Raw genomic sequence first — 144,179 nt, 5'->3', positions numbered from 1 at the left:
TTACCACATTGTATGAACAACTGTCTGGTGTTGTGTGCTTGATCTATCGTACGATAAAGAAATCTTACCTTTAACCTTTTCTGTCATTCTTTGGAATGGCTGTATCGTACACTCTTGGTTGAGATCATAGATTTGTGTTGTTTAACCAGCCTTGCTCCTGTGTCACCAACACCAAACGCTATTTGTGGTATTGATATAAAGGGCGCAGTTAAACTATCTAGAAGGAAACAAGTGTTAAATCCGCGACACCGAAATGACCCAGTTTCACAGTAGGTCGTATAACAAATGAATCATCCATGACCCGGATTTAGTAGGTACGAGAGGTGACCTTTTCCCCGGGCCATTTGCATTCAGGAATGGAATCTTAGCTGAACGTAGAAACTATGAAAGAGTAGCAAATACCACTGATCATAAATATACTCATGATGAGCTTGTGAACCTTGTCGCTTAACTTCAAAATATGTCTCTCTGACTAAGCTCCAGAGGGTGGAGCATTGAGGCAATACGTTGCTGCCGTACACCCCCTAAGTCAGTTGCCTGCGGTCACTTACGTGAAAAACGCCTGTCACGGTTTAACGGGAATCGACACAAATGAAAGAAGCCATGTTGTTTTTGCACTGGAGGGTGGGCAACACCACCAATCATAACCGTTGGTCAAGCAAACGAAAGTAAAGGTGAAAAACACTTGCAAACTATTGGTGGCGCTGTGTCATTCTGCGGTCGCCGGGTTCAATCGCCGGTCTCAGAGTTTGACAGGGTAGATCAATTTTGGAAACGGATTTTTCTCATTCTAATTAAACAGATTTAACTGGAGATGCTGTCCATATATATTTTTGATCAAGTAAAAACATTTATACAAGGTAATTAGAAAATAAACAGCTTTGAGATGGCTAAAAAGGAATGCTTGAATAATGGCAGCAAAGTTGATCATTTCTCCACAGGTGTTGTATTTGCTTGAAATCAAGTTTATGATGGATCCATTCTGAAATCATACATTTCTTGATTAGAGGGAGCAGATACGAAGGTAGCAACGCTATTCCAACAAAATTTAATGACACTTTTCAAACCTTATTTAATCAAACAAGCAAAATATTTGAAATTTTAAGAGTGACACGAATTATTCTATTACACGCACACACATAAAAAAGGCTGAAGGAAAAAATTTATTATTTAAAAGTTTAATATAAAATCATAGCAAATATATGGAATACATACTTTATAAATCAAGCCTAAAGTGGCAAGTACCTTGGATATGCTTTTGCCCTCCATACCGCATAACAAACTGCTGTAAGGATATTACCTGAGAAACTCCACTTTACATAATAATTATATTGCTCCATCAATGTGAAGGAAAGAGTAAATGTCTGCGTCGTTGAACTCCACATGTATGGGAGGTCTATCAGAGTACGTTTAACTGTGAAAGTGAATATTGCTATGTACGCTGTATTGCACATAAAAAACTGTCTAGGTACTGAGCAATGGAGGATATATATATATATATATATATATATATATATATATATATATATATATATATATATATATATCACTTTTACTAAAAAAATACTAGACTAGGATTCACAACCTGTTGACTGATTGTTTCTACTCAGATTCATTTGCCCTAGATTATAAACTCTACTTCTTCTAAGAAACTCTTTTTAGCCATTTCTGTATGTATAATGACTTCTAAACTACTACTACTTCTAAGACACTCTTTTCAGCCATTTTTGAATGGCATCGTTGACGAGCTTCACAGCTGTACTGAGATGTTCATCACTGACTGTAATGAAATAATCTGCGGGTATTAAAGCACCGCCTCCCTTCTCTTCCACAGCAGGCCAGGGAGGGAAGCTCTGTCTTGGTCCACCAGTTACACAACTACAAAATAAACTTGATGGACATTGAAGCAAACACAACATCTTTTAAATAGCTAAAATCTTGGATATTTTCATTGTGAAATGTTTTACTAACGGGGAGTAATTTTATCATGTAACACAATAACATATGAATACATGCATTGAATACACTGACATTTCAAATTGCAGATTTTTGCACTGCTTATCAAACCAATAAAGTTATCAAGATATTTACCATGTCACTTTAGATGCTAGCTTCATGTCTATACATTTATAAATTCCCTCACCAGGAATGTATGGGACATGGCCCATGGGTAGTCCAGCAACCTGTTGAAGAACCAGGTCCCGTTTATCATCGATGACAATGTTGTGCATGCTCGCTTCAATGTCTACCAATTCTGGCATGTAAATCATCAGAGCATATTGATCGTGAGGATTCCCATACTCCTTTTTAACAACGAGATGCAAGCCTTCGGGTGCTCTCACTTGATATACGTTATATTTGCATGAATAAACATTTATATAGATCAATACATGAATCAAAGGCATTTCAATGTGTTATCAAAGAAATTCCATTAAAAATAAACACGAAATCCCATGGCTGTACACGTACTTTGTAATGTTACAATGCTGTTATAAGATTACAGGAAAATATTATTTCAGTTACAATGAGATTTTGGCAAGTTCCTGAAATATGTCTAAAACGAAGGTGGTGAAGACAATGTTCATGTCTTACCCTTTCGCAGCGTTCTTAAAGATATCACAGGCATTGAATATCTGGTAAAAAAAAAACATAAAGCAAGTGAGATATAAATCACTATCTACTTCTTTCATGCTTACTTTGGCACGCTTCAAATCAAGCTTTCTTGTACTGACAAGTTTCACAGATGGGTTTCTTTTCAGGAATAATTTGTACCATTGATTACCGGGTAGGTTTGGTGGATCTTTATTTTTCAGAATGGTGTCTCTATTGTCCTTGTCAAGAATGGCTTTCACTGTATGTAATAGTCTACTTTTACTGACGCCGAACCCTCTCTGAACCATACCTATGATCCATTCTGCTAGCTTCTTTTCCTCAGCAGTGGTAGAATTGGTGGTAGTCCATTACGCCTATCAATGCCAACTTTACCAGTGACTCTGTCACTCAGTGTTGATCTTTTCACACCCCATTTTGCAGCTGCTTTACGGAGGGACATTTTGTTTTCCACAATATCCTTCACCGCTCCGGCAAATAGCTCCCCTTTCCATGACTAATATAGAAAAATAAATGAAAAATTTTTCTGCAAATTAATTTGTGTACTTACTTTAAGAATAGCTTCTTCTGGTATACTTGAGTTATGCTATAAGTAACCTGTTACCCATGAATATGAAATAATTAGAGTTACTTTGTCAGTGGCTTTATCATGCATTGTTTGGAGCAACTTAGATTTTTAATCATGGCAAAAAAAAGAACACATAAGATATTTTATATAAAATTTAAAATTCCTAATACAATCGTAAATGTTAATTCTTCAGCATATTCAAGTTTAAATTCAATTTTGTTTCTATTATTAAGAGTATGTATGTATGCATTTGTGTATGTATGTATGTATTTGTGTATGTATGTCTATATGTATGTGTCTGTATGAGTGTATGTATTTGTTTGTATGACATTTTATGATTGAAAGTATTCATTTAAAAAAAATATGCACTTTCTCATATAGTAATGCAAATAAACAAATGACACAAATGTATATTTAAATTGTCAATTAAAATTATTAATTTAATTATTAATTAATATTAATAATTGATAATTACTTGTCTCAAACCCAATTAAAATGTTTCAATTGTATGCTCGTAGCTATGTATGTTTTATTTGTTTTGTTAAATTTTGGTCAAAATTATGAAAAAATATCATTTATACATTTCAAAAACACACTACTTATGGAAGTTTTTGAAAGTTACTCAAGCGATCAAAGGATTAACATGATCACAATTTAGAATCATTTTAAAAAGCTTTTAACAGAAAAAAAACAACTCTTGGACTCTTCGACGAGCCCAGCCTTGCATTGTGTGTCATTGCCTGACAGTGACCGGCAAATGACTTACTATATTATTCATCTAAAACGTGAATGGGGCGCAAAAAATTGCGCCAGATTGGAAATCTGATACGTCTCCCTGTGTACGATAGACCAATGTGAAGTATCAAAGTGATTTTCAAAGAATATATCGAACAAAGATTCGACAACGCGATTCTAAATTTGCACCTTTTTTCTAGCTACCTTAAAACTGCACTGTACGATGACACAACGATTATACGTACCTCAAAAAATCGATCGCTTCGGCACCTGATCGAGCGCGCACGTCACGTCTCTGGAACTTCAGCTGATTGTCGATGAGTATACCATGAAACATTGCGAGTTCCAAGTATCGTGTCAGTATCGCGAGAAACAAATGAGGACGCTCTTTCCGCGAATTGACCGGCAAATGATACCGACCGGCAACTGACTCAGGGGGTGTATAAAGTACAAAAAATTGTTCATGAAGTGTTATGTACTGAGAGTAAAGAGACTTATCAACATGGACGTTAACTATTTACGATATTACTTAGTAAGGTATTGAAATTTTCTCGCCATGGCCTGAACGACCGATGGTTGCATCCGTCGAAGCTGTCAGTGTGTGTTCTTTGTATCATAGGGTAGAGTCACAGGAGTCAGTTCTGTCCGTAAATTCCACAGACCGCCCTCTCTCCCTCGTACGATGTGTAAATACCGGCTACCGATAAACCGTGTCCTCACCGTGACGAACTATGTCTCTGTTTTAATCATTTGCCAATGCATTAAAAGGTCGAGTGTTAGGAACTGATCTTTGTTCAGTAACGTGATGGCCGCAGTAAATCCATCGATGAAGTTTAAAAAGAAATCACATCTTTCATACATGTATTATTGTAGTTGCTACGTGCATGCAGAAACAGCCAATTTGCTGTCCCTGAGTTCTCAAAACTGTTTAACCTTTGCAGATATTGACCAAAACGGTTTGGATCGCCATGTTTTGTTATTCATGTTCCTGACTTAAAATGATTTTTCGCTCAGCGTTGAAATTGAGCAAAACGCAGCTGCAGGCGGTTTTAAATGTGAACGGCAGCCCGATCGGAGCACGCCACCAATGTTTTGGAAAGTAGAACATTTCGGTTGTGAAAAAAACGCTAGACGATTTAGATACGTGATGTTTGTACTCATTGGTACGTTTGGTTAATATGCACTCAAAAGGGTTATAAAACGGACTCGCCTATATATTTGAATATCAATTTGATTTCCTGGCCGCTCGTTGTAGCTGCCACAGTCAATAAAAAGTCACATCTTGCCTGTGGCACAAACGGTGACCTTGGTCAGTAGACCTATCGTAATGACTGACAGATGTATAGGCTGTTAGTTTCTAAAAATAATTACATTAAAAGGTATCGCTGTATGATCAGAAACTATGGTCAAACATTTCATTTAACTGTCAGCAGACATAATTAATTAAGATCACCACAATCACGATCATCATTACCATCATCACCGTCGTCGTCGTCGTTATCATCATCATCATCATCATCATCATCATCATCATCTCATTATTATCTTTTTACGATAAAACTTCAAACTCCAAGTGTTTCTTCAATTGAAACCTTAGTAATGTGTTAAGTATAGTCATCTGCGGCTTGTTGGTCTCTCTGCCTGTCTCTGTAGCACACTCTCATATATTTTTATTTTCTCTTATGTGGTTTTTGCTGAGTCATAACGTTCGAAATACTTCTGTTAGGGTACACCAACCGTGTATTAATCTAAACGTACGTTTAAAACCTTATTTTACATCAACGTTTTGTTTGAGTCGAACTTCAACGATAAGTGAATCAGCGAAAAGTAAAATGAGCAAAACCCCTTTTAGATTAGCGACGGGTCTGCTTATGAGTGATTTCGGGGTCTGTCCTCTCTTACCTGTAACAATCAATCTGAGTAAATAAAGATATACATCGTTAATAATGTTACAATTCAGACTGATGGCAAGAATTACTTCTCATTTGTCCTGAAGGTTTATCATTCTCCTTGCGGATTACTCGTCTGACTCGCTGAGAGGTACCCCGGATCTTCATTATCCAAAGTGTAAACGCCATTAAGCTCGTTTGAAATACATAGCGTACATTTCTGGTTAGACAAGCTTATCGATGCCAAGAAACAGCTTCTCCCATGTCGAGGTGTGTCTCGGTGTCGAGCGAAGAGAGAGAGAGGGGGGGAGAGATTGTAGAAGTAAGGGGTTTTGGAACGATACTTTAAAAGCGTGACCCGACAATTACAATAGATATATGAATTAAAGATAGATGAATTCATCAAATCCTGAATATCAGAAAGCTCTTCAAGTGATCATACACACTGACATTTACATATCACATCTAAGGTACATAATGATAAAGGTACAGATCAAACAAGCATGTAGAACGTTGCAATTAAGTGACATTTGAAAAGCAAGCTGAGTCTAGTAAAACACATTTACTTAATTTTGACCGAGGTTTGCAATTCCGATGATACCTTTTTCTTATTAATGACAAGAACACCAATTTGGGTCACAAAGCCATCGATCGGAGACAGGAATTACCAGTCCATCATTATTGAATTACCAGGCTATCATTATTTTTCTCTCCGTTCTCAATGACACTTTCAAATTTCTGACCTTCAGGATGAAAATAACAAGTATGATAGAAAGTATATGACACTTTATACGCAGATTGCGCATTCATAGTCTCAAAATTACTCTGAACTATTGTCCATTGATTACAATTCCGGTTCGTCATGATAGGAAAAATGATACTGGTATCCCGCTGGTTCTGACTCAATCGTCATTTACAGCCTTCGTTGAGCACGCAGACAACTTTAATGGCAGCGATTGATGTTACGCCGCAAATAGCGAAATAACGAAGTGATGAAACATACATTTGACGTCACGTTTCACCCTGGGGACAACATTCTTTCCTCAAATGTATCTTTCAGGCGTGGCCCATGTGTCTGCGGGTAAGAGAGAGAGAGAGAGAGAGAGAGAGAGAGAGAGAGAGAGAGAGAGAGAGAGAGAGAGAGAGAGAGAGAGGGGGTAGGAAGAAAGTGGTGCATCAATACTTCACCAGATATGAACTGTAAATGCTCACGTGTTTCATTATATATTGAAGTTATGTGTAAATTTGAACCTTTGCCACATGTTTGCAACTTCATTGAAATTATTATGATCAACATAATGAACAATAATCACCGCCGATTAATTCTAAAAGGTCATGAAGTATACAAATATATAATTAGCTGAAATAAAAATATTGAAGTAATTTTACTGCTCTTATTGTATCACCACTTTATCTAGCAAGTGTAATTACCGTTGGCCAAGTCCTTCAAGCCATATATGCCGAGCTGTGAAAGCTCATTAGATATGCAAATAAATAAGCTGACATGAAAATGTGAAATGACTTTCGATATTGTTTTGATCTAGTACCTGGTATGATCATCAATGTACATAGCATGTTTTGCCAACTTTGATCAAGTAAATCCCGGTATATATCCCTAATAAGCAAAGTTAATTAAATATGTAAATTAGGAAGTGGCTTTAGTAAAAATGCTTAGTGAGTGTCAGTAATGTTGTATCATGGAATCTGCAATATGTGTAGCAACTTTTGTCAACTTTGGTCAAGTCATTCAGACATATATCTGTAATTAGGAAAGTTAATTAAATATGCAAATTAGGAATTGGCTGAAGAGAAAATGCTTGATGACTTTCAATAATATTGAATTATAGAGTCTTTAATATACATAGTAAGTTTCATCAATTTTGATCAGGTCCATTAAGATAAATATACCTAATTATGAAAATTCATTTAATATTAAAATTATGTTTTGGCTGAAGTAAAAATGCCTTTTGACCTTCAGTAATGTTATATCACAGTATCTTTAATGTATTTAGCACGTTTCAACAACTACAATCAAGTTAATTCAGATATATATCCCTAATTGGGAAAGTTCATTAAATATGCAAATTCGGAATTGGCTGAAGTAAAAATGCTTAATGACTTTCAAAAATGTTGTATCATAGTGGCTTCAATACATGTAGCAAGTTTCATCAACTTTGGTCCAGTCATTTCAATATATATTCCTAATTAACAAAGTTCATGAAATATGCAAATTAGGAATTGGCTGAAATTAAACGCTTAATGACTTTCAATAATGTTAAATCATAGTATCTTTAATATACATACCAAGTTTGGTTAATTTTGATCAAGTCAAATCATTATCCCTAATTAGGAAAGTTCATTAAATATGCAAATTAGCATTTATCTTTCATGTCACCCTTAATGGTTCCCACTGCTGATATATCTTGGTGTGATCAACATTTGTAGCAAATCTCATCAAATTTTGTGTAGTCGTTTTTAATATATATCCATTTTTTCTAAAATCATTAATTATGCAAATAAGCAAAAAGTATGCAAGCCACATCCACCAAAAACTAATCAGTTCTTGCCATTTGCTCACTGAATACATGTACCAGATTTGATTCTGATCTGATAAGCCGTTTTTGAGATAATGGACCAAAAGACAGACAGACAGACAGACAGACAGACACACAGACACACAGACACACAGACACACAGACAGACAGACATCGCTGCGACATATGCCAACGTGTGTAAACACGTGAGCAAAAAATGAACGCGTGGGGTCGTACTCTGTATTGGGAGTAACATTCACTCATGGAATTATCTTAGTTCATTTCGTAATACTTGTTAACTCGTGAAAAATTCTCAGATTTAATAAGACATGTACCAAAATAGTTTTGATAATTCCAATAAAATATTGTGAACTCTCTCTCTCTCTCTCTCTCTCTCTCTCTCTCTCTCTCTCTCTCTCTCTCTCTCTCTCTCCGAATTCTTGTTGGTATGATTATGAGAAGTTAATGTATTTGCTTTAGTTATGTTATCATGTTCTCTCGAGTTATACATTTTGTCTGTCTAATAATGTTATAGTCTGACATTTAGGTTGAGTGTTCTTACTACAGTAGCGATATAAAGCATACACGCTAATTGTAACATGTAAATTGAAATGACAAATAGCTGTTTCTTCTGATAAAGCTGCGAACACCGTTCTAATTTGTTCAGTTTAAAGGTAGAATGCGCCACGAGGACAAATCTTCGGACCCTCAATTCTTTTACAATTCTTATCTGCTCTACCACTTGTGGGAGCTCATTTGCAAATTCTTGGAGTGAGAAGAAATTCTACCATCTTTTCCGAAAATCAAAATATTTGTTTTCCAGATAGGGCTAACACAGGGAACGGCGGCCATTTTGAATTTCAAGTATCGGTATAAGTGTAAGGTAATTTGTTTCTCTAGTATCAAAATTTGCAGGCTGACCCCTGATTTTTATCTTTGATTTCGTAAGAGCACGGTTGAATATTTCATTGAGGAAAGTCGAAAGTTTCATCGCGGAAAGTTTGAGGAAAAGTTTAGGCTCTTTCACTTTCGTACTACCTTAAATAGGAGATAGGCTGCGTCCTGATAAATCCATTAATTAGTTCTCTAAATTATAGTATGACATTTTTGCGGAACGGAAATGTTAATCAGCTGTGAAATTACCAATTTGGACTATATCATCAATTAGCGAGCGAAAGAGTCATGTAAAATATGGTGATAGTTAATGTTACTTTTATTTATACCATTTTCATTGTTCTTATCACTAATTACATTTTCTTCTTATCGCATGGTAATCCGATGATGGTGCTGTCCTTGCCAACACAAAACCAATGTTTACGTGATACAATAGTATCGTTAATAGTCGCGCCAGCGGCTTACTGACTACGCATGCGCTTATTCATAATATACTATGCGAGTAACCGGAAGTGTACCCTTCTTTCATGGGCGCCGCCATGTTTGTTTTTTTTTTTTTGAGTACTCGTAAATAAACAAATACGAAACAAATTACTATGATATAACATGCCTTTTATAAAATATACCTCTTTTATTAGCCAGTAAATGTTATTATACACCTTGTCGCTGATACAAGTATTGTTGATATAGATAAACGGAGAAAACTGTCGTGCATATGAACGGGGCCATACGCAAAGAATGCTGGGATTGAATTATAGAAGAGCGCCCCCTGTGTCAATAATTAGATTCAAAAATTGCAAGTTTTTAGACGGAACGCTTCAGCTTGCAAGTGGAAGGTGGGCAGTGCGGTTACCATTGCAATGATAATTATTGCATAATACGTCCCTTGTTGAACGCAATAGGCTGTTATCATTGTAAAAATTGCCAATTTTTGTCCAAATTTTTACACGCTACAGAAAATCTATACCTGCCCTGCTGCTGCAGGGTTTGACGTCGTGTAAGTACGTAAACTGCTTTCATAAGAGGGAAACTGGGCATAGTTGTCATATAAACGTTTATGAAGTAACAATTACAGTTTATCATGAATCAATAACACTGCCAATCTTAACCCCTGGCACGACACCAAGGGCTGAGCCCTATATAATATTAATTGAATTGGAGACTTGAATGATTGTTTGCGTCAATAAAAATAAATCGGCCAATACTTACGTATTGGCAAGGTGAATACAAGAAATTTCGACGTGAATTGGGCAGAAGAACAGGCAACTGTAATTTACAGACAGAACAGAATACTATAGGTAGTGCTTCAAAGGTTCCAGCTAATGGAGGTTTAATGTCAATATGACAGCTGAGGTACTTGAACTTTTATCATCCTAAAGCACTTAAACGTATTGCTTCGATTTCACTGCAAGGGCGATAGCCCAGAACAATTACTGACGTAGGACAACTGGTGCGTTGTCTGTCCATTTGCTCAAAACGAGCAGTGTTGCATGTCGTTGCTTTGTTAGGTGATTTTGTAAGGTCAGTTGTCAGGATCTAATTTCACTAAGTGGAAACCGTACAAAAGATATATCATGTCGTACAGGGAATTATATTTAGGAAAGATGAAGATAAACATACCCTGCCAATGTGTAAAATGTTATACCTGAAGCGTATGCCTCCGTCTTTACATGGCTTTGCAGTCGTCTCTCCGGAAAACGGTCAATTGAGATGCTACTTTACCATTGACCCCTGATACGGTGCCGTATTGCCCTGAAAATTGTCAATGTACCACAGTATTCTTCATCAAACAGAACACCACTATAACGTCACCGTGGTCCCAAAAGACCCACAGGTTTTACTTATTATGACGGAAGAAAGATATGAAGAATAATTTGAAAGATAAAATATCTATGTACCAAGGCAATATGATCATTTATGTCCGACTGTGCAGGATTACAAAAACTATATGTCGCATTTGTTTTCGAATTTCGTAACATGTGCTAAATGGCGTTAAACATTTGACCACCAACAAATTATTAGAAGTGAAAGTAGCACACTACTCTAGTCGATTAAGGTAGTATTCGCTCCAAAAGTAAAAAGTTGACTTAAACTTTTCCTCAAACCCTCCTCAATGAATCTCTCAACCGTTCTCTTACCCACTCGAGAATAAAATCAGAGGTCACCGTGAAAGGTTTGGAACTAAAGGAACTAACAGTATATTACTATTCGTTATTATTTTACGTGGATTGTTTGGTGAATTTTACTCGAGAACTCGTCTTCGCTTGTAGAGAGGTACTAGGAATATTCAAATTATTGTCTACACTGTGACACGTTGCAAACCCATCAAGTGAATTAACATGTTCCCTCAATAAGTATTAAATACCTTCATCATCCTTAATATAATTCAAATACATTCTTGTTTTCGTCCAGACTTCGTAGATCGATATCCTCGTAAAACGAAATTAGCGTCCTTGTTCATTTGCCGCCAACATGGTTTGTATCTATATCGACTTAAAATTGAGGTGTGGTTGTTTGAATTTATAATTTTGCTGGTGCCTAAGTGGTACATTAAACTTTGCATGCGATAACTACCTTCGTAACAAGTTAGCTATTATAACATTTACAGATATCTGAATTTCAAAATGGCCGTTTTCCCTGTGTTTAGTCTTTGGAAGAAAATAAAACTTTCAATTTTCAAAAAGCTAAGATTGTGAATATTTCTCATACTTCAAGATCTCTAAAACTAACCCCACTAGTGGCAGACCAAACACGTATTTGGAAAATTTGAGAGTCCGAATATATATCCCCGAGGAGCATTCTACCTTAACCACAATTATTAAATCTTTTTAATAACAAAAGCGATTAGCGTTTAAATGTTAACGGCTCGTTCGATTTCCAATTTACAGTGGATTTCAACTAGGCACCGCAACTCAGCATATGAGACGGATGCATTTCACGTACAAAACAAACGGTAAACTTGGGTATCACGACACATTTCAAAGCCACCGACACCTTGATTAATTACACTAAACCAGCATGGGACAGCCGCTCTGTCTAGACTGAGAGATACATCGGACCTACAATGTAACTGTTTTTACGGTTTCGGTTTCAAGCTAAAATGAATTGAAATATCGCATATGTCACTGCTGGGACAAGTCGAAATACCAGATATTTTGCTGCACAAACACCTCACATTGCAAAACGAATAAACAAAATATATACCTCTTATCATACTTTTTTAATATTTATTTTATGAACACGAATAAAGTGAATATAGTAGTGACTATGAGTAAATGGAGTAACACGTGCTTCGACTTCCGCTTTGGAATCGGTGAAATAAAGTCAACAGATATCTTTAGTCGACGAAAAAACCAAAGCCGCTTACAGATGACGACTTTGTCTGTATTTCGCACGAGAAAATCTTCTGTGCACTACTTCACGGAAAGAAATTTAGAATACGAAATCAACGGATAATTGAACAAGGTAACTCTGATGTAAGGTCGCAAAACGAGAAAGCAGTTGAAATATATTTCGAAGCTAAGTTTTCTTTCTCAACTTTCTGATATGTTGTTGTCTACTCAAAAGTTAAAAGAAAAACAAGAACAGCAAAATATTGCATTGCCTAACGGAATGAACATTTGGGACAATTACTCGCCATTACTATTGAAATGGAGGAGGTACTAGGTGGAGATGGCGGGCGCGATGGTTGTTCAGTAGGCAAAGGAGGCTGAGTGTTAATGTCATTACATGCCGGATGAGAAAAGGGATACGAGTGTAAAGGTTGATTCAGAGCCATACTATAGTATCGCCCATAATTCGCCATGTACACATAGGGATGCATTTGCGCGAACATACATGTAGACTGGTGGTAAGGCAATACATTCTGTTCATAGTACATACTAGGTTGATAGTACGGCCGGGTCTGTTGTGAAACATTGCTAAGTTCAGAGTACCGTTCACCACGCTCTCTACTAAATGGAGTTGCGTCGTTCTGTACCAACCCTTGTTTACATTCGCTGCGGTAATGACATCTGTGCCAGCGCATGTTGAAGGTGTACCGGGTGATTTTGAAGTCTGCTTGCTTGGAAAAGTAATTCCTTGCGACTCAAGTAATTTCTGTACACTGTTAGTGTGCTTGGGTCATTTTTTCTCCTGTCTGCTTGCGGCTGCCTGGATTATCTCTGGCCAAACTTCGCGTATAGTCTCGATATTTTCTGGAATTTTACCATTGTAATACGCTCGAAGAATGTATTTACAATCACTTGTCCATATTGTCTGACACGACCATTGAGGAGATATTTATCTGGATTGTTGTTGATAAGAAATTGCTGAACTTTACTTTCGAACAAGTTACATATGCAGGAGTTAGCTGTGGGTCCATAGCTGTGGTGTTTTCAGACGGGATTCCTACCTCTTACGGGCTGGTTATGACTTTTACGATTTTAACCCCGCCACCACAGCTATGGGAAACTGCATAGAATAGCGTCCACGTTACGCCCGACAGCACCCTTGTCGCAACTTTGGCGATATTTCGAAAAGTTTCCATCCAAATTACAAATTGTCAACACTCATGACAACTTGGTTATTAGGGACTCACCACGACCAGAAATCCGTTTAAAATTCACTGAAATATCTTCTTTTTCCTAGCTTTAACCGACATGACTATCCGGAGACCGCCATTTCGCTAGCGTAAAACTGTTGACCAACAGTTCGAAGTAGACGTATTCGGGCTGGGCCCAGTGTGTTTCATTCCTTTCAAGGTTAAAGTTGCGTATTAACGTTTCATTCCACAGAGTTGAGAGCAGAATCAAACGTAGCCCGTTGAATTATGGTCACTTTAATCATGTTCAAAAAATAAACGTTTTGAAGTATGTTACGGTGTGTGTGTGTGTTCTGTGCAATTTCAGTAATTTTGAGGTGCATTGCAGCAAAATGTGAGGCCTTATGTTTTTACAGTTTCAGCTAAGAGTTTTCTCAATAGAAACTAATAGTTTCTATTGAGACAATTCTTTGCTGAAACTGAAAAAAGTTACATTGTAGGTCAGATGTATCTCTCAGTCTAGAGCGGCTGTCCCATGCTGGTTTACTGTAATTAATCAAGGTGTCGGTAGCTTTGAAATCTGTCTTGATACCCAAGCTTTACCGTTTGTTTTGTACGTGAAATGCGTCCGTCTCATACGCTGAGTTGCGGTGCCTAGTTGAAATCCACTGTATTGTGCTCAGAATTAGCTTTCTATAATGCTTTTCCATATTAATTGGCAGTACTCCCCCATATTTTGACCCGATAGAGGTGCTTGGCAGAATTTTTGAACAAATTTAATACTAAACCAACCTCTCACTGTTGATATAAGCTTCCATCGTTTTCTACCAACCAGTGGTACCGCATTAACCCTTTGAGTGTTGTAAAATCAAAGTGGTTCAGCTGACCACCTACTTGAATGGGGTAAATGTAATGACCGGCCCAAGCAGACTGGACAGAGAGACCCCCGCCAAAATTTTATTGCAATCTGTTTTGCCAATGTTATGACTTTTCTGTTATTTTTTGATAATATTTAACCAAATGCGCATCAGATTTCATTGGCTACACGTTTTTATCAAAATTTTGACAAAAATCTGAAAAAAAATACTGGGGCATATTTTATAAAGGCGACAGAAATTGACTTTGGCTCTCAAAAGGTTAAGTTTAATGTTCGATGTGTCATCTTATGAACTCTGATATAACTAATGTACGCATTGAATATTCCTATGTTACTGTGTGTAATGAACCATCATATGCACCATCTGTCGCAAAGTTGATGTAATTATGTGATGAAAACTCCTGCTTGCGAAAACAATTTGACCTAAAAATGTTAATGGCCACATGTACGACTGTACACAAAGGGAGTCAATTAACATGCCAATGACGAAGTTCGGTTTTACGGAGTAATCAGTCACCTCGATTGAGACTTTCGACTTTAAGTATCTTGAGACTTTCATGCTTTGCGATTTTGATTAAGACGACACATAAACACGTGACGGCAAATATTGCAATGCATTCATTTTGTTTGTTGTGTTTAGTTTATTTTCCGCGTTTATATGGTCATTCTGTAAGCCTCTATGCGTGGAGTAGTTCAAAGATCATGGATTCGGCTAATTTGAATCGCACACTACGTTTTCACATCCTTCGGGCCGGTGCTGTGTGTTACGTTTCCACACCCGTGTTGCGCAAGGTACGACGAGCATGCTGCTTTCGCGTAGTTCTCACGTATGTCGAATTTGCTCTCCATTGCAACTTACGTGTAATTTTGTAAAAATGTATTAAGGAAATGCGTTGACTTACCCGCCTTTATATCATTGTCATGGTTCATTTATTAGTTGCCTAGCAATAACGACTGCGACAATTACAGCGTCTGCGGTCAATTCAATAATATTTGATCACGGCGTGAATAGTTATCTTATCTATTGCTCGGCAAAGTGACGTCTCCTCCTTGCTCGCGCCATGGCTGATACTGCAAGAAACATTCTCGTTTTCATTGCTGTTTGTGTCATTCTGGTCGGCTATGCTGGTAACTTACTGATGATAACATCCATCCTGGCCTTCAATCATTTACGGACTCGTGCGAATGCTCTGCTAGTGAGCCTGGCCGTTTCCGACCTCCTGTTTCTCGTTACTGTTGCTCCGTTCTTCCTCGTCTCGTACATCACTGACAGCTGGCCCTACCATCACGGCTACTGTGTCATCACAGCAAACCTGTCGTTTATCCTCACCGGTGTCTCGCTGTGTCATTTGACCGCCATCTCCATGTTTCGTTTCTTTGCCGTCGTCTACCCGACGAAGGAGCTCTTGCGAAACCGATCAAGCGTCTTTTTCATGATCGTAATTTCATGGTTACTACCTGTTGTGATGCCTCTCGTCACGATGGTCGGTCGTTTGGCGTCTGCCGGTTACTCCTCGTTATACTCGCGCTGTGTTCTGACGAAAACTGACAACCCAACAGTTTTTAACTTCATGGTTATGTCTGGCTCCGGGATTCCCTTCATTTGCACAATTTTTGCATACTTAGGGATTTATGTTGTCGTTAAGAAGTCAAGACAACGGATTCAGAGACACTCAGGCCCATCTGTGCCAGCTCGTCACCCTGCCAACAGCAATAGTGACCGTTATGTAGAAATTCGATTGGCAAAGCAGTCCGCTGTGATTTTCATATCTTTCCTGGTTTGCTTTGGACCTTATGTGCTTCTGAACTTTATCGACTCTGACGGTTCTTGTCCGAAAGAAGCGTACATGATTTGCTCGACGCTGTTCTGGCTCTCAAGTTCCATAAACCCGGTATTGTATGGACTGATGAGCCGCTCCATTCGACAGGCGTATCGCCGGATTGCAACGCCTTGTCAAACGTCCACTGTGGAAACAACGGAAAGCGTACGGCTACCAACCTACGCAACCCCAATTTAGGTGTCATTTCAAAATATTTGCCAAATTTGTGGTTTCAGTCGAAGTACTGTTGAAGAATGGAGACAATTCTGCCGATGAGAACCTCCCATCAGTGACATCAAAACTGACTTAATCAACTGAGTATATGAGGTGAAGAGTTCGTTGAGTCGTCGGTCCCATTCAATCGAGAAAGAAAATCTGCACCGGAGAATTAACAGTACACAAGCGGGCAAGAGAGAAATTTTAAGGTTTACCATCTACATAGTGCACCGGCAATTTTCATTTTTTTATTTTGCGGAGTCAGCCGACCAAATGACTTAAGTGTAAACATACAAAAGACATGCCGCAATTCTATCATTACTAACTTGAAAGTTTTATAAGCTCGTAGGAACGTATGGAGTTTTAGTAAAAGTATGGGGATTTCGTACTAGACGTAAAGATGAAATGCTTTCAATAATTATTGTTTCTTGAAAACTTGAAAGCACCAGTGATAATGCCATGAAATGACAGTTTTCCCGCCGTTTTTTGAACAAGAATAATTTTATACCTTTATTACATTGTTAGCAATGAACCTGCACATCTTCATACATTTGAAAAGTAACTTTTTGAGGAATGCATATGAATGATCCTAACAATCGTATCATCCCTCTCTCTTTCATTAAGAACAGCACTACACAAATTCCAGGAAAATCAAGGGATAAGGTGTCTTTCCCTACTTAGTATCTCAAATTAATACTTAACAGGGAAACAAATTGCAGTCCTCATATTTCTTGTCAGTTGATTTCGCTGCTATCCACAGCATATGAAAATAATAATACAATAAAAAAACGAGAAGAATTTTAGTATTCGATTGACAGCTACAGGAACAGATACTTTGGTGTTATACGATGCAACCCTTCAGAGACCAAAACATATTTCAAAGCCGATGTATCCTCCTTACTGTGTATATGTACGGCGCGCCAAATGTTTCAAAAATATTTATCGATTCAGTGCAAAAATAAACTGTCTATCTCAATTGAAATAAAAATTCGGTCTCATTAGGAAGAAAATAAGTAAGAAAAGTATAATTAAAAACAAAAGACAGAAATGTCATTTAATACTTCATTTTAACTTGAGAAAAATCTTTAAAGCGTAATTAGGAAATAAACAATTTTCAACGATTTGAAAAAGTCATACATCCATACTTATCGACATATATACACGTATAATAGTTCGCGTAAAAGTTGCAATGAGTGCTGATTTTACAAAAAAAGAAAGAAAAATATGTTATACAGTGGTACGTCCACAAATTCACAAGAAAATCACTAAAAATCACTCCTACCACTCGGAAAAAATAGTACAAAAAATAAAATGTGAACCACATAGAGAAAATCATTATAAAAAATCAGACAAAAAAGTCATGCATACATAAAATTATTTATGTACTTAAGAAAATAAAAAGCACTACGTCTCATAATAAACGTATTATAGATAATCAAAATATAATATGAATCACCAGCCGCTTTGACAGTAAGAGAGAAAATCGGAGAAAAAATTCGGCAGTTATGGCTCTAGACAAAAGTGGATCTCATCTACAAAAAAATAAAATAAAATAAAATAAAACGAAAAAATTAAAAATCGCCATGAACAGAGATACAAAAAAAAAACTCGTGGGCCTGTGGAAAGAAAAAAACAAATGAGGACTCGCCACAGCAAAAAAAAAAAAGAAAAAAAGAAAAAAAAAAAAGAAAATAACGAGCACTCGCCACAGAAAAAAAAAACAACAAGCCCGAATTACAATTATTTTATTCAAAAAACTCATGGTTCACGTTTCCTTCGATCGATGAATCCCCAACAGCGGGGAATCCGATCACCACATACTCCAATGTTTGACGAAATATTAATTCAGCATTTCAGTGATAACGTTACATCTTGAAACCTAGCTCTGTTTGGCTGGGCCCTGCTCTACTTGAAACATACTTGATGAAATGAAGTGGGCAATATCACCTAAGAACGTCCAAGTTAACAGTGAATAGTTCCAGAGAGTCAAGTTAACTGAGCCAATTTCAAGCAGTCCACAGGTCAGATCACGAGCGAGACGTACAACCCATGACCCTTCATAGCAACACTGCGAACATATCGATGCCTTAGGCGCGGTATGGCAGGGAGCCCACTGCAGGCCTTCCACCGAGCCGCACTGTCATCGCCGTTTGGCCCACATGATTCTACACAGTATTATACGTGTGGTTCGATACATCGGGTTCAAATACCATGATAATAAACCACCTCGTTGTTTGGTAATTCCTCGTCTATCCTCAAAGATCACCCAAATCATTAAAAATGAATAGTTTTGAAGAAATCTGCCGCTTGCTGAGAGAACGTCCATCGTTTTCCGTGTTCGACAAGACGAGCAACGCAACTGTACAAGCCTTACGACTACGAGTATGGCGCGAGTGTCCGGCCTTCGCAACTCCGGACACTCACACTATGGCGCGTAATGCATGCCAAAATTAACATCCGTTTTCTTACACCACTGACCGAATTTTTCCACTAGTCATCCACATTCGGCTTGCCGATTTCTGAACCCACTCACTGAATTATTCAAGTGGTTAGCGATTTCTGAACCCACTCACTGAATTCTTCATGTGGTCAGCGTTTTCTGAACCCACTCACTTACATTCAAGTGGTTAGCGATTTCTGAACCCACTCGCTGAATTCTTCATGTGGTCAGCGTTTTCTGAACCCACTCACTGAATTCTTCATGTGGTCAGCGTTTTCTGAACCCACTCACTGAATTCTTCATGTGGTCAGCGTTTTCTGAACCCACTCACTGAATTCTTCATGTGGTCAGCGTTTTCTGAACCCACTCACTGAATTCTTCATGTGGTCAGCGTTTTCTGAACCCACTCACTGAATCCTTCAACTGGTTAGCGATTTCTGAACCCACTCACTGACATTCAAGTGGTTAGCGATTTCTGAACCCACTCGCTGAATTCTTCATGTGGTCAGCGATTTCTGAACCCACTCACTGAATCCTTCAAGTTGTTAGCGATTTCTGAACCAAGTCACTGAATTCTTCAAGTACTGAACTCCCTAAGCTCAACTTCATTAGTTTCTACTTATGACACGAAACAAGACCCCTACGTCACACAGCGTCATGCCTACGTCAAATGTCGTCACAAAAATTGTGGTGTCAATTTTTATTAGAATGCTAAGGGGTCGAAATTTACTTTGACCTCTGAGTTTTACGTCGACAACAAGTGCGTTTACGTCAACTAACACACTCTGTCAGTGGATTATTTTATTTTATTTTTTCTTCCAGGCCTTAAAGCCCCATTATTTTTTAACTTTTAACCTTTTTTGTTCGAAATTACATGTTATTCCCTTTCATCCATCTTGAAATGTTGTTCAGTGAAGAAATAAGCCAAATTTGTGCTTCTGTATATAGTGACATACAAACGCTAAATACTGCCCGATCGAGTTAGATTGCCGCGCGGGTTTGTTGACAACGCACATGTATACGTCTTGCAGCATGCCTTGCACGAGTGATCGCTCGCATGGAAGTACAGCTCTCGTCATCGTACGGTTTCAGAAAAACGACAATATGGTAATTGAATATCGTAATTTAACTGCCTGTAGCTAGATTTAACTTTACCAAAGGCGATTGAAACCTCTACATTCAGTGTTGATAACTGACTTTGAAATCTTAAATTTCAGCTTCGAATGATCGTGATGACAATAACCTTAACACAGAAGTGATATTTGCAATCAATACCGTTATTTCACGGTGACCTGTAATTGATTATTGAGACGTACAGTCGTGCAAAATTAATTCAGTCCGGTGATTCTTTTAAAGTGTTTTTACTCTGTACTTGATGGTGAAATAAATTTCTTCTGGTATAATGTCTCGCATTTGTTTTTTTTAACTCGTCGCCACGTGACTTTCTTTTGTTGAAAAAGTGTCCATTTCACAAGCTCTTTTGTTTAAAAGTGTCCGATTTACTAGTAAACCGGACAGTTTTTAACAAAAGAACTGTCCGATTTACTAGTAAATCGGACACTTTTAAACAAAAGAACTTGTAAATCGGACACTTTTTAAACAAAAGAAAGCCAGGTGGTATACAGTAAAATATTCGGTTATGGAAATAAGAGAGCATGGTTAGAACAATGGGCACGAGGCGGAGAGTGGTATAACTAAGTTAAAACAAGGAACATTCCTAGGAAACGATAAAAGGAAATGTTCTTAACGTATTTTAAGACCTTAGAATAGTTAAGTGTCGTATAATAAGAGGCTCTCATCAGCCAACAGTCCCAAAAATTCCTGGGGCCATGCCGCGCCCTGCCTGGGCAAATGTCCACGGTCGCTGGCTGAATGACCTGCGAATGATTTTATTTTGTTCTCCTCTGTTTAAAAACGTACTGTTACTGTGTTTCAGAGGATACAGAACTTTGGGCAAGTAAATTTACTTTAATGTGTATCCGCGCACTTGTCTTCCTTATAGCTAAAGGCATGATACTTTGTAAATTTAAAGTTCTGAATCTCCATCAAAGATCAGCGGACATTGTCAATATGCAATGATTGTAACGAGAAAAGAGAACAAATCGAAAAAAGAGGGTGAGAGAAGAGAAAAATTACAAATAACGGAAAGAATGAAAGAGAAAAAAGAAAAAAATTGTTCATCCTGAGTGGGATTCGAACACACTTGCTGGGGGGGGGGGGAAGCATTAATCCACACACCTCATGTTGTTGTATGTTTGAAGCTGCAATTTTGTTTGTATATGTTCTCGAATTCATTTTAGGGGGGCAGTTTGAGTCTCGAAAACGTGAAAATTGAGATCGCGAACACGATTTCATTGGTTGTTTATTATGAAACAGCGATAGGATTTTAGCAAGCGATGTCAGCAATTCAATTGTCAATTGAACACGTGGGTCTAAGGCTAATTATTGAGAACACACTTTTTGTCACACGAGGAAACTCTTTCAACACGAAAGCCATACATTTGAGACCATCTGATACAGCAAAATGGTGACATAAGTGTACAATTTGCATTTAATGGCAAGTTATCATGATTGTGTCGATAAGGTGCTTTTTCTTGCTTACCAACACGATCATCGTGTCGATAGCCAGAACGTTATTTGGGGCCTGCCTTACGCATGGACCGAATATTAGGCTACGTCCATGCTTAGCGGTACGCCATAGCTCACTCCGAACGTCTCTAGACTACAGCCTAAGCAAATTGTGCAGATATATGTGTCATGATTCTTTAAAAATAAGTAAACAACAGAATCAAACCAAGAGGTTAGTTTTCTGTTGGGCCGGGTGTGCACGGGGACGACTTTGCAGTGAGGCCGCCGGGATCTCTCTTGTGTTCGAACTTCTAACATGCCTGGGCGCCATTAATGTTGTGCTCGCATCTAGCCGGTTATTGTACTACGGTAGTCCTTATGAGGATTAGATACCCGTTACGTTTGATATTATTTGGAAATACTTTTAAATTTACTAAGTAAGACTTTTATACTGTATTCAAGATATAATTTGTTCCTTTCTATGCATTTTCAATTACGGCAACGATATGCGAAGTTGATGGGCTGTACATGTATTGCCTATCCTGTACATACAGCGTAGCCCGCCGGCCGTACACCAAACTTCGTTTGAGTAGACAGAGCAGAAGCAGTCCCGTCATTTATTTTCAACGACATTTTCATAATACTGCATAATGGAAGAAACGACTAGTTCAATGATTACGATGGTGAAATATTGAATTTTTATTTATATATGTTTTTTCTCTCTCAATTCATTCAGCAAACTTGATCTCCGTACCGTCGGTCACAACGTGCAATGCCTTGCATGAAGCTTACAATCGACTGCCTCCATCCATCGTTACTTTAGCTGTTCAAGACGTTTGTTTGCACGGCTCATTATAGTCGGAAAATCTGTAAACACCTACATATTTATATCTTTCCAGTATTTCGCCGAACTTTTGCGCGTCTTTGGCTGAGTCTCCAGTTTCGATTGACCAGACCTTTTCGAAGAGCATAGGTTTCTATGGACGCCACAGTAAAACAAAACTTGCGTCACAGTCCCTCTATCTATAGAGGGACTGTGCTTGGGTAGATTGACGGTGGTGTCATTACGTTTCGTCTTGTGTGTCAAGAAAGCCTGACTTCTGGTCCGGACAAGAAGTCATTTTTCACTCCTTTTACTGTTCATTGTACACGTTTTGTGAGGCGGGCTGGGCATGCGAACCATGCGATTCAGTATCTATTAGATTCATTTCCGGGTCACATCTTACAAGCTTTGATAAAGACCCCCTAGCGTAATGGTCAGCCACCTTAAGAATCCGTGAGTGAATTTGACGGGTCTCTTTTGAGTGACCGGATTATGATAGAAAAAAATATCAAGTCTGCTGAGGTGCCTAGCGGAATGTAGGCAAGTAGTCAAAGGATTCGGTGAGTTGGTTCAGCAATCGCTGACCACTTGAAGGATTCGGTCAGTGGGTTCAGAAATCGCCAACTAGTTAAAGGATTCAGCGAGTGGGTTCAGAAATCGCTAACCACTTGAATGTCAGTGAGTGGGTTCAGAAATCGCTAACCAGTTGAAGAATTCAGTGAGTGGGTTCAGAAAACGCTGACCACATGAAGAATTCAGTGAGTGGGTTCAGAAAACGCTGACCACATGAAGAATTCAGTGAGTGGGTTCAGAAATCGCTGACCACATGAAGAATTCAGCGAGTGGGTTCAGAAATCGCTAACCACTTGAATGTAAGTGAGTGGGTTCAGAAACGCTGACCACGTGAAGGATGCAGTAAGTGGGTTCAGAAATCGCTAACCACTTGAATAATTCAGTGAGTGGGTTCAGAAATCGGCAAGCCGAATGTGGATGACTAGTGGAAAAATTCGGTCAGTGGTGTAAGAAAACGGATGTTAATTTTGGCATGCATTACGCGCCATACTATCACTATACTCGCAGGGCTAGACCGGCACATACACGACATGTCGATCCCCATTGCAGAAATCTTTATATCCACACAGTCCAATATATGGAGCTACAATATTTGTGCAGTAGCCTATACATAGCTCTGGGTGGCAGGGCTGTGTGTTACCGGCGTTATACGGGAGGTCGTGTCACACCGGTAACATACAGCCCTGCCATGCAGAACGAGGCCGCTGCGCGCTGGCGTGGTATGCAATTTTACTATGCATACCCACACGGCGGCCGCTGTGTATCGAACGACACGTAACCGTGGGCTAGCGGCTAGCCATCGTTTTGTTGGGGTTTGGGCACAGACTGTCTATGGTTTGGGAGAGGCGGCCCTACACTTTACAGCGAGGGGATCGCTGGTTGCCGGCGTGTAGGCCTACTGTACTAGTGACGGGACCGCCGGCCGCTGGCTTACCATCTCGAGTGTACATTGAAGCGAGGGGACCGCTGGCAGCCGACGAACCACCACGAGTGTTTTGTCCACTTTTAACCAAAACTGGTAACTGTTTAATATAGAATTGGACGTGTCGGTAACTTGGACGTCCATTAGATGATATTGAAGACTAGAAGATGAGAGTTATCGCTGAAATACCCCAAATATCTTGTCCAACATCCGAGTGTGATAATCCAAAACCCTCTGGCATTTAACTGTAACAATCATGACGTTGACAATTATTCAATTTTCATGTTGGGCTTTTTCTGCGGGGTGTCCCACTCTGTTTTCTTTTCTCGAACGGGCCTCTTTTTTTTCTACTGAGTTTTTTTTTGGTAACCTCTTTTTTTTTTTTTTTTTTTTTTTTTTTTTTTTTTTGTAACCTCGCTTTGGTTTTTTTCCAAGCTGACCTCGTTTTGGTTTCTTTACAGCCTCAACGCCGGCGCGATCTCGGTCGACTTTTCAATTGTGATTCTCATTCTTTTTTTTGGGTGAGACCTGATGGTGATTCATTTTGTGTTTTGGTAGTAGTGCAAGTACTATTTGTGGTTTTGTTTTTAATCATTTCAATATTTTGTGTGTGTGTGCTTAATTTTTTTTTCGTTTTTCCCTTATAATCAGCATTCATTGCACCTTTATTTCAAATACACGTGTATGTGTACGTCAATAAGTATGGGAGTGTGGTATTTCCAAATTTTTGAAAAGTTTATCTTCTCATTACGGTATCTTCTCATTACGGTTTAAAGAATATTTTACAATTAAGCATTACATAATATTCTGCCCTTTTTTGCAATAATACTTTTCTCGTTTATTTTCTTCCGTAATTCCATCGAATTTTTATTTCAATCAAGAAAGGCGGTTGCACGTCATCTTTATCTGTACAGACACATTCAAATATTTAATGACACGTATTTTCAAATGAATGCTATTTTTCTGAAAAGGTACATTAATAAAATGCAATGATATGGACGAAAGAACTTTTTTCTTTATTATTCATACACGTTTAAGAATTTTTTTTAGAAAGAAAATTTGACAGTTTATTTTTACTCAATGACGATAAATATTTTTGAAACATTTGGCGCGCCGTAGTATATGGCAAGATTTGCGAAACAGTTTTAGTATTTGCAAGAGGGATGTTGAAAATTAAAGAGTGATTTTTTTTAGGAAAATGTCGGAGACTGGAGAAACATCACTCTGACCAGGAAAAGAAATCGTGATGAATAAATGATCAAATTATGAATATGTCATGATGTACATATACATCTCAAAAGTTAATGCCTATGTCTTGTTCAAAAAAGCATCAATCCTGTTCCAGATGTCTCATAACATGTCTGTCTTGAATACAGATATGCAAATCGTTCTGTCTGAGTACTTTGCGCGTAAGCTATTCGCCGTGGTGCAGGTGATCTGTCATCAAGTAAGCGAGAATAACTTTCCTTAAAATTAAAAACGTTTTGGGCATGCCAACTTAGATAGTTCGCGCCTAGAAATTGAAAGACTTGAAAGACTTTTGCTCATTCGTTAAGGAGCTTAGACCATTCCCTTTCCAAACCAACAATAAAAATCAGAGGACACTGTGCAAATTTGGCACTACAAAAACAAATTACCCAATATTTACTGACACGTGAAAAGTCAAAATGGCCTCCATCTACGAGGTCAAATCAAATTTCCATTTTCATTAAAAGAAGCCGCGGAAGACTACTTACTCCATGAGCTTCAAAATGAACCCCTACAAGTGGTCGACCAGAAATGTATTGTAAGAGTTTGAGATTCCAAATGTTTGTCTACTTTAATATGAAAAACTCATTTAGATTAATAAACCACTGTTTTCTCACATATGAAAGACATTTATTTTCAACGATTTTGACACATGTTCTGCTTTTATTCGTTGTAAACAAAATGCTAGAGACGGAAAACATAAGATTAGTTCTTCTGTACGTTTTCAAAGTAGGCACGTTTCTGTTACTGCGATGTCATTGTTCAGTGAATGCTTATTTGTTTTAGTGGAACCCAACATTTCATTTAATGTATTTAGATAAAGTTATTGAGACTGCATGAATTTACATTACGATTGAAAACGATGTTACCAGGTGGCAATATGAATTGATAATATGCTTTCCTCGTGAGAATATCAATAAATCAATATAACCGATGATCTGGAGTCATCATTAAGTTTTACCGTTTCTCAGTCTGTTTTCAATCTTTTAAAAGAATTCGATGAAGACTGTGTGACGTTTGTAATTATGTAGTCTGAGTGAACGGAGAGGGTCTCTCTCTCTCTCTCTCTCTCTCTCTCTCTCTCTCTCTCTCTCTCTCTCTCTCTCTCTCTCTCTCTCTCTCTCTCTCTCTCTCTCTCGTTATAGTTGACAGCAATTAAATCGTAGCAAATATGACATATGTCAACCAACCGTTTTGTAAGTATTCAACAGCAAATGTGCTGGTACTTTTGATCGAGTTGCGCTAGCCAAAACTGGTGGCCAGCATAACAATGAATTGGGAAGGGCAACCATGGACATCAAACACGATCAACAAAAAGCAAAACTTTTAAGATTTAATCAACCATGGTTCAATATCCAACTTTAGATAGTTCATCCTGTTAACACGCTCTGTAGAGATCACGTCGGTCTACTTTGTGACTACTTTCTATAATTAGTGTAGAATGCAATTAAACAGGGAATCTTATCGATAGCTCACTTTTGAAAGCTAACATGCCCTTCATCCAAGAGATTAATTATACTAAGTCTTGTGTACTCATGTTTAGATGCCCCCTCTGTATGGTTCACTGATATTTGGTATTCATGAGATTTCATACATACGATATTTGTCACGTTTGGTGCACCTTTATTGAATCATTTGTTTTCAAGTTAATACTTATGGATTTCGGAGTATGAAGCTTCGTTTTGCCATTAATAACATCAGCAATTTTCATTTCAGATTGAAAGCAATAATGAGGGAAATGCTTTAAATTTATTTCTTGTTTGATCAAAACAGAACAAAGCCTGACGAGACAAAGAAAATAGTCATCCCTCATCAGATCGAAGCAGGCTGCTCAATGAGATGTAGAATTTTAAGATGAAGTTGAACTATTTGATGAAGTTGGATAACAAGGGTTTCGTAATTGAAAATTTTAAAACGTTCCTTGCCAAAAATTTCTGACGAAAAGTTATTGCAGTGATAAAACCTTGGAATTATGAAAAACAAAGCAGGCAACCTCGAGCGTTCCACATTCAAAAGTTTCGAGGCAAGCAGGATGGGCTTTCCAAAGAAGCTTATCGCAACATTTTTATCATCAGTGTTACAGTGAATGTCATTATGTTCATTTCATGTGCATTGTCTGAGAACATTTTCGGAAAAATTATTATGTAATGATCTGCGTTAATTACTGAATTACACTATTTACTGAACAATAGCTCATTTTTACAACTATCCAGACTCATCTGCGCAGATATACTATATTCTTGTTGCTAGATTCTTGGTACTGCACTAGCAGTCAAACTTTGTGCTGCACTGTGCTGTGATTTCACATCCGATGTCATTTACAGGCGCCAACGACCCAAGGAATAGTCAAATGATTGCCAGATCATCGTTATTATATAACCTGTTATGCGCATAATGGGCCGTACAGATTTAATCACATTAACATCACGTTGTTCATGGCACAATTATGTATACTTACGTTATCCATCGTGCACTAACATGGCTTCCTGCGCTAACATGGCTCAGCCGGAAAGAATCTGAAAAAAAGCGTATATGATTTGTACGATGCCATATTTTGGGTCTTAAGTTCCACCAACCATGTATTGTATGGACGAGCGTCCAATTCGTCAAAGTTGCATTGTTACACACTTGCAAAACGCCTACCATTGAAATATTTGGAAGCCACATGGCCATCGACCAAGGATGCTCTACTTTGCGCCAACTAACCAAAAAGACAAATGATCTTATCCTAGTCAAACATTTGACCTAAAGTGGTTCTCTTTTTTCACTGATACGCTTCGTTGAGATACAAACTTAATTAAATCATTGAGCTAACTCGTCACTACACGCCGTATAGTCCACAGTACTAGAAATTTCCCATAATGCACCATGATTTGTACCAACGTAGATTCCCCTGTGAAATCTACCATGTCTCCCATGTATAGACAAATTCCTGGCCTAGTTGTAAAAATTCTGAAAACGCACTTTTAAGGACACCTTTTTTCTCAATTCCCATTTTAAAGGATTAAGAAAATTGTGCTTGATTGAGAGAGGAGATAGCATTTTTGTAAAATTTTCCGCTGATTGTGTCCTCAGCCATACAGAATAAAGTGATGGAAAGTAGGGAGACTAGTTGCACCTGTTTTATGAAACAAAAGGATATTGATTTTTTGCAAATAGAAAAGACAAAAGAAATTTACATGCTAACTTTTTTCAGAGAATGACCCCTTCAGTTGGTCATAACTTGCTTCCCAAAACTGTGACATTTGTAGTACCTGCAGAATGTGACTTTTATGATTAATTGACGGTTTCTTTGAAATTTATACTACAATATTTTAACGTACTTTTAATAAATATAATTAATCAATTATCATGAGACTTCACATTATTGCTTTTATACAGAACTGAAAATTATAAGAAAACTAATGTCGTTGGTACAAATCAAACAGCATTGTGGGTAATTTATTGTACTGTGTAGTCTGTATTAGACTCACTCACGCACAGTAAGTGAGGCTTCCGACAATTCTCCATAATCTGTACACACGGAGATCACTCACTGAACTGAAGCAAATTTCTTCTGTACACAGAACAGCTCGGTCCATATTTCAAAATTCTGGGACCATAGTTTTGATAATCATAATTCTCTAATTTCTCACTGTGAATATGAGTAGATCAACCCCTTTTCCAAGAGGAGATAGCAATTTTGTGATTTTGTCAACATAGATTTTTGACAGCATATGCAATATTTTCAAGGAACTAAGGGAATAAGTTGCACTGTGTTGGCAAAAGAAAGGGTATTGATTTTTTTTGTATGTTTGTAACAAAGGAAATTAACATGTCTGACAGGTGGTATGATGAGACCATCTTAGCTGCTGAAAATTTTACTTTGACAAGTGTACAATTTTTAGCACCTACAAACATCGAATTCTTATTCAATTTACTCCTGAATTTTAAACCTGATCAATACTTTTGGAACATAGTTTTAATTAATAATCCTTTAATTAAATTCTAAGTTTCAAATTATTCAGAAACTGATAAATTAAAGAAGCCTTTAGCAATAATCTCTGAGCACACAAATCAAGGGGAATTGTGGGTAGTTTTCACTTACTGTGTCACGCCCCCTTCGTTCGCTACGTAGTTATACGCCCTCAACGGTCTTTCTAACAAGCGACGCTCACCGGGCCAGCCGTGCTATGGCGTATCGGGGCCGGCTTAGTCGGCTCGCTTAGCCGAGCTTCGCTCGGCTTAACTGCTGAGGGCGCTAGTATGGACTAAGGCGAAGCCGGCGACGGGCTGTGATAGAGTCTAAGTCAGTACCTAAGAACTAGTTGAAAGGCGCCATGTCTTTGATCACAGACATTAAATAGTCTTAGTCATTCATTGTGAAAATATCATCTCGTCAATGACAAGGACAAAAAATTTATTAGTTGCGATTGCGCTCAGATTATCCACGTTTGTTTTGTTGGATTTAATGCTAACAAACAATGCGGGATAATAAACAATCCGTGACAAAGTGCGTCCACCCCTTCTGATGTCGTGATTCTTGATATATCATATTCTAAAACACTTGTTTTGACATTTTCGATTTGAAATTTCGATGATCTAAGTCGTGACAATGCCCCAGTCCTCAAACGTTCACAGTGAATAAAACAGAAGGCAGATGCAAGACATCCTTCTTTTTATATATATCAATACAACGGCACCAGACTTTAAATCAAATAAGTCAAAACGTCGTTTTAGCGTGACCAATCACGTCCAGGTGATGTGTTATCTTTCAGCTTTTCTGGGCTATCATCGGGGTAACTATATCAGTGGGCACATTGCTTTTATTTATTCTGGCCTATACAATTTAATATTCAATAAGGTCAAGTCTTAACGATGCGACTCAGGTTCAAAGGTCAATTTTAGCAATTTTTTTTTTATTTCAAATTTCGAACCACTGACACATGGTCTTTCTTTTGGGAAAGGTGTTGGGTCACATCGTACCGGGAAATTCCTGAAATATTACTAAAATGGAAAACTATCAGCTACACAGCCGTGCCATTATTCCCTTTTGTCTTAACGGTCACGGATTACCGACCACGATATCTTTGATAAACACGCAGAGATTATGTATAGCTTTGCGGTATAGTGCGCATGCGCTAGCTTCAACGTTATGCTCAGCGTTTTGAACTCCGCATGTATCGGTACGGCAAACACGTCGAGCAGACCAAAGCCGGCGCTCGCGCTCCGTACCGTCGAAAAAGCAAGCGAGGTCCACAAAAGCGGACCTGAAAAAGACGGCAACGTGCGCAAAGGTCGATTTAAATGTAAAACAGTCCGACTTTGACTCATACTCCCTGCAATAACGATCAAGAATGCAGTGAAGAGTCAGATTTGGCCGAGGACGCAGACGATAAAGGAGTTCTATGAAAGTATTTGACACGCTGCTTTTCGAACATATCCTAGGCTATGCTGATTGCATACCCGAGTCCAAAAATTAGCCTGAGCGAGATGAAACTTCTGTTAGTTGCGATAATTTTATCACTCTTGCTGTACATGCTTGGTGTTAGTATCGTGTTCTTTTATATTTTTAAACTCGAGTTTTCTATCGTGCAGTCTTTTCGTGTCTGCTGAGAAACCTTGAACAACACCGTACCCGACAACAAGTGACATTTATGTCAAGGAGTTTCCCAAGCCAGTGCAGGAGTTCATACACACATAATGTAGATTCACAAGAGCAAGTTCACCGATCTGCTAATTTTTCGAAACGAAATGGAAATATTTTTTTTATTTCATGCCTTTTCTTTCTTTAAATATAACCCAAAAATTAAATTACGTCAAACGTGAATTGCGAGGGTTCACAAATGATTATTGTGTGCGTGTTGTCTAAACTTATCAATTACCCGCAGACTCCACAGCTGCTAGCTGGACCTCAACACTGAACGTAAAACAAACCCGGCTCAACTTCTAGAAGTGCTGAAACTAGCAATTTTTGCTATATGAGGTCAGTCATCAAAAGTTTGACTAAAAGTAAAAATCTCCGAAATAATAATGTGTGCGCTGGTATTGCGCAAGTCGAGTGACTCCACTACACACGCGATTGTGCACCACCTTTGTTGAAGGTCGATTCCCTCCAAGGTTGTGCTGGCGTTCATGCTGAAGCTTAGACAAAGCTTTGATTCAAAAAAATCCAAGTCAAAGGTTGTATTGCAATCTTGTACAAAGGTTAATGCCCAAAGTTTGAATGAGCTTATTTTCGAAGGTTAAATACAACTTCAGCCTTAGAACCTTCGTCAAATGTTCACAATGAACCTTTCGACAACCTTAGTTTTCCGAAAGGTTAGACGAAGGTTACTTTCACAAGGTTAAATAGAGCTTCAGCCTTAGAACCTTAGTCAAATGTTTACACTGAACCTTTCGACAACCATAGTTTTCTGAAAGGTTGGACAAAGGTTACCTTCAGAAGGTTAAATAAAGCTTCGCACCGGGAACATTTGTTGAAGATTTGATTTGAACCTTCAGATAGTTGTTTCTAATAGGTATGTCGCGTGAAGGTGTGTGTGTCGTCAGCGCTGGTCATATACCATGTGAAAAGAGGGGTGTCCGTATTACACCTTGAGGGATAAGCAAAAAAGAAGCGACCGAGAAATGCGGAAACTACACTGAAAAGCGTGTTTTACAGGCGATTTCGCTTTTTGAGTGGAAAAATTGCTTCATCATAAAGTTCAATATCATATCAAACATTATAATTCTAACGTTATTTTCACTTGCACTTGACCGAGAATCTTTCTCAAAAGTGGTTTCGGCAACATAACATCGTCCATCTTGAAATGAAAACGAGGTTATATACAAGAATTTGAATGTTGTTTTTCGTGCTCGTCCTGGTAATCTGGCTTTGACAAACGATCTGGCAAACATAGTGGACTTCACTATAAGCATGGAGGTAGGAAGAGACGGAGATCTGACTGCTGAACATTTTGCGAGGGCTCCGAAGAGGATTTATCAAAAGACCAGAATGTTTTCCCGGATCTTACACGATCTTCAAGTTCAAGGTAAGTTGCCACGCGCCGCGTAACGTATGCAGACGACAAAATGTTTCAAAATTACCTTCTGTGAATACTTTACATCGAAAAATGAAAATGAACGTTGTACCTGGCTAATCTTTAAACAAATGGAGTAATTTCGTGAAAAATATATGGAAAATATCATGACCAACAAAACTAAAGTATCAGCAGTGGGCTTATCGATGATTGTTTGACAAAATCGCACCACGACGCGATGTATGGTCACCAGATCTGCAGAAGGACGCCTTTATCAATTCAAAGTGGTTTTGTCTCCCTGAATGTTCTGACACGATCGATATACAGTCCCAGATTTTTCACGGTCACTCCTGACCGCTGACTTAGCTGCAGTATAGTAGTGGCTCGAGGTTTGTAGCTTGGATCGGATGGCAAAATTTGGTTTTACCGTCCGGCCCAAATACCCAGGCAAAACCAGCAGCTGCTCCTGACCGTGATTTTGTGTAATACGTGTTGTCTTCATCAGGTTGTAGCATCTCAATCTGACAGATGTTCCTATTTGCCAACATTGCATTTGAAGTGTCCCTAAGTGCTAATGTCTCAGTTTAAGTTTGCAACCCATGGGTGCGAAAGAGTAATTGACAGATTTTCTTTTTTTCAAATTTTTTCAGTGAAAGTTCTTGAGGGAGGCTGTTATGCCAAATGTTTTGTTATTGGTCAATGGAAAAGAATGACTCTCCTAATAAACTGTCTGTAAGTATTGAATCCTCTCAGTATCTTATTTGTATTCACAGTAATATTTTTTTGTATTTAATACACTTTATTAGGTTTTCTCAAAAGTGTACAAGGTAATATTAATATACCAAGGTGTACTTATAAATATGTTTTTTTATCAAATTCTCAACTTGATCAAAGTATGCATTGATTTTCCACTTATGACCAGTGATCTAGTAAATATATAAATTTCCACTCATGAATCAGAAAGGTCTGCCTTCCATAAACATTAAAAGAAAAAAAAACAAGAACCAGTCAATTTATCTTGAACAGATCTTGAGAAATGTATGGCTAGAGGGTGAAGTTAACATTTTGAAAAGTTTTGTTATTTTTTTTGCTCTCCTCATCAATGCAGTCAATATGTCAGGATTCCAAATCACGTTGTTCACATAGTGTGTGGCATGTCAGTAAATGAATTCATGTTCAGGTGTAAATTCAATTGTCAAACAATAACAATCACTGAAACACAAACTCCAAAATCTGTATTGACAAAGTGCAGACAGAATTTTAAATTTGGTTTTCCATGACAATGTATGTGATGCAATGTAAAAATACTGGCAAATTGTCATCAATAGAATTACTTTGCTTGTCTTTTGTAGATCACTTATCTGAATAACAAGCCAGTGAAGGAAAATCACTGCCATGTACAGCCTGGAAAGGGTTTTGCAACCACATGTCTGCCATGCTGTATCAAATTACACACTACAAAACCATTGGGATCAGAACTGTTCCAGAGATTTAGAGCAACACATCTGTACCACAGTGATGGCATATACCACCCCGGATCCACAGCTTTAAAGCCTGAGACGACTCCTGCAAAAAGTTTGTGAAACCAAAGTGTAGCTGTCGTGAAGCATGCGTGAAAAGTACACTTTTAACAATCCCATGAACACTGAATTTCCTGATTTTCACTTTATGACACATTTGCAGGAGAGTTTATTGCAACATCACAAGTTTGTACAATTACTCCTAGTGCTTCCAGACAACCTTGAGAACCTAGCTGCCTCTCATTGAAACAGCTCTTGGTAATTTTGTAGTTGGTAGTTGTCTCTAACCCTAGAAATTAAATGTGCCCAAAACAGAAAATGCTCCTATCTTAAATTTGAGTGGGGAATATACAGACTGAGAAAATCTCATTCTCAGGAAAATTTAGTGATTTCAGCTAAACAGTAGACTTGCTGACACCTATTGCCAATAGTTATCAAATGACATGTAATTCTGTACCTATACTACAGACAATGAAAGTATTATTAACATTGCATTGTAATTAGAGATGTAGGTAATTAATTAACAAAATAGTGTAGTATGTTGTGTCATTTAATATGCTGCCTTTTGTTGTTCAAGTTGATTTAAAGGAATTTATTAAAATATGTTTTCACTAAAAATATGTTGTGTACATGATGATATACAAGGGCTTACAATCACTTGAAAAGACAACGATTAATTGGTGTGACAAAAAGGCAATTTGATGTAACGGGCTGGTATGGCTCTGTAACTTTCAATGATTTTTCACTATTTTTGTCCTTAATGTCAACTGCAGTTTCTTTTTCTACTCCCTAAGCCATGCTGAGTTACACAGTGTCAAATTTGTAAATTCAACCTGTACATTGACAGACTGCGATATTAGTGTTGACAAATTAAGTGAACACTGGTCTAGATAAGGGTTAAAATGCAAACAATAACTGTAGTTTACAAATTCATGTATTGACCCTGTGTTGATGAGCTAAGTAATTGTTTCAATATGCTTCCAGGAGTTACACAAGAACTTATAACTGACATTCAAAAAAAAAAAAATGAAAATGTCATCAAACTGGTCCTTGTGATTCTTGAACAAAGCAAAATGTAAAACACACATTGGCAAACACAGTTAACAGAAGACCAGTGTGAAGAAGACTTATTGAGTATTTCAGAAGGAAAGAAAAGAGAAATAAAAATAAAACTTTAGGAAAATAAACTTAAAAGCAATAAGTCACATTTCATAATACTTACCTGAGATAAATTACAGCAGATGTAACCTTAAATTTTGATGATTTTTACAGTAATTTTGTTCTGCCTTACAATTAGATTTTCTAGTTCTACCACATACAGCATGAATTGCCAAAATGAAGGACTGATATTAAATTTCTGAACAGAACTTGTATAAATGTATTGTGCTTTGCTATTGTTGAGGATTGAATTTCACTCTATTGTCAACGATATTGTAAGCTATATACACTGCACCTGTAGGTTAGGCCAAAGTAATTAAATTCTTTGTTTTGCGTCCATTCAAAATGGGAAAAGGTACACGTCTAAGCGGCTGAAAAACACACACAAGAAAATTAACACAATGTAATTTTATTGCAGCAAATAAAAAATTGTAACAGAATTTTTAGTTCAGAAAAGTTAAGCGATTATGTCATAAAATTTCCTATTCAAATATACTGTGTGTGTTTTTCATGAAAACCTTAAAAAATCTAAGCGGATGGGGACGCAAAACAAAGAATTTAATTACTTTGGCCTTATGTTGAAAAGCCAAACACTGGGCATTTCATCATGATGTATCATCTACAGAACAAGAAAGTGCAACTGTAACAAGTTAGTACAAAATTACTTTAAAAATCATCAAAAGTTACCACTACTGTACCTCAAAAGGAATAAACCTTCAGATAATATTGGCAGCACAAAGCTTTGAGAAGGGTTGCATATGACAACATTGGTCAAAGGTCAGAAGGTCAATGATTCATTGAAGGTTGGAAGGTCGAAGCTTCAACAATGGTTGATACGCTGAAGCTTCAGGAAATCAAAGCTGCAGAAAAGGTAGGTAGTTTGAAGATTTAACAAAGGTCAGAAAGAGGAAGCTTCGAAAGAGGTTGGAATGTTGAAGCTTCGACAAAGGTCAGAAAGAGGAAGCTTCGAAAGAGGTTTGTATGTTGAAGCTTCGACAAAGGTCAGGAGGTCAAAGATTCAACAAAGCTCGGCAGTAAAGCTTTCCCGAAGGTTGGTTCATCAAAGCTTCAACAAATAGGCAAACCTTGGCTGAAGGTTAAAATCACGAATCTTCAAATAATCTTGGTACGCAAATTGGTATTCAAAGCTTGGGCATGAAGCTTCGTCTGAGCTTTGAACAAGCTTTGCCAAAGGTGTTGCACAATCGCGTGTGTAGCTGTGTAGACCAGTCGATACTCTGTCTCTCGGAACACGCTGTCGATGACAGCCTGCACTGTTCTACGCTACGGCGTGATTATTATTAGTTTGATAAAATCGGTACAAGAACACATATAAATAAAGTTTGAAAAAATAACACGAGTCAATCTCTCCCGTCGTAACGAAGGGCGACAAGTTTGCAGTGCGGTGCAAAAGCTAAGAAAATACGACAGACATTTTATGTTGTCAAGAGTTACATGTGTTCGTCTCATCTTGAGGTAGGAAAACTAGCAAGTGACGTCCCGTTCGCACAGTGTCGGCGCTAAACATGAACTTGGCAATCATTTTTCACAAAGAACATGCATAAATTGCCGATCGCGAGACAACTTGAGTCAAGAACAAGTGAATGCCCGACGCGATCGCGCGACGACAGCACACAGGTCTCGATCTGATAGACTTTTTTTACACAAGTTTCGACGTCTTCGTCCTGACTGTGAACACTGGTAACCAGATTGTAACCTAGTACGTTCAGACTGACGACTTTGCGTCGGCCCAGGTCCCGACCAGGGCCGGGGCCGACGTAAAAAACCAATGTGGACACGCTGAGTCGGCCCTGGGCCGACTTAGTTTGGTCCCGGTTAGAAGGGGGGGTTCAGGGCCGACTCAGGGCCGACGCAAAATTTGGTCCGACGCAAATCGCCAGTGTGTACACGTTACGTCGGCCCTGGTCCCAGTTGACCAGTCCTCCGCTATGGATCGAAGTTGAACTAGTCACACTATTCGCACAAAACAAACGACGTTTGAAACTAAAGTTTACACCTATCGAAAGTTTTCAATCCAGTCTTTACATTTTAATATCATCCCATGTACGCTGAACTTCCCACCAACCTTTGTTCCGCAAACGAGACCATGTCATTCGATTCCACAATGCACGAATAGACTAGAGAGGCATGTCAAAATGCCGCGCACTGGTTATTTCTCCAACCGCGGTCTTATATATACCACATGCTCATCCAATAAATGGTGAAGATCTCTCCGATGATTAAAAGGGTGAGTGGTAGTCATATTTGCCCTTCTTGTGCGTAAAAACACAGGAAAATCATGAACAGTAGAAACAGCGTGCCATTGTCAAATGCGCCATTTTGAACTTTGACAGGTCAGAGGTCACAAAGGAAGGTAAAGTTACGTCGGCCCTAATTCTGGTACCGGTAAGTGTGGACACGGACCAAATTTAATCCCAAAGCACAATTATTTTGCGTCGGCCCAAATTTCAGTTGGGTTGCCAATGTGAACAAGATAAACTGTTGAGTTAACAGTATACAGTTAATATGCTAGTTAAACGTTCCAAAATGGATTAAATCGCTAAGTACCCCTCTGTGTTTGTTGTGTAAATACCACCCACTGCTGGCACTAAGCATTTGCCAGTTTAGTGTATAATTTCTTTCTATTTTCACACGATCTGCAATCCTAAACATATTCAAAATTCCCAAAACTGACTCTAAATATTTCAACTTATTCCTGGTATAAGAAAATTCGCAGAAAATAGTGCGCGAGTCGGACTTCTTGGTCACAATGTGTGACGCATAGGTCGTTTACACTAATCGTCGATTTTCTCAGTTCCGTTTTTGGCAGTGCGTACATTATTCAAATAAGTATAAGTCGGCGGCGCCTGGACAGACTAGCCTGATTTTTCACCTGTGGACAGTGAATGAATATATCTGAAAGAACGTGTCTCAGATTTCCGATAAAGGGCCTGGAAGTGAAGATATCCTGACAAACGTGAACAAAGGCCGATAATTTATGCAAAAAACGTCAAGTTGACACTTTGAAGGTGCATTGTGCGAAAACAAAAGCGAATTTCAAAAATCCGGGACACGGTTTTTTGTCCAGTATACCCAGCCGTCGATTGCCGTAAACAGATCACCAAGGCCGATTGGAGATTTGTACTTACACTTTTTTGAGTAAAAAAACTAAAAAAACACGTGTTTTTGAGTAAAACAGCCGTATGCGCACTGTTTTTGAAAAACTAACAAATTTTCTGAACTCTTCGGTGACCGAGCAGATAAAAAAGTACCACATGTCGGGTGTGTGACCACGTCTTCTCTGTGAAAATGAGGATTGAAAATAAGTGACAATGAACCTGAGTCGCTACCATAATCGGTTTTTGCATATGAGTTTGACCCAAAGCGCCCTCTACCGTTAGGTTGATGGAATTCCTGTTTTCGTCCAGACTTCGTAAATATCTTCATAATATGTCATTAGCGTCCTTGTGCATTTGCCTCTAATGTGGTTTTATGTATATCGAAGTATGATTAAGATTTGTTGTTTTTAATGATAATTTTGCTGGTGCCTCATTAGTGAATTAACTTTTGTGTTAGATAAAAATCCGTGGCACAATTCGGCCAACATATAAACCAATTTGCATTTTCAAAAAAGAAAATCGAAATGGAGCTAATTTTCAATTTTCAAATGGTTTTATCATCTTGATTATTAACTTTGAGGCCTATTTCTAAATTTAAAATCTTTGGGCTGAGATTGAAATATAGGAAACAGGTGTATACTGCTGTGAGGATGGCACTTTACGGCCATTCAAATTTCCCTCTGACAAACTCTATTTCCCACAATTCGTATTTCCGTTTTTTCAATTTCCAATATACCAAATGTCCGATTTTCCCATTTCATTTGGGGCGTGGCCCAGTATCTTTTCATTCCTATGGCGGAAATAACTGTATCGAATTGGAATTAAGGTGTAACATTTATCTCAGTGTGACCAAATGTACATGGGCGGGGCTTGGTTACGATGATTGGCACAAGATACTTTTAAAAATTAGCGGGAATGAGGGACTGGTCAGTTTCTTCGGCCTTGGAGGCCGGTGGATTCATGGGGTCACCCTGTTTTTCACTTTGGTGATGGGGTCACCTATTTTGAAATGCCCAATTAGGGGGGGGGGGGCAGTGTGTTTTTAAATTTCGACACGGGCTCATACTTGCCTAGTATGCATCGTGCTAGCCATGAATTTCATCATTCAGTTTCATTTTCGGCGCGCCTTTCGGGCGCGTAACTTTACTAATATGAGGTTATTACGAAAATACCGCAAAGGATTCACAAGGACATTGGCGCGCGCAGCGTATCGCTCCACGCGAAGTGGAGGGTGATGCACGGCGCCGATGTCATAGTGCATCCTTTGCGGTATTTTCGTGATAATCTTATTATTATACATCTTACATTCTTCACTGGGACATCAAATTGTCTAGCTGTGCAGCTATATCTGTTGGCGGGGGTAGGGTGCGTGGCTATGCAGGTCATCAAAAGGTCATCAAAGGTCAACCCCGCCTTTTGATGACCAACATAGCGGCGCACGCTATACCCGCCAACAATAGCGTTTCCACAGCTACAAATTGTCAGAGTAGTGACCGCTTTAGTCCAACGTCAACATTTTTTCTTCCGATTTATAGTGCAAATGTAGAACGCTATCTCAGACGGCTTCTGCAAACTCTGGAGTGTGTGTACTAGTATTACACACGTACATACAGAGCGCGCGAGGCTGAACAAACTGGCCAATCCCTAACATCGTCTCACATACTGGAAGACATGAAAAAAATCTGTTCTTTGGTTGGTAGAGTGCGGGTGCGAGTTCAGCCGCAGGAAATTCAAGAAATGGGTGATAAAGGAAGAAGTCACCGCGAAATAGGTGTTCATCTCCAAAATGTTTTGCCCAGGGCAAGTGGTATCTCTGAACGAACTGCCATGATGTCTCAAACATGATATCAAACGCCTTTAAGGTCAAGATTTGGATCAGGGTGGAACGGGTGCAATTTATACAGTGAGCCTGCATACGGATTAAAACTATGATATGAGGAGAACATCATTGCGTACAAAGATTGACAGCTGAATAAATTGATCAGATAAAATTAAATGTGGATGCCGCGCTCTGATTGGGCTGATGACTGTCACAATTTTACACAATGTTCCAGTTTGCGACGTTGACGGGAAGCGCGCAAAACTTCAGCAGTCAAACTGATTATATCGGACTTTCCTTTCCGGCGGCCGCAACACTATTCCTTGTATGTTCGTTACTCGATCCATTGAACGAGTTACCCGCGCAAATAACTGTCACAATTTGATGCATTCCTAGGCCAAAGATAGATACTATCAGCTGCCACGCCCCAAATGAAATGGGAAAATCGGACATTTGGTATATTGAAATTGAAAAAACGGAAATACGAATTGTGGGAAATAGAGTTTGTCAGAGGGAAATTTGAATGGCCGTAAAGTGCCATCCTCACAGCAGTATACACCTGTTTCCTATATTTCAATCTCAGCCCAAAGATTTTAAATTTAGAAATAGGCCTAAAAGTTAATAATCAAGATGGGAAAACCATTTGAAAATTGAAAATTAGCTCCATTTCGATTTTCTTTTTTGAAAATGCAAATTGGTTTATTGGTTGGCCGAATTGTGCCACGGATTGATAAACTACCTTTATAACAAGTTCCCTATTATAACATTTACAGATATTTGAAATAAATTCAAAATGGCCGTTATCCCCTGTTTATAATTTGGGAAAAATAAAATTTTCGATTTCAAAAAACGATTGAATATATCTCATACTTCAAAATCTCTAAAATGAGCCCAACGAGTGGCAGATCAGAAACGTATTGGGAAAATGTGAAAGTCCGAATATCTGTTCCCGATGCGCATTCTATACGCATGATCATTAAGTCTATTATGTAGTTTTTAAAAAACAAAAGCGAAGTGCGCGTAAATGCTAACTGCTTGTTCTATATCTATGCTCAGAAATAGCCTTCTACATCTCCTTTCCGATGTTGATTGGCAGTCCTCCCCCCCCCCCCCCCTCTTTCCGGGTCATTTTGATCCAGTTGCATTCTTGAACATATTTAGAACTAAACCAACCTCTCATTGTTGATAGTAGTTTTCAGCGTTTCTGACAATTAAATACACGGCTTGATATGTCACCTTATGGTTTATCAAGTCTGATATTATGAATGTAGGCAATGTTGGAGTCCTCGTGCATTCAATATTCCTATGGTATTGTGTTTAATGCATCATCATATGCACCACCTGTAGCAAAGTTGATGTCGTTATGTAATGAAAAGTCCTGCTTGTGAAAACGCTTTGACTGCAAAATGTTAATGGCGAGATGTTTGTTGGGCTTAGTTTATTTTCCACACTTCTATCGTCACTATGTAATCTTCTACACGTGGACTGACTCGACGATTTGGCTTATGTCAATTAGATTGCGCACTACGTTTTCAATTTACCTTCTGCCCGGAGCCGTGCATTGCGTTTTCAGCACCCGTGCATGTTGCGCGAGATACGACCAGCATGCTGGTTTCGCTGAAGTTCTCACATATGGCGAATTCGCTCACCTTAAATTTGCAGCTTACGTGCAATTTTGTAAAACGTATTAAGGAATGCGTGGACTTACCCGCCTGTATGTCAACGTCATGGTTCATTGATTAGTTGCCTAGCAATATCGACAACGGCAATGACGGCGTCTATATGGTCACTTCAATGATATTTATGGAAAGCCGTTCGGGACCCCCCGGCGACAACGGTCAAACCAATGCAAAATTACATAGGAATGCAGCGGCGACAACTGTTACACAAATCTGGCAGTACAATGGCGACAACAACAAAATTTGACCGGCACCGACAACTCCAGAGCCGACAACTGTAGAATATCACCCGACACCTACAACTTATCACCCGACACCTACATCTTAAAAGCCGACACCTACAACTACAGCTGGCTCACTGGCCCGGCAGCGGCAGCGCTGTTCATTTGGAAGCGCACTTTGATTGTACTGGATGCCGCTGGCGACAACTCTGGTCAATTCAAGCGGCGCCTACAACAGTGGTTTGTTCATTAGTAAACGCATGCGCACTACAGTGCGTTTCACCTAGGTACCGCAACTCAGCGTATGAGACGGACACAATCCACGTACGAAACACACAATTAGCTTGGTTATCACGGACACATTTCAAAGCCACCGACTCGTCGATTTATTACAGTAAACCAGCATGGGGCAGCCGCTGTCTAGACTGAGAGATAAACAGTTGACCAGACTTGATCTACAATGTAACTTTTTCTTGTACAATTTCAGCTAAGAGTTCAAGAGGTGAAGGTATTCTCAACACAAATTAACTAAAAAGCCATACATTGTAGATCAAGTGTATCTCTCAGTGTAGACAGAGCGGCTGTCCCATGCTGGTTTACTGTAATAAATCGACGAGTCGGTGACTTTGAAATGTGTCCGTGATACCCAAGCTAATCGTGTGTTCTGTACGTAGATTGTGTCCGTCTCGTACGCTGAGTTGCGGTACCTAGGTGAAATGCACTGTAAGTTGTACCAAAATCCGCTGGCGACAACTCTGGGCACTGCTTGCAGCGGCGGCGACAGTGCTGCTCATTGGTAGGCGCATGCGCATTTACATGATACCAAATGCCACTGTCTATGTCTAAGATGAGAGCATCCCGTTTAACCCTATCTTTACCTTTCCAAATAAAATTAAATACAATCTCTTTTATTTCTTTGATAATACTCCTTGGAGTCGGTATCATTGTTGCGATATAAATGAATTGTGACAGACCAAATGTTTTCAAAATTTGAATTTTACCAATGATGGAAAGCCCTCTTTGGGACCAAAGTGTGCAAAGTTGCTTCAATCTAGCTAATCTAGAGGTGAAGTTTTCTTGTGTAGCTTTGGTGTAATTATATGACATAAATACCCCAAGTATTTTAATACCATCTGAAAAATTTATATCAGCTCTTTTCATTCTAGAATTGCAAGTACTACCTATCCAAAGGGCTTCTGTTTTTGCCCGATTCAGAACCAGACTAGAGCATTTGCTGAACCTATCTACAACTGCATTACTGACAATTGTAAATTAACAGCACTGTCAGACTGGTAGGTCTTATGTATAATCTAAGTGCGCATGCGTTTGGTAGTGAGCACCACCGTCGCCGCCGCTGCGAGCAGTGCCCAGAGTTGCCGCCAGCGGCATTTGGTATCATGTAAATGCGCATGCGCCTACCAATGAGCAGCACTGTCGCCGCCGCTGCAAGCAGTGACCAGAGTTGTCGCCAGCGGATTTTGATACAACTTAGTGCGCATGCGTTTACTAATGAACAAACCACTGTTGTAGGCGCCGCTTGAATTGACTGGAGTTGTCGCCAGCGGCATCGAGTACAATGAAAGCGCGCAGGCGCTTCCAAATGAACAGTGCAGCCGCTGCCGGGCCAGTGAGCCAGCTGTAGTTGTAGGTGTCGGCACAGTCCCTCTGTCGGCTTTTAAGTTGTAGGTGTCGGGTGATATTCTACAGTTGTCGGCTCTGGAGTTGTCGGTGCCGGTCAAATTGTGTTGTTGTCGCCAGTTGAACAGCCAGATTTGTGTAACAGTTGTCGCCGCTGCATTCCTATGTAATTTTGCATTGGTTTGACTGTTGTCGCCGGGGGTCCCGAACGGCTTTCCATAGAGCTGGCTGTAGTTGTAGGTGTCGGCTTCTAAGTTGTAGTGTCGGGTGATAAGTTGTAGGTGTCGGGTGATATTCTACAGTTGTCGGCTCTGGAGTTGTCGGTGCCGGTCAAAATTTTGTTGTTGTCGCCAGTTGTACTGCCAGATTTGTGTAACAGTTGTCGCCGCTGCATTCCTATGTAATTTTGCATTGGTTTGACCGTTGTCGCCGGGGGTCCCAAACGGCTTTCCATAGATATTTGATCACTCCCTGAACAGTTAACCAATCTATTTCCTGGCAAAGTGACGTCTTCTCCTTGTTCTTGCCATGGCTGATACTGCAGGATACATCCTCGTCTTCATTGCTGTTTGTGTCATTCTGGTCGGCTATGCTGGTAACTTACTGATGATAACATCCATCCTAGCCTTCAGTCATTTACGGACTCGTGCGAACGCTCTACGACTGAGCATGGCTGTTTCCGACCTCGTGTTTCTCGTTACTGTTGCTCCGTTCTTCCTCGTCTCGTTCATCACTGACAGCTGGCCCTACCATCACGGCTACTGTGTCGTCGCGGCAAACCTGTCGTTTATCCTCACCTGTGCCCCTCTGTGCCATTTGGCCGCCATCTCCATGTTTCGTTTCTTTTCCGTTGTCTACTCGGCGAAGAATTTTTTACGAAACCGATCAAGCGTCTTTTTCATGATCGTCATTTCATGGTTACTACCTGTTGTGATGCCTTTCGTCACGATGGTCGGTCGTTTGGTGTCTGCCGGTTACTCCTCGTTATATTCGCGCTGTAGTCTGACGAAAACTGACAACCCAATAGTTTTTAATTTCATGGTGATGTTTAGCTTCGACGTTCCCTTCAATTTTTGCATACCTCGGGATTTATGTTGCCGTTCAGAAGTCAAGACAACGAATTCAAGGACACTCAGGCCCATCTAAGCCAGCTTGTCACCCTGCCAACAGCAATAGTGACAGTTATGTAGAAATTCGATTGGCCAAACAGTCCGCTGTGATATTTTTATCTTTCCTCGTTTGCTTTGGACCTTATGTGCTTCTGAACCTTATCGACTCCGACGGTTCTTGTCCGAAAGAAGCGTACATGATTTGCTCGGCGCTGTTCTGGGTCTCAAGTTCCATAAACCCGGTATTGTATGGACTGATGAGCCGCTCCATTAGACAGGCATATCGCCGGATTGCAACGCCTTGTAAAAGGTCCACTGTGGAAACAATGGAGACCGTACGGGAGTCGACCAACGCTGCCCCAGTTTAGGTGTCATTTCAAAATATCTGCCAATATTTGCCAGTCTCATCAAAACTGACTGAATCAAGTTGAGTATATGAGATGATGAGTTCATTGAGTCGTCGGTCCAATCCAGTCGAGAATGTAAAGCTGCACTCAAAGAATTAACAGTTCACAAGCGGGCAAGTCAGAAGTTTTAATTTTCGGGCGAAAAAGATTAGCCCTATATAATTTTTCAGTTTTATTGTAACGGACTATCCAGGAATCTTGCTGATTCAGCCGACCCTTTGACTTGCGTGTAGACATACAAACGCTTGCTGCAATGCTATCACTACTATCCTTAAAGTTTTAAAAGTATGTGGGAAAGTATGGGGTTCTCGTTAAAGAATTGGGTTTACGTAAAATACAGATATGCAGATAAAGTTATTTCAATAATTGTTTCTTGAAAATTTGTAAGCACAAGCGATAATGCTATGATATGACTATTTTCCCACCTTTTTGAACAGGTAAATTACATGGCGACTAATCAATCTGCACATCTTCATACATTTGAAAAGTCACTTTTAATTTGAGGAATGTCTATGAATCAAGATCCAAAGACAAACAATCATCATCTCTCACTTTCTTCAAGTCTTGGAACAGGACTTCACAAATTCAAGGAAAACCCATCCATGAGGTGTCTTTCCGTGCTAAGTATCTCAAATTAATACTTATTTCTGTTCGCATATTTGTTGTCTATTCGTTGCTATTTATAGCATATAAAAATAACAATACAATAATACAAAAAAAAATCGAGAATAATTTTAGTATTCCATTACAAGAGCAGAAACTTTGGTATTCTACGATTTAATCATTTAGAGACCAAAACATATTCAAAGCCTATATATCTTTCGTGTCTTTGTGTATTGCAATTTTTGTGAAAAAGTTTTGGAGATTGAGGTCACTCTAATCAGGAAAGGAAATCGCATGAACAATGTTTAAAGAATGAAAGTGTCATGAGGAAAATATAATTCTCAAAAGTTAATGCCGACGTGGAATTTAAGAGAGCATCAATCCTGTTTCAGATGTCTCAAAGCATACCTCTCTTGAACATTGATATGCAAAATCGTTCTGTCTGAGTACTTTGCGCCTGAACTATTCGCCATGGTGCACTGTCTCAAGTAAGCGAAAACTTAGTTTTCTTTTAAATCAAATACGGTTTTTGATATGCCATGGCAACTTAAGATAGTTCGCACCGCGAAATTAGGAGACTTAAAACTTTTGCTCAAACTTTCCTAAAGGTACTTTCGACCATTCCTTTTCGAAACAAAGAATAAATATCAGAGGACACCGTGCAAAATTTGGCACTACAAAAACAAATTACCCAATAATTACATTCATGTGAAATGCAAAATGGCCTCGATCCTGTGTTAACTCTACGAGGTCAAATTAAATTTCCAGTTGTGAATACTGCTTACTCCATAAGCTTCAAGATTGACCCCTACCAGTAGTAAACCAAAATTGTATAGACTTGGTTCAAGTCGGTGAATTTTATAAAAAATAAAATCTTTATAGCTGTTTCTCATGCCTCTCTGCTATTTCATACAAGCGTATTTGAAATTTGGCTGCCCATGTCAGGTTTTCCTAACGATCGAAAGCGTTACCTTAGAGTCTAGTGAGTTAGGGATTTTATTTTAGGTGAGTCTCCTCTGTATAACCACAGAGAAACATAGACAGAGTTGCAACGCTTGCATGCCTTTTGTTCCATGGTCGTCTCGGTAGACTATTGGCTTTTCATATTAAAATGAGCTTCAAAGGTGTTAAACTTTTTGGAGGCTTTGTTTGTGGTTGATAATTACACGAGATTATGCGAAAAACACGACGAGATGGCATCGTACTGCCAGTCGCGTAGCAACCATAGTTACTTTGTGAGCTCTCAGGCCAGAAACACTGCTTCACGCCAATCAAAACATAACACACCAGCAGTTTCATAAACATGTCCTTCCTTGACGCACGTGTAAAAGACGGTATGACTGACCGTAAACCATTGAGTAAAACCAGACAGTATCGATAAAAGACTTTCAAATTTGGTTCAAACACACTCATTATATATTCATAAAAATATGAGAGGAATTTTTAAAACGGTAAAACTCACTTTCCTGAAGCTCAAAACACTCCCGTTTTCGCCAGCACGTCAATTCCGCTCAGCACCACACGACAACAACAACACAAACTTTGCCGAACATACTTTCGCTTAACAATTGGCGAAAATCCGAAAATTACCGAGGATGCATGGTCGGCACTCTTCGGAAAAGAGAGGCGAGAGCAGCCTGAGGCGAGGCGAACATGAATGGGTTATGTAACCGCTTCACGCCTTAAACAATACCCGTTGCGACTCTGTCTATGTTTCTCTGTGGTATAAACGTACACCCCACTCATCGCCTTCACTCCATTCATACCAGGCGCCAAATGTAAAAAAATTAATTTACACAATCAAGCTTTTTTTAGAGATAGAAAAGATGGAAAATGTACATATAGAGAGGAATTATATATATATATATATATATATATATATATATATATGTGTGTATATATTACATATATATATGTGTGTGCGTGTGTATAACATACGTACATACAGATACATTGCCCCACACGTTTGCGTATGCATACATATACATAGTAAAAATACGCGCACGCATATAGCGTATTCATTCATACATGTAGAATACATACATACATACATACATATACATACATACATACATACATACATACATACATACATACATACATACATACGTATACATACATACATACATACATACATAAATACATACATACATACATACATACATACATACATACATACATACATACATACATACATACATACATACACAGACTATAGAGCCTGGACAGGGGTCGAGCCTCGACGCGAAAACATTTATATACATAGAACCTCGTTCTGACTTACTGATACAGCTGGACCTCGTTCTGACTTACTGATACAGCTGCAAAATTTTACATACATAGAACCTCGTTCTGACTTACTGATAGAGCTGCAAAATTTTATATACATAGAACCTCGTTCTGACTTACTGATAAAGCTGCAAAATTTTATATACGTAGAACCTCGTTCTGACTTACTGATAGAGCTGCAAAATTTTACATACATAGAACCTCGTCCTGACTTACTGATAGAGCTGCAAAATTTTATATACATAGAACCTCGTCCTGACTTACTGATAGAGCTGCAAAATTTTATATACATAGAACCTCGTCCTGACTTACTGATAGAGCTGCAAATTTTATATACATAGAACCTCGTCCTGACTTACTGATAGAGCTGCAAAATTTTATATACATAGAACTCGTCCTGACTTACTGATAGAGCTGCAAAATTTTATACACTAGGACCTCGTCCTGACTTACTGATAGAGCTGCAAAATTTTATATACATAGAACCTCGTCCTGACTTACTGATGGAGCTGCAAAATTTTATATACATAGAACCTTGTCCTGACTTACTGATAGAGCTGCAAAATTTTATACACATAGGACCTCGTCCTGACTTACTGATAGAGCTGCAAAATTTTATACACATAGGACCTCGCTCTAACTTACTGATACAGCCGCAAAATTATATATATGAACTTGTTCTGGCTGACTAATACAACCGCAAAACGATGCTGTGCGTTCCCGGCGTTGAAGGTGCTGGACGGGAGGCGGTAGGCCTCTCGCGCCGCGCTGGGAAAACACAGTATCGTACGCAGGGCCATGGAGCTAAGAATGATCCAGGCTAGGTGCAATTATTGTAGCCCATATGCGTGCGCGTGGGCTGGCTTTTCTGACCTGTTTCCTTTGCAGCGCTGGTCTGTAGCGGCTGCTGCTTCACAGCAACACGTTAGGAAAAGACCGCGCACAGCCCGGCCGGCTGTGGGCTGCCTTTTTTGCGGCTAGATCCTGGCAAGACTAAAGCTGATACATACATAGTGCTAGCTCTGCATGGCAGGGCTGTGTGTTACCGGCGTTATACGGCCTCCCACCACAAGAGCCACCATGGGAGGCCGTATATAACGCCGGTAACACACAGCCCTGCCATGAAGAGCTAGCATAGTGCTAGCGCTTATGCTATTCAAGTGCATTTGAACTTTCCGGTTTATTTTGTGCTAGCGACAACAATGACCGTGGTTTTGCTATCACGAGAGATCACCACTGATCTTGGCTGTTCGTAGAAGCACAGTCCCTCCACGGGACCGTGGTAGAAGAAAGGACATGCGCTAGACGTCGACCACACAGTGCTCGTTCACTGCAGGTCACTGCAGTCGGCTGTGCAACCTACTTTCGCGGTCTACAGAGTTAAGAGAATAAAGACAAAAATTTAATTCGGGAATTTTGGTGCAATTTCCCATGCACTATGACGGATGAAGGCAAATTTGTGCAACAAGACAGCAATTCTTGGACTTTCCTAGGGGCATTCGACGCAAGGAGAATGGCAGTACACAGAGCATGGTGCTTGGTTGTGTTTACGAGAATTAGAAACGATCAGATATTCCAATTCACCAGTCAATCAGCGACACTCAGCCGATAGAGTATATGAGATTCATTGAACATGGCATGAAGGTAGAAAGAGATCTCTTGCGACCTCCATGCCGTCTTCAATGAATCTCATATACTCTGTCGGTTGAGCGTCGCTGATTTTATACTGGTGTTTTGAGTGTCTGATCATTTCTAATTCTCGTAAACACAACCGTTGTATTAGGGACTGGTCAGTGTCTTTGGCCTAGGGGGCGGTGGATTATTTTTTGCCGACGTCAAAAAGTGGCTGAACCCCCCCTTCCAACTTTCGAAAACAGGGTGACCCCCCAGTGTGAAACAAAGGTTAACAAAAGGTGGAATATAAATTGAATAATTCAGTATATATATATATATATATATATATATATATATATATATATATATATATATATATATATATATATATATATATATATATATATATATATATATATATATATATATATATATATATATATATATATATATATATATGTAATTTCGGGAGTATATTTTCAACAATCAGTCATTCTGTGTTTTAATGAAATTGGTGTCATGTCAGTTGTAAGATATGAACTTAAAAGTGTCAATTCTAAAGTTTGAGTACAGTATTTTGAATGCGTTGTATGTATTCCAACTCTCTTTATGCATAAGCAGATGTCCAGAAACTATTGTAAGGAAAATGTGATTGAAATTATAGTGCATCTTGCTTCTTATAGAGAAAACAGAAAGTATCAGGAACTTGCCATGCTTTTCATATGAAGGGCATGCTGAAAAATATGTTTGATATTTTACAGAAATGCGCCCAAGGGCGCGCCGAAAAATTTTAAACATACAGATATCTCAAATATATATATGTCAAATATATAAAGTTTTGCACTAGGACAGGGGTCTAAAATATGTCTTATTATTGTTAAAGTAACGTGCCCGAAGGGCGCCCTAAAATGCAACTCAATGCTGAAATTTGAGGCTGGCACAATGCATTTTATGCAATTATGAGCCCTCGTTGAACTTGAAAAACACACTGACCCCCCTATTGGGCATTTCAAAACATAGTGCCCCCCATCACCAAAGTCAAAAACAGGGTGACCCAATGAATCCACCGCCCCTCTGGCTGAAGCAACTGACTAGTCCCTTAGCTCCATGCCCCATGCTCCTTCTGTCAGTGTCAAATGCCCCGAGCCCGAAGAAAGTCCAAGACCAAGCATTGCTGTCTTTTTACTCAAATTTATCTTCATCCATCATTGTGCATGGGTTTATTGCACCAAGATTTCAGTGTTAAATTTTTGTCTTTATTCTCGTAACTGTGTAGACCGCGAAAGTTCGTTGCACAGCTGACGGACTTCAGCGGTCTCAGTGAACGATCTTTGTATGGTTGACGCCGTTGTATGGTTGACGAGTAGCCCTGCGTACAGGTCTCTGTGTGTTCCAGGCCGTATAACGCCGGGAACTCACAGACATGTACACAGGGCTAGGCTGCGAGCAGCCCAGATCAGTGGTGATCTCACCTGATAGCAATACCACGATCATTGTTGTGGCTACCTTACTAGATCAAAATAAACCGGAAAGTTCAAATGCACGTGAATAGCACAAGCGCCAGCACTATGCGTGTATCGGCTTTCGTCTTGCCAGGGTCTAGCCGCGTACGATACCGGGCAGAGTTCAATCACGCTTTATGATCACCAGGTATTACACTAAGACGAGTCTGTATGTAAAAGTTTCCCACATAGTCTGTGTATAAAACTTCCCAGCTAGCTGTATGTAAATTTTCCCGCCGAGTCTGTGTATAAAACTTCCTAGCTGGCTGTATGTAAAATTTTCCAACCGAGTCTGTGTATAAAACTTCCCAGCTAGCTGTATGTAAAATTTTCGCACCGAGTCTGTGTATAAAACTTCCCAGCTGGCTGTATGTAAAATTTTCCCACCGAGTCTGTGTATAAACTTCCCAGCTAGCTGTATGTAAAATTTTCGCACCGAGTCTGTGTATAAAACTTCCCAGCTAGCTGTATGTAAAAATTTTCCCACCGAGTCTATGTATAAAACTTCCCAGCGTGTAAATTTCCAAGTCCCATCTATGTGAAAATAAATTTCCGAGTCCCATCTATGTGAAAACGTTAACGAGACTGTATATAAAGTTTTGCAGTTGGTATTACGTGTATATAAAATTTTACAGCTGTATGTATGCAAAGTGAAAACGAGGTTGAATGTAAATATTTTCGAGACATACGCTTACAGTTGAAAAAATGTACATTCAACCTCGTTTTCAACTGTATGTCGAAAGCGAGGCTGAATGTAAATATTTTCGAGACAAGCTCACAGTTGAAAAAATGTACATTCAACCTCGTTTTCAACTGTATGTCGAAAGCGAGGCTGAATGTAATATTTTCGAGACAAGCTCACAGTTGAAAAAAATTACATTCAACCTCGTTTTCAACTGTATGTCGAAAGCGAGGCTGATTGTAAATTTATCCAAGTCCAGGCTCTATGTATTTATGTAATGTATGTATGTATGTATGTATGTATGTATGTATGTATGTATGTATGTATGTATGTATGTATGTATGCATGTATGTATCTGTGTTTGTTTATATGTATGTATAGTGTGTGTGTTTATGCATGTTTTTGCGAATGTATGTGTGCACATACGTATGTATGTATGTATGTATGTATGTATGTATGTATGTATGTATGTATGTACGTATTTATGCATGTATGTATGTATGTATTCTACATGTATAAATGCATACCCTATATGCTTATATATATATATATATATATATATATATATATATATATATATATATATATATATATATAATTTCTCTCTATATATACATTTTCCATCTTTTCTATCTCTAAAAAGCTTGATTGTGTAAATTAATTTTTTTACATTTGGCGCCTGGTACATTCATACACTTGAATCAAGTCTAAAACCTGTCTTGTAAGAGTTTGAGATTTCAAATATCCCATGGCGCAATCTACGTTTACTTCAAAAGGTCATTTAAATTAATGAACCACTCTTTTCCCACACATGAATGACATTTATTTTCAACGATTTTGTCACATATCATGTTCTGCATTTAGGACATAAGATTAATTCTACGATCTACATGCTCATTTTATGCACATTTCTGGTAAAGCGATGTCGTTGTTCCAAGAATGTTTATTCGTCTAAATGGAGTCCAACATTTCATTTGATGTATTTAAATGAATCTAAACAGAATGCATGGTTGACAATGACGTTATCAGGTGGGTGTTTGGATGGATTATATTCTTTTCTCGTGAGAAGGTATCAATAAATCAAAATAACGAATGGTCTAGACTCATCATTGAAAGTTACCGATTCTCGGTCTGTTTTTAATATTAAAAAAAATTCGATGAAGACTTGTGACGTTCTTAATTTGAAGATAAGAAGAACTCGGGAGTCTCTCTCTCTCTCTCTCTCTCTCTCTCTCTCTCTCTCTCTCTCTCTCTCTCTCTCTCTCTCTCTCTCTCTCATTATAGTTAAGGACAATATCCCATCATAGGAAGGATGACATTGGTCGACAAACTCTTTTGTAAGGATTAATGAACAAATGTGCTGGTACTGTTGATCGAGTCGCTGTAGCCGAAATTGGTGGCCAGCATAACGATGAATTGCGAAGGGTAACCGTGGACATCAAAAACGATCAACAAAAAGCAAAACTTTTAAGATGTATTTAACCATCGTCAAATATCCAACTTTTGATAGTTCATTCTGCTAACACGTTCTGTCAATCTACGTATAGTGACTACTTGACTACTTGGTATAATTAGTGTAGAATGTAATTAAACAGGGCCTCCTATTCAAAAGCTTACTTTTGAAAGCTAACATTCTCTTCATCCAAGAAATTAATTCTACTAAGTCTTGTTTATTTTTGTTCACTGATATTTGATATTCGTGATATTTCATACATACAATATTTGTCACGTTTGGTGCACTTTTATAGAATCATTTGTATTTAAAGTCAAAACTGATGAATTTCGGAATATTAAGCCGTTTTTTGCCATCAATACCATCAGCAATTTGCGCTTCAAGTTGACAGCACTAATGATGGAAACGTTTTTGATTTACTTCTTGTTTGATCTAAATAGAACACACTCTGTCGTGACAAAGCAAAATATTACTCATCACGATCGAAGCAGGCTACCTGATGAGATGAAGAATTTTAAGGTGAAGATCAAAGATTTGATGGAGTGGGATAATAAGGGTTTCGTTATCGAAAATTTCAAAACTTTCCTTGCCATAAATCTCTGACGACAAATTATTGCAGTGATAAAACCTTGGAATTTAGAAGAAAGAGCGCAACCTCGAGCGTTCTCCAAATTAAAAAGTTTCGAGGCAAGCAGGGCGGGCTTTTCAAAGAAAGTTATCGCAACATTTTTATCATGCGCATTGTTTGAAAACATTTCCTAAAACTTATTATGTAATGATCTGCGTTAGTTACTGAATTACACTAATTACTGAACAATACCTCATTTATACCATGATGCAGACTCATCTGTGCAGACATACTATATTCTTGTTGCTAATACTTTGTACTGCACCAGCAATCAAAGTCTGCACTGGAGTTTATACTGTGAGTTTACATTAAATGTCATTTACAGGCGCCAACGAACAACGACCATAGGAATAGTCAATTTATATCAAGATAATAGTTATTATATAACCTTTTGTGTGTATAATGGCCCGTCCAGTTTTAATCACATTATCTTCACATCAGTATAGGTAAAATACGTACTTTTCATATTCACGAAACCCGAAAAAATCTGAAAGAAGATATATGATTTGCACAACACTTGTAAAATGTCTATCGTTAATATATTTGGAAGCGATATGGCCGTCGACCAAGGATGCTCTACTTTGCGTCAATCAACAAAAAGACAAATGATCGTATATCCTAGTCAAAAATTTGGCCTAAAGTGGTTCTCTTTTTTCACCGACACGCTTTGTTGAGATACTAGGTTAAACCATGAAGCTAGCTCGTCACTACTCGCCGTAGTTAGTACATAACACAATTAACAACTATTTGAAAGGCGCCATGTCTTTGATCAGAGACCATAAATGGTCTCAGTCATTCATTGTGAAAATATCATCTCGTCCATGACAAGGACAACCAAATTGTATTAGTTGCGTTTGCGCTCAGGTTTTCCACATTGATTTTGTTAGACTTAATACTAACAAACAATGCGAAATAATAAACAGTCAACACATTACAAGCTGCTTTTCCATCAGTGACACAAGCATTATTCTGTGAGCAAACCTTTTCTGACCCCATTATGTGTAACGTAACGGATTCATTTCGGAAGAATTGTAGAGTTGTAAGTCTAAAGACTGTCACAGTAGCATTTTTACTCACGATGCGAATGTAACATGCCTTTTGCATTATAAAGTGGACACAGATTTGTTTTCCATTTTAACGCAACCAGGAGTGGGTACTAAATATTTATTTTGATTGCATGACAGCCCACAGTACAATTGAGATGCTACTGCACCAATGACCCCTGACAAGGTGGCGTATTGCCCTGAAAATTGTCAATGTACCACAGTAAAAGTCTTGATCTGAACAGTTAACACCACTGTTAAGTCACCTTGGTCCCAAAAGACGCGCAGGATTTACTTATGGGGACGTGAAATAGATTTGAAGAATAATTTGAAAGATAAAATATCTATAAGCAGTATGATCACTTATACGCGACTGTGCAGGACTCTGCCAAAACTCTCTGTCGCCTTCCCGGGCCATTTTGATCCGGTGGAGGTGCATTCTCGAACATATTTAGAAGTAAACCACCAAAATCTTATTGTTGATAGTAGTTTTCGGCGTTTCTGACAATTCAATCTGTAAGCTTCTACACGTGGACTGACTCAACGATTCGGATCATGTCAGTTAGATTGCGCACTGCGTTTCCATAAACTTCTGCCCGATGCTTTGCATTACGTTTTCAGCACCCATAATGCGCAAGGTACTATTAACATGCTATTTTCACTGAATTTCTCACATATGGCGAATTCGCTCTCCATTGCAGCTTACGCTTAATTTTGTAAAAAGTATTAAAGGGACAAAGTCGGCCATTTTTCATGAATTTTGTTTGATACGAGATACTACTTATGTTGTTTGGCATGTTGAAAGATACTGAATGTATAGGTGACCAGGCATATATTCGACCCCGGTTTTAGACACGATACATGAAACCATCGCGAAAATGAGCTAATGGCCATGACCATTAATTCATTTTCGCGATGGTTTCATTGATCGTGTCTAAAACCGGGGTCGAATATATGCATGATTACCCATTTATTCAGTATCTGTCAACATGTCAAACAATATAACTTGTATCTTACATCAAAAAAAAATTCATGAAAAATGGCAGACTTTGTCCCTTTAAGGAATGCGTGGACTTACCCACCTGTATATCAACGTGATGGTTGCCTAGTAACATCACCATGACAATGACAGCGTGTATACGGTCACTTTAATGATATTTGATCAGTCCCTAAACAGTTAACCGATCTATTTCCTGGCAAAGTGACGTCTTCTCCTTGCTCTGCCATGGCTGATACTGCAGGAAACATCCTCGCCTTCATTTCTGTTTGTGTCATTCTGATCGGCTATGCTGGTAACTTACTGATGATAACATCCATCCTGGCCTTCAGTCATTTACGGACTCGTGCGAATGCTCTACTACTGAGCCTGGCCATTTCCGACCTCGTGTTTCTCGTTACTGTTGCTCCGTTCTTCCTCGTCTCGTTCATCACTGACAGCTGGCCCTACCACGGCTACTGTGTCGTCGCGGCAAACCTGTCGTTTATCCTCACCGTTGCTCCCCTGTGCCATTTGGCCGCCATCGCCATGTTTCGTTTCTTTGCCATCGTTTGCCCGACGAAGAAGTTCTTGCGAAACCGATTCAGCGTCTTTTTCATGATCGTAATGTCATGGTTACTACCTGCTGTAATGCCTCTGGTCACGACTGTGGGTGGTTTTGTGTCTGCCGGTTACTCCTCGTTATATTCGCGCTGTGTTTTGACGAAAGCTGATAACCCAATAGTTTTTAACTTCATGATTATGACTGGCTTCGGGATTCCCTTCATTTGCACAATTTTTGCATACATAGGGATTTATGTTGCCGTTAAGAAGTCAAGACAACGAATTCAGCAACACCTAGGCCCACCTGTGCCAGCTCATCACCCTGCCAACAGCAATAGTGACCGATATGTTGAAATTCGATTAGCCAAGCAGTCCGCTGTGATTTTCATATCTTTCCTAGTTTGCTTTGGACCTTATGTGCTTCTGAACTTTATCGACTCCGACGGTTCCTCTCCGAAAGAAGCGTACATGACGTGCTCGGCGCTGTTCTGGGTCTCAAGTTCTATAAACCCGGTCTTGTATGGACTCATGAGCCGCTCTATTCGACAGGCATATCGCCGGATTGCAACGCCTTGTAAAACCCCTACTGTGGAGACAACGCAAAACATACGGTCACCGACCAACGCTGCCCCAGTTTAGGTGTCATTTCAGAATATTTGCCAAATTTGTGGTTTCAGTCGAAGTACTATTTAAGGATGGCACACCATTCCTCCAATGAGAACTTCACACTAGTGGCATCAAAACTGACGTAATCAAGTGAGCATACGACAGTCAGATGAAGAGTTCTCTGAGTCGCCGACCCCATCCAGTCGTGAACTTGAGGCAAATCTGCACTTGGAGAATTCACAGTACACTAGAGGGCGCTAGAGAAATTTAACTTTTAAATGAAAAGGACCAATAGAAAGTGTACCGGCAATTTTCATTTTTATTGTGAATGGACTATCCCTGAATTGTGTCACAGTCTGTGATCTTGAAGAGTCAGACGACCAAATGGCTTGCGTGTAGACATGCAAACATATGCCGAAATGCTATCAGTACTATCTCGAAAGTTGTATAAGCCTGTGGGAAAGTATGGGATTGTCATTAGAGTATAGGGTTTACGTGAAGTACATATATACAGATAAAATGCTTTCAATAACTGTTTCTTGAAAATTTGTAAGCACCAGCGATAATGCTATGATATGATACTTTTCCAACCTTTTTTTTTGAACAGGTTAATTACAGGGTGGGCAATCAATCTGCACATCTTCATACATTTGAAAAGTAGCCTTCTGAGGAATGTCTATGAATTAAGATCCAAAGACAAACAATCATCATCTCTCTCCTTCGTCAAGTCTTAGAATAGCACTTCACAAATTCAAGAAAAAGCCATGTAGGCCTATATATACGGTGTCTTTCCGTGCTAAGTATCTCAAATTAATACTTAATAGGGAACCTAATTGCTGTTCCCATATATCTTGTCTATTCGCTGTTGTTTATAACATATGAAAGTAATAATACAATAACACAAAAAAAAATCGAGAATAATTTTAGTATTTTATTGATAGCTAAAGGAACAGATACTTTGGTGTTATACGATTCAACACTTTAAAGACTAAAACATATTTCAAAGCCTACTTATATCTTTTGTGACCTTGTGTATGACAATTTTTGTGAAACAGTTTTAGTATTTGCAATACGGATGTTGAAAATTTGGGAGTGATTTTTGAGGGATATGTCGGAGATTGAGGTGACGTCACTCTAATCAGGAAAAGAAATCGCATGAACAAATCATTAAACAATGCAAGTGTCATGAAGTAAATATACTTCGCAAAAATTTAATGCCGAGCATCAATCCTGTTAAGGTGACTCAAAGCATACCTGTCTTGAACACTGAAATGCAAAATCGTTCTGTCTGAGTACTTTGCACGTAAACTATTCGTCATGGTGCAGGCGACGTCTCAAGTGGTATCTGCTAAAGTGCGGGCTGCGGGTTGCGGGTTGCGGGCTGCGGGTTGCGGGTTGCGGGCTGCGGGCTGCGGGTTTTTAGAATTATGGCTAGATTTCTAATATATGTAATATGGCATTTAGTATATAAGAAATAAAACCTTTAGAAGGTGTCTATTATCAATAATCATGATCAGGTCTATCGTACAGTATCCCTTTTCCTGCCAAGTCCATATTTTCAACATCAGGTCAAGATGGTTAAAATTAATGAAACACAACATATTCCATATTGTGTATTTTAACATAATACTGTACATTTGAAGGCAGTTGAAAACATATATGCTGTAAACTTGATTTTTTGGACTAAAGATGCTATAACAGACCATACCAAGTGGGTGAAAATACGTCATGTTTCTGAAAAAAAATCAAAATCTGCTAAACTAAAAGCGGCGATTCCGAGGACCAATTTATTTGTTCCGAGCTGCCTGGCCATCACAAATAATTTGGGATCTGAAATCACTTTTCTTTCTTGCCATGGATGTGAGTGAGAAATAGGCCTAATACCAGACTGACAAAAAAAATTCGCGCCTCGGAAATGTCGCCATTTATCGCGGAATGAAAATTGTTACATTTCTAGTATCAGGCCATAGAAGTAAGTCTTTTGTAATGCATCTATTCACAATTCGGTTCTAGGGCAACACATACAGAAAATTAAACAATGCCTACTTAAATGCAATGTGTAAGGAAAGATTTGACTTCAAAAAGCGTAGAAGTGTTGTGTATTTAATGCCGTGTATTTTTCATGAAATCTTTAAAAAGAAAAAGACGTACGACAATGGACTTAGCTTACTTTGCCGTTTCGGTTCAACCGAGGTCACGACCACAGAGAACGACATTCCGCTAACATTTTACGCGAGAATTTCAGCGGGAAAAACACGTCGGTGCGTTGACTAATTTTCAGGAATCGATCTAATAGGAATATTTTTGGATGAGTTTGTGTTCTGCAGCTCTCAATAATTGTGTATCTCCTAATATCATGAACATATTCTATGACTTGCACCTGCAGCATGATAGTCGCTCCATATGCATTTGATCCAGCGTGACAATGAAAAGTTACCTAGGACTATTATCGTGTTCACCACAATAAAATAATTTTAAACGGCATTGAAAACGATTCTGAAAATTGTGCTTTTATCGGCGGTTGAACTAATCTGAAGTGTGAGAAGGGCATGGCATTCTATGAAAAAGTAACAAATTATTAGGCGTGTCGAGTTTCAACGAACCGAAGTTCATCTCCCAGTTCATCTGTGCTGTCAACGATCCGAAACTTACTTTTAAACTATCCGTCCTAATCATTACATAAAAAGTTAATATAGCGAGTTGTTGTGAAATCTGTCTTGTGTTAATATTATTACTCATCCGTGTTCAGTCATATCATTTCGAAAGCTTCGATCGGCAGTGCGCTGTGCAACGGCGAATGTTGGATGGGAAATGGACTATTCTGACGTTGGTGGTGCTTTACCAGATGTAAGCTAAAATAACGGCATTATTCAAGAAGTTCACGGCTTTTATTCCATAAACAAATACATCTAGATACTATTTTAGCATTTATTCTATCTACTAGCGAAAATGATACCAAAAATCACACATTTTTTCATGCCCGCAACCCGCAGCCCGCAGCCCGCAACCCGCAGCCCGCAACCCGCAAAATAGCGCATCCGGTCTCAAGTAAGCGAAAAAATAGTTTTCCTTTAAATGACAGAGCATTTTGGACATGCCATGGCAAGTTAAGATAGTTCGCACCTCGAAAGTGGAAGACTTAAACATTTGCTCAAACTTTCCTCAAGGTACTTTAGACCATTCCGTTTCAACACCAACAATAAATGTCAGAGGACACCGTGCAAAATTTGGCACTACAAAACTAAATTATCCAATATTCACTTACACATGAAATTCAAAATGGCCTCGATCCTGTGTTAACTCTACGAGGTCAAATTAAATTTCCAGTTGTGAATACTACTTACTCCATAAGCTTCAAAATTGATCCCTCCTAGTAGTAAACCAAAATTGTATAGACTTGGTTCAAGTCGGTGAATTTCATAAACATAAAATCATTTGTAACTGTTTCTCATGCCTCTCTGCTATTTCATACTAGGCTATTTGAAATATGGCAGCCCAGGTCAGGTTTTCCTAACGATCGAAAGCGTTACCTTAGAGTCTATAGGGATTTTAGGTAAGTCTCCTCTGTATAGCGTACACCCCATTCATCGCATTCACTCCACTCAGGTCCATATGAAAAGAGAAAAAACCACTTCACTCACAAACCACAGACTTGAACCAAGTTTGAAAACTTTATTGTAAATGCTTGAGATTCTAAAATGACACCCGAGGCGCCATCAACTGTAACATAAAATGCAATTTTAAATGATGAACCACTCTTTTCCCACACATGAATGACATTTATTTTCAAAGATGTTGACTCATGTTCTGCATTGAGGACCTAAGATTAGTTCTACGATCTTCTGCACATGCTCACTATATGCACATTTCTGGTAAAGTGATATCGTTGTTCAATGAATGTTTATTCGTCTAAGTGGAGTCTAACATTTCATTTGATGTATTTAAATGAACCTAATCAGACTGTATGATTGAAAACGATGTTATAAGAAGGATGTTTAGATGGATTATATCTTTTGTCGTGCGAAGGTATCAATAAATCAAAATAACCGATGATCTACAGTCATCATTGAGTTTTACCGATTCTCGATCTGTTTTCAATCTTTTAAAAGAATTCGATGAAGACTTGTGACTTTGTAATTTGAAGCCAGGACGAACTCAGGATTCTCTCTCTCTCTCTCTCTCTCTCTCTCTCTCTCTCTCTCTCTCTCTCTCTCTCTCTCTCTCTCTCTCTCTCTCTCGTTTAGTTAATGGGAATTTAATAGTAACAAATATGACATATGTTCGACCAACTGTTTTGTAAGGATTCAACAGTATATGTGTTGGTACTTTTGATTCCCGAAATTAGTGGCCAGCATAACAATAGATTGGGAAGAGTAACCATGGACATCAAAAACGATCAAAAAAGAGCGAAGGTTTTAAGATGTATTCAACCATGGTTAAACATCCAACGTTTGAGAGTTAATTCTGTTAACACGCTCTGTTGATGTCACATCAGTCTACGTTGTGACTACTTGGTATAATTAGTGTAGAATGTCATTAAACAGGGTCCTTTTTTCCAAAGCTTACTTTTGAAAGCTAACATTCTCTTCATGCAAGAGATTAATTACACTAGGTAAATCCCTCGTGTTTATTCACCGATATTTGATATTCGTGATATGTCATCAATACAATAATTGTCACGCTTGGTGCACTTTTATAGAATCGTTTGAATTTTAAGTCAATAATGATGGATTTCGGAATATTAAGCCGTTTTTGCCATCAATAACAATTTTGGCTTCAGGTTGACAGCAGTAACGATGGAAACGTTTCTGATTTATTTCTTGTTTTATCTAAATAGAACAGAGTCTGGCGAGACAAAGCAAAATAATACTCATCAGATGGAAGCAGGCTACTCAATGAGATGTAGAACTTTAAGATGAAGTTGAAGGAATTGATGTGAGATAATAAGGGTTGCGTTATCGAAAATTTCAAAACTTTCCTTGACATAAATTTCTGACGACAAATTATTGCAGTGATAAAACCTTGGAATTTAGAAGAAAGACAGCAACCTCGAGTCTTCTCCAAATAAAAAGTTTGGAGGCAAGCAAAACGGGCTTTCCAATGAAAGTTATCGCAACATTTTTATCATCACTGTAACAGTGAATGTTATCATGCTCATTGATGCGCAATGTCTGAGAACATTTTCGGAAAACTTATTATGTAATGATCTGCGTTAATTACTGAATTACACTAATTACTGAACAATACCTCATTTATACAATGATGCAGACTCATCTGTGCAGACATACTATATTCTTGTTGCTAATACTTTGTACTGCACCAGCAATCAAAGTCTGCGCTGCACTTTGTACCGTGATGTCAATAATATGTCATTTACAGGCGCCAATGAATAACGACCCAAGGAATAGTAAACGTATTGCCAGATAGTAGATATTATATATCCTCTTGTGCGTATAATGGCCCATACAGTTTTAATCACATTAACATCACACTGTAGGTAAAATACGTACTTTTGATTTCATATTTCGTACTTTCCATATTCACGAAACCAAAAAAGAATCTGAAAGAAGCATATATGATTTTTACGGCACCATTCTCTGACTATCAAGTTCCATCAACCCTGTACTATTGTATGGACAAGCGTCAACTCGTCAAACTAGGATTGATACACACTTGTAAAACGCCTACCGTTGAAATACTTGGAAGCCACATGGCCATCGACCATAGATGTTCTACTTTGCGTCAATCAACAAAAACGACAAATGATCATACCCTAGTCAACATTTGGCCTGTAAAGTGGTTTCTCTCTTTTTCACTGAAACGCTTCTTTGAGATCTTAAGTTAAATCGTGGAGCTAACTCGTCACTCGCCGTATAATTAGTACATCACAAAATTAACAACTAGTTTCTCTTCATTATTTGATATGATATTTGACGTATGTCGTGAGTTCATTGTTATCTCCTTTGTTCACCCAAGGGAGGATTATCTTGCCGCTGTCTGTTTGTCAGTGTGTGCGCTGGTGTCATCGAGATCTCAAACTTTGCGGGTGGGATCGATCTGAAAATGGGCACAAAGATTGGATTCTAAAGTGCCCAGAAATTCTTAGGTCTTGGTATGTGTTCCTTGGTTGCACGATTACAATTAATAAAATCAGAAAATGCTGCCACCATAGAACTCTATGAGAAAGTCGCCCTGTCGTTGAAGCTCAGTCATGAAAGATGAAAAGGCTGATGAGGGCGCTACACTGGACAGTTCGCACATGAGCTGTCGACATACCCAGGTAACCGTAAGTCTGTGACTGCTTGTCTTACGGTCCAATATCTCGAGAACGGCTCATTTGGTCAGAATCAAATTTGGTTGAAATGTTACGTTTTGTGATAGCAAAAAGGTGCAGATTTAAGTTGGCGTATAATGTATAATGAACACTAATGTACGTGATTATTTGTTCAGAAATCAGATATTCTCAGAAAGACAACATTAGATCATACATTACAGTTATTGATCAGAGCAATGTATGACGGGATGGAAGGTAATGAAGCACTTTCCAGACAACGACATTACTCATTTAAATATTTAAACTGTCGAAGTAAGCATGTAAGTCTTGATCGATTTGACCAAAGTTGATTCAGTTTACTCTGTCAATTGAAGATGAAGATTGACGGCAACTTGGACACTTAGCAGTTAACCTAAAGTAATGAGTAATTTGCATATTGAACAAACTTTCTTATGAAAGGATACAAAAATGCAAGGATCAACTGGACAAAAGTTGATGAAAACTTGCTATTTACATTAATGATACAACGATTCAACTGCAATGGAACACATTTGGTATTGCAACACTGTTGTAACGCAAGCTTATTGGTAATTTGTATATTTGGTGAAATATCATAACAATTGAGTATATACTTGAAGGATTTTACCAAAGCTGTTGAATCTTGCTAAGTATATTGATAATACACACATAAGAATAGTGCAAGCCGTAAAACATACTTTACGTCAGCTTATTAGTAATCTGCACATCAAATGAACTTTCGCAATTAGGCGTACAAACCTTGATGGACTTGACAAAAGACAATTTATTTTACTTCATAAAGATAAAAAGGCATATGGTATTGAAAAAAGTTTGCTTTTTCATTTCAAATATTTGTTATTTTGTAGATTTATTGATATTTCACTAAATGCAACACATCGACTAGTGCATCAAATTTGATGAAATTTGACCTTAACAATTGTTGATCATAAGAATAATACATGCTATCTGAAAGACCTACCATGGTTATTTGGAAAATAATGGGTAAATTTGCTTTTTGAATAATTTTCAATTTTTGATTTATCGTTGACATTGATGCACCAAATTTGATGATTTACATTGAAAGACAAAGTGCACTTTAGAGTCAGCTAGTGACTGTCTGCAAATTTAATCAAATTGCAAACTGGCGTTAATGTCAGAGAAAGGTGTCAATTTTTAAGCATGTGCAAATATAGTGAACAAAAGAGCACTTTATCAGTCGAAATGTTAGCTTTGGTCATCATGCATTTCAAACCACAAAGGCCTCGATAAACTGAGGAATCCAACTCAATACAGTGTAAATGATTAGTCATTCTTCACGACACCATGCGATTTGCCCATGCATGACAGTTGCCACGTCAACCACGGGAACTTCATCAGCTTGTGGTCGGGGTCGACGGTTTCTCTCGAAGCCTGTCTTATCTATGGCATTTAAATTGGCTACCTCGGACACATGCCAGAAAATGCCAAGACGTTTTGACCGGTTGACCTCGCTGTTAATTTTATGCAGGAAATTACAATAACAATGCTTGGTCGAATGACGTATTGCCTTGAGGGCGGGATCGCCAGTGGTATAGGGGGAGGAGTACCTTTCCCGATGGTGATAAGTGGTGCAGATTACCGTCGCCGAGGTGACTGGCGTATACGCGTGCCAAAAGACACCTATGGTTGATTTCCTGTTGACCGGTCGGATGGCAGAGTTGCAAATACCTGGACTGAACCATTTGGTTTTTTGTGGGTGTCGGTGGTACTTTGACAATAAAAGTAAAGATGCACAGATATTGAGTTTATTGTCTTGTTTATGAGCGGCCAGTATTTCCAACAGCATGAATTACGTGCATTTGCCCTAGGAGAAATCGAATGTAACCACATTCGTTAAGCTCGACGTACCATGGAACCACCCGACTTTCGATTGAATAGATGAGTTTTGCCAAACCGCGTATACAGAAAAAGTGGCAGATGACTTTATTTTTAGAATCATAGACAGTAGAGCGAGATGTAAAAAATGTGAAAGAGGCTCCCCACCTAACTATTCTAAATGTTTTTGTGTCGAGTTTGTGTTTGATTCATTTCGAAAATGTGTTCCTACATTCTTATCCCATTGTGTGTGTTAATAAAAATGTTTGTTTCGCTTTGGATATTTGTAGAGAAGTTTGGATTAGTGTGTACGGTAATGTTTTGTTTGTGTGGGGAAAGCTTATGGCGAGACGCAGCCGGACCTATGTTGTTACAAAAGTTGATAGAGTCGCCCTTTGACGCTCGCGTTTCGAAACCCGAGTGTGGTTTCTCATCAGTCGCAGTGTAGATTCATTCCTTAGTTTGTGTTTGTGAAAATTTATTTTAATGCATTTTAGTGGTCTTGCTTTTCGATTAGCGAGGCAAGTATATTAATTTTTGGTCACGTTGTGAGTCCGTTTGGTGGTTCGGTTTGTTTGTTCTATGTTTCTTTACTTCGGTAAATTTTGTTTTGACTGGTGTGTCTTTTAGATTTTTGCGGAGGTTTTTGAATTTTTTGGCAATAAGTACCACTGCGGGGTACGGATTTTATGTTTAGATACTTACAAGTATCCTGGTTGATGTGCTTGTTCTCGTACATTTTGATTAATAGTTCGTTTACTTTGTTTACTGTTTGTTCTGGCTTGTTGTGTATAATACTGAGTGTTGCGTAATTGCCTTTCGCATTCGAGTACGTAATCGTTTGTGTTGACAATGACGAAAACCCGACCCTTGTCGAAGGGTTTTTTTTTCCCGAAATTTGTCTATTGTTTGCAAGCTGGTTTATCGCGATTCTTTTAGCGCGCGACATGTTTTGTTTCCTTGTTTGAAAGGGTATCTCTAGAAGTGCGAGTTTAGCAGCTTCAGATAGCTTTCAAGTTTTTGTTTTTTGTTGTTCGTGGAGCCCAATTTGACTTTTCTTTGAATTGGTGTTGTTGCGATTGTTTGTGTCTCACGATGTAGCGTAGTCACATTTTACGACTTTATTTGTTGAAATCCTGAGGTGCACGTGGTTTTATTCTGTTTGGTTTTGTTGGTGTCCGAATTAATTTTAAGGCTTTTGCCTAGTACTATTTTACGGAGTTTCATAGTTTGAGCATGAGCGATGATAGGTTGTTGTTGAATTTCATGTTGCTGTCGGCTTTTCTTTGGAAATAGCTGATTTATTTCCACGGCCATTTTTTCTGTTTATTTTGTATTTAATGTTGTGTTACAGTTGTTTGTTATGTGTACGATTTTTGTTATTTCTTTTAAGTGTTTGTGTGTTCTATGTAATTTTATGGGGTTTTTTTGTAGTTCTCTTTTTGGAGTATTTGGTGGCCCTGAAAAGGGCCGCTTGGTATGGGTTTTTGTTAGCGCTTGGCGCGTTTGTTTTGGCGATAAGCCTAGCTTTTTTATGCTTCTTTTCGCCGATTCGATGTGCTTGGTGAGTAGGTGTTTGCCGCCTTCTTGTCACTGTGTGTGCGTACATGGACGGTCTGCATAGCCCTTGAATGTGGTCTCGATTTTACAATCAAACTTACAATTTAGGAGTATATATCAAAACTGATAAACGATTTATGTTTTCACATGGGTTCACAAAAAGTTTCGCCCCGGTGTTCATTTTTGGCCCAGGAATTCCATCTACCCACCGGGCCCACCCTTTGCAGAGTAGTAAGCTTATGGGGCAAGTAAACATGGATGCGCCGGTGCGATTCAACGATCAGCCTGTATATAAGGTCGAACGTTAACAATTTTACGGTTTGGACTATGATTTTATAAGTTTATACACAGTCCCTCGTGGATAGAGGGACTGTGGTTTATATAAAAAGTATAAGGCGCGGGGTATTATATATTGACTGATTACTGTAGCTATAGATAGGCTACATTCAGGACGGGCAGCGACGGGCAGTAATTAGTAGGCAAAACAGGTGGTTTTCACCGTGGGCAGAACTCGGTGCAATGATACTGAACATTAATAGTAAGCCTGTCACCTTGAAGGTAATACTGTAGGTGAAACAAGGACTTCAAACGCACGATGATACAAACAACACCACAAGTGAAACGTACACATAGAAATACACGCGTTCCTACGTTGTGCCCACCCAGGCCACGCGATTAAAATATGACTGATACTGCTGGATAGTGTTAATTGGGTCGGTAAACAGTCAATTAATAGTTTAATTGACTACCTGGGTGATTGGCAGGTCGTGTCCAACGACACATATGCAAAGCAGGCCAAAAGACAAAAGCCCCAAAGTTATTGACAGCTGGCCAGGGGTCACCATGAATACGTAATGAAGCTTCACTACGCAGAAACTGCGTAGTCAAGCCCTTCTTAACCGGTCAAATCGTCTTGGCATTTTCCCTCATGAATTGCGTATAACCATGACGTCAACTACTTTACTGCTGGTTGGTTTGGTCAAGGAATATACAAATTCGTATTTCGCACTGTGGCCAGAATAGTTGCAGCGCTGTCGCCAGACAGCTTACAATACGTGTGATTCTCAGACCAGCTTTCACTGTCACATTCTTTTCCTTGTGCTGTGTTCACAGCAGAAAACAATGTTTCTTCTAGGTTGGCAAATGGGCCATCTTGATGAAAAAATTGTAGCTTGAGAAAGAACTGGCATTGCTCCGTGCGATTGAAAATGTTTCCACTGAAAAACCAATTGCCGAATGTCGTACTATTGACCATAGGTTGCGAATACAAGGTGACGCCATGAACACGTTTACAAGTCGTGTTTACTGTAAACATTGATCCTTGTGTATTGTTGACGTTTCTGTAACCTTCTCTGGGGCATACTAAGCATCTCTTGAACAGCTTATACATAATCTTTCAAACAATGTACTTCTTGATGGAAGTCGAGTTTCAAAGTCTACGTCGGTGTCAGACTCAATTTCAGTATCATCACTGTCAACGTTGAATGACTCTTCTAACAGTGGCCAACATCAACACATCGAAGAGAAAGTACGATTTGGTATTATCATCGTGTTTCGTCACCATTTCAAGGGATATTCTTCACTATATCACAGCTTTCTAAATACCATTGAATTTTGTGACCTCATTCCCCAGAGTATTACTGGTAATAAATCCACGATTACAAAGCATTATGGCACCAGATGTTTGCTACATCTACAAATTCCCTGGCATTGCCAAAACTATAAAATAATAGCAATAATGTACCCCTCCCAGCCTATAATGGATTCAAGCAAACTTTGTACTCAGTCATGAACTCGGCTTTGCTTCGTATATTATGTTGTGCAAAGTTTGCTTGCTTCCATTACGGTCCAGGACGGGATACATCTTACAACACTGGCGACCATCGATGAATAATCGTATACTGGTGCATCTATTTAATAAAGTATCATTCGACGGTTTCAAAGATTACATTCCTGTTTTACTTTTTATTAGACTTTGTACATTTCTTCGTCTTTTGAGGTACGAATTCGTTCTTGAGTATGGATGATCTAAATGCACTGATGACCTTTGCAGGCGGCAGAAGTTTCAACTGAAAAATGACTGAGGGCAGTGCTGCCCTGAGGGCAGCTCAGAGCGGAGTAAACATGTGCACAATATTCAATGACGTCACTGACGAACTGTATGTCTGCCCTGAGGGCAGCTCAGATATATTGCTGCTCAAGGCAGATTGGTAGATATACACTATGCAATGCTGTAAGGATAGGAAATGTATGTCTGCCCTGAGGGCAGCTCTGATATATTGCTGCTCTCAGGGCAGATTAGTGGCTATACACTATGCAATGATGTAAGAAGGATAGGACATATATATATGTCTGCCCTTAGGGCAGCTCAGATATATGGCTGCCCTCAGGGTAGATTGGTCGATATACACTATGTAAAACTTTAAGGATAAGAAATGTATGTCTACCCTGAGGGCAGCAATATATCTGAGCTGCCCTCAGGGCAGACAAACAGTTCCTATCCTTAAAGCATTGAATAGTGTATATCTACCAATCTGCCCTCAGAGCAGCAATATATCAGAGCTGCCTCAGGGTAGACCTACATTTTCTATCCTTAAAGTATAGCGTAGTGTATATCTCTGAGGGCAGTAATATATCAGAGCTGCCCTCAGGGCAGACATACTATACAGTTCATCAGTGACGTCATTGGATGTTGTGCACATGTTTACTCCGCTCAGAACTGTGGTCATTTTTCAGTTGCAACTTCTGCCGCCTTTCGATGTGCTTTATGAATATTATTGCTGGTAGTTTGAGCATGCGTAGTTCCCATAAACCATTGCGTTTGCATGCTAATTTTCGGAAGCAATAGTGAAATAGAAGTATGCATAAAATAGTGCCCGTCCTTTAGGTCTCATGAACCTTTTCGTGCTCATTGGCGAGGTTTAGTCTTTTCATAGTTAACCATAGATATACTTCTCTGGCATTTCGGAAAGAGAGTAATACGGTGACACTGTCCATAAAAGACGACATTCAGGAAAAGTTTAAACTTACAAAAACACAAATTACGATAATGAATCTACAAACGGTAGTACTTATATTTGTGTAAGGCACACTTTAAAAAAGTGATTATGAACATGTGCATATTTTAAAGGTGCGCGTTCAACAAAAATTGTTTGTATTTGTCTTTCTCTCGAAACGAGTAATTGTAATAATGATGCCCGACTTTTTCTTATGGAGATTAGTTAAAAGTCACAATTTTAATCTACTCATTTACATTTGTGTTTGTAAACCTAACACTTTTTTGATTTTCTCTTGAATTGCATTCATGAGACTGTTGAGTTTACTATTTTGTATATGAAAAATTGTGGTGGTATACTAATTTGCATGAGAAAAATAAGAGGGGGGTAAGTTAACGGGATTATATGCATGGCGAAAACAGAGGGTCACGTGGCAAAAGGGGACATAATGACTATTATGTAACCTCGTACTCGAAAATTGCCCTGGCAAGAACAGATATCCCGCTTGGTCAATATCATAAAGCGCTGTCACCACTCATCGTAGACTGGTAACATCAGCAACGGTTCATCAGATATCGCCTACCATTCTCTGACAACGACTGTTAGTCTCATTTTTGTGACGTTTAGGAAGACAGTTAGGCCAGCGTAGAACTGACTCTTTTACGTTTCACATGTCATGGCTGACGTTCTAGTAAGCATTCTTGTCACAATCTCTGTTTGCATCTTGCTGACAGGCTATGTAGGCAATTTATTGATGATAATTTCCATCCTGGCCTTCCATCATTTGCGAACTCGTTTTAACGCTCTACTACTAAGTCTTGCCGTTGCCGACCTTCTGTTTCTCGTAACTGTGGTTCCGTTCTTCGTCGCCTCGTACATCAGCGGCAGCTGGCCCTACCATCATGGGTACTGTGTCGTAACGGCAAATCTGTCCTTCATTCTAATCGGCGTCTCGCTATTTCATTTGGCCGCCATCTCCATGTTTTGGTACTTTTCCATCGTCTGTCCGAAGAAAGATTTCCTGCGGAGCGGAATTAGCGTCTTTCTAATAGTCGTGTTGTCATGGTTACTGCCTGTCGTCACGCCGTTAACTGCTATGTTCGCTCATTTAGCGTCCGCTGGATACTCCTCGAAATATTCCCGCTGTGTCCTGATGAAAAAAGAAAATTCTAATGTACTGAACTTCATGATTATTACTGGCTTCACTATTCCCTGCATCTGTACCGTTTTCGCCTACACAGGGATCTATGTCGTTGTGAGAAAGGCAAGACTAAGAATTCAGCGACTGTCGAGTGAATCTGGTCGCACAGATAGCGGAAATCAGAACTGCTCTCTGGAAATTCGACTTGCCAAGCAGTCGGCCCTGATATTCATATCTTTTCTCGCTTGTTACGGACCCTATGTACTTCTGCGCTTGATCGACTCCGACGTCTCCTGTCCGAAAGAAGCGTACATGATTTGTACGACGCTGTTCTGGGTCTCAAGTTCCATAAACCCAATCTTGTGGGGTTTCATGAATCGTCAAATTCGCCAGGCGTATCGCAGGATCGTCATGCCGTGGAAAGCAACGGAAGGGGAAAGGACTGAAGTCACAACGCTACAGACTGGTGAAGCTCCTGTTTAGATAGACATTATAACAATTTTTTATATATATATATATATATATATATATATATATATATATATATATATATATATATATATATATATATATATATATATATATATATATATATATATATAAACAAGCCGTTGGGTGCACTTTTCATGCCATGGAGGTACACTCGATACCCGGCCGGTGACAGTATTGCACCAATCATAACAAAAGGATGAGACCTCAAGCAGAATGTTTCGTACTTTGTTTAATCGAACCAGGCCGACATAAAAAAGGTAAACTCTAAGAATCAACATGACATTTGAGGATGATATAGAAATGTTTTCCCTTCGGAAAGACTTCTTGAAGTATTTCAATTCGGCCGACCACATAATATAAGTTGGTTTTACAGAGATTAATTCATCGCTACGAATGGGTTTCAAATAAATTTACCAGTGAGAAAAGAGGCCTTCAGAATGGCATAAAAGCGAGTTTCACGTGAATCAAATGATAATTATTAACAACGTCGTTTTTACCTTCACTGTACATAGATTTGAAAATAATATAAAACCTTCTAACATTTACGAATTAAATAAAAATACGTAGCAGAACATTTAAAATTCTAGGAAAATGGTCAGGGACTTCTTTTTAGTATTATTCTATTCTGATAGCGTATACAAAACAAGGTAAAATTTTGGGGATTTTATTGCGAGAAAAAGCGAGTTACTTTACGCATTTTGGCCGACAGCCCCTCATAAGGTACATAAAATACATAATTGACCGCGGGGAAAAACAGCGTACAATCTCAGATAGTAGAAAATAGGAAGTACTTTGACCTAGATGTTCTCAATTGGTGGGAAGCAAATCTGGCATTTGCAATAAAGCACGCCAAGCGACGGTATACCACTCGATTTTTACCAGTTCACGACATATATGTACTCGCTATCGCTTGTGCTTATATAAAGTGAACTGGTCAAAATCTAGTAATATACCGTCGCTGGGTGTGATTTATTGCTATTATATCATAACAGTATATTGAAATTAGGCGTGGAACGTCAAGAACGGATTTTTGCTCAAGCCGTGGTATATTGCCAATATAGCACGGTTCTTTTCTCTGTATTTGCGCCATCAATATACTGGTGTATGATATAACACATGTTTTGGAATTTGAAAAGTGACAAAGGAAAATTGATGTAGCTATTGTCACAGGAAAGATTGTCCGCAGTCTATTTAATTGTGACATCACCTGGACGTAACTGGCCACTCTAAGGCCTTGTGAGCTGTGGGATTGGAGACTCTGGTTATTGAAAACTGGGTCTGTTAATTTTATCTTCTCTACTTTTCATATCAAAGGATAGAAAAAAATGTGCCTCTCTACACCTGTAATCTATAAAACCACAAAGCCAAAAAGACAGAGGGGTCTTCTGGCTTAGCACTTGTGTTGTATTCGCGACTGATGAAGGGTCGGACGCAATTCGACACGGATTCAATTTTGAGTCGACACGACAACTATTGCAGGATTCGAGGCATGATTCATTTATGCAAATGATTGAGATTTTGCTACCGCTTTTTGACTCTTCTAAGCAATTTTTCAGTGAAAATAATGTCGGTCAACTGTCTGCTGCCCGTCCGCTACCTTCCTCTACCTTGTGTTCTATAGGCTACTGTTTTAAACAAATTCTGGATGGGAAAAGTGTCAGCTACCCGTCCGCTACCATCCGCTATCTTGTGTCCTGTTGGCTACTGCTTATTGACTCTTCTAGACAATCTTTTAGTGGAAATAATGTCAGCCACCTGTCGGCTACCCGTCCGCTACCTTGTTTTCTATCTGCTACTAATTTTTAAAAAATCTGATGAGAAAATTTAAAGCATTCCTTTTGCTGAGAGAGCAAATAATTGACAAACAAGTTGTGAACGAGCACTTCACACTTGCACTAGTTTGACTGTTTTAACCAAAGCACTTGTTTATTTCATGCGTTGTATCAGTTACCCCATTTATATTGACTACATATGTTGCACATTTAGTTTCTCTGGTATTTTAGACAATTTCAAACTAAGTCTGTCTCATAAACAAGTTCCAACTTTCCATAAGAGTTTGTAAAATACGTTTCAGAAAATGTCCGGGTTTTCTGTCCCATAACGGAAGCATTAACACTTGAACTTGAATGGACACTTATGTTGTTCCAGTATATTCAGTAACTGCTACCCCCGCTACCGCTCGCTACTCAGCGGAGACCTTGAGGGAAAAAATATTGTGCCTCGAATCATGCATAGAATAATTAATTGTTACATGTAAATTATATCTTGTATGATTATTTCAATAGTTGTTTTTACGCTTTTAATTGAACGGCATATTGTAAAATACATTTTATTAATTGTATGATTAAAACCATGTCTTTAGGCATATTTTGAAAAAGAAAAAAATGCAACAAAATTGTAAGCTTTATTTCTCAGTCCCGACAGTATGTAACTTCCGGACAAAACAAACATTTGCCAACCTTGCACACTTAGATCCAATACTTGTTGGTGAATCTCGACGACCTCATGCTGGCAATTCCCTGATGGGAGACAGTTAACTATTATACAGAGAATATCAACTAATTTACTTATAATGTTTAATATTCATCGTAAAAATATCCATGCTGTTTTCAATCAAAGTCCGTCACAATGCCAGATGTTGCCAAGGATATAGTTGTTATTAAATATAGCGCAGCGCAACATCGACAGCTGACGGGAGAAATTTAGACAAATAAAGCGTGTTTATTCTCAACCCTCTAGGTCGCACATTGGTGACCTCTAGGTCGCACATTGGTGACCTCTAGGTCGCACATTCAAGATCAGTTAACGTTGACAGTGCTTGTTTACACGTCATCAACTCAATAAATGTGCAGTAAGGTAAAGCTAGTGAAGTTGGGCCTTTAAGAATCGGTCGCTGTGCGAATGACGTCATGATAAGCTCGATTGTGATACTTACATGTAAGTGGTTGTATGTGGTAAATCTCCATGCACAATAATAATTGCCCAATCTGCATTCATACAAACACACTAGTGAGAATCACATCTCCATACTCAAATGTACACTCCAGTCCTAGTTAAGTAGCAATTGTCTGTGAAAAGTGAAAGACTTAAACTTTTGCTCAAACTTTCGTATAAATGAAACCTTCGACCATTCTCTTACCGGAGCAAGAATAAACGTCAGGGGTCACTGTATATGAATGGCCGTGATCCCTGTGTTAACTCTATTTTGGAAAGGTCGAATTTCTGTCCACGAGGCGCATTCTACCGTGATCTAGAAGTCGATTTCAGCGACGAGACAATCTTCTTTTAAACCTTTGAGCTTCACTGTTTAACGCGACACCTCCACTTATTGATATTCCATATTCGTGCAGCCAGATCACACTTCAGATGGACCGGTGATTTGTCCGAAACGAGTATGTTTCTGAATACTTCTGTATATTTTAATTCCTCTAATAATCTCGCGGTTATAATTATGTGCCATTCTTAGATTATCGCCTAACAAGGAAAGATTTCGTTACTGAAACCGTATCAGAGCCTAGCAAATAGGGACCTGCACAAAAATTAAGATATTCATATGATATGTGAGATATTTCCAAGAAGGAGTGTTTTTATCAACGTTCTCACATATTGATCACACATTGCTGTTTTGTATGTAAACACTGCCCAATGAGCTCGTCCGTCAATACCTGACGATGATCTTAAAGCCTTTGCTTTCACGTCTTTATTATATCGCGAGATGTCAACTGATAAGTTCAACACGGTTGCTCATTAGGTCGTGTTTTTGGACAAATAGCAGAGCGTGGTCAAGTGATAACAGGTTGTATGTAATTAAACTGTCAAGTACAGTCTCGCCACCGTATGTCAAGTACAGTGTGATGAGATATATCACAGATGGATGTCATCAAAGGATGTAAACTATTCTTGTCATCCGTTTACTTATGTGATATAAAATCATATCACATCACATCACAACACATCAGATCACATCATATCATATCATATCATATCATATCATATCATATCACATCATATCATATCACATCACATCACATCATATCATATCATATCATATCATATCACATCATATCATATCATATCATATCATATCATATCATATCATATCATATCATATCATATCATATCATATCATATCATATCATATCATATCATATCATATCATATCATATGTATCACTTTGGGTATTTTATTTTTGTTTATAGTGAAAAGTGCGCAACCAAAAGCGTATTAATTTGATCTTGGGTGATGTAAATAGGTGCTCTCTCCAAAGTGAGACTGCGAGTTTTCCCAGCGTCCCTGCGTCTCTGCATTGGGTAGCAAAATATGATAATATACAGTGTCACCAGCTTCCTACTTGGTTTTGTAATATGTTGTGAAACCGTTCTGCCGCAGCACTGAAATGCGCAACAATAGAATAATGTACATGCGCAATGGCCATGCTGGGCCAATGAGCTATACTTCGGCCGCTAGTAGGCCCATTAATTGGCCGTGACTTCATACATATAGAGTAGCTGAAATATTAAAGTCAATCTGCTCATCTGTAGCTTCTTTTGCCTCTGGTATATCACAAATAGCTAGACGGCCCTCCAGAGGGCGTCATCATGTGTTTGAATTGCTTAAAGTTCTGAACGCCTTTAAGGATTTGGGAGGGAGAGAGAGAGAGAGAGAGAGAGAGAGAGAGAGAGAGAGAGAGAGAGAGAGATTAAACCCACTTTCTTCGATGACTTATTTTGCGTTTTTTAATAGGTGCGGTGTTACAGTTTTCAAACATTCGCTCGTGATATCTTCATCCGACGGCAAAAGATAGAGATGGTCAAATGTACCGCGTTTCCGCCTTATATTTTGACAATAATATATCAGCATGCCAACCGTACGCGTGGTCACATAATCCTACGTTTCCATGGCAAACAGCCAACATACCCGCAATTAGTACCCTCACGTATCGCTCTAGGCAACCAGTGCAAAGAGTAAGCGACGTCAAACTATCTTGAAAGGCTTGAAGTGAAGGCCGTGATGGTTATTTTTGTCTTAACTCCGAGAAATATCCGGAGTATTAAGAGTCACTTAATACGCGAGAGGGGGCACGCAAGCTCCGGGTACAGCGCTCCGCTCTCTCTTAAAGTCTGGCACATTACAAAGGTAGCACTTTCCACGGAGTGGTTCTCGTGTTCCAGGGATCGGTGCGGTGGAATTCGCGCTCTTCGCGAAGGGCAGAACCGCCAGTTACATGTATTTTACTTGGTAATGTGACTTTTCTCCTTTCTCACGCTATGGCTGCTACCATCGGTAACATCCTTGCCGCGTTTGCCATTTGCATCTTGCTGGTCGGCTACGTAGGAAACATGCTGATGATAGTTGCGATCCTCGCCTTCAATCATTTGCGAACTCGCTCCAACGCTCTTCTTCTCAGCCTTGCAGCCAGCAATCTCCTATTTCTTGTTACCGTGGTGCCGTTCTTCGTGGTGACTTACATCAGCGACGATTGGCCCTACAACCACGATTACTGCGTCATCACGGCAAATCTCTCGTTCATTCTCATCGGCGTCTCGCTGTTTCACATGACCGCCATTTCCATGTTTCGCTACTTCTCCATCGTCTTTCCTTCCAAGAAGATCCTGCGGAACAAAACGAGCGTATTCTTCATGATCGTGCTTTCCTGGGCAGTGCCGGTCGTAATGCCCCTCGCCACGGCAGTTGCGCACTGGGCCTCGGCGAGTTACTCCCCTCTGTACTCGGGGTGCGTACTGATGAAAAACGAGAACCCAAAGCTGTTCAATTTCATGGTGATCTGCGGCTTCGGACTCCCCTGCGCTTGTACCATAGCTGCCTACGTCCGCATCTACTTCGCTATCAAAAAGTTCAGCCAGCGAGTCCACTTACAGTCAAACCAGTTCGTCCAAGCTGCCGAGCCTGAAAATGGAAACAACGACCGATCTGTGGAGGTACATCTCTCCAAATTTTGCGGACTGATATTCATCTTTTTCCTGATACTATACGGACCCTTCGCGCTATTGAACTTGATCGACTCCGATGGCTCCTACCCTAAAGAAGCATACATGATTTGCACCACGTTGTTCTGGGCCTCAAGTTCTATCAATCCGATCTTGTACGGGCTCATGAGCTCTCACGTCCGGCAGGCTTATCGCAGGATCATTACTCCTTGGAAAATGCCAACACCGCCTGTGGAAATATTGGAACCAATTTCTCAGCCGGATAACAACACTAGTACTCCTGCTTAAATTGCCTCAACCATTTGTCCATGACGGATGAGATTTTGTGTGATCTTATATGATCTCGTTATGCTTCGAACAACAATATCAGGACTAAAATGAACAGTACGTCATCTTCGTACTTAAGGATTGTTCGGAAATCGCCGATTCGAGTTAGACGACACTGCACTCACTGTTATACAAACTTTGACTTGTTTTACATAATTAGCAACTGACGGACATCTTCGCATCAAAATGTCATGAGATCTAAGCTTTTGGATTCTGAGTGACATTCCCTCATATTATTTGTACAGACTCTTAGATTACCTTCTGCGATGTACGTTAATTTGAGTTTTTCAAAACGTTTCACAGTTTGTACAACTTTTCTAATTATTTCCACAAGAACCAATCAAAACTCGTGTGTCGTCCTCACAAATCAAAACTCGTGTGTCGTCCTCCAAAAATATACTCGGGTGAATTGAGAAGATATGGTTGAGAGTCGAAAGAGTGAGCAGTACTCTCCGATAATCTCAAAAGCCGCCAAAGCATCTGTGCGAGATAATGAGGCGATGAGCATAAGATATATTCTGCGAGGGACACAAAAATGATGGTATCTGTATATTGACGTAAAGGGACAGTTCTTTCCGTTAGTCATATCCGAACACTGGAGTTTACAAACATAGAAAAAAGAGCAATAGAGCGACAAGAAAGGTCTTCGACGTCGTCAGTGCTCTCTGAACGAAGACTGGCTCCTCAACAGAATAGGAAGGTGGCGGAGGGACAAACTTTTCATAGCAGACGATGTAAAAATTACGCATATATTGAGAACGAGGGCGAGAACAACTCTTATCAGTGGTATTACCGTTATCTGAAACTGTATAACCCCGCCACAGGCGGGTATATACGACACTTGGTTATAATTCGCGACCCATCATAGGAGCCGCTGGGATAGTGTTAAATGGAGCAATTTGTAACGTAGTCACAAAGAATGCATACACATCTGCGAAGCACGTTATTGCAATTGCTATCAACGTTTATTTGTTTGTGGCGTTAAAGATTATTTCCCCCGTAGATTTAGCGCGTAAAAAGGAGAGACAATAAATATGATTATATATATGATTATATATATGATTATATATATATGATTTTATATATATATATATATATATATATATATATATATATATATATATATATATATATATATATATATATATATATATATATATATATAATGAAATATAGCACCCGGAACCTAGCATTGTTGACGCCTGTGGCATGGCAGTTGATTGGTTGCACCAATGCAGACAAAAAGGGGGAACACTGGTTTGACAGAGCTTAAGCCCAATGTTCTATTGTCCATAGACTTAACACAGGGATGGGGCCATTTTGAATTTCAAATATCAGTATAAAATCTTGGGTTTATTTGTTTTTTGTAGTACCAAGATTTGCACGATGACCCCCTCCCCAAGTGCTTATGAAGACCATTATTGAAACTTTCAATCGGAGTATATAAAACTCCCGCTTATGTATTTTGGGTCTTGCTCATTTAGTTTTTTTGCGCATATGATTTGTACTCTTTTTCGCCAATGATCGAATTTTGACTGTGATGACTCTGCAAAACACCATATGAGATAAACCTGCAATACATGAGCGGGTGTTATAAGCACATTCTAATCTCCACTAGGAAAGCGAAGTGTGCTCTACTCGGAACAAACGATAGCCTAAGTGATGTCAAATATACTGTGCATACTGACGATGGATCAGAATATTTTATATATAGAATATGTATAGTGGTTATATCATGGTTCAATCTGCCTACTGCCCTTTTTATTGTTTGTACTTCTGTGCTTGACTGCTGTTGGTGGGGTTTTTTATTATTATTTTAATGCGATGGCATCGCTCTCATCAGTCAGTGAGTAAATCACACGTGGGTTCGCAGCGGCTTAAGCCGAACAAAAAAATGTGCTGTTCTGATAACCCGAACTACCCTATTTTTACCTGCCGACCCTAACCTTTTTAGAGCTACGTAAACACGGAAATAAAAAAAAAAAGGAAAAATCCGTAAAATCACGCGTTCGTTATTTCGCATTTGATTTTTCCTTGGACGAGGATGTCTTTTATGGGTTTTTTCCTTTATATGTATGATACATTTCTCTGGAAATGTTGTGGCCAGTGTTTGACCGCCCTGAACCCCTGAAAAATGCATATTTAAAAGTAAAAATATTTTGGAAAGAAAAAGATTCTTGCCGACCTAACTACTCTATTTTGAAAACCATGTTATCGGAACAGCACAATTTATTTTTTTTTTGCCTTATAGAGACATAAACATATTCCCTGACCCGGTAAACTTATTGCTCGATGTGCGTACCTATCAAATTCACCGTGGCACTTTGAGAATAAGTGTTTTCAGCTGAATTTTCAAACGGGTGAAACAATCTACTCTTTGTTTAATTTCATTAGGAATAAGAAAGAATATCTACCGTTCGCATCATTTTACTGTAATAAATGTTCACACTTGAATTAGGAAAGAAAAATTGTGAACATCTTGTTCTTTTATATGATTTTACATTTTGAAACAGTATCATAGTTTCAAGCAAGTTTTGTGATACTCATTAGAAAGCGAGCGAGTACAAGAGTTCGGCTGGCTGTAACCTCTCACACGTCGGTTACCGTTCAGTTCGTTAATTACGCCTTTTAAATGATCAAGGGAAGTCGCCATGTGGGCTTATTTTTGGGAAAACATATTTCCCCAAAGGAGTCGCTCTTGGCGATATCGTTCTTTTAATACCCATTGGCTGTTTGAGTTGTGAATATTTTATTTATGACAGCTTCCCAAGATCTGTGTCTGGCCAATTGTTTATTTTGACTTTCATTACATTTTTATCACTTGCTGTTTTTCATTTGTGTCTTTCCGCGTAACATTTTAACATTCGTAGTATTGTTGAGTTTCTTCTTAGTCTCATCATGTAATTGTATGGAATTTCGAAAATCATATTATTTCATTAAATTTGGACATTACATCTCTGAAAATTTGTTCGCGTTTTCTGTAATGTGTATTTTGTGTATTTCTCTACCCTGGTAGGATATATCTGGCCTAGCTTTCAAACAGTGACATACGCATGACCTACAAATTCTCTCAAATCTGATTTCTGTGCAGCAGAAAAGAAGAATGTACCATATTAATCTCAATACAAATTGTTGCATAATTTTTCCTTTATAAATCCGTAGTTTTATCTCCTTGATGGGGACACTAAACAAAAAGTGCATAATTATGGGAGCAGAGCACGATCCTTCGATAGCTCAGTTGGTAGAGCGGAGGACTGTAGTGTGAAAGCCTGTCATCCTTAGGTCGCTGGTTCGAATCCGGCTCGAAGGACTTTTTTACCGACGAGTAAGCTTATAAATTTCCTTTTCCCTATGCTTTGACCAACGAGTTTTCTACGTATTTGGATGTCAGTGAGACACAATAATCCAGCCCTCGTACTTCTCTGAGTCGAAACGTTTATGTGGAGATTTTTTTTTTTTAAGTAATCGATTGATTATGAAAAGCATGATAATAGGGTTACACTAGGTTATCATCTAAAGATATCTTACGTTCTCAAAGTCTGAAACGTACGATAATCGCTCCGAGAACATAAACGTCCTTTAGTCTCATCGTGTAATTGCATAGAATTTTGAACGTTCGTATTGTTTCATTAAATTTGGACTGTGGATATTACATCTCTGAAAATTTCTTCACGTTTTAAATTTCTATTATGCGTATTTTGTGTATTTCTCTACCCTGGTCGGATGCATCTGGTCTAGCTTTTCAAACAGTGACACGAACATGACATAAAAAATCCCCTCAGAGCTGATCTGTGTATTTACAGCAGAAAAGAATAAAGACCTTATGAATCTGTGGGTAACAAAAAATTATTATATAGATTTTCCTTTGCTTATCCGTTGGATTTATCTTTATTGATGAGAACATTACACTAAAAGTATATAAGACAATTACGAGGGGAAATGCACAACCCTTCGATAGCTCAGTTGGTAGAGCGGAGGACTGTAGTGGAATAGACTGTCATCCTTAGGTCGCTGGTTCGAATCCGGCTCGAAGGATTTTTTTACTTTTTTTTCTCGATGTACACAACAAAAGAGTACATTATGAGTCAACAGCTCGACGAAACAGCTTGTTTCTGGCGGTCTATAAGAGCAACACTCACAATTTCAATCGACCATTCGTTAGTTTTCACACACTACTTCGACCACAAATTCAACATTTCTCTGCATTCAGTTGTATATTAAACTCAGTCTATTCAAACATACCTATCTGGCGTCATTTATGAATATACTAAAGGTATTGTTTTGTTGAAATTTGGTGAGAACTACGAAAACTAGGGGGATCTAAAAGAAGGCACTTAGTCGGTCGCCATCTCTCGGAATTACGAAGAGGTACAAATATTGTACAACAAATCGTTAGCAAAGGATTCCTATTAAAATATGCTATTATCTAGTTATGGAAAGCTCACAAATGAAAAATCAAGCAAAGATGAAGAGTCGGCATTTCTATATCTGATTTTAATAGAATTGATATGCATTCCAAAGTCGATACATACAGACTGTAGAAAAGGGCTGATGTCTAAGCTCAGAGCAGATTTCCTCAGATTTTTTGTTCCTTGACCACACCCATCGGAGAGACTGTACTTTGATTTTCGGGTTTTCTGTGTATTTGGATGTCAGTGGCAACGATCGAACCCTCGCATTACCCCGAGTCGAAGGTTTAACATGAACATTTCTTTAATAATCGATTTATTATGAAAAGCAAGGTGCTGGGGTTACACAAGTCTACCATCTAAATATATCTTAAACGTTTTCCGTGTGTGAAACCGTCGCAATGAGAACATAGAAAAGTACTGTTTGTAAAAGTTTAATTTTCTGCCATATGCACGACGACAAAACGGAAATATTCCATTTGAATTCATATTGTTTCAGTGATAGTACCTACCTGATGATAAATTTTCGATTGATGATAAGTGGAAGTGTCAAGGTTACTGTTACTGATATCATTCAAAGGCATTATGCCTCAGTAAGTGTACAACAGACGGTACTATACACTTGTCCTTATCGAAAGGAATGACCGATTGAAGATATTTTATTTTTCTTTCTTTGTTTCCTTGTACGTATCACCACTGATTCTTTCCTTCACTATTTAATATATGGCACTTTATTTTCTCTAGGATGGCCCATAGGCCTTGACTTCAAGTTGGCCTTCAAAGACTATTTGTCATGGAAAAATACAAATTTTCACGATAAAAATGATACAATTGAGATCACATTATCAAGGTTTATTTTATCTTAAATCAATGCATACAATGTAAAATTTTAATCACATAGTACTGATTTTAAGATTGTGATTTGAAAATAATGTGCAAAACTTGGCAGAAGTCGGTTCTAATGCAGACAGGGCCAATGTAGACTCCTCGTTACTCCAGTACATTAGTACTTTGAGATAAAGGTATATTGACCAGCACAGCTGACATTATAAAGAGTAGAGGTACTTGAGATTTTAAAGCTCGATTATCTGTAAATTTTGACGTAGTTTCAAGTTTCTTCTGTTTGTAAAATGCAACTTTTTGTTCTACTCCACAACTTATGTTCACACGCCTTGTGTTCATGTTGTAAATACAGACTGTGTAATTTGTCATTATATTGATGAGTGAAAATTAATGTTGACTGTGACTACACATCATAAACAATGCACTGTATTGGCTGAACACGCATTTATTATTCTGTTACATGATATCTACCAGAGAACACTATATGTGTACCTCAACTGTGGCTGATTATATCTTCATTCACAGCCATGCCTGTTGACCAGATTCTCTTTCGCATCGACCTCCTAGTATTAATTAATCTGAGCATATGTGGCAAAGCCATATTTTACTTCTAATTGCCTGGCAACAAATGTTTTTGTTTTGTTTTTTTTCCAACAAGGATGGTCATTCGTAGGATTTCCTTCGCGTGGCCTTCCTTTGTGACATTCTTAGCTGATTAGGTAATTTGGCTACCATGGCAACTTAATATGATGTTGCTATGGTGCACTCCTCTTAAGGTAAAACTCAATCGACGGACGGCTGTGATGTATCTAATAAGATGATACACACATGCAAAGAAACGGACAATGAAACCACACGCATTGCTTGAAGGTGTTACTTGAGTTTGTGATGCCTATGGTTTATTGTTGCACAGGCTCAACAAAACACTAATGTCTTCCTATCAGCTTTTAAAATGTTTAATAAATTCAAAGAACTAGTATATTACATTTAAAATAAACCTGTAAAGTTTTTAATCGTACAATACACTCCAGATCCGATCGTTATTGGCTAGCGCCCTCTTGTGACAGGGCTGTTATAGTCTAATAACCAACCTCGTCATCTTTCATCATCTTTCAAGCTTGTTATACCAACTATGGCATAAATATCTGTTGTGTAATTGGCATAACTAGACTAACAGATTTTATAAAATTGACAGAAAAGGAAATATATGCATAAATTTACTAAATGCACATATTTAGAAATAAATTATGGAAGTTATCGTAATATAAATAAATTTTGTTGTACACGTTTTTCAATATATAGTTTACATACCTTTTCAAAAGAAATCGGTTTTTGCAAAGTGCTTTCTTAAATGAAAAGAGAAAAATCGTATTGTATTTGAGTAATTCAATTTCAGTTGAAGTCTTGAGCAACCAACATCATCAAATTGAGAATAACAAGGCAAATCTGTACACTGAGAAACCATGTTTTATATAATATCAAATGTTTTGGAAGAGTGACAAAGGAAGAATGGAAAACAGACATTATGAAAGGAGTATTTCAAATTTCTTGTCAGGCAAGACTTGTTTCAAATAAGCTGTGAAATGAGCACAGCAACCAGGATAAAAATTGACAAAACTTCATATACGGGTAGTGGTACTGTGGCAACTGCATGGAGTGTATTTGATGGAGTTCTTCTTTAGAAGTTACTTCTGGAAGCAGTTTTTGTATCATGGCCCATTGGGGGGTCATGAACATCTTTGACTGAGCGCCAGCCTGGATCATTGACAGAGCATCGAGTTCTTGAATTCTGAGAAGAGATTGCCGTTAATGTGAACAAACAGCTAGAATGAACAGTCATCAGTGTACCGTACAGTGTGAGTATTTAATATCCCCTTGGTATCACCGAATGAAAAATGTTGCGAGTTGAGTTGAGGACGACACTAAATCAAAGCAAGTACTGTTGAGGATATCATTTCTTTGACTTCAGCTTAAACCTTGTAATTGTGCTGTCAATCTTTCATGGATCTCATAGTCTGGCACAAGCTGAAATACACAGAAAAATTAAAATTATATCACTACGGAAGTAGAAAAGAAATCAGAGACATACCAGAGGATTAAAAGTGAGCAGAAATGATCAGTGTGCTGTAAACATGCAGTGTTTCATCTTGCCATAATTTTTTGAAGGGGGTGGGGGTGGAATTATTGAAGGACGGAATGACATGCATGCCTTTCACTGTAATCAGGCAGTTTTATGATAGTGGGTTTTTCCTATTGAGGGATAAACCCCTTCAGTGTTTGACAGGCAAGGCATGGCTTGTCAAATTACAGGAATCCTGCAATCCATGTGCCTAAATGAAACACTGTAAATCTGTGAAGATATTCATGCAACTGCCCTCAAGTGTAATTAATATTCATGTACATATATGAATGTTCATATACATACAGCCTGTATCATGATAGATAGTTGTATTTAGAGTCTCTGTGATTGTGCATATATCTTTGTCACATCTGTCAGTATTTTACAGGTCATTGAACTTTCTTTGAAGTGTTTCTCAGGATATTCTAGCTTTTCAATTAAAGGGAAGAGGTCATCAATACTGTGCTTAAAGCTTGTACGGAACCCATGCTATCAGTATATCCAAGGCATGAAGGCGATTGATGAAAGTTAAAATATAAATGTTGCAGATATGTCGGCCTGATGCATATATATCATGTACGTAGATATCATATATGTAGATATCATATACGTAGATATCATGTACGTAGATATCATATATGTAGATATCATATATGTAGATATCATGCGTGAAATACATTGTTTGTAAACAAGGAAGTCACACAGGCACAGTATCGTGGCCCCTTATTTTCAACCTTTATACACCTTAAAGCAATATTAAAGGGATAGAGTGGTTTACCTGCGCCTGTGTGAGTTTCTTGTTTAAAAACTATGTACCGTATTTCGTGCACGATATCTAGATGCACCTCATCATCATAGCTGCAACATTTAAATTACACGATGTAGATTATGACAGACATGTTTTAACTTTCATCAATCACCATTGTACCTTGGATACAGTGTTTACATTGGTTGTATGGGTCCCATACGACCTTTGAGCGCAGTTCCGATGACTGTATCCCTTTAAGAGCAATCAGAGAGCAACTTACCAGTGAAAACTCATCATAGGTGATGTAGCCTGGGGTCTGTGTTCCTTCGAGAATCTGCGAGACAATCTTGAGTATCTGATCATCTTCCAAGGTGGGATTGAAGATCGTCTTGTACATCCTGAACAGTTCATCATGTTTGATGTTGTTTTCATTGTGCATGTCAAACATGGCAAAAAGTACTGAAAATGAATATTACAATCAAAAATTAATTTTAGAGTGGCAGGATTCATTAATGTTCTCTGAAAATTTTGCAATGTGTTTGGGTTATGAAAACATCAGGAGCAGCTGATGTGGCACAATGCACTGTAAATTCATTCTGACCTGCACATCCCACTTGCCAGTATAACGGTCCACGATCACCATTGATAACAATGGCTTCGGGTCAGACCATTATGGTGAGAGGGTTAAACTTTACACATATACAAGCTAGTGTATGGGTAATACCTTGTGTAAAAACAACCCAATATGAAACTCACAGAAAAGACATGAATTACTGTGGTTTATTATACTGGTTGGCTATTGTTGGAAATGTAATAAGTAACTACAGTAGGAGCTCCAGTGGCAGTCATTTTTTTATGTATTCATAATCAAATGTATTTCATGTTCCATTTGTAAGATGTGCTTTCTAGTTCTGATGCCCGAATCATGTTGAAATGACGTGTTTTCAGCGGGTCAACAAACACCACATGTACACTGTATAATGTTTTTATTGAGGAGTGAGTTTTTGTCTGGGTATAAACAGTACAAGGGCTCTGTGTGTGGTCTGGCCTGGAAGTCATTCATTACCAATAATGTTGGATACATTATGCTTGATTTTATTGTATTTACAGGGTTTCACAATGCATCATACTTTAGAGTGAAACAGAACATTGTTTTCTGGGACAAATATAATGAAAATGTTATGAAATTTAAAACTATTGTCCGTTTAACCTACAAATTACTTCTCACACAATATTATAAGGAAGGACCATGATTATGATGTAGCAATAAGTTTTCATGATTTGATAATTTAAGCAGTTTGCAATGGCAGGACGCATTGCAACAGTATTTCAGATCTCTCTTGACCTACAAAATAGAATTGCTGTGATTGGCTGGATTAGACCTTGGCTGACATGTCTGAAGCTATTATAAAATCAGGAAACTGCAAGGTGACTCTGGTAGGGGGAGCAAGATTAGTGTTTTTTCATAGTTCAGAAATGCTTTTACAACAGCGGTATGTTATGCAATAATGGGAGAGGGAGAAAAAAAATCAAAATGTCAGCAAGGAACAGCTCATAAATAGAGATCTTAGTCAATAAGATTGTGTGTGCATCACTATGTTACTAGGCTCAGGCCCGGTGTTAGGTCAAGCATGGATGTAAAAAATAGTCTATTTTTTACAGCCATGGGTCAAGTACTCAGTTACAGCACAGGGAAGAGCATGAAATTCACATATCCTTTTGGTGATTATATATACCTGGATATTTCCAATGCAGACATTTATTTTCTATCACAGTCCCTCCATGTGTTTCTATCAACAGTCTCCTCTCCCTTTACTGAACACAATTTTTACTGTAGGTTAAATTTGTTGATGTGAAAATTTATTGCAGGCTGCGGATTATCACAGTCCATAGACAATGAACTGCATACCAAACACTGATGTTTTTCTTTGGAACAGACTTAGGGGATTGGAATTTATTTAGGGAATTGGAATTTATTTAGGGGATTGGAATATATTTACAAATGATATATTACCACAAACACTGGAGATAAAATACAGGTATTTGCACGGACCATGCAAGCTATCCACGGCCTGTCTATATCACTTCCAACTTTGTAAAAATAAAATAAAAATTTGACATGGTTTTTACAGAAACATGTTGACTGTTATCTTAATGACCTAGGAGTCTTGTTGTTCACTGCAACTAAACCCTTACCAACGCTAAATACAGGATGACAGGTCTGCACAAAATCTTGAATAAGGTGTACTTACTTCGTCTTTTCTGGTCAACAGATGTCCTGGGACTGATCATCGACAGGAGTTCCACAAATGCATCCGGTGCCAGAACCCCACGTTGATCCACCGTCATGGAACCCATTCTGGGAATCAGTGGCACACCCAGCAACTCCGGAATCTGGGAAAGGGAAGCGGCTGTCATGTAATTCCCATCCGGTCTCTCCTCGGCATACATGGAATACCGCTGAAGTATCTTCTTGATCTCTTGACTGCTAACTACAGATAAAATGATATCATGATATTACTGTGTAGACATTGAGATGCTGACAGCTGTAACCAAGTCAATGAGATATCCAACAACTGTTGTATTTTGATTGCTGTACCCTGCCGCTATCCTGATGATACAGAACATGGTTAAGAACCAATATGTGCTAAAACTATTCTGTCGTCTTCTCTCTCTCTCTCTCTCATTTCACATTACTTCCACATGCAGATCTGTCTGTCTCATTCATATTGTGTCTGCAGGTCAGTATGAACCAATCTGCCTGCCAGTGGCAGCCCCTACACGATTCAACATTCAGCTATAAAAGCAACTGTTTGAAGCATACTTTTATGTTTGGAATAAGTGAGTGTACTTACACACTGTTTGACTTTCAAGTTGTCGAATCTGTTCATCTGATAGCAATGCCTGTTGACATGAACAGAACGATAGAGATGGTATTAGCTTGGTCAATAATAGGATGAGAAATGGGTCAATATTGAGTCGCTTTATTGCAATCATTAGCTCTAACAGCCAGTCCTACGTACTCCATCGGTCGTCTTTTGTACATATTAGGGAGTCAATGAGAGAAGACCACTGGGGAGTGGTTTGGTTCTGGTGCCAGACAAAAACCCTTCAATTTGGAATGATAGCGACAGCCCCATCTGTGGCTTTATGCAGGGCTGTGTGGCTATTATGGGCTAAAACAACCAGGGAGCCAAGCACATTAAGCTGATTGGGCTGTTGCCGTGCATCTGCAACAGAAATCGGAGATGTGTGTATTCTGTGTCCTGTTACATGTAACGACTAGCCCTCAACCACTCTGTGGGAGCATGGAGGTAGTCTTTCTTTCTACCTCCATGGTGGGAGGTACCCCACCGTGTTTGACTTTGAGAGGGACCGCAGTTGAAGGCTAGTCGTTAACAACACACAGTCATTGGAACCTAGCTGTGGGTTTATAGCTAAGTGAAGTAGGTGGTTTCCTGACAGGTTTCACTCTTTAACATGCTGATTTAAGCTTTGGCAGCAACCCCGTCAGAAAACCACAGGCACAGCTATATGGACCCTCAACTAGCTGCAGTCCTATGCAGAGCAGTTTGGCTCTCAACCAGCAGTATTTGGCGGTATTGGTAGTAGCCAAAGGATCCGGTTGCAGGCAAAATAACGCCAGGATCACTACCTCCAGGATCACATCGATCTGAGCTGCGGATTGTAGGCATGCATGGCTAAACGAATTATATGCAGGACATCAGCTCAAAGTTTTGCCTGAGGTTGTGAGTTGGACGGCAGAACCACTCGTCCAACCCACAATCTCTGGCAAAACTTTGAACTGTTACATGTATCTGGTACCCAGTACTGCAGTGTGCTACGACTCCGAACCGAGCTCCTGTACTGTACCATGGATGTCTGTACTGACTAGTGTAGGCTGTGGTACTGAGTGAACGTCCCTCCATAATCATACTTCATCCATGATCTATGGCATTATTCTCTGGTGCTTAATTCTCCCAGCATATAATGCCATGATGCTTACCTTTTTACGACGGAACATTTTTTCTCTGCTCTGTCGTTATGAAATCCGAGCAGATGGAAACACATATGATCAGTACGCAGCGTCCATAGCGACCGACCTGAACTACAAGATGCACTTGCGCAGAGAACCGGAAAGGACATCAGCGGAGAACAGAGGACGCAAACATTGAACCCACACAGTAAAAGTAGCGCCCTCTTCAATATAGAAGGAAATGCTCTTGTTTATGAAAATTACCATCAAAGTCAACTTGATTCGTAGTACAAATTTACTATTTCACTTCACTGACATTTTACATTTCAGAGACTTTGGTTTTAAATTAGTATAGCGTCTCTTAGACAGGGCATAGTGATTTCATTATTAAAGGTATTATGCGCCTCGAAAGTGAAAGACTTTAACTTTTCCTCAATTGCAAGGAATATTTCAACCATTCTCTTTCAAAATCGAGAATATAACTCGGGGATCAAATTTTGGTACAAGAGAAACACACTACCCAAAATTTACCGATATTTTAAATTCAATAAATAAAAGTTTCGATTTTCGAAAAACTAAGACGGTGAAAAGTTTTCTTACACCAAGAGCTTTAAAATGATCTCCCACAGGTGGTAGATCAGAAAGAGGCGCATTCTCAAATTAAATTTACCTCCCTATCATAGAGTTTTTAGGGAATATGCGGTACTGTGGACGTCCAAACTTCGAAATCACCAACATTACATCAAAAGACACATGCTTGATGACATGTCGTCAAGAAGTACGTGATTCACAGATATATTCAAACCACAAAATGCTATACCATCTTTCCGTAACCAAACGTTAGTAAAAGTACAAAATTCTAAATACGTGTTGGATTTTGAATCAAAAGACAAGCCATTCTGACTGCACATCAGGGTCGATTCTATCCGGCGCATCTACATATAGCTACTCCGGCATGTAAGAGAAATATTCTGAAAGCTGTATGGCTGCGTGGCAGCTTGTAGACATCATGTTAGTGATTAGGTATGTTCGTGTTGATGGAGATGATGTACGTAATTTGCTGAAAGGACAACGAGCCAGCCGGAACGAGGTTAGCCGTAAATCCCATCAATAGATGCATAATTACATTTACTGCGGCAATATCTTTCACGTATATAATGCCAATTAACTCAAATGAATAAAACAAATCCAATACAATTAACTAGGCTAGACCAATTTGATTCAATGAGTGGTTAGATACTGTCACTTTGCAAAACGTTTTACGTCACCTCTGCTACTTCTGGTGCGTCGACTGTCTGGTTGTCAAGACCAGCGTCAGAGTTGCCTCGACCTTGTTCTGTTTCTGTGTCGGCGGTTCTGGTCGGATCATTTTCTTGACCTTGAATTACACTTTGACCTGACATAAAAGCGTCCAACGACGGGTCGAAATAGATTGTTTCCTCACCGAAACTCCGAATCCGTTTCGATTACGGAAATCGTGTGGAACTTGCAAGGTAAGAGAAATTTGCGGTATTTTATTTTGTAAAATGTAGAACTACCCATGCCGATCCCCGCGTTCCCATGGTAACTTGTAAATATATTGCTTCACAATGTAGGTTGTGCAACATGTGACGGTCGCTTATTGAATATACGATTATATTCAAATGAACTTATTGTTAAGCAGATCCGTCACTTTCATATTCTGCGCTATATTCATAAATCAAATTCAGATATCCTAATATTCACGTTACTGTCATATATATACATACATACATATATATATATATATATATATATATATATATATATATATACACACACACACACACACACATATATATATATATATATATATATATATATATATATATATATATATATATATATATATATATATATATATATATACACATATACATACGAGCAGGACTTGGATTGATGTCTTCATCGGACTGGCAGAGTGCTCAATAGTTGAACTAGAGCTATAGGTAGATGAAAGTCCGGAGCTGGATTATAAGATTAAAATCTTAATCTTAATCATATAATCCAGCTCCGGACTTTCATCTACCTATATATAATATATATATATATATATATATATATATATATATATATATATATATATATATATATATATATATATATATTCCTCCTAGAACATACAATGTCACAGTCGAAAACATTCACCCTATGCAGTACAGTTTGTGTGGAGATTTCATCGCACATTTGAACAGTATCCATGTACGGTGGGCTCACATTTAATCGCAGTGTAATCTTTAACTTGTTCAAAATTGCGCATACGTCCCAGCGGGTAGTTAATGATAAGTGTATACACACATTTAAATTAGTACATTCTCACAAACGTGTTTTAGTTTGAAGTAAAATCATAGAAATAAAGATAAAAGATAGATAGAGCTAGAGAACGATATGCATGCAGAAACAATGGAAGTGGATTAATTTTCTTGCTATGGAAGGCTGAAAAATCTATGTGATTTTGTACTGAGCAGACAATTTGGACTTGTCCGTCCGATTTGGATCTACCAATTTGGAATTCCAAAATTTTATCTGAAACGATTCTCCTGTCTGGGTTTCATCGTATATCCCATTGATTTTGGACTTTCCTCGATATTGGATCTGAGTCCAGGACACTGTGCGAAGACGGTGGTTTGGGCTAGGGACTCGACTGTGCAAAGGATACCAAGGAGGATCCGAGCCGGAGATTGTAGAGACAACTCAATTGTATTAGGGACGGACCATTAGATCTTGGGAGGGGGGGTGGTCAAAAACAGAAGAAAAAAAAAATTCAGAGCAGAAAGTTAGGAAAAAAAAATCTTCAAACTAGTTTGCAAAATAAAAAATAAATAAATAAGAAGACAAAGGCGTAAAAAAAATCTGCAAAAGTCTTTAAAATTTGAATTTTTTTTAGATTTTACCGACAGTAAGCAACTTTCTGTATTTTTAATACATCCTCCCGGCACATTTTTAATTTTAATTTATACATTTAGAGTGACTGTATCCCTTATACTGGAAGTTGTGATTATCTTATCTTTTCAGGACTTTTGTATTCTGATCACGTGAAAATTATGAAATTATAGAGCCTGTTTCCTACTTGTTTCCTGCGTACAAACCAAGCAGGTACACTAGGTAAAACATTGAAACTATTGTATGGTTGTCAAGACAGAAAGTTGTATTTGCTTTTTAAGATCAAGGTAAACAGATGCAGGCCACATCAGTTTCATTTTTTTCACAGCATTTTATTACAATGATGAATGCAAGAATGGGTGAACAAGTAAAAACACGTCAATAATGATAAAACAACATATCAAGTCATTATGTATTATTTTGCTTTTAAAAAGGCATTTTCAATTCTTTTTTCTCAAAAAAAACCCCTCAAATAACAACAGCAACACATGTTTTAACATTCAACAATACACTACGTAGAATGCCATCTATCCAACAAATCCAAACACAAAAACACACAAAAGGGTTGAACTTTGAAAGTTTCTCGATAGCAAATACTGAATAAATCTGCATGGTTAATCGTTTTTGTGTAGCAAATTTCAAAGAAATTGGACAGCCCTTTTAGAGAATACAGATTTTTTGACCATGAATGGCATAAATTGCCCAAAAAGACAAATATTGAAATTTCAACACATCTATACACATCCAATCAATTTGGACATGCTGCTACAGAGAAATAGATGTTTTGATCAAAAAAGGGCAACAATTGCTCTAAAAACATAATTATGCAAATTTCACTATATTATTTAGCTTATTTTAGCTTCTCAGCTTGTCAAAATCAATTGTAAATCATGAGATATGCATGATGTTTGGTGGGGTGAATGTAGGCATTTCACCACGCAGTAGAAAGGGAAGCCAGGAAACCAAAATAGTCAATTTTCAAAACCATAGGAAGCTACTGAGGAGCAAGAAGACCATGTTTCAGAGGAAGATGTGTAATCCGAAAAAAATGCTCCCAAAGTGCCACCAAATAACACCATTTTTATCTCTATTTTTCAAAAGCTCCAACAGCAGGAGGGGGGACACCCCCCTTCTGACCTCCCCCCGCAAAAATACTCCCCAAGTGCCACCAAATAACACCATTTTAATCTCTATTTTTCAAAAGCTCCAACGGCAGGAGGGGGACACCCCCTCCTGACCACCCCCGCAAAAATACTCCCCAAGTGCCACCAAATAACACCATTTTAATCTCTATTTTTCAAAAGCTCCAACAGCAGGAGGGGGGACACCCCCCTCCTGACATCCCCCGGCAAAAATACTCCCTAAGTGCCACCAAATAACACCATTTTAATCTCTATTTTTCAAAAGCTCCAACGGCAGGAGGGGGACACCCCCTCCTGACCACCCCCGCAAAAATACTCCCAAAGTGCCACCAAATAACACTATTTTAATCTCTATTTTTCAAAAGCTCCAACGGCAGGAGGGGGACACCCCTCTCCTGACCTCTTCCCAGTGACCGCTTGCGTGGCCGCTTGTGGTGCTTGGCACCACATGTTTGCCCTCTTTATCTTCAGACAGCGACGAACGAAAAAAAAAATTATAAATCTGAAAATTTACTCTGAAAAAAAAAAATTGCACAGCTAATCTCAATTGGAAAAAAAAAATTCAGAAATTTACAATAGTAAAAAAAAAATTTTCACAATTTCATTGTGACCACCCCCCTCCCAAGGTCTAATGGTCCATCCCTTATAACGACTGCTTGTCAAATATCAACTTGTTAAACGGGAACTTGATAGGCCTATATACCTATCAGTTTACAATACCGTTGGTCTCTCCCTGTGGATCTTTCTTTCTGTAATTTGCAGGGTTGGAAAAGTTTTTTTGTGAAACGCGTGATTTATTTGGTAACGTTAGTTTAAAAGTGACTGTGATTTCTGTTCGTCTACGAAGAAACCCTTAAATGAGCATGCGCAACTGATATGGTGCGTACTGTCCTTCGCCACTAATCGTAGACAATAAACCAGTAATGACTGGGCGAATATATATTCTCATTTTACTGTTCCCATATTGATCTATGCTATAATTTAACTGCATCTTGTTGGTTCTGTCCTCAGCGCGGCGTCATACTGTCTGACCTATCATAACTTTGTTTGATTGTTATTGTGTTAAACAGCAGCGTGGTGTGTATTGCAAACCGACTACTATATTACGCCAGTCGGTAATCCGACACTTTCACCTATACACCTTTTGGTGGCTCGACCACCGTGTGGCTTTGGTGTGGATTTCGAGCTAATCTGAGCGACTAGAAGCAAGTAGGAAAGTTAACACTTACCATGATAACATGCTAGTATTCTACTTCCTGAAACCGTAATATGGCGCCTTGTGATTGCAAGATTGTGCAAGTTACTGTGTTAAGATTTTTTCCTCTGTGAACTTTGGCCAGGGGCCAACTTGAAAAGCAATTTGCATTTTCTATGTTGAACAGCGTTGCCCGGCGCGCCCTGTGTTGATCGTCGTTGTCAAACGTTGCCTTAAAGTTACACTACAGACAACAAAACAACACAGTAGATAAATTCAATGTTAACATTTCCAAGTGATATTTTTTGCTTCTTTCCCTTTCGCTTGCAGTGTTTTCCAAAACATTTAAGATTAACTTATCCAATCCCTCGCTAGAAACATTTGCTACGACCATGCTACGACAGGTAGGTTAGTTAAGTGTGTCTTGCAACATCCCCCGGAGCTGTAATGGTTTTCCCCTGCTTGCTATGGTGACGAGCGCGGTACACAGCTCAGGTATTCTCCACTCACTGTGATTTAATTTGCATAGGTTAGCCCATTCAGCCTTTTGTTCAGCACGAGACCAACGTTTTGAAGAGGTCAGGGAATACAATATATATAAATGGCCAGGTGAGTACAATATCCTCACCATACTGAACACAGGTAGACACACAGTGAACACATGCCTGGCCTTGGGCATTTATGGATAAACTGATGCCAAATGTGAAATTTGGGTAAGTGCGACGGTTTTTATTCATTCCGCCCACGGTGTAGGGACATGTATTTTTTTGACAATCGAGTCAATTTCGCGCCGACGACAAATTATGAGTGAGAGTAGGAAATACAGATAACGGAATATAAAAGTAGACCACCACGCCCTCATAAACAATCCCCGTCAGGTGACGTCGAGCAGACGACTAGAATGTATATTAATATAAGAAATTGCAAGTTTCCGACGGAAACTTCAGAAATTTTGGACGAATCGACAAGTTTGACATGCCACCATCGTGTTGACAAGTTTTCAACCGAAGTAAAGCCAGCGACCCGAATAACAAAGAAATATAACAAAGGGACATTGATCTGGATTTTAAGTGTCACCATTGACAGTACGCCGGACAACGTAATATTGTCGCCGAGCAATGCACGTATGTTTTTATTATACCACCTTAAAACCTTCAGACGCTATCTCTGCGCGTTAAAATTTTAGGTTTTAATAATTCCCAGATGTCTTGGCCGAAAGCTATCTTGCTGTGGTTCGGTAGGGATTCCAAGCAGTCAAGTATATTTACTGTGTAATATTATAAACAGATGTCTTACTACGTCAGACGACCGTCTTCAACGTTTTCAATATTGACAGGCCCGACCGTATAGCCATATCACGAATACAGGTGTGTTTCTAGGATTTTGCAGACTGCCTACACGCGTTGACGTTAGGATGAAGCCTAAAATTGTTGTGTCAAAAAGGTTCCTCCGCGTATTATTAGTCGTCTGTGATGACATAAACTGATTAAAATGATTCGAAGTAGCATCAATAAAAAGAACAAAGGGTTGCGTAATGCGATCGACAATGGTTGATGTTACAAGCAAAGCCATATTGAAGTACAGTGTGTCTTCGTAATCGAAATATCATGCAATAACAGTCAAGTGAGTCATTCTGACTGCAATAACGTCACGAGAATAAAGTGGAGCAGTTGACTCAATGTTTATCAAAGACATAATGAGAGCATAAAACTGTATATATTTTTACACATATCACAGACGTATTATCCCAGAGAGAGAGAGAGAGAGAGAGAGAGAGAGAGAGAGAGAGAGAATGTGTTTAGGTATATCACGTAAATTGAGAGTGCCATAATAATTGAACGAGGGTTTCTCGATAGAATAACGTTTATCCATATTTTGTCGCCTACTGAACTTTGTAATAAATATGAAATAGCATCATGTTGTCCGATGGAGACTTTGATTGCTGTTCTAGAATCGCATTGATACCGATTTTCATTTCCGCTTAAACGGGGACGGATGATCTTAATGGAAAGTGTTCACGAAAATTGCCCGTGATAGCTCAGACACTGAATATATTGTCAGATTCGAAATACAACTTGAAGGCGGTCATTGCTTAATGCTGCAAGCAGTTATGCAATGAATCGATCGTCCAACGTCATATAGCAAAGGATTACATGCGTTTCGATAACTCTACCTGTACTGTACTAAATTGTGGTCGCATTTCAAAAATTAAGATGTTGGAACTCAGTATTTATTTACATTTTACTCTTTTTGTCATGATCAAAACCTAAAAGATGAAAGTTACCTATCTATCTATCTATCTATCTATCTATCTATCTATCTATCTATCTATCTATCTATCTATCTACATATGTAAATGAGCTAGTTTGCGAATTTGTGATCCAAAAGAAGATGTGATCTATATATATATATACATATATATATATATATATATATATATATATATATATATATATATATATATATATATATATAGATATATACATTAATTAATTTGTGTTCTTGTTTATAACGCTATGCATTTAGCATCGAGCACTTTAATTTTCCATAAGGACAAGTGTATACTTTTAGATATTTGATATATATACATACACACATAGATAGATAGCGATAGATAGATAGATAGAGCGATAGATAGATAGATAGATAGATAGATAGATAGATAGATAGATAGATAGATAGATAGATAGATAGATAGATAGATAGATAGATAGATAGATAGATAAGATGGATAGATAGAGAGATAAATAAAGCTGTGTATGAAGCTACCCTAGGCGCACCTATTCTATGTAAATATGTTTTACAATGGCCCATGCCATAAGCACAATCTTCAATATTTGGAGAAAGTGTGAAAATCGAACTTGACCAGTGACGTGAAACCAAATATTAAATTGGCAATACTCTAGCTGTGGAAACACAGCTATCTGTTTGCGGGGTAGCGTGCGTGGCTATGCGGGTCAAAGGTTAACCCGCCACGGATAGCTGCGAGCCAACTGCGAGCGAAGCACATGTATCGGATCTTTGAACGGCAAAATAAACCAAAGTGAGTGTAATTCAATAAAATGACCTATAACTGCCTGAACTCTGATTATTGCTCATTCCCTAACTCCTTTTGTGAACAAAATTTCTGGTTCGTTTACGTGATTCGGCTGATTTTCCGAGGAGTACTCAAGATTTTCACTCTAGCAGCGAACTTTGACTGAGAGTCACCTCCCCCCCCCCCCCCCCCCACCAAATAGTCTGTTTCGCTAGGCGGTGGGACTGAACTGTTTAGTAACTGGAGAAGATTACGCATGAGAGAAAACAAATGTTTGCAGTTTCCCGAATATGGCCAGTCAATATATGTTTTTTAACATCACCCGTCCAATTTCCAACCTCCCCCCTAAAAAAACACCCGAGAGGTCTCACTGCTATCACCATTCGTTTTTGTCGTAGACGACACTCATCTTTCGAGAAAAAGTGCAGGCGTAGACGGCACTTTAGGCTTCTCCAGCCAACCGGATAAGTTTCCGAAACTGTTGACTGATAATTGTTCCAGATAATAATTGTTGTTCTTTGCATGTATGAGCGTCAAAATGACGCCTTCCACGTTACCGTAAATTAACGACTTACAAGAGGGACTTTGTGCGAGGTGTATGGAACTATAACTCCGGTACTTTATGGAACACAACCTAACATCATTAGGGGCACACGGCTTACACCAAAGGCTACTTAGACCAACGAGTTTGAAAAATTATAAACCGGAGGTGTTTTTGAACGCAGATGCCTTTTGAAAACTTATATTTTGAACAATTTTAAATTTGAAGCTGTAAACAATAGACAACGGCGATTCAAAATTTTCCATCCATTCTTAATTTTTCCACACAGCTCATCTTCCCATCCGCATAGAAATCTTCATCTCTTCGCCAAACTCCCTCGGAAACAACTGAATCATTGTCCCTTCCCGTTAAAGTTGAACATTTTTCAAAGTTACTGACCGGGTAAAGACAATGACACTAACGCTTCTGAGGACAAATAGCCCGCCTGCCTGTTGAGAAATCGTTCCGCGTTCAAATTAAAACCAAGCCAAGGCTGCAGATGTTTGCAAGAACGGATTTTTTTGTTGACTACCCTCCTACACTCAGTCGACTGCTATTCGCAATGAAGACCGACGTCGACCGGCGAATTCAAAACATCAAGCCCTATTTTACATTAAAATACTAAAGTGACTATACACAGCATAGCAAACGATTTCTTTGCCTTAACTTTGCCCTATTGAATCAAACGTACTGACTAATCAGGCAACGGTTTCCTGTACATCTCTCTTCGTTTGCGTCAAACTGCTTGTCACTATAGAACGGAATACAATGTAAACAAATGTGATAAAGTTTCAGGTTCCGCAAAGTGCAAAACAATTGGAACAACAAAAAAAATTAAAGTTCAATAACCTACGGGCTATTGGTACCGACGGGTGTAACCATACATTTGTTAAAGTCATAGTCCTCGAGAATGGTTAATTGTCCAGGTTTACTCATTAAAAATGAATCATGCTAACGGTCAAGGATCCTCCTAGCGACAGGTCGTAAAACCGAGCGCGGACTTGGTCTCTTTTGAATCTTTGTGATAGGATTTCTAAATTTTATGGCAACTATAACTTTCCGTCGTTTTATGAAAATCGAAAATTTAGTTTTCTCCCGTGAGGACATCTGTATCATAGACAATAGTTGAGCTTATTATGCAAGTCAAGTGAGTGTATTTAGTGCCCCAATCAAATGATTAGAGTTTCAGTTTTATTTCAATATTCATCGTTCAGACTCGATTCTTCACATCCAGCATAAAAACCCCTGAAATTGCCATTTTGTATTTCAAACACCACGACAAGTTTAAATTGATACGCTCTAATATGCTCTGATCCTACTCCGACCAGATTAATTTGTGCGCTGAACCTCGATTTGTATTCTTGATCTGAGTCTCGTATATAACTCGTATGATAGTTCAATGTTCACTCACTTTTGATATTAATTTCCAGCGACTCATAAAATAGCACAGACAGCGTCTATGTCTAACTTTAATATGATTTAGGATTTCAGACATTGAATCGCCTGTCATGCCATATTGGGGACAATGGACCGGTAACCTTCGATGACATTTTCATTTTTCTCCTTCTGTCCAAAGTATATTGACTCAGAGAATGTTAAATATGGTCCTTCCTACCAAACACGGTGCATAGGGGTATACCGTGCAAGATACAATGTTATTGTTGACAAATGACTGCCACTGGTTGAAATCAGTTTAGTGAATTATCAGTGTCAGGAGTGTTGAATATCCGATCAGGAAGGCCCGATAAGATCCGAGGCGACGTAATACAAGGATAGTATTTCCACCTGACTTGTCTACAGAGGAAGACGTAGAAGTATAAAACTAAACTTTCTCGTCTTAATTGTCGGCATTTATATGATAAATGAGGGATAAGATAATACACAAACCCAATATAGAGCAAATTTAGATCCCAATCGCAAGCTGGACTTTATCCTTCCGACGTCAAGTCTTTTGACCGATGGCAATCTAATAAAATTCAGATGTAGAGTTGGCGACATTTACACCTTTCCTTGTTCACTGCAGTTCTCGTTAGCTGATAGTCGCCTTACTACTGCAGTGAGGCGACTATCAGCTGACAAGAACAATTGAACGAAGAAGCGAAGTTGGAAACGTCGCCATCTTTACATATAATTTTAACTGAAGGTAGATCACGCCTCGAAATTTAAAAACTTTAAACACTGCTCGAAATTTCTCAAACCTTTTCAATTCTTTTCTGATCTACCACTTGTGGGGGCTCTTGGTGTAAGAAAACTTTTCACCGTCTCAGTTTTTCGAAACTCGGAATTTTTATTTTTCTCCATAGAGTTAACACAGAGATGGCGGCCATTTTGAATTTCAAATACTAGTATCGGTAAATCTTGGATAATTTGTGTCTCTAGTACCAAAATTTGCTCGGTGACCCCCAATTTTTATTCATGATTTTGAAAGAGAATGGTTGAAATATTCCTTGAGGAAAGTCTTAGCAAAATTTAAGTCTTTCTTTCGAGGCGCATATTACCTAAGATTGCCAGTGCACTGCTTATGTTATGAATTCTAGTCCAAATCATAATAAAAGTACGCGTCAACTCAACAATAATAATGAATTTTACACATGTAGGCCTACTGACTGAGTGGGACAAGTCGAATACTGTGTGTGTCTTGACACCATACATCATAAAAAGCTAGTTACGACTGCTGAGTATAGACAAATAATGTACTGTTGCTTGTGGGGACATTGCGCGTATACATCGAGTTAAATTTAAAATTAATATAAACAGTATGTTACGATGCGCAGTAGCTCTCCCACTGTCGACGAACTTGAGCGCTGCTCCGGCGCGTTTTTTAAAAGTTCCCAGGCCGCGCATATCTGACCTGACGAGGTCTTGATCTATCGATGTACCGTACGTCCTGTTTTCCGTTATGTTTGAACTGGTCACAGGGCTTGTAAGGAGTTTTGTCGACCTAAAGCAAATACTTTTCGAAATGACGACGTTGAACCCATTGTATTGCGTTGTCTCCGGTATCGCACAATTCCGAGCAAGGGCAACTAAACAGTTCACGCTGTCCCTCGATTTGGTTTTGACCCACCTAGTGGCAATAATGGTTCTTTCCAAACATTGGCGTTAAAAGTATCACTGAATTTTTTGGTAGCGATTCTCGAAACAAAGTCTATAAAAATATGATACTTTAGAATAATTATTGTATCTAAAATTAATTTTTAAATTTAATATAAAATAAAAAGTTGACGCAAAAGAGTTTAAAAAATTCAACCCCGATTTTATCCATATAAATAAACGAGCAAGGGTTGCGTTAATACCAGGGATTCATTTTAAGTCGGGTACCTTATTTGCATAGTGTATGTTGTCCCTTTCTACGGCTACACGGCAACGGGTACAAGACAATGTAGTGAGATGAAATTTACGCAAATGTCTGGCTTTTTATGACATAATCAATAGTTGGATCGTCAATATTCATCGGTCAGTGTGGCTTCAGAAAAAAAACCGGGGTGGTACTTACTTAGGGGTGACACTCACAGGGATTTAAACGAAATCTCTCGAGCTCCTGTTGTTACTTTCCCCAGCAAGGTGACGGCCGTAGCCCCCTATCCGGTGGACGTAGAAACGCCCGGCTCACCAGGCTACAGTACAGCTGGTAGTCGAGAACAACTGGTATCTAACAGTCGGGCGAGTAGTGGTCCAACCAGCGTAGGTCAAGTCAACATGGAGGGAGACTACAGAGACGAAATGGAACTTGGAGGGGTCGAGAACGGCAATTACAGCGGGGAAGAGGTGCCGCCACAGAGTGGTGAACTGCGGCGATCGGAAAGTGCAGAGATACTGCACGTCTCTATACACCAGGTAACTTAATTCTACCGTAATCGCTGTGTATCTTCTTCTAGTTCTACGTTTATTCGTTGGTAGTTATTTTTGAGCAAGACTTCACCAACGAATGTTATACCTAGCTTGTTTCGTAGAGGGTTCATAGTCGTCCGTAGTTCGAAACCACACCTGCAAATCAGGGTGGCTCAGGGGGGACCATGACCGAGGGAAATCGCTATAAAATCTTGAACGACATTACGGGACAGCAATGCCAGAATCTCTGTACACCAGACTTTATTCAGCTTGCTGTGTTCGTAAGTTGTGCTTGTTGTAAATCATGATAATACTAATGCCTCTATCGTAAATTCCAGCCATGCTGTCTCGGATAAGAAGGTAAGTTATACACAACGGCACGCAATGGCTTGGCCAGATGCAAAGTGCCACGCCCGGACCGACACACCTGTTTTGTTTTCATCACATGCCCCGGGCCCTAAGAGTTGAAGTAATTCCCCTGCCAAGGTTAAATGCTAACTCGGTAACTGAATCGCCTGTCTGCTCAGATAATTTGGCCAAGTATCATTAAAAATGGTCCACAAGTTACGATCAAGTGAAAGCCCCTCAACCCCAGCAGACCCAGGACAGCAAAGTTGATCATCAAGCTACGCAGCTCACAGGGGTACCACTACCTCCATGCTTAGCTCGAAAACACTTCTTCAAGTTCTTGCACTCCATGGCTAGAATGAATACAGGTAACTGCGACCTAAATTATATTTGGTACCTCGTGATGACCAACTAAGGTCCAACTCTGCCGCCCAAAGGTTGTAAAAACCTAAATCATGCCATAAACTTAGCAAAACTATTAATTCTGCTCCTTCAAATTTACTACAGTGTGAATATTGATTTCCTAATCTCAAATCTGCCTACACAAACTTAAGAATCGGAAGATGAAAAAATACAATAAATGATTTGTAGGAAAATTCTTTTGAGTAATACATGTATGTGACTTTCATGCAACAGACCTAACATTATGTGGACTTTGAACAAGAAACCATAGAGGATAAGAGGTGGTGTGTATACAAAAAGTTAATATCTAATTGTTTTGGAAGATGACAAATGATACACAAGCTGTCCCCTTTGCTTGAAAAGATGAAATATATCGTAAATAACACACAAAATTTGTGAATTTTTTCCAGAGTTGTTTCCCCAATGAATTGTATTCCAGGAAATGCATCGTCAAACATCAGAACATTGTTCTGTAGGCAAATACCATGGATTGTATCTCATTCAATGGTAGCCTACAGCATTGTAAATATTATATAATCAGTCATACCAAGCTAATTATATCTATTCCATGTGTTTGCCAAAGATGGTGATATTACAGTTCGGCTGCTGTTAACTGTACATGTAGTTTATTGTTTACAAAGAAACATTATCATCTGTTATTTTCACTACCAAAAACAGAAAGTGTACACTTTAGTTTATTTGCAGATGGAAAAATACCAAATATAAACAATTCTTTGTTAGCCTTGTGAGATTTTTCAAATTAAAGAACAGGCCCATAATCAGATCCCATTGACATTTTTCAGAGTCATCATTTCTCAATGCAAAATGCTGCGATCGATAAACTCCATTCAGTATGCGTCTCTCATGTCTGTTTCCCCCTGCTGCCCTACCATATGACCTAATTCTTTCACCCTTTTACCTGTGTTTGTAGGTAAATTAGCATAGGTCAAAGGTCCCCATCTCAGACCTAATGACAACCTGGCCTTGGGGTACATACTTTGTTGAAGTAGAATTCATCCACCATTACTAAGACTCAGCAATCAACCCAGCCTCTTTCGTGGGCATTGTTTCTATTCAAATGTAAGACGGTAGCCAGGTCAAATGGGTCATGCATGATGAAGTGTGTATGGGTGATATTTCATGGCGTACGTGCCTTCCCTCAGTGCATCGCAATGCATCTAGTATTTCGTCAAGGAAACAGAACAAAAAATGCTGTAAAGAAGTCGCATGGAGAACAATACGTATGGCAACACTATCTAGCTAGGTCAATAAAAGCAATTTTTTTAAAATTTAATTTTAATCATGTATGCTTGTGTCATTTGCAATAACAGATACATGTACATCTAAATCTAATATGTATCACCTAGCTGTTCTAATTTTATACATGGATGTTGTCCAATGTTCTACTTGTACAGTGTGAAAGGAAAACTGCCCTAATGGATACACATGATTCATGGCCCTCTTTAGGATGGCAGTTATTTCCAAACAGTGTTAAATATTCAGTAACTGTTTCATGAACTTTCATCGTAATCGGCAGATGTTTAATTTAGCTTTATATAATAAAAAAGACATTCTAACCATAGTAGATATAGGGAAAACTTGAAGCATCTTAAATTAGCAATTGAAAGACTTAGCTAAATCATAGACAGTAGCTGTGACTAAATTCACTAAAAATAGATGCTCTCTAAAAAGACATGTTACAGTAACTGCATGCCAGCAAGGCTTATGCCCAATACATACAAGTTCCCAGGGTCTATTTTTAAAGCAAACAGCAATAGCAACAAACAGGATGAGAGTTCAATAGACTTGTGCATGTACAGTTTTGAAATTTTCATTTAAAATTCCCAATTTAAAAGAGAAGGAAACAGCTGTCAGTGTAAACACAAAGATTGTTCCTGTCCTGAATGTATTCTGTAGTAAAGCGGATATTTTACTTCAGCAAGCAAATTCTAGAATCCTTTTGAAACTGCTTCAAATTCAAATTTCCTTACAAATGAGATGTGTGTGCAAAACGGATGTTGAATTTGATAATACTACAGTGTAGTTGTTCACTGCAACCAAACAAGCATAACCATGACATTAATATCAAAGTGAAATACGAGATAGCTAGAATACAAAATGAATTTTTCTTCGCCAGAAACCATGAATTACAGCATAACAGTATTAACACACAGGTCCCCTCATTCTGCAATGAACATCAACATGAACTGGCTCATTCCCACTGAAGTCATTTTAACCCTTCGAGCACCAACATCAATTATTGTCACTTTTGTGAAATGAAACTCAAACAATTTCTTTCACATTTTCTCAGAAATTACGATGAAAAACTCAAGCCAAGAGGATATCCTGTAAATTCAGTCAAAATCCATTACAAAAATTACAGAAAAATATACAAAAATTTACAAAATGTTGCACTAAAATTTTGAAGGGTAAAAATATGGCAGTCAGAGGGTTAAAACCAAAATACATTTACAGAAAACTGTAGGTCAATTTTGTCTTTGAAATTTTATTTTGTTTCATATCAATTTAATCTTATCAACTAATACCCAACACTTTCACCCAAAATAGTTTGAACCAGTTACATTAGTTGTCAAGGCCTTTTTTGCCTATATTTAGTGTCCTTGTGGTCACAGATCACCGATTCTGCCAAAGATGACCCCATTTCATTGTGATTAAACTCAACCAGTTGAAGCAAACAAGGATACTCAACAGAGAAAGTGCCGGGTACATCAATGATAAAATGTCATTTGACACAGAGGTCAGCATGACCTTGGGTTTTCATTGCGTATTCCAAAAACATTGTTTTGATGGCATCAAAATATTTGTTACATGTAATACTGCTAATAAATTGTACAATTTCTGTATTAATAATGTGATGTTTTGTCGCAAATTAACCTGTTAAATCTTTTTGTCAACAGATTAAATCATCATGACAAACAAGATATTTGTAGAATAATATTTAAATTGTCTTACCTTCTGGCTTTTATTTTTAACATTTTCCATCAGTGTTCACAGTTTACGTTATTTTCACTGTAAGTGTACAGTATTATATTTTTAATGAAAAACAAAACAACAAATAAAATGACATTCAAGGACAGTCACTGTTAAACTGTTAATGCAGTCAGCTTGAAATCTTCACCACCATTCACTTTCATTTTACATTTTATTTTTTCACCAGTCCAGCTTGCACATCAGACCTTCACCTATTGTCATTCAAAGAAATAGAGAGCAAGGTCAATTAAGGTAGAATGCATCTCGAAAGTGCAAGACTTAAAATTTTGCTCAAACTTTCTCTTACCAAATCGCAAATAAAAATTTGGTGTCACTGTGCAAAGTTTGGTACTAGAGAAACAAATTACTTGACATTTGTTGTAGTATCTGATATGTGGAATTCAAAATGGCCGCTGTCCTTTGTTAATTCTATTTGAAAAATATAATTTTGGATTTTCAAAAAAGAAAATGGTGAAAATTTTTCTTACTCCAAGACCTTTAAAATAGGCCCCTACAAGTGGTAGATCAGAAAAGAATTGTAAAACTTAGAGTGTCCGAATATCTGTCTCTGAGGCGCAGTCTACCTATAGCTACAGTAATGTGCTTCTTCCATAAGAATGCTAATGCTAAGCCAGGTCAAGACAATACAACACAAGTGCATACAACAATACACTGTTGCTGACATATTATTTTTCATTAAGAACATTGGACAGTACACATACAGGCTGTGTTCACAGTTTTACACTAGGTTTTTCAATATTTACTGTGCATTTATCAAAAAGTTTGTGTAGCAATCTTTCATAACACAATGGAAGCTAAACTGTATTCAATTCACACGTGCATGAGTTTGATAATTGAATTCAACAAGCTCTATAAATTTAAAGAGAGTGGAAAATTATGTCTGACAGTTTGATTAATGCATTACTCAAATTCTATTAAAATGAAGTATTTCAATATTAAAACATATTTATACTTGTGATACTAGTAATTAACTTTTGGATCAGGTTTCAACAGGAAAGATGAAAAGTTGATTAGCCTCATTTTGTGCATGTCATTACAATCATAGAAAGTATACACACAGATCGAGATAAATTTTACGCATAGATTGTACCTACACACAAATTTTCTCACCAGATTCATTCCAACTGTGTGAGATTCTGTTCAAAGGTCACAAAGATCTCTCAGGCTTATGATTACAATCTTTATGGTGTTGGTATTTAAATTTCCTATTGGGTAAGATATATCTTATATTAACCCAAACGAGAGGCTTTAGGCAGGTGACCATTGGCCAGTGTCAGGAGGGCAAATTGTCTCCTACCTCAGGGGTACAAAGTCCTTTGTTTGGGCTGTACATGTAATAGTATAATCAAATGTTTTTATTACATGCCTCTTCTGTAGTTTTCACTCCAAACTGTTGGGTTTGACAACCATACATGTACATGCGTATGCTTTTTTTTATGATGAAAGACAAAAATCCTTAAAAAAAACTATTTTGATTATCAAATCACATTGATATTTTAAAATCACTGTTTTGTGGTTTATTGATTTTTTATGCATAATTTTGTAAAAATCATATATCCCAGTACAGCATGTAATGGGATCATTTTTGAATCTCAACATTGTCAAGTTCAAATGATGACTATGCAGCTGCTTCATTATCAACAAGTTACCATTGAATCCTTTGGAGCACGGGATGTTTGATAAATGAGGCATGTAATAAATTTGATTACACTACTGATGTTCTTCATTGCTACTAATGCTAGGGCACAACATATTAGGTACAGTTTATAAAAATGACAATTCTATTTTCGTCTTTCATACATGTACCTTCCCTCTGTCGAAAGTAATGTAGTAATTGCCAAAAACACAAACACGACTCTGTACTAATAATAAATAACATCAGGAATTTATTCCAAGGAATTTTCATTTTATTTGCATAAATGGTTCTCATCCTTTGAATCAACAGAGCGAACTCCGGATAATATCCATGGCTTTCCCTAATTAACATGCAAATGTGGACTGTTCAGGGAAGACAACTTGTAGTCAGGCATGTTGAAAAAAGATTAGAAGTCAGCAAATGACAATAATTCAATTTATCAATAAAAAACACCATGTGATAAAAATCCATCACTACCCAGCAGTCAGCAGGTACATGTACTCTATGAAATGTTAGCATGTGTAATAATAGTTGTTTTGTGACCAAAAAATATCCATGTGACTGCATATTTATCTATTTATATATATATGTATTTACTAATTCTACATATCAAATATATATATATATATATATATATATATATATATATATATATATATATATATATATATATATATATATATATATATATATATATATATCTCACTGTAATTGTGATGCAGAGGATGATGGCATACGTATTAACATTTTGAGCCCCTGATAACTGCATTATAAGCCTGATGCAAAGTGTTTGATCCAGTTTTGTTGCTTTTTTCATTCACTCCCAGCCAGAAGATTTATTTTTTTCAAGAATTCATATTGAAATGAACCATGTCACTGATTTTAAATAAAATTATTAAATAACATTGAAAAATAAGCATTCATGTAATTTTAAATCGTCAGTAAGATTGACCGGGAGAATGTAGGACAATCAGATCAGATAATTTTCTTATGGGTTTATAATTGTTAGGCTACTGAGCAAGGTGCAAAAGCAAAGGTCAAGTGGTTTAGTTGCTGGCTACATGTACATGTACATGTCAAACAGGCATTTATTGATATTGGTCCTCACACCACATTGAATCTTTATGCCGTCCATGGTATTTTTCATACAGTGATAGTACCCTTAGATTGTGTGATATTGCAATACAGAAAATATTTGGATTGCATCAAAATCACTGACACTGAAAACATGCTGTGGGATTACAAAGTGTTAATAATAAAGAATGTTTCAATAAATAATTGCTTCTGTTCATTGGAAACTTCACACCTCAGTATTCAAATTGGAGAATATGAAACTTGCTGTGTAGATGTTTTTAGCCTATCACATTTCACAAAGGCAGAGAATTAGGTTGTATCATAGCAACTCCTGTTGATACAGGTATTTGCAATAAAAGACACTCCAATGCTACCCAGGTTGCAAGGGAGACATAAGTAGTGGTAGGAGAAAAGTTTCAGATCATAAAATTAACCATGAAGTTCAGATAATAGCAGTTAATTGTATCATTTATGCACTGACTTGTTTTCATAGCAAGCATATTATTTTTTCCACCATATTTGATTGCTTCCATGATAAAAGTTTGTAGTAAGTAGTTTCAAGGCAACAGCAGACATAAAGCGTGTTTGAGATTTAGGTATGAATTGATTGCAAATTTGGACAATTGTTTGAGCCTCAGCAGCACAGCAGGTATACTCATATCAAATGGATTTTCATGTCAAGTGTTAGAAAGTAGCACCAATGATTTCAATACTCTGTAATTACCACAGTCAAGAATAAATGTTTAAAAAAAAATGAAACTGTGTAGTAAAATTAATTCAATTTAGAACAGTGTCAGGTATTGTATTATTTTTACATGTACATGTGCATTTTTGTAAATGTGGCATGTTCTTTTATAAAGGTATCACATACACATGTACATTGTATTAGGCAACAAATGACATTTCTGTAACAATGGCTGCAAACAAAGGGTTAAGGTCAGTTAGGAATCTGTTAACATGCGACGATGCAAAGAGACAGAAAATACTGTAAATTCATATGTTATATTCTGAAAGTACAAAATATATTTTTAGGTTAGAGTTTAGAATAATAATATTACAATAGTATTACAATATTAGCTCATATTACCAGAATAAATATGAAATAATATTTGGCGTGTGAATAATCCTCATCAACAATGGGTCATTAGTAGATTTGCATAGTCAAACAATGTTCATGAATACATACTTTGCATAAAGGGATACATTTATTAAGGAATTAGAATTTCAGATAGAGTATTCAGTTATTAGTTACATTTAGCTACCATTAATCCATCAATATTATATATGTATGATTGTTAATACAGTGTTAAATGAACAATATGCGAGAGGGTTGCAAATCAGACATGATAAATACAGTACTAATTCTGTGATATTTTTCAATTGTGATAGATGTTACTGGATTTCCTGATGCGTAAGGACAAGTTGTGATGGTGTGACTTGCAAAATATGGGGGGGGGGGGGAAGGGATGGGAGAGGGGATGGGGAGTTATGTATCCTATCAATTGTGTTGGTATGGTGCATTGCTATGCAAATAAACAAGGCCCAGTTGTATAGAAACAAAATGCATTGTATTTGCTGAACTAGCAGTCCACGAAAAGATGTTGTTGCCATATGGAACTGTGTGTCATATTCTTACATGATTTATGAATGAATCTGTTTGTATGTTGGATTACATTGCATCCCTTGGACTGGTTCCTAAGCTTTAAAAGTGTTCTGATTCATTGAGTCATTAGACAAACATTACTAAAGGTATGGGCACTCAAAAAAATGCTACCGAAATTACTGAGTCAAAATTTCCGTGTCAGAATGCATCATGGGAGCATTCAGAAGTAATGAACTGTAAAGTTACAAACCTGTGTGTTTGCGTGACTGAAATTCCAATGTGTGTCACTCCTGGTGGACTTGTCAGATGTAAAGGTGATTCAACAGAGCATAAATACATAAAAGTGTGTTTATTACATATAATTAAACTTTGTATTTTGCATAAAAATGTCACTGGTAATCACCATTGTCATTTTGTCATTACATTTAAGAGTTACACCTTTTGCCAGCCAAACCTTTTCCTTTGAAGAAACAGTAGAATTTCATGAAAGATTATGACTTGTCACCAGTTTAACCCCAGTGAAAACCCTGAGTACTACTGATAGCATTTGTTTATACATCGAAGGGAAATCTTGTCGGGGCTGAGTTTGTCATATCTAGTCATTGTCAATTTTACTATAGTCAAGTCCTTCTCACAAGCTGTTCATTGCCCATTTTGATCAAAACTTGAGGAAGATTCAAAGACTTTGAAAGATGTTCAAAATTGATCTCCACTGTTAAAGGTCAAAACACAGTGGAAATATAGTTGCATGCAGTGATCATACATACCACGTACATCTATGCGATGTTCAAATGAAGTGTTTGTACTGTACTGTAACTGTTCTATATAAACTTTGAATGTGTGTGTATTTATTTATTTATAATTTGGTACATGTAGAAGTCAATTCATTGTAAAAATACCGCTGGAGTTTCAAAAGAGGTCTTTTGGTAACTTTGAAACTCAACCAAAATGATGAAATACATACAGTACTTGTATGTAGTTAAATGAGCGTAAAATATTTCAATATATTCATATCATTTCAATTACTGATTGTGTACTATATAATCGTCAATTTGGGGTTTTCCCAGCAATGAAAGGGCTGCTCAATGGGGCTGCCATTCCAAGCATTGTGTTACCACAGTGTGTCACCATGGCACTGTCACTGTCCGTTGGGTTGGGCTGTATACACAAATGCATTACTGATGTGTCACAGATACATTGGCCTCAATTAGCACGTAGATGCCCTCTGTTTGATACCCAATGTTACCCTGTTCTATTGCCCTCAATAACTTAAGCTTCATGAATCCCCAGCTGAATGAGCTGTTAAAGCCAGCAGAGTTGTGCTGGGCAATGCCTCGGGGCTCTCTCGGCCAGACCATTGAGGGCAGTTCCCTGTCAGACAGAGATGAGGAGAAGTGTATTGAACACTGTTGTTTTGCCCATGCACATCAATTTCAATGACAGAGAAACCCAAATGAAAAAATGTTGGCATTACGTACCATCATCAGCACCATCTCAACATAGATGTAACATAGTAGACCAGTATCTTACTCATCTCCATCTGTTGCTAGGCGGCAAGAGATGGTGACGTAGATTTGATGAAGAGGCTGATCGCCACGTTCACCAACAAAAAGAAGAGAATAAACATGAAGGATGAAGACCAGATGACACCTCTCCATTATGCAGCCAGATACAATCACTATCACATTGTCAGAGTACTTGTTGAGAATGGAGCAAGTGAGTAACTTTGCAGCAAATATTTCAATAACTTTTCTTGAAAATGAAGAGTAACATTTACCTGCTGAGAAACATCCTCTTTCACTCACTTTCAAACCTTTTTCAACAACGTTAGTAAGACTTGCAGTAAGTGTGATCACTTCCAGTACATGTAAAAAAGCCACGTCTTGAAAGCTTAATTTTCCTCCTCATAAGTTTGTTGGGTAAACATCTGTTAGCTAGAGAAGCTTTCTACTATGTACATGTGTGTTATGATCATGAACATGTAATTTTAGGAACAAAATTCAGATACGCATGGCAAGTTGTGTTTTCCTAAGACATCTTGTGGTCTACATACTGTATACACACAACATGTTGCTTTACACAATTCCATAATTCATTTATCAGATTGATCACAAGACTTTACACGTGTAGTGATCAGAAAATGACATGACAGACTACATGTATATCATATCTCAGTGCATGCTGAAGCCCCCTTCAGTCTTTGACAGGTATGGTGTTGATGATCAAAACACAGTAGATCGCACAATAGTACAGTGGAGACAACATGCTTGCTGTACTTTGATCTGGATAATTCTACAACAAGTGTTACTAGTATCTGAGTTCTGAGCAGTGCAAATATATCACAGCCTTGAAACATTTCAGTTTATTCCAAATTTCTGTCTTGTGTTGCCTCACAGATATCCATACAACAGGTGAAGATGAAGCCACAGCGTTGCATCTCTCGGCTCGTTTCAAGCGATCCAGACTTACGTCCGTCAAGTCGGAAGTTGAACTGGCCAAGGTAGGTTACAACTCAAGCAAAACAAAACAGTGAGTCAGGACAGCTAGTACGGTAAACTAATAGGGTGAGGGTCACAGAAAATGCTTGACAATTGCTTATCGCTGGAAGGGGAATTGATTGGAAAACAAAATAACAAACGATAAGATAATATTGAAGAGCTGACCTTTGACCCCACTGTGCTGTGAGCACGTAGTTGTACTGTATGTGCTGCCATATGTGTACATAACTCACAGACCTTTTCAGAACTAAAGTCACATTGTGCTGCAATCAAATTGATTGTTGGATTAAGAATTGAATCATTAAATTTCCAATGGGTAGAAGTGGGGCTGTTAAAGTCTACAATCTTGTTTGTCAGTGGTTGATTTTCTCGTAGAAAGTATTCTACACCGTGTCGTTTTTACAAAGCTCTAGTATAGTGTTATGCTGCATTACATAATAACACAAAGGATCTCAAACAATTGCCACAACAACAAGGAAGGTTTCCACTTGGCACAGGTGTGATATAACTAGAATAACTATATTTTTGACCAGATATTGATCTCTGTGTAATTTGTGTGTGAAATTACTGCCTGTTTGTATTGTTGTTGTTTTTTTGTGGTAAATCATAAATGTTTGTTTTGCTACATGTATGTATATTTGTTACTGTTTCAAATTGTTTTCCATATGAAACCCATTTGTTGTACATCAATTTTATGTGACAACGTTGTTTCCCCATCAACACACCTCCACACCGTCCACTCGACATTTTCATTAATTGTTATCATGAACTAATCAATAAATCATGAAGTCATATTCATTCTTAATATCACAGTACTCAAACATGCAGCTACTGAAAATAACAGACAAATTGATCTTGTTTGTTCAAGATTCATACAATTATTGATTCCTGCCCACCAACTCTCTCCACACCATACTGGTACATACTAAGATTTATAAGAAAATCTTTGGTGGTTTCTGCTCAGTTTGACTTTTGAATATGTAATTTTTCATGTTATTGGAATATTTCTCATTTCTAATGGAAATGTCCTGCTGAGTAATCCTACCTGTCAAGTATATATCTCCAGAAAGTCAGCATACCTTGTGAAAATTTGATCGGAAAAATTTCAAATAATTTGCTTGTGAAAAGAATTCCATTTGTTTGCTTCTAAAATGAAGTCAGCAAGATTTTCTGACAGGTTCAGTGTTTGTTCAAAAGACGCTGAGAACACAGCATTGTCTACTTGACAGGGTAGCTGCCTCAGTTTCTATAGCAATATAGGTCACAGTGCCACTCAAGCACCTACCACTTTTGTCAGGGGGTGAGACAGGATATATTGTTTGAGGGTCAAGCAGGAATCACAAACTTTCAAGTAAACAAGTGTGCCCTCTAAGCGGATTTGATGCAAGACCAACTCCAGGGAGTTATTTTTGACTGTCTGTGAAAATTTTATGATATTTAATATCCCAGTATAATGTTGACCCAAAGAAATTGCAGAAAATTCTTTAAAAGGCTCCTACATTGCAGAATAATTATTATTCTTAATGTTAGACAAGACATGGCTTCTAAGCAAGCAAAATCTGTGGCAAGAACCTACAAATAATTATGCTGTTATCAATGACAGCACTGATGAGTGAGAAATATCCGTTAAATGTAGATGATCTTTCTTATACGTTATTCTCAACATGCTGACACTAAATTTCCAAATATATTCAAAAAATGATTAAGCATTTTTTTCTTAATAGACAACTCATTCATACCAAGACCTAATGATCAACTTATACATATTAACTTTTGTTTTCAAAGTACATCGAATATGCCAGATGGCAATGCGCCCTTACAACATGCATATTTTTGTTCATTTTCTTTGACCTTTACAGCGACAGAAATCTGTTGGCTCAAATCCGGTGGGTACTTCATTGAAAAACGTTTTGAAGAGTAAAAGCGCACGCGTGCTGTTCTCTGAGTTTCATCTACACTAATTCTGTTCTCCTTGCCTCACACTTTTTACCCACCATGCAATTGAAAAGGTCAAAGGTCATAAAGCCCTGTGAGGTGACAACCATTTACAGTGGATGAGCAATGACTAAAGTACAGCTCATGCACATAAATCATGCATTATCACACAGTCATTTGTCAGTCTTTCATATTCATCCCATTGTGGTGTACCAGCGCCAATAAATTTTTTGAAGTCAACCAAGCAATATTCTGTGATAAAAAAACCCAAATTCCCCTGAACAAATATGATATTCTGACCCCTTGATACATGTACCAGTATTTTCGTCAAAACATCAAATCAGAGCCATGTGTTCAAAAATTTAATATTAAGCTGCCTGTACACCATTTTGGCTCAAAGCTACAGAATCATGCCAACCTACATTATTCATGTGCAGGTGTTCCAATGATACACTGATTTATTCATTCATTCTCAGTTTGCCTTCACTTCATTTCCCCGGGAAAGAAAATATTCCGTAGTTGCGTCATGGAAAGGTTTTGTACGAAGTCCCACTTTGCTACGTTAAAAAACCCATTATTTGTACACATGTATTGCCAAAACAAATCTTGATGGTGTCTTTCAGAGCAAGCTACTGTGGGCATCGAGTCTTAAGTTTTTGTCGACATTTGACCTTGATATTCAATTGAATCATGGGTGATGTGAATCAAGGAGGCAGGCTCTATTGTATGCGGTGAATTTTACCTCTCAAACTGCACATAGATTTAATTGTAACTCTTTTCAAAGCCCATCTGTGCACAGAACAGAACAAATTTATTTTTCTGTGAAAGAATTGTTAAATAAGCAAATGAGACCACACTGTCATTTAAATGTTTTCTGTCTTCACAGATGAAATTTAGGCACAGATCTTAAACTTAATTAATCTCTCTATTGAAACAATATCTTACATCTTTCTAGCCCTGTTACAGTAATTTATACTAGGTTATTTTTCTTTTCCTCCTGGCTTTTCTTTTACAATGTAGCTGTTATACAGCCATGTGTGTGTTATGATCATGGTTGTGGATTTTGCAGTGTTCTTTGATTGATTGGTTGATCGATTGAAGTCAGTCTTTTCTGCCATCATGGTGAAATTGAATGTAAGAAAAAGTGTGTTATCAGTGTAGATTTTATACTGCCAGTGTTGTAAAATCTAAAGAAATCAATGCATCGCGTGTCAAACGCTACGTATTTGCATAAGCAGTGTGGTTACCGTGTGTGCGTGTGGTTTACAGCTACTAAGATGCTTGAATTATTGATTAACATGGGTGAAGCTTTATTTCCATGCTCCATTGACTTTTAGGCCATAGACATATAATCTTCTTTTTCCATTAATATATTAACAATAACCTTTTCCGTCCTTCAGTAAGGGGACAGAGTCGTCATCTTTGCCAATTTATGAACATTTTTGCATCATGTGAGAGTTGCTACTTATGTGATTCTACCAGCCGACATATGGCAGTTGATCAAATGTTCATTTTCTCCCCATCCGTAGAAACAGCAGTGTCTTTCACAAAATATTCAGGTGATATAACATTAATGTGCTAGCATTTCATATTTCTGTGGCTGTATCAAACACCATACATTTATACTGTATACTGTACACCCTTAAAACAACAAAAACATACAGATTTTTGTTGTACAACAGATTGTTATAAATTTGCATGTATGTGTGTATTTTGAATCCATTTGCGATAAAAATATAGGTCAGGTAGTAACCTGCCATACATGTAGTGTTCAATGAGTACCTTGTGTATACCCTACGGCTAAAAATTTCTAGGAGTAATGTACATGTATGCTTTGTATACCCTAGTGTGCACTGCATCATTGAACTATTAAAAAGAACAATAGCATAGCTCAGTTAGCAGAATCGGAAAAAGGTACTTCTCACATAATGCAAAAAAAAGACAGAATGTGAAAAGATGATGGCTTTACAATCTCCTTCTTTCTATTTATTAACCCTACCTTTTTCAGCAGTGGTGCATTGTGGGTATCTAAAATCCAACAAGTGGTGGACTAAAGCAAAATATTTGCTAAGTTTTTTGAATAACAGTAGATAATTAAAAAAAAACCAAATACTTGATAAAACAACGTGCTTGACATAGGCATGTGAAATATTTGGTGTCATAAATATTAAATGATAACGGGAACAAAAATTCACATTTGGAAACTCCACTGTTAATATCATTTGCGGCTGAATAAGCTGTTTATATCTGTTGCTGTATATCCGTTACCGTAAAATTAATTTCATAATAATGTGATGGCTTGAAACATTTTATAAGGATGACGGGCAAGCTTGATTTTTGCAAAATAAAATGCCAGTGACAAAAAAAAGCTGCTTCGTAGTGTTCCAATGGCGGCAGTTCTCTTTATTATTGCATGACTGTAGGATAGTTCCGATCCTTCTGCATCTGGAAACCCGAAATATCCAGCTAGACTACCCCCTCTGAAAAACCCACCAAAGGCTTCTAAGACTGATGCTAGCGTAAGTTTTCCTTTTTTTTGGACAGTCTTGTCTGAACTGATTCCTAAAGCATGACTTCTGGTTGATCTTGGCTGCTTGCATGGTTTTTCTTTTCAAATTTAAAACCTGTTTGTTACTGTTGGATGATGGTAATCTGTTTGTGTGTGCTGTTGCTTGCGTTTATACAGTAAGTCTCAGGGATTAGAAGTGGACAGCCAGCAGTATTGTGGTCGCCAAGGATACATGCAAATGAGGCACAGTCATTATCAGTCTTCCTGCCTCAACTACGCTGACTGACAATCTTCATATTTATCAGCTTTTGAAATTTTATATTCATTTTTCTCTTTAAATCAAAAGTGGGTAGGACGTATCAGTGTTTTTTTGAAAATCTCAAATAATTTATTGTTTTAATGAGATGAAAACCACATGAAATATCTCAAATGTAGAATTAAATTTTATAGTGCTGTTTCATCCCAAATTTATGAAGATTACATGTGCATGTACATGATCAGATAAACGTGAATCTTCTGCCTTTGAACTGTTGACTAATTATTCATACTAATGGTATGTGAGTTTAACCATACATGTACCTTCATTTATCTGGAAGACCCATAGACTATTTCATCTCGTATAAATTAAAGCAGTTTATGAATCATCAGGCAACTCTGTGACCTATGTCTGATGTCATTGACTTGTCTTTATCGTGAAAATATAGACAGGAGCTGCAGGAGTCTCAATGTATATCACATCATTCAAGCAATATTCAATAATCCACTTTAGCAGAGAAGAGGTATTTTCTTTGATAATCCGGGTAGAGAGTGTGCATTTACAGGTCAGAGTACAGAAAGGCAAAATCCCTGTATATATGAACTGTGCTCAAATGTGAGAAATTTGGCTAAGATTTTTGCTAAAAAGGACAATTACTTCAAGGTGCCTCTTGTATCAGTATTATGCAAATATTTGTAACCTGGAAGAAATAGAAAAGAAGAGTAATGAAACCATGATGATTGGAAATTGTACCATCCTGGTCTTGGCAAGTTTCTTCAACCTTCAAGAACATGTTCCAACATCTAGCGAAGTCTCTGTTCACCCCTTTCCCATTAACAGCAGAAATTTCAGGCCGGCTTCCCTAAAGTGCGTTGTAGGTCCAACCATGTTGAGAGTCGTGAATAAAATAATGCATACACCTGCATATACAAAAGCAGGAAAAGTAGGCGATCGACATGCTGGCAATTCTTTTAACTTCAAAGATATTGCACTTATGCACAGCTGCTCACAGCAAAAGCATCAAACAAAGTGAATATGCCTTCCCAGTATCAAGTTCACATTTTAATATTCACCTTTCAACCGCTGTGGATGAATTCCCATACATTATTTTTGTATAGTACCACACAGTCTCGTGATGTATCACAGTGCTCGTCTGTCATTTTGTGACCCACATGTACACCACCTGTACTTGCAAGTTATCCTGTGTGTGTCTGTGTGTTTGTAACTGTATGTTTGTCAGTCTGTGTCCCACTGTTTGGTTCCCAATCATTTTCCTTGTATGACAGTAAGTCTATCCTAATCTGTCTCTGTCTTGTATTTCAACCATCTATGCATCTGTTCTGTGTTCTGTCTAAGTATGTCTATAACCACAGACCATTCTCTGTGGTTTAACATGTAATGTTTATGGTCTATTTTGTACTAGTATAAAAACTAAAATATCTCAACCTTTTAGCCTGAAATCTATAGTTTCAGGTAAAAATTTGCAAGAATACAAGTACTGTGTGTACAAATACTGTCTTGATAAATCTTCATTTAGCCAAATGGACAAGAATTTGATAGTGCTGGTCAGCCGGTAACAGAGAGTGTCATTCACTACTTGGTGTCCAAAGGAGCCAATGTCAATGCCCAGGACATGTACGGATCAACACCGCTGCATTTTGCATCCATGAGAGGCAACGACGTCGCAACCAGAGAGTTGCTGGAATGCAGAGGCATCAACATTGAGGTATGAAGATGTAAATTTACTGTTTGAGTTTCTGTGGTGAGAAGTCACAAGTGTTTTCGTTGAGGGCAGTATATATATCATCTGTGAATTACAGCAGTTTGCCATAGTCATTTTACCAGGGCTACCACTGGTATGTTACAGCACATGTAATCATATCGTTAAACAGTAAAACGTTATTAAGTTTCAAAGTATTCTATATTCCCTATTTTCAACATGAATACTTGGTTTTCTTAAAGTAATAAAGGTGAAAAGGGCAAAAATATGACCACCTGCATTTTATCACCTCTGCTGTAGGTAAAAAATTAGTACACCTGCTTTTGTCACATTTTCCCATTATATGTAATACCAGTGTTATGCATACTGGTAATGATAGAAAAATCAAACTGTAGGGCAGTTTCCATCATGTAGAACATACTACATGTATCTTTATTCATGATAGCTCATTTTCAAAAAAATACCTGATTTTCACTTTGATGCAAGTTCTATGACATAATGTCATATAGAGGCTGCACATCTTTGACAGTGTTATGACAGTAAAAGTGCACATTTCACTGAAATGCATAAATTACATTGTAAATTAAATATAATCTCAATAGTGTGTGCCACGAATTATATTCCTGAACCCCCATACTGGCTGTTGACAAACAACAGGTTACAGAATCCTAAATTACATTGTAAATTTAATAAATCGGTAGTTTGTGCTAACAACTATTTTTCTAAACTCCCTTCATAGGCTGCTGACAAACAACAGATGACAGCTCTGCATCTTGCCTGTGGTCATGGCAACGTGGAATGTTGCAGGTTACTGATAGATGCTGGCGCCAACTTGCGCTGCACTGACGAGGAAAACGGGACTCCTCTTCACTTCGCCGGCATGGAAGGCCAACTGAAGATCTGCAATCTGTTGTTTGATGCCGCGTACCATAAAGATGGTTGGGTCACGATTTCACAGGTAAATTGCATAGCAATGTATCCCATGATACATCATTGAAATTTGACTTCTAGTTTTGAGATCTTTTAACCGCTAAGATTGCAATGCGCATGTACATAAGAACAGTTAAAAGCTGTAAGATGGTTTGAGCTCAAGATGTAAGTTTAGCTGCCACTAAGGACTCCTGGTTTTCAAATGGTTTTCAAAACATATGTGACTGTGACTGTGCTGAATTTGACTCCTGGTGTCTGCATTGCTATAACTTATATATGTTAAAGGTAGTGTGGGCCTCGATAGTGAAATACTTAAACATGTGTTCCAACATTCCTCAATGAAATTTTTAACCATTGTCTTACCAAATCAACAATAAAAAACCAGAAGTCAACATGCAAAGTTTGGAATAAGAGAAACAAGTTACCTAACATTTACTAATATTTGGATTTTAAAATGGTGGTCATCCCTGTTAACTCTTTGGGGAAATAAAATCGTGTATTAAAAAAAAAACTAATATGGTTAAAATTTTCCTACTCCAGGAGCTTTAAAATGAGTCTGAATAAATGGTAGACTAGAAAGATACTTGAATAATTTGAGAGCCCGAGTCCTTTAGGCATATTCTACGTTTGAGTAGCCTACATTTAGACTTATATTCTCGGTATTTTTATCATGGTTGACAAACAATTTCAAATTTCATTAAAATAAAATAGGACAAAGTAATACACATTCATTTTATCAGAATGGTACATTCATTTATACAGATGAAATTTTGATGTGACTTTAAAATATATTGCAAATACTAAAAATCCTTTGTGAAGCAAGAATGTTTTTGATTCGTTAGCGATATTCGTTGTATTCTGATGAAAGACACATTCATGTTGAGACACTGTTACTATGGTGGGTTAACATTTTAGGAACACATTTTTCAATTTTCTTCAAGATGGTGACAGACACCGATATGGAGGACAACACAGCACTCCATCTTGCTGTTGACAACGGACATCTTGAGATTGTCAAGCTGTGCCTGGAAAAGAGTAAGTGTGTCATATTTGCATTTTCTTGCTGGTATTCCGTGTGGACCCTGTGTTAGATGTTAATATTACTGTGCCTTTTTAACTCATACTCACGTTTTTGGAACCAGTAGAAAGTATTGATGTGGTAAAGTTCATTGAAATAACTAAGTGCTTGAGATTATCAACTCAGCAAAAAAAAAACACTTCCAAATTTAATCTAGAAAGACATGTACCAGTGTAGTACACAATTTTATACACTTCATAGTTTATTTGAGTTGATTGTGCAGCCAAGAGCAAATTTGTACACACATACAAACATTCACGCCCTTCTTATTGTACATACATGTGTGCACAAAAGACACAGCTCTCAACATATTACTAACGTACCCTTTTTCAGAGTCTGATATCAACACTTCCAAGAAGAACTTCAGTACACCACTTCACTCAGCTGCAGCTCTTGGTAACATTGAGATTGTCACACTATTGCTGGAGCACAATGCTCGTATCGATGCCCTTGATGAAAACCAGGCCACTCCACTGCACAGAGCATGTGCATTCAACAGATGGCAGGTTGTAGAGTATCTGCTTGACATGTAAGTGGCTTGTTTAGTCCCCATGGACAAAGTCTGGGGACTTATAGGTTTGGTTGCATCCGTGCGTCCATTCACGCAAATTTCTCAGAGATGGCTGGAGTGGATTATTTCAATCTTGGTTCAAGGATTATTCCCTGTGTTATACATATACATGTTGATTTGTTTTGTGATGCATCCAATATGGCCATCATTTCCATCAATGGTTTCTTAATTCATTATCAAATGGGGACTATGTCATTGACAGTGACTTGTTAAAGGCATGATGCACCTCGCAAGACAGTTTTTGGACACTGAAACTGTTTCATAGCTATTCTGGTCCACCACTGGAGGGAATGGTTTATTCTTGTGTTTGAGAAACTTAAAAATTTCACATTTCCTAATAGAGTTAAATGGGCAGGTATTGTAAGGGACCGTCTCAGATTGTCGCAGAAGTTCAAGAAACGAAATTCCTTCGTTTAGATCAAAACCCCCTCCCCCCTCCCCTAAACGAAACTTCAAAAGTGCGAAATGTTCATGTCTGCCTGAGAGTACAATGTTGCATTTTGCTATTTGCTATAGCTACTAAAGACGTATTACCCTTGCCACATTACAATTAAAGTAATCGATCAGATTTGAGTACTAACAGGGCATTTTACCGCATAAAAGTTTCATTTTATTTTACTTTCCCTTTTTACATCTCTTGTGCTGTTCTTTGTCTTTGCGAACACGCAATTTGTACTTGGTAGGGGCGGTAAATAAGCGAGAAACTTTGACAAGGGGGCCCAGGCATGTTCAATCAATCATATTAAACGACTATGACAAGATGCATTACAAGTGAGAATAAAGACATATAGTGGTTAGAGCAGACGCTTATAAATAGCACATTTAAAAAAAATGATACTTTTTGTCTTTGTATAATTTGATGAATGACATGATTAGGATACAATGTTACTATCGATAAATTGTGTTTGGGGCACCTACGACAGTTACAAATTTGTTGGCACGAGTATGGAGTTTTTCTTTAATTTAAAAATAAACACACGAAAACTTGTGATCACAAAATAAAAGTGCAAAAGTGAAGTTCACTAATTAAATGGAGGTCAAACCCCCCCCCAAACGAATGAATTCGCTCTTTTGAACTTCTGTGACAATCTGAGACGGTCCCTAAAGTGACTAAACTGTGCACAACTTTCAAAGGAGAACAAACGGACTAAAATCACGTAAACAGTTAATGTCAACAACTGCAAACTCAAGGACCAGGGATTGAAGATTGCCACTTTAAAGTGGTGTACAGCAGCTATTTTGAGTTTCAAAAATCGGTAAATTTTAAGTAATTATTTGAATACCGTGTAGAAAATCTCATACCTTGATCATATGCCGTCTTTCATAATTTTCAAGGTGACATAGATTCCTTGTTTCCCTGAGTAACTTGTCAGCAAGAGTCAAGACCTACTATGTCTGTGAAACATGTATAAGTAATAAAGTAATAAGTGTATAAGTTGTTGCTTTCTTCCACCAGGAAAGCCAAGATAGAGCGACGTGATCAGGACAACTTCACTCCACTGCTGATTGCAGCATGTTACGGACACAGTGAGACAATCAAATGTCTACTGGATCACAATGCGGATATCAGTAAAGCTGATAAGAATGACAAGACTGCCCTCTATTGGACGGCAGAGGAAGACAGACTTGATGCTCTCAAAGTATGTGTATTCTTTTCTCAAGTTTCCTCATATTTCTTATCAGCCTTTCAGTTCTTCATTGAATTGTTTTTAGGTAGTTTGTGCCTCAAAAATTAAAGGATTTCAACTTAGCTCAAACTTTCCTCAAGGAATCTCTCAACTATTCACTTTCAAAATCGGGAATAAGAATTGGGATCACTGTGCAAATTTTAGTACTAGAGAAACATATTACTCAAGATTTACTGATATTTGAAATTCAAAATGGCTGCCATTTCTGTGTTATCTCTATGGGGCAAAATAAAATTCCCAATTTTCACAAAACTAAGCTGATCAAAGCTTTATTTACTCCATAAGCTTCAAAATGAGCCCCCACAAGTGGTACGCCAAAAGAATTGGTAAAAGTGTGAGAATGTGAATATCTGTTACCAAGGCACATACCGGTGAAATCTTTAGGAATTTTGTTTATTCTAGAGGAAAATTCAATAGTTGTGTAAATTGTTGAAAAATCATTCATACAAGTATTTCACAGAGCAGTTTGGAGAAAGTGAGAAAAAAATCATTGGTTTCCTGTGTTTTCCACCGACAGGTGCTGCTGGAGCATCCGTCAGCTAAGAATATGCTTGAAGAGACCGATAAGTATGACAACACTCCCCTCCATGTTGCCGCTCAGAATGGATACTTTGGAATCGTCAAGGTAAGAGGATTTTAAACTTGCGCACAATTTGAAAATGTGATAGACTGAATAGAAAACATGGGAAAATCTTTGTTCTTTCGTTTAGGGTATTATGAAAGCATGGCCGAAAACAAGATTTATTTAAGAATCTCAGTGACTTATGTATGATTGATTGAAAATCTTAAGTGTGATTGTAATGTTATTTTGCAGTAAATCTACAGTTGTATCATCAGCTTTAAAGAAAAATATTTAAATATCCATAAATTGGATAGAAATCAAAGATTGAAAATAACAGAAAAGAGCTTTTGCCAACCTTTATTTTTGGTGGCATGTTCATAATATGAATAATTGTATGTAGTTTTCATCTGTTTAATGGGATTTCTTTGTCGATCTTCAGACCTTGTTGGATGCTGGAGCCATCATTGATCCAAGGAATGAAGAAGAACAAACACCATTGCACTTGGCAGCAAAGAATGGAAGAACCAGGTGAGTGTGTCATTACTAGCTTGACAAATTTTGAGTTGAACTTCATGATATCTCTGACTAAAATTAGATAGGGCAATTTAGTGAAAAAGCAGAAGTCAATCCCGTGTGCGTGCTCATGCATATGCAAACAGGTCCACACTCACAGTTGACAACAATTGATGAAGGTCAAACAATTGTGATGAAAGGTAGTGCAAAATTGAAAGACACTTAAAACATTTGCTCAAACTTCCGGTCAGGAAACTTGAAAGCATCATTGTCCCTGTGGTAACTGTGTGAGGAAAAATAGAATTTTTGAGTTTTACTAAAGTAAGCGTGAGAAAACTTGATTTTCCCCAAAAACTTCAAAATGAGCCCCCACAAGTGGTAGGACAAAACGTTTCAGAGCCTGAATATCTGTCCCTGAGGTGCATGCAGTCTACCTTAAAATAGAAGGCTTAAAGAGTGTAAATTTGTGTCGAATGCATACTTGAAATACAAATTGGTGAAACACCCAGATACCTTCATAACTCAAATTCACAAATTAAACCATGCATTTATTTATTTTTTTTTACCTCAGAACTGTCAGGGAGCTGGTTCGTCGTAACAAAATGATCATCAATGATGAAGATGAGTTGTCCAATTCACCTCTGCATCTAGCAGCTTTGGAAGGTCATGTCCAAACGCTGAAAGCCCTCCTTGATATTGGTGCTGATATTCAAGCCAGGTATGCTATCTACTTATAACGTGGCTGTGTTCTAGGTCTACTCTGTCTCACATAATTCAGTCAACTCTACCATTGACTGAAATGCTTACCAACTTGTATAACAGAATAGGAAAAGGATCTCTTAAATTTTGTTTTTCTTCCTGTTTTTCATCCAAAATGGCCCAGTGAACACACTTTTGCTGCTTTTATTTAACAGGAATTGTAACTTGTGGACACCCCTTGATTGTGCTGCAGCCAAGGGTTGGGTGAAAACATCACTGGCGTTGTTAGAGGCTGACTCACCGGTCGATCCAACTGACAAAGCAAAGGTAAGCAACAATATTTCCTCAGCCAAATTTATATCCAATGTATGATGCATATTTCTGCATTTTTACTTTTGGACCAATATCAATGAAACTTAGTCATACGTAAATTAATTCAAGATTCCAAACTTGTACAATATTTTGAAAGAAAGAGCATACTGTGTGAGCCTGTAGAGGGCGCCCTCTATTGGGAAAATCAGAAATTTGAAGTTAGAAGTTTACCTCAATGTTAGATGATCAGAAATATGGGTACAATTTACTTGTGCACCATGGCAACAATGAGACATCTATGAAGCTATGAAAAGCTGAGAATTTCATAAAGGTTTCAATAACAAATCTCTTTGTAATGCTTGTGAGTGACAACAAAAATGGAAAGCCAGCTGTGGATATCAAGAAATCCATGAGTAGTTGCTTTGTTTAGGAACAATTTTTTTAGAACCCCACTTTTTAAGTGACATTTACTGGCCTATAGACGTATCCATGTTATGATTGAAACATTTGGTAAACAATCTGCACAGCATGACAAATGGTCTGCATTGTGTGACCATGATATCAGTGAGCTTGTGTGTCTAGTATTTTTTATGCAAATCAAAACGAGAGTGAAGGTCTTGTATTTTTTCGAAACAAATTTATAAATTTACCGACTGATAAAAAAGCTGGCGAGGGCACTACAATTATTTATCAATTTTATTGTATCACAGGTATCGAGTTACCTGCAGAAATAACTTAAATTTTTTAATTCAAAATAATTTTTGTATGGTGTATTTCATTATTCTACTGTGTCAATGCTTATCGGTGTATATTATCTTGTCTAATATTATATTTCTTGCAATAGACAACTCCATTGCACTTGGCCAGTAAAAACGGCCATGTTGATGTGGTACAACTCTTATTGAAGTGGAACGCAGACCTGTCTTTCTGTGACGACACAGGCAGTAACTGCCTGGATCTTGCCATAGACAATAACAAAAAGTGAGTCTTTGCAGTTCGTCAGCTGATGTACAAAACTGTCAGAATGTTTGTCATGAGTGTGTGTATTTGTCATGTGTAAATATTGATTGTTTAATCATAGTTTGTTGAAAATTACTCAAGTCTTGGCAATTTTTTAGTGTTTTTTTTTGCACGAGATGGCAGGCTAACTGCTTACACCCAATAATTTATTGACCAGTATGTGTTGAGATGAATATCCATGTTTATACACAATAAAGTGCATTTCCAGCTTTTCAGTGAAAAATGAGATATCATTCATTACAGTTGCAAACGTTTCGAATGACACATTTTATAAATTAATATTTTTGTAAATGCATGATTGTCTAATTGAAATCTGATGTTCATACATGTATGATACTTTGTACTTCTTAAATTTTACATTTCCTGTTGACACTGCTTATCCATAAATCTGAATAAAATGTACTGGTACAAGCTTGAAGTGATTTTAGTTTTATTACACTATTTTTTCTGATAATTTTATGACTAAAAAAAATTAAACTTTTCTGCAGGGATGTTGCTATGGCAATTATCAACCATCCCAATTGGAAGAAAGCCATGGAGAACGCCACAGCTGATCCGTCAACCGGGATTTATGACACGCCCATGCGGAAACTGATCCGTAAGATGCCAGGTATGAAAAATGCTTAATCCTTTTTCTCCCAAGTTGTAGTTATTTCTGTGGTTTGTCTATGGAGCCTTGTAGAAAGAGGATTAATGAAAGTTATCCCAACATACAACGTTATTCAAGATCCCAACATTGTTCAAGATACAGCATGAGCTTTCTATCTCTGTTTGCATGAAAATATGGATGTTTCACAATTTCCAAGAGCTGTATCTGCATACAGAGTGTTCTGAAAACTCAGTTCTTTGTATATGACCAAGCAGGAAAAACTTCCATACTTTCTGTAGACCATGTTGACTATTTTTGTTGCGCAGTGAAAGGAAGTGGGCTGCGTTGGGGAGAACTGGGTTGTGGCATGTTACAAAAGAAAATTTATGTTGATGTGAGGGCGCTTCTCCCTTTAGCATAGCATTTTGACCTAAATCAGGGTATGTAATCAAATAAGGAATTCAGGATATACATCTGGATAATGTGCAACCAACTTCATCCAGTGAATGACATTTTCTCTTCCAGATGCCGCTGAGAAGGTACTTCAACGTTGTACCAAGGCCAATGATAAACCAATAGAGCATCCTGAATACAAGATCTCATTTGAATACGACTTCATGGACGACATGTTCACCAACTGGAGACATGATGATCCCAGTAAGTGAATTAAAAAGCACAGGCAATTATATTCATTTTGACCAGAATGAAAAAATGTAATGTTCCTGTTAGTTTTGCGACAAGACAGTAGATACTGCACTTAATTTTGTTGTTATCATGAACATTCACTGAGAAATGATTTTATGATATTATGTCTTGTCACTGTGAGTAATCTGCCAGTCGAATTCACAGAATCAACACTGAGTATCTTTCAAAGAAACATCGTCCTTATGTAATGAATTGAAGAGAAAAATACCACCAATTTGATTGCCATTTACACAAACATTGAAACTATAACTATAAATTCATGAACTGTATTTCATTCTCTAAATGAAATTGTGAAATTGTCCAAGTATTAGTGAGTTAGCCAATAGTGCTGCTCGTGGTTCCAGGATTTTTGCTAAATATGCACATGCAGATATTGGACACTCAGGGCTCGAAATTAGCGTAGTCCCGCGTCAACAGACTACCAACTTTTCCCTGGGGCTACCAAAATCTATGAAATGGTAGTCCACACGGACTACCAAAGCCTGGGACATGAAATTCAGTCAGAACTAGAACTTGGCATGCGATGTCCGTCACTTTGGACGAGCTGAATGCAGTCAATCCCAGTTAGCTAGCTGGACACAGAAAGGCCAGACTATGACTTTGTTATGCAAATCGCAAAGACGACAAAGCAGTGGAATTTTGCAACAAAGTTTTAATATGTGAACTGATGTACTTGGTTGACAGGCACAAGAAATGATGGCCAATAAAAATGCATTTTCACTACATTTAGATCATAATGTATCAATTAGAGTTACACAGAAATTATTGTCTCCTCCCCTGCACAGAAAACCCATGCTCTATTTTAGCCCTGCTGTGCTACAGTGTATGTCTCACCTGCTGAGAGAAAGTCATTGTCATGGCGACTATCAAAATTTGCATATAACTGAGTATGAAAGGGGTTGTCAATAGGTCACCAAACTCTTGAGTGTCACTGGAGTCCAATACCGTATTACTGGTTTCCTTTGGGTATTAAAGGGGGTGTGGAAGTATTCACATCAAACGAATGGAAAATTCACTTCATCATGGGCAGAATCTTGACTTTTCTTGCCTGGTTAAGGAAAAAATATACCTAAATTACAAAGTGCATGGGCTACCAGCCATTGTCACTGGGCTACCAACTTCAGAAAATGGTAGCCCAAGTTGACTACCAGGGAAAAAAGTTAATTTTGAGCCCTGGACACTGCTACAGAAAATACAAACAGATTTTGTCAATGTTGCATGCATGGCTGTTGTTACACCTTGTAGTCTGAGCCATAAATAGGGGCTTTAATGTTACAATTTAACACTAGAAGTTGCCTACTTTTTAGTAGCTTTGTCATAAGTTACAAAAGTGTAAGTTCAAAATGCAGACAATGTTTTACTTTACTTTTGCATATTAATGAGAGAACAATAACATCATTTGGGAACAGCCCTATTGCAGTTCAATGCGACATTAAACCATAATTGGCAAGTGGCATCAGTAGTCAGGAAGTACTAGTTTAAATCTTGATATTTAGTGAGAGAGATATTCAATTGCTATGCAACTTTTATTTCTTCAGTATCGGATGCCATGTCATCAAAGTCCGATAGTGTCTTTGAGGAGGATGGGAGCTTAAAACCAGCTGCTCAGCCATACTCCAAGGATGCAATGGTCTTGAAGAAGAACCACCCTCTCATGATAATGGTACGGTGCAGTCATTGATTCTGTTTTCAGTGTCCCATTGAAGTTCATTGTTGAAAAAAAAAGTATTGATACCAACATTCATTTTTTCCTAATTTCATTTCATGGTTGTCATGTATGATGTGAAACACCCTTCTGTATCTTCAAGTATACTTGATCACTGTTATTGTCAGTTATTACAAACTGTAGTTTTCTTGTGTTAGCATCCTACAATAGGTGATTTCTAACATCTGAAGCAAAACAATAAAGACTATTAAATGCTGGATTTTCAAGTCTTGTGAAGACTTTCAGATAAAAATGTACATTTGTGTGTTACAGGTTCAGATCTTTAATCAGCTTTGTCTCAGAACAAATTAAAGAGAATTGATTACACTTTTAAATATGTCTATCAAAGAGTTTTGACGCGTCAACCAAGTGCCTGGAGTCATTGTAATCGTTTTTACAAAATCAACCATATTTAATCAACACTGTGCTGTCCAGTCCTATATTTATTCTGCGTTAGAGCTGTTTTTTCACTCACTTTCTTCAAAACTTTTCTGTACGTTCTACAGGTCAGATCCAAGAGAGAGGAACTCCTGGGCCATCCATTATGCATCTCCCTGCTACGGCACAAATGGAACAAATATGGCCGCATGGTGTATTACATCTCCCTCTTTATATACTGCGTGTTCCTTGCCGCTTTGACCAGCTACATCCTGCTGATGCCGCCTCCGTACTATGTCTACGAGCACCCTAACGGCACCAAGGTGTGGTACCTCAATGGGGAGGACAAATTCAATAACGCAGACCCGAACAACCTGACGTTGAGTCCAGTCGTTGATATATTCAAGTGGATTGTGATAGGCTTAGCGTGTTTCAATATCCTGAAAGAGGTAAGAGTTTTGGTATCAGGATTCTGACTCATAGACATTTCATCACTGGGCTCAAATTTAGCGGTAGTCCCGCCTCCACAGACTACCAACTTTTCCCTGGGGCTACCAAAATGAATGAAATGGTAGCCCACACGGACTACCAAAGCCTGGGACATGAAATTACTTAGTGGGCGACATGATGTTGATCGCTGTTAGATGACCGACGCTCATACAGTCAACCCAGCTGGACACAGAAAGGACATGTCGACTTTGTTGCAACAAACTTTCAATAAAATATCATCTATCTGAAATGATGTACTTGGATGACAGGCTCGGGAAATGATGGCCAATGAAATTCATTTTCATAGTTATTTAATCACAATTTATCAATCACAATTAAACACAAAATCCACAAATTACGCTTTCCGAAGTGTACAAGATCATCCCATGATATGGTGGGGAAATATAGTCAAAATTGCCACGAAAGTATTAGGAACATGACTGTACCAAGTTGTCATCCTGAAATTCATAGCCAATCTATTTTTAGTATGTCATGTTTACACATGTTGAGTGAAAAGTCGTAGTCATTGCGAACATCAAAATTTGCATATAAGCTCTGCGTATGTGTGAATAGGTCGTCAAACTTTGAGGCGTCACCGTTGTCCACTGCACATGCTATACCGTTCTCCTAAGGCTATGATCTGTAGGTATTGATGTCAAATGACTAGAAAAGTCACTTACTGGATAGAATCATGCAAAATAAATCGTTCATTGTCTAGATATAAATAAAAATATCCTTTACAAAAACCCCTCTTCATTCATGCATGGGCTACCAGACCTTGTCGCTGGGCTACCAACTTCAGAAAATGGTAGCCCAATGGGACTACTAGGGAAAAAAGTTAAATTTCGAGCCCTGCATCACCTGGACATTGCAACCCCACCGGTTGGGAACAGTGTAAGGGACAGGGCTATGGTGGAAATTTCAACAGGTAAATGTCATGGGGTCTCTGTCGTAGAACAAAGGAATTTTTCAACAGTACAAATTATGTCTGCTTCAAGTATCACCTTGTACACAAAGAACAGGTGTATCATGCATTCTGGTAGCTGTTGTCACTAGAGATATTTTCATGAAAAATGGGTATGACATTCTCTGCACCACTGGCATTTTTGCACCATCTCCTGTAAATTTTGTAGAAATTACTTCTCAAATCTGAACACAACCTGATGAGAGAGCTGAAAGTCTTAACGGTGTCACTGGGGACTGGCTCCATTGTATTCTGCTGTATTGCAAGTATTAACAGGCACTAGAAATAGTTCAGAAATAGTATGTTAAAGCCAAAGTAGCGGTGAATGTGTAATAAACTGTTTCTTCATTATAATATACAGCTGTTCCAAATGATGACCCAGCGGTTGAATTATTTTGGTCTTGAAAACCTCATGGAATGGGCAATCTACATCTTAGCGTTACTGGTTGTCATAGATTTCTCATCAGACCAGAGGACTGAACGTTGGAGAGAGGTAAGCTTGAGAACTGTAACAGCTCTGTTATTTTAGAATGTGCCTCAAAAGCGAAAACTTTCCTCGATGAAACTTTCAAGCATTCCTCTACCAAATCAAGAATAAAAATCAGGGGTCACCGAGCAAAGTTTGGTACTATAGAAACAAATTACCTATCATTTACTGATATTTAAATATTCAAAATGGCTGCCATCCCTTGGTCAACTCTATGGGGGAAAATACAGTTTTCGGTTTTCAAAATACTAAAGCAATCAAAATTTTTCGTACATCAAGAGCTTCAAAATGAGCCCCCACAAAGCAGTAGATCAGAAATGTATTGTAAAAACTTCAGAGTCCAAATACCTGTCTCCATGGCGCACTCTACCTTCATGTATTAAATTAATGTAGGAGTATAAGTTTACCATAGTGAATAAACAATGAAAAAACGGCCAGCATGCGCCAGCAACAAGACATAAAGTTTCTAGACGAAGGAATGCCTGTTGGTTTAATGCTGTTCGTGACAAATTCAAGGCAGCCAAAAAAGAGCGTCGGCGAGCAGAGAGACAGTGGCTGAAAACTGGACTTACAATCCACAAACAAATATATAACCATACGAAGAGAACTGTCACAAAATTTGTTCACTCAGCAAAAACCACTTATTTCTGTAATAAGGTTAGTGAGAGTCGTACATCGAAGCAACTGTTCGGCATCACACATAAATTACTTGGATCCAAAAAAGCCTCCCCTACACCAACAATATTCCCTGCAGTAGAACTTCCACAGCGTTTTCTGGACTTTTTTCAAGAAAAAGTTGAGACAATCAGAGCCAGTCTTGATTGTCAAAATATCTCCCAGCCTTTGAGCTCAGAAAGTTGCTTTCGAGGTATGCCTCTCAGTAACTTTAATCTTGTAAACGATGATATTGTAAAGAATGTCATTTTAAGTTCCACTGCAAAGACATGCGACCTAGACGCAATGCCAACCGATTTGTTGATAAAATGCTTAGACACCGTGTTACCATACATCACACGGGTTATCAATCGTTCCCTTGCATCGGGCACATTCCCTACTAGTTTCAAAACTGCTCTTGTTAAACCACTGCTGAAGAAACAATCTCTCGACCCAAATCAACTAAAAAACTACCGACCTGTCTCAAACCTTTCTTTTTGTCTATCATACTTGAAAGAATTATTTTATCACAATTACTGAAAAAATGTAAGTGTTCATCTTACTTCCCACAACCTTTTGAACCCTCTTCAGTCTGCATACAAACCAGACCACAGTACTGAAACTGCTCTATTGAAAATAGTCAATGACATTCTGACCTCCTTGGACTCTGGCAAAATTACCATTCTCACTCTCTTAGATCTATCTGCTGCATTCGATACTGTCGATCATGGCATCCTCCTCCACCGTCTTGAACATACTTTTGGCATCTCCGGAACTGCTCTATCCTGGTTTCAATCTTACCTCTCAGGCAGAACTCAAACTGTAACTATCAATGGCATACGATCAACAACATCATCTATCTCTTTTGGTGTCCCGCAAGGCTCAGTTCTTGGCCCTGTCCTATTTGTTTTGTACACTGACCCTCTTTTTAGCCTCGTCAGAAAATACTCATTAAATCACCACGCCTTTGCCGATGACAATCAATTATACAAGGAAACCACAATCGATTAAATAAAATCAACTGTTGAATCTGTGCAAAGTTGTATCACTGCCATCAAGCAGTGGATGACATCGAATAAACTCCAGTTGAATGACAGTAAAATAGAGGCAATACTTATATCTTCACCCAGACAAGCTGCCAAATCATCTCTTCCTTCATCCATAATCTTGGCGATTTTGAAATATTTTTCGCCCCAGTGTCACAAACTGAGGAGTCACACTCGAATATGTGTGAACATGTGCAGAATATTTGCAAAGCTGCATACATTCAAATTAGACAAATTAGCTCTATTCGTCACTTTCTCTCTGTACAGGCTACTCAAACGTTGGTCTCTGCACTTGTTCTGTCTCGTTTAGATTATTGCAATTGTCTCCTTTCTGGTTGCCCTAAACAGCTTATAGACAAGTTGCAAAGAGTGCAAAATGCTGCCGCTCGTCTCGTCTGTAATGCTAAAAAGTATGATCATGTTCAACCCCTTTTGCAAAAATTACACTGGCTGCCTATTAGTTCTCGTATCCACTACAAAGTTGTATCCACTTGCTTCAATTCACTTGCGGGCACAGGACCGCAATATCTCTCTGAACTTCTACATCAATACACTCCAAAAAGACAACCCCGCTCTTCCTCAGATTCTCGACTTCTCAGGTTTCCACAAAGACTTTTGGCGAGAGACCTTTCTCTTACATTGGCCCTGCATTATGGAACAAACTTCCTTCTGACCTTTGCCACTCCAACTCTACCCTTTCCTTCCGCCGTTCCCTCAAGACTTTTCTCTTTAAACAGTAGTTTAACCTTGTTTGTTTATGTAGTCTCCAGTCCCAGTGGTTCAACATTTCCTCTGTTATATTGTATTGTCACTATTGCGCCTAGAGCTCTGTTAAGAGATTAGGCGCACTACAAATGTACTTTATTATTATTATTATTATTGCAACAAACATTGCCAACCAGATGACACAAAAGCAAACAGAGTGTGTGATGTCTGTAAGCTAAAAGAAATGCAGTTTGATGATTTTACTATCTCAGTTCATTGATTGATATTGTCTTATTTCACAGCCATGGCAATGGACCTGCGCTGCAATCTGTATATTTTTAGCATGGATGAACCTCATTGTCTTTATTCGTAAGCTACCACGTCTTGGGATCTACGTGGTGATGTTTATAGGTGAGTAATCTAGGATACTGTAACTGCTGCGAATATCTTGCCAAATTAAGCCTTGCAGATATGCCCTTTGATGCGTTTATGTGTGTTTTCGCATGTCCAATGTACAATTGTATCAAATAAATCTGCTGAAAGGTACTTATGTACTATCAGCCATGCATGCATACTTGCTTAAATTGTATTTCATTTTACCTTAAATTACTGATACATCACAAAATGCATAATATGTCAATACAGCTGCATGGAATTTTATCTCTGAAATTATCCTTAGGCAGGTCCATTGACTCGCATTTTTGAGTGAAAATCTCCAAAAATATATTTTATTGTTTCTTAGATGTACTCAACACCTTCTTGAAGTTCTTCATCGTCTTCTTCCTCTTCATCATTGCATTTGGATTGGCATTCTACGTCTTACTGATGAATCAGGTAAGATTCCCAGGTGAATCTGAACATTAATGTGAATCATAACAAGGGAATGATTTTCCTCATATTGGTGTAAATAAGAGATATGCTTGGCAGATGATTTGAAAAGAATATTCAATGTTCAGGCTAACATATGAAGAATTTCCTTCTCATAAGGTTTACTCGATGATCAGTCTTTGATGATGAGAGCACATCAATCTAGCCACCTAACACACATTGTCAATTCACACACTGTCTTTTCTGCTTGACACTATTTAGGAACCCTTCCAGACTGCCTATCTCACGTTTGTCAAGACCTTTGTGATGATGATCGGTGAATTTGAGTATGACTCTATATTTTTCGGCGATGATTATCTGCAAGGGGAGACACCAGATATCACAAGCGACGAGTATTTTGCCCACACAGTGTGGTACAGTGAAGTCACCTATGTCTTGTTTGTACTCTTCCTCATCATCATGTCAATCATCATCATGAATTTACTGGTGAGTCATCGTCTTTGAACAACACCCCACCACCCCTCTGCTGTCCAATTTGGTACAACCCACTTTTCTGCCATCGAAAAGGTGGCCCACCATGTCAGACAATGTGTTGGAAGGGCTATATTTAATGTTTTTCAAAATGACATATTTCTCATGTGAATGTTGACCTAAAGCTAGTAGCTCTATCGACATAACATAGGCTGGATTGATATTTAATTTGTTTTCACATTTCTGTCAGTTGTCAGGTCTATTTGTATCACAACAAACTTTTTGATAAACTGTCATGTTATTGATGGCGCATAGTATAGCATAGAAAATATTTATACTGAACATACAGATTCATGCACTAATAACTTAATTGATAAGCATTACAAAAAGTTGATATGACTAAAATATCTTTTGTTCAAAATTTCAATGTGAAATGTTCGTTTTATGATGATATTTTGTACTTGTATTGTCTTGTGATATGTATGATGAATATGAATGTGGATTTCTCGAAGCCAACAAACATTAGTGCCCAATGCAAAATTTCACTGCACACAGTGACCAAGACACTGTACTGTTCTTCATCCCTAGGTTGGTTTGGCCGTAGACGACATTAAAGAAGTACAAGAGCAAGCTGTCCTGAAAAGATACGCCATGCAGGTAAATGCATACACTGGCATCCTCCAGTCTGTGTTCACATAGATTCAAACTTTATCAAATCTATGTATTTTTACCCTGTGATCCATATAAATAGAACAGCAAAATGGGTCTTGACATGAAACTCTACACAAGGGCATTGCTGACTTATAATTGGCAAATCAATCAATCAAATTGCCCCCATCTTGTTTATTCGGGGGTGATTACCATAGTTTATTAATCTCCCAGTGCTATTCATATGTATAGCATAAAGAGCTGTTTGGATCAGTCAGTGTGTGTCTGTCCGTGTGTATGTTTAAATAATATATAAAGGATGGCAAAGATTATTTGACCAAAAAAATTGAATTTAATCCATACACAACATAAACTACTGCCATGATAAAAGATTTCTAGATGTGTCCAGAACAAGACAAAGTGCGGATGAATTAACCAAAGCAGCATATACTTTTCCTTTGAAAATCATAAAAAATTAATTTCCAAATTATTCAATCAATTGTAGATAAACTAATTTTATGAGTAAGGTGCAAGGGTCTTTCTTCCAAAGAGAGAAACATATTGCAGGAGCTTGATTGCAAGGAACTCCAAAGACAAAGTCCTCAAGAAAAAAGCAATACAATGTACAATGCCTATGATATACACACACTGACACATTTCACAGCAGGAAATTGAAATGTTTGTGACCATGTCATTTCCAGGTTGAATTAGCATTAGATGTAGAACAACTGATTCCACAGTTTATCCAGCGGAAGTTCATCGTTAGGAAAGAGACGATTGAACCAAATTACGTCTACAAGAACCCCGTCACCAGGCTGTATTACTATTTTGCTGGTACAAGTGCCATTTCAGCTCCATCGATTGCTAAGGCTTTGAGACCCGATTTGGTAAGTATTTAGTATTGTCTAGGCAAATGTATTTTCTGTCATACATACGGAATTTTGTCCAAATCTTGGTCAGTGGGATCAGACACTTACAGAGGAGGTCCCGCCAGCCTGTTACGATATATCAAATTCTTAGAAATTGCCAAACATATAATAACTGACCCCACATTTTGATATGGCTATATAGAGAGAGGTGCTGATAGTTTATGTACTTGTTGTTGTGTAGATTACCATTTCAGAATATTTTGTGGAGGGGTTAATAAACAGGGGAGTAGACTGCATACATGTGAATGGATATACAGCAAACCAATGCTATACAATGTCAGGAGCAGCCCCTAGATATCTTCACTGCATTTCGACAAAATTTCTCATTGCTGTTTAACATGAACAACAGAGGGCGCCATTGAGACACCAATAGAACTTTCAACCACTCAAACATGGTTCTTTACTTCCTTCACTGTTACTAGGAACCCATTGATGAGGTACTTGAAAACCAAGAGGCTTTGACTTCCACAGTCAATAATCTTAGAACAAGGGTGAAAGTTCTTCAACAACAAAACAGCAAAATTGAGAGCATGCTGGCTGCAATTATACAAAGCCAAGGCATTTCATATGAAGAGGAGGATGGTACTGAGATCTCTGAGTAACCATGTCAACAAGCACTTGTTCCTGGTTACTACTGTTGTTGTGTAAGGCATAGTGATGGACGACAATTTCAAAATGGCTGTCACTCCCCCACCCCCCTCCTTCCCCTACACATGTTGCGTGAATAGGTTGGTAGCCCAGTAGCAATAAGAAATGTGTCTGATATAGTGAATATGATGTCATGTGGCTGTAATACCTGTGCAACATTTTGTATGTCAGGCTTATGAAATCAAATGAATTCTTGGAAAATTCACAGCATTGTTTTATCTGTGGCTGATACAGTCATTCCATGACTGAATGTGAAAAGATCTATTTTTTCATATAAATACTCATATTTTGCATAATCATATGAAACTAGAATCACTGTACAATGTGAATAGAAATGTTCTTGTCAAACGTTTAAAGATCAGCTCTTAGAGCTAATTTAGAATTGTCATCCATGCATCACTTGCCCTCAAAAAAAATCCTATACACTGTATGACTTGTAACATCTGTTGTTGGAATTTGAGTTCTCGCGGGAGCAATTGTGCCTAAGGAGCTGCTCCACTGTCAAAATTTTAATTGGGTACAGAGGCTAGAAAGAAGAGACAAAAATTGCAACTTTGAGAGTTGCAAGAAGCTTTAAACATTCCAAAATTTACATTCAGACCAGACAAGAGGCAATCTTTTGTACTGTTAATACATTCATTTTTGTATACCCTATCACGAACACAGTATTTCTTTGTGTAAACAATTGATGTTAATGATCTCAGAACATTTTATATAGTATCACAGAACCAAGGACATTTTGAGAGTAAAATAAAATTTTTAAGAAATTTCATTATTGTTTTCAGTAGAATTCACTATACATGAATAATATCTTTTACAAGTTGTATGAATATATATATATCTTTGATCTAGTCAAGTTTTATAAATTTATCAACTATTTTAGGTGTACAGGGAACTGTTAGTCCACATCTAGTAATTAGATGTGGAAGAAAATCAACAAAACTGAATATATGTGGAACTGTATTCATAAACTTATTAATTGTAAATATACTTTTGTACATAGGATTCATGATTTGAGAATCTTAGTCAACTCATACTTTTTTATCTCTCTGGGCTGAATTATCATTTTAATTTGTATATCCTGTTTCAATAACAAAGAGAACACATTTATTAAGCTGGGATTCTCATGAAGTACAAACTTTTAGAACTATTTCATCTTAGGTTTCAGGGTTCCCCAAAGCTGTTTTAACAGCAAATGAGGATGTACTCTTTTTACAGCAATACATAAATATTTCACTGTTGCTGTAGTTATTGATTGTAGTATCGAGATGGGTAGAATTTGGTTTGGATCATGCTGCGTCATCAGCCACAAGAGGCTGAACCTTTCTGCACAATATCAAGAATAACTTTTGCAAAACCAGGGCTTATGTGGCACATAGCACAATTAAAAGTTAGGCTGCTTTCCCTTGGGTGTCCGTAAAGTACCTGCAGGGCCTTACAGTTACATACATGATTTGTCCCACTGCTGCCACCATTGTAACAGCATGATTCACCCAATCAAGAATCAAACACCATGTATTTCTCAGTTATTGCAAACTGTACTGCGAGTCAAAGTCTGTGAAAGTTATTTTTCTTGGAGCATAATCTTTGTGCTTTTTCTCAATTTTTGAAAGAACAAACACAAAATGCCTAGTTTGCTGACATGTAGGACTGTAGAAGCATGTCTTTACTTGATTTTCCATGTGAGAAAATAGTTGCCAGTATTATGCAGCAATATATCATTTGTTCCTTTTAACGAATTTATTATGTATCAGGCATAATCATCAACATCAAAGATTCGTTGAAAGTTTCAAGCTATGAAAGTTTTCAATTTCATATTTACTTCCAAGGGTCCATCAAAACTATCCCTTACTCCTTTGATTAATGTGAGGCTGACTGCTAAAAATTTATCCTTTTTCAGCAGAGTCCAAACTTGTAGACTATCACAGTACACATGGCATTCAAATGACAAATGTGGCTGACCATTTGAGTTTATAATGGTAACAAACATCAGGGTTATATTTATGAACAACAGAATGGATACATTTATAATTGTAAGTGAAATTTTAGAACGATGAAATGAAGATTCACAGGTATAATGTTGTATCTTTAATTTTTCCGTTATTGGATTTTATGAGTAAGAGTGATATGTTTGTATAAAATATGTTTGTTGCACTTCACTAACTGTTTGTAGACATACCTAGTGATCATTTTGTCTTGACCCCAACGCCATAGCTCGTTCTGTCATGTGACTCACTACTGCAGTTATGCGATATCATACTTCCATCAGATGGTAAATTTTTGCATATTATTTGCCGCTTTTTGTAAAATTCCACATCTTTTAACTATTTTAAGCAGAATGTGTATTGAAGAACCTCCTCCTGCAAGTGACCATGCACACTGAAATGTGTAAATTTACATGATTTGAGGAAGTCGTCTGGGTTTGCCAAGAAAACAGGTGTGCATAGTCAAAAATTTCAATCGAAGGAGAGGTGCAAATTGAGCAACTTAAACAGTCTTTTGGAAATAAAATTTCAAAATTTAATGTATTGCAATGGTGATTTCACCACAATAGCCACATATATAACCCATTTACAAGGCACATACACAGACATAGAGTTGTTGTATTTGTGTTGGGTTGGTAGAGGGGGCCTCTGTATGGCATGTTCTGTGTGATTTAAATAGCAATTTTTCACTGCAAGCTTTTTATGTTACTGTAACCCAGATTTTCATTTGCAATTTTGTAATTTGTAGACTTAATGACAGTTATCGTTTCAACATTTTAACTGAATTTTTTTAATATAATGTGTTTATCAACATTAGTTCCTCAATTAATACGGAAATCATAGGTATGTTTTTGTGAATTATGATTGAGAACATGTACTTTTACCAAACCTTAAACACATTTGGTGTCTTTGCCGTGGTTTTTAAGAACCATAGTAACATAGTGCACTGGTACACCAGGAGAACACTTGTACAATGACCTTTGAACTCTTGAATCTGCTGCCTTTACTTCATTAAAAAGATAGTAGCTGTAAATTTTGATTGCATTTACCTAATTTTTGTTTTCGGAAACAAGTCAGTTTTGTTCTATCCCATTATGTGTGATAAAAACGTATTGTGCTCACAAACACCAAACATTGAGTGCAGTATGCAGTGTTGTCATTGACAACTGGATCCCTGTCTTTACTGAAATTAATGTGTCAACTATTACTTCGGACAGACTCTGATTGCACAACTACTGCTGCCTTAACAAGTTGAACAGTAAGTTTTTCAATGTGATTTTGGGATTAGAATGAAGAAACTGAACTTTATAGCCAGAACTACAATCATTTAGAAGATCAAAAGTTCAGCTAATAAAGGTTTAAGATAAACGCTGATGACAAACACATGTGAAAAAGTTTCAGAAATTGGAAACGAATGCTCCATATTCAACTTTCTATAGGAGTTGTCAGTGTCCAATCCAGCCCCCTCAGTCTCCTGAAAATAGATACGACTATCATTACTTAGAACAGTAGCCTCAAACTAAAAATCTTGTTCACAGGGAACGTTGAATTGGTCCTCAGATCTCTTCAACATAATGTTGTCAGCATTTATGTTTCTACATCTGTTTCCTCGAAATATTTTGCTACAGCCAAACAAATGCTGACACATCTCACATTTTAGGAATACTTTGCGTACATGTAAGACTGACCTAAATGCAATAATCAGACATTGCAATACACTCTACTGCGAGATGTACAAAGCGGTGACTTTTTTCTGAAGTATAATGCTGCATAGAATGGCTATTAGATCAATGCAATGGCATTTTGGTATAGCATATAAATACAGAAATTTATCCATGGCTTGGAGAAGGTCATTGGACCCTTCAACCTCTGTGATGATAATGCTGTAGCTTGCATAGGCCTCCTTTCAAAGTTGACAGCAGTACAATAATAAATGTATTCGGTAAGTTTATTAGAGAGAGAGGGTTCATGTCTCTGCATGTGAAAAGTCCAACAATGTTTTGTGTAGCGGTATCTGTGTAACCGTAAACTGTACAAGGTTATATTGTGGCTTGTTGTCAACTCATTCTCAGGTGTTCAAGAACAGGGATGTTCTCAGAGAATCCCAAACTTGTTTCAAGCCTATACACTTTGGGATATTTTAGATTACTTTAAACCCCTTAAAATAGAATATAAACTTCAAAGTTATACATTTTTTCCTCTGAAATTGCTTACAATATCTAAATGTCTTTCAATTATATTGCTGTTGGTAACAAGAATAATGGTATATTCTCTAAATATTTTCGAATATTTTTAAGAGTAACTTTCCACTCTCAGATTTTAAAATTCAAAGGCAAGTGTGTATTTTCTATTCAAAACTTTTAAAAATAAAATTTCTCTATATAAGCATAAATGAGTTCTGATGTTCTCTATTGATAAGAACACACATAAACACACAGGGGGACTTAAAGGTATGCAGTCACCTGTAATCTAAATATGCCCGTATATGGTCAAAGGGAAGTTCCTTGGTATTCAAAATGCCCATGCGAGGGCGCTGTTTTGAAAAAGCGGCCACCCACTTAAAATCTGTGATTGGTTAGATTTTCTCTTTCCATGGTAACTATGGCAAAATTGGAACAGGTGACGGTATACCTTTTAGGGTGATTTGCATTAGTACTGGTATAGTTATCCAACTCATTACAAGTGAATGTGCTGAGAACTTGTCCATTTTACCCTTCCAATCTACTTTCTGAAACATTCATGAAGTAATTTATTTAACATAAATGGGAAAATTATTAAGGACAGACCACTGCAGCTCTGGAGGCTTTTTGTATATTCATATTTTGAGAAACATTTACATGCTATCAAAACCTGATCATCTTCCAGGGCATTGCAATTTATTGATTGCCCATGCGCTCTGGTTGTGAAATGTTTGTCTTTATGACGATCACCTCAGCTCTGGTTGTGAAATGTTTGTCTTTATGACGATCACCTCACATTCCTAAAGACCGGTGATTTCATCGAAACAACTTTGTTGTTTGATAGTCAGAGGAGCACTAAGATTGGAGATGTATGACTTTCCATGATGTAAATTCTTTTAATTTTAGTCTCGCGAATCCGCGAAATGGATTGATATGTTACAACTTGGAAGAAGGTGTATGATCCCTTTTGAAAATAGCGCTCAAAACTTCCACACAAGCATAGATACAAGCACATTAAATTCTCACTTGCAAAGACACACTGACCTTTGGCAGACATATTTGTGATTTCCAAGGACTCAAACGTACTGTAAAGGACTCATTTGAACTCTCGAAGACAAACTTTATTGTTTGCCACGGCAGAAGTTGGCAATCATTTTATATCTCTCAAATAACCCTACATGTATGGCAGGAGGTCCGCATATATCTAGCATTATGATTATAGTTGAAATAAAATAACCATACAGTTTCCAGACTATTTATTAAATTTAGGGCACATTTAGTGCTGATACACTAAAGAACAGCCCAAGTTCTCGCAAATTTAGATCCGCTATTTTAAAAAAAGTGTCTTGTTGGTGCCCAGGAAGAGAAGTCCAGCTCCTGTATATCAGTGTATTAAACTGGTGGTAAACAAGTAAAAACCTGTTTGCATGTTTGTATAGTGTCTTGAGCAGGGTGTCACCAATGAGGGTTTATCTCCGAAGTTAAGAAACACGACATTGTTCGAAAGGCTGTAAATCAAAAGCGTGTCACGTTAAAAGGTTAAATTGTATCAGTGCCGAGAATCACGCGCACAGTTTAATGAAGATTATTCAGCCATGGAAATATTTGTCTGGGTTAGGTTCGTCCACGGCACACGACAACTTCAACAAAGTAGCGGCCATTTTGTACGAATTAACCTGTGGATCTCAGTGAGTGTTCAGTATCTTTCACATTTGCCTTTCCCAACACATGAAGTATTTGTGCATTCAAAAAATTTATGCTTAGCAGTGAAACTGCGAAAACCATGATGGGACCAGGAAATGTCCTTACGATCAACATCAAAAACCTCATCGGCGACATAAAAGTACAAGGGCACAAATTTATGGCTTTGTATTTAATCTCTTTGAAACAGTGCCAACCTTTGAAATTTAATCGGGCAATTCAATACTTCCAAATTTCCCCGGTCCACCCAATCTGTAATAATCTGTAATTACTGAAGGCTCCCTAAGTGTTCATATAAAAGTGTTTTATCTCGTACGAGTGGTATCCCTGAACGAAATGTTAGACGATACTGTCTTTAACATGAGTTTTCGACTCCAAACTAAACGTTTTCCAACCACTATAATTGTTTTGAACTTCCTCGTCACGGGTTCTCTACGCGTTCAGGAGAGGATTGTAATTGCTGTATTCCTAGAACAAGG

The 144,179-nt window shown here is 38.1% G+C and overlaps 4 protein-coding genes, 1 long non-coding RNA gene and 2 other non-coding genes across 12 annotated transcripts in view; 5 read left to right on the top strand and 2 right to left on the bottom strand.

Moving 5' to 3' along the window:
* The window catches only part of LOC139142385 (betaine--homocysteine S-methyltransferase 1-like), an 8,627-nt gene extending 7,957 nt beyond the window's left edge, over nucleotides 1-670 (bottom strand). Inside the window, exons 1-2 of the mRNA XM_070712302.1 lie at nucleotides 552-670; nucleotides 69-178 (exon numbers count right to left, since the gene is read on the bottom strand). Coding sequence (XP_070568403.1) covers nucleotides 69-87 — 19 coding nt within the window. The 5' untranslated portion in view covers nucleotides 88-178; nucleotides 552-670. The remainder of the gene's footprint in view (nucleotides 1-68; nucleotides 179-551) is intronic.
* Nucleotides 671-31,291: 30,621 nt separating this feature from the next.
* Nucleotides 31,292-34,793, top strand: LOC139142384 (uncharacterized). Its single transcript, XR_011554387.1, has 3 exons — nucleotides 31,292-32,252; nucleotides 32,891-32,972; nucleotides 33,593-34,793. It is a non-coding gene; the product is annotated as an uncharacterized lncRNA (long non-coding RNA).
* Nucleotides 34,794-76,472: 41,679 nt separating this feature from the next.
* LOC139141596 (protein trapped in endoderm-1-like) lies at nucleotides 76,473-77,441 on the top strand. Its single transcript, XM_070711190.1, has one exon. The coding sequence runs from the start codon at nucleotides 76,473-76,475 to the stop codon at nucleotides 77,439-77,441; it is 969 nt and encodes a 322-aa protein (XP_070567291.1).
* A 3,262-nt stretch (nucleotides 77,442-80,703) lies between these two features.
* Trnay-gua (transfer RNA tyrosine (anticodon GUA)) lies at nucleotides 80,704-80,790 on the top strand. The gene is given in 2 exon segments: nucleotides 80,704-80,740; nucleotides 80,755-80,790. It is a non-coding gene; the product is annotated as a tRNA-Tyr (tRNA).
* Nucleotides 80,791-81,428: 638 nt separating this feature from the next.
* On the top strand, nucleotides 81,429-81,515 carry Trnay-gua (transfer RNA tyrosine (anticodon GUA)). The gene is given in 2 exon segments: nucleotides 81,429-81,465; nucleotides 81,480-81,515. It is a non-coding gene; the product is annotated as a tRNA-Tyr (tRNA).
* A 2,157-nt stretch (nucleotides 81,516-83,672) lies between these two features.
* LOC139142383 (calcineurin subunit B type 1-like) lies at nucleotides 83,673-95,331 on the bottom strand. Of its 3 annotated transcripts, none has more exons than XM_070712301.1 (5): nucleotides 94,848-95,331; nucleotides 88,455-88,503; nucleotides 87,852-88,091; nucleotides 85,880-86,058; nucleotides 83,673-84,757 (listed from the first exon to the last, which is right to left on the bottom strand). In XM_070712301.1, the coding sequence occupies exons 1-5, from the start codon at nucleotides 94,848-94,850 to the stop codon at nucleotides 84,698-84,700; spliced, it is 531 nt and encodes a 176-aa protein (XP_070568402.1). In that variant the 5' UTR covers nucleotides 94,851-95,331; the 3' UTR covers nucleotides 83,673-84,697. The 3 variants fall into 3 exon arrangements, with proteins under 3 accessions (XP_070568402.1, XP_070568399.1, XP_070568400.1); XM_070712298.1 differs by lacking the exon at nucleotides 94,848-95,331 and adding an exon at nucleotides 90,844-91,071; XM_070712299.1 differs by lacking the exon at nucleotides 94,848-95,331 and adding an exon at nucleotides 89,606-89,760.
* Nucleotides 95,332-95,386: 55 nt separating this feature from the next.
* On the top strand, nucleotides 95,387-140,852 carry LOC139142381 (transient receptor potential cation channel subfamily A member 1 homolog). 4 transcript variants are annotated; one of them, XM_070712294.1, is made up of 27 exons: nucleotides 95,387-95,526; nucleotides 101,952-102,228; nucleotides 111,848-112,013; nucleotides 112,694-112,797; nucleotides 114,655-114,681; nucleotides 117,154-117,249; nucleotides 119,033-119,221; nucleotides 119,955-120,173; nucleotides 121,087-121,180; nucleotides 121,557-121,752; nucleotides 123,251-123,434; nucleotides 124,000-124,107; nucleotides 124,484-124,572; nucleotides 125,129-125,275; nucleotides 125,472-125,583; nucleotides 126,413-126,549; nucleotides 127,077-127,198; nucleotides 127,703-127,834; nucleotides 129,421-129,545; nucleotides 130,094-130,414; nucleotides 131,780-131,911; nucleotides 134,613-134,721; nucleotides 135,053-135,144; nucleotides 135,400-135,624; nucleotides 136,198-136,266; nucleotides 136,959-137,144; nucleotides 137,609-140,852. In XM_070712294.1, the coding sequence occupies exons 1-27, from the start codon at nucleotides 95,495-95,497 to the stop codon at nucleotides 137,786-137,788; spliced, it is 3,870 nt and encodes a 1,289-aa protein (XP_070568395.1). In that variant the 5' UTR covers nucleotides 95,387-95,494; the 3' UTR covers nucleotides 137,789-140,852. The 4 variants fall into 4 exon arrangements, with proteins under 4 accessions (XP_070568395.1, XP_070568397.1, XP_070568398.1 ...); XM_070712295.1 differs by having other exon boundaries at nucleotides 95,400-95,422; XM_070712296.1 differs by lacking the exon at nucleotides 117,154-117,249.
* Nucleotides 140,853-144,179: the final 3,327 nt, after the last annotated feature.

This window comes from Ptychodera flava, chromosome 10 (assembly GCF_041260155.1).
Source record: "Ptychodera flava strain L36383 chromosome 10, AS_Pfla_20210202, whole genome shotgun sequence".
Classification (NCBI taxonomy): domain Eukaryota; kingdom Metazoa; phylum Hemichordata; class Enteropneusta; family Ptychoderidae; genus Ptychodera; species Ptychodera flava.
The sequence above is the reverse complement of the archived record's forward strand: the minus strand, read 5'-3'. Positions and strand labels throughout refer to the sequence as shown.

Coding starts and splice junctions, on each gene's coding strand:
- LOC139141596 (XM_070711190.1), top strand. CDS start 76,473: ATGGCTGCTACCATCGGTAACATCCTTGCCGCGTTTGCCATTTGCATC.
- LOC139142383 (XM_070712298.1), bottom strand. CDS start 90,978: ATGTCAGGTCAAAGTGTAATTCAAGGTCAAGAAAATGATCCGACCAGA. Junction 88,504..90,843: donor ACGCACCAGAAGTAGCAGAG/GTGACGTAAAAC, acceptor TCATGTCAACAG/GCATTGCTATCAGATGAACA. Junction 84,758..85,879: donor CCTATGATGAGTTTTCACTG/GTAAGTTGCTCT, acceptor TGTGTATTTCAG/CTTGTGCCAGACTATGAGAT.
- LOC139142381 (XM_070712294.1), top strand. CDS start 95,495: ATGGATAAACTGATGCCAAATGTGAAATTTGG. Junction 126,550..127,076: donor GCCATAGACAATAACAAAAA/GTGAGTCTTTGC, acceptor ACTTTTCTGCAG/GGATGTTGCTATGGCAATTA. Junction 136,267..136,958: donor TGAAAAGATACGCCATGCAG/GTAAATGCATAC, acceptor TGTCATTTCCAG/GTTGAATTAGCATTAGATGT.